At 46.9% G+C, this 142,980-nt stretch overlaps 1 protein-coding gene across 13 annotated transcripts; it reads left to right on the forward strand.

The window, feature by feature from the left end:
* The first annotated feature begins 7,709 nt into the window (after nt 1-7,709).
* ZNF532 (zinc finger protein 532) lies at nt 7,710-116,353 on the forward strand. 13 transcript variants are annotated; one of them, XM_053205767.1, is made up of 11 exons: nt 7,710-8,001; nt 9,046-9,692; nt 9,778-9,887; nt 55,937-58,299; nt 71,462-71,643; nt 76,148-76,324; nt 82,116-82,278; nt 86,185-86,466; nt 110,232-110,344; nt 112,681-112,828; nt 114,268-116,353. In XM_053205767.1, exons 4-11 carry the CDS (start codon nt 55,954-55,956, stop codon nt 114,760-114,762), a joined length of 3,906 nt encoding a protein of 1,301 aa, XP_053061742.1. In that variant the 5' UTR covers nt 7,710-8,001; nt 9,046-9,692; nt 9,778-9,887; nt 55,937-55,953; the 3' UTR covers nt 114,763-116,353. The 13 variants fall into 13 exon arrangements, with proteins under 13 accessions (XP_053061742.1, XP_053061743.1, XP_026924872.1 ...); XM_053205768.1 differs by having other exon boundaries at nt 9,074-9,692; XM_027069071.2 differs by having other exon boundaries at nt 9,611-9,692.
* Nucleotides 116,354-142,980: the final 26,627 nt, after the last annotated feature.

The following is a 142,980-nucleotide window of genomic DNA, read 5'->3' on the forward strand; positions in this document are numbered from 1 at the left end:
CCCCATAGCATGAGTTTCTTCCTGAAAGCAGTCACTTTCGTTTTCATGGTTAAAATGTTCTCTTTACCTCAAAGTGACAGATTAAACACTTTTTGTTCTAAGAAATAGTTGCCGGATAGCATATTACAGACAGCAGTTACCAAAGAAAAGTTCAGCAAATTTGAAACTACAGTGAATAACTCACCTTTGAATTCTTTGCTAGAACATAGTCAGCAAACCGCTGTGTGATATAAAAGATTTCAGTAGTCAATGCCTTCTCTTTCAAAGTGCAGTAACATCCCCAGTTTAGGGACAGGAATAAATTCCTTCTCCCTGCCCCTTTAAAAATGAAATTAACTCCACTGATAATATCCTGCAGTATAGAGGCCAAGGGCAGGCCGCCCCCAAGATGCCCACTTTGGCAAGAACATTATTTTGAGTTAAAAGCCATCCAAACCCAGAAGATTCCTCAACTGCCTGCAGGTACCAGGAAGAGAGCTGTTAACAGAGATTCCCCTGAACCGAAGAAATTTATCTGCATAACAGAGCAACCTTTGTTTTGCAAACATCTCCTCTCACCTCCCCCCTAATGGTCTTTCTCACCTTTGTATCCTCAGACTCTACCCCTCTCAGCTCATATAAGATCATTTTGCCTTACTGTTTGGAATTTCCACGTCTGTGTGGATTCCTCTTACTTTAAGTTTGATTTTTCTCCTGTTAATCTGTCTCATGTCGTGTTTATTCTTAGTCTAGCTAGAAGGACCTTGAGGAGCAGAGGGAATTCTTCCTCCCCGACAGTAGCGATGTATAAACTTCTGGCTTCAATTTCTTGGCTTCAAAAGCTTATCTGTGCATGATCCAGTGGTTAATTTTGCGTGTTGGAATTTTTGTAACTTAATCCCAGAATTTTACATTTCTGTAGAGAAGCTGCTTTTTTAGTTGTTATTGTTACACATGAAAGAACAGATTATATGCAGTGGGGCTCAGTTGGAAAAGCACGTGGCTCTTGGTCTTGGGGTTGTGAGTTTGAGCCCCATGTTGGGTTTACAGAGGACTAAAAAAAAAAAAAAAAACTTTAATAATTATATACACATGTTATTTTCGTTAAAGAAATCATTTATTGTTTAGAATATACCTTCTGTGCAAAACTTTTTATTTGGTGGTTCATAAAAAATATGTTCTTTTTCAGAAATGTCATCATTGGAACAGGATCAAACATATACCCTAAGCGGAGGCATGTTAGAAATAGCTGTACTTTTCTTTCAATAGTAGAGCAGTCCTCCCACACTGTGTAATTTATTCTAATACGTGTTTCTTCAAATCTACAGCAATATTTTCTAAGCGTCTTCCAACTGTTTGCTGACAAATGAAAGTATTTTATTTTGCAGTCCTAGTTTCTGGTTATTATTTTCACATTTCAACATTTGTTTATATTTTCTACCTTTCCAGGAATAGCCCGTGTTTCCCCAATGAGATGTGGCTTTGGGTTTTTTGGCATCAAATAAATTTATCATTAAGGTTAGCAAACATTGTAGAGTATTTGATCATCTCTTATCTCTAAATGTCATTTAAAACATCCCATTGGTGTTCAACCGACCTTGATGATCCGAACTCCTAAGTTGTATTTACTTTAAAAAGTTTTTTTTAATGTTTTACGTATTTGTTCATTGTTGAAATTTTTTTTTTGAGCTTTAATTTTGAGAGAGAGAGAATGAGAGAGCGTGAGTGGGGGAGGGGCAGAGAGAGAGGGAGACACAATCCGAAGCAGGCTCCAGGCTCTGAGCTGTCAGCACAGAACCTGATGCGGGGCTCGAACTCACAGACTGTGAGATCATGACCTGAGCCGAAATCGAGAGTCTGATGCTTAACTGCCTGATCCAGCCAGGTGCCCCCGGCCTCCTAATTTTTAAATGGCTTTTTGTGTGTGGTGGCACTTTGTGTGTGTGGTGGGAAAACTCAGGCGAGCCAAACTAGCATTGTGTCTGAGCTCACAAGTTTCTTGTCTCCTGGAGCGAGCTGAATAAACCTCAAATATGGTATGAAAAGGACAATGTAGGAACACACATCAGGGGCACCCAGCCTCAGCTTGTCGTCGTCGGGGGGAGAGGTCAGGGGAGACTTCCCCAGTGAGTGACATAAATTAGGCCTAAAGATAGCACTAGGGAGTGAGTGAGACAAAGGGGGTTGCAGAAGGGTGGAAAAGTCCTCTAGAAAGAGGAAATAGCAGGGTGAAGGCCTGACAGTGAGAGCAATCAGGTCTCATTCAAATAACAAGTTCAATGAGGTTGCATCTTGGAATAGAGAAGGGAGGGGCAAGGGATGTTGTATTATTTACTGAGTCTGGACCTCACTCTAAGGACAATGGAGAGAAATGGAAAGGTTTGAGCAGAGGGCCAACACAGAGGTATCTTCAGAACCTCCCAGGGTTTTCAATGTGGAGCATGTATGGCCAGGTTGGGGGCCTGAAGATCGGTCAGGGAAAGAGAAATGAAGTGGTGGGCTAGGTGTGGCATCCAGTGGTGGATGTGGAGAGAAGGTTCTGGAATGAACAAACATGTGGGAGGTCAAATCCACAGCACACAGTGATGGAGCAGAGGAGGGGGATTGGTGCCACCAGAGAGTGGAGTCAATGGGGAGATGGGTCTGGTCTGGGGGGTGTCTGGGGCTGAGTCTCCTGGAACCAGTCTCTGGAAAATCTCTGGAGTTACATATGTGAGGGCATGAGGAAGGCAGGATTAGGTGGAATGAGAGGTAGCCACAGTGCTATGGGGACCAAGGCCTCAGCTAATGCACAGGATGCTCTGGAACTAGGTGGCTCCTTAGAATTAGACCAAATTAAGGCAAGAGGGCTAAGGCTTTGTATCTCTACATCAGCCAGACATTGGTTGCTTGCTACCTGGAAGGGGGGCAATAAACTTAGGTGAGACAGTTCCAAAGCAGTCTGCCGGGAGGGACTGAGCTCTGAGTGGTCAGCAGCTGGCGGGGGGCGGGGGTGGGGGGCGTACACCCTGAAGAGAGATTCTGGAGGAAGCAGACTATAGTATCCACTATTCTGGCAAAAGCTCTTACATTTGCTTTGGGACACGTTTACTTTTAGGCGCCTGTGAACTTATTATCCATTCCTTAGTTCACACATAACTAGTTAATTCCTTCCCTCCTTCTTTCCTTCCCTCTATGCCCGACATGGGGCTCAAACTCACGACCCCGAGATCGAGAGCTGCGTGCCTGGACAGTCAGGCATCCCAGGAACTGGTTAACTTCAACTGTGGGATGCACAAGGCATTGTGCTAACTGGCGGGGATGGTGGGGGTGGTGTGGGCAGAGGCGAAGATGAAGGTTCACGGCGCTCAGGGAGCCCTTGTACTGCAGGGGAGCAATTCTTCTCCGGTAGAACGAAGTCCCTATTTCCTGTCTGCTCCCTTCTCCTCCTTAACAGATGAACCCTGGTTGCTTTTCCTTTTCTCAGCCACCTTTCAGCTTTCCCTCCCTCATCTTGGGCTTAGAGAGGGAAAAGAAGCCCAAATACCAGTCCCTTTCAAAGAACCTCAGAGGACCTAATGTAAAAGTTATAAAGGGTTAGGAAATCTTACAAAATTCTCCGCAGGCCTTGCCCTTTGGCCCATCGTTCCTGAAGACGATTCTTTGCTGGTGTGCCAAACTCCACACTTCTGCCTCTTCTTTGATTCTCCAGAGTTCATAACACAACACTTTGCCCTTCTCTTTCCTTGGGCAAGGCTGGCTTTCCAGCACTTAGGCCTACAGCGACAGTAGGAGATAAACATCAGCGGTTCTGTCTAGTAGCCAGGACTCAGGAAGTCGTTCAAATATCTAGGGGCCTCCTACATAATGCCCAACTTTGGACGGTTAAATTAATTAAACAAGGAGTCCATTGGACTGAGGTGGCTGGAATGACATGGTGGCCAACCCAAACGTAGGCAAACCCAAATCTCCGCCTGTAAATACGCAAGGTTACATAATGGAAAAGCTAAGGGCAACCAGTCACAAACAGCCAATTGGGCTTTAAGCTGTAGCCAATCGAATAATTTCCTTTCTTTGTCCCTGCACCTTCTGGGTCTTTCCCTGGGCTCTTGTGGGCGGAGCGCTTCCAACCACTTCCGGTCTGGCACGGCCCAATTTGAATTGATTTTTGCTCAAGTAAACTTAAACAATTTTTAATATGCTTCGGTTATCTTTGAACAGACAGACATCTCCCTTCCCCCCACATTCAGGTCTCTGAGTGGAAGGCATTTCCAAACCAAGGGTCAGGAAAGGGTATGCGGCTTTGCTACAGACAATCTATTTATAAAATCACTAACAAAGGATAAGGGGAATCCTTTCCCAGACTTCCCCTCAGTCTCTTTCTGGTAGGCTAATAATAATTTAAATCTGATTATGGTTTCTTTCAAGGGTATGTTTTTGGAAAATACAAAAAAACATCCTGATTCTATCAATATTCAGATGTTAAAAAGATGACTTTTCCTTGCTGGCCACTCAGCTACGGATCTTGAAACTAGAATGCTAGTGTGGAATAGTGTGATCATTTCTCTAAAAGCAAATGTAACACATTTAAGCTCTATAATCGCCCCGGCCTGCCTTAGTTTTGAGCTAAAAAAATGCGTAGCTCAGGTCAGGAGGTTGTCGGGTTAGGAGCGGTTTGCGAGGCCTTTTGACGGTGAGATAAAGAAGAGGTTTTGCTTCTCGTTTTTTTTGTCTCCTTATCCTCAAGGAACACACCTTTTGTGTGCTCTGTCTAACAAAGGAATTTCCGAATTCATGGTGGAATTTGGAGGTAGAGTATTATGTGTAGACTGGTGTCTATATGCACTTGCAAAGCCGGTTTCAAACCACAAAAGGATTAAAAGAAAAAAAAAAGCTGGGATTCTGCAATACACTGATTGGAGGAACCGCTAAGACACTGAGAGTTAGCAATAAAAGCAGCAACAAACAAAATCCCAAAGGATTTGGAATTCCTTTAGTTTCCATTTGGCATAAGACTGATATGATTTCTTTGTTCTTTCTTATCTACAGTACTCAAATAATAGTTTATTTCATTCGTGTGGTCCAGTTGCTTCTTCTAAACTGTTGCGCAAAGCAGAATGGTGCCCAAGATAGCCTTACGTACGTAGGATAACAGAATGAACCTTTGTGTTGATGTTTTGGAAGAGGGTAGTGTCATTTTTAAAAAACTCACACTAAAATGTGTGGGGTTTTTTTTTTTTTTCTGCTGTGAATTTCAATAATTTTATGGAATGGGCTAGGATGGGCGCTTGGCTTTTAACTATTGGTCTACCTGGCAAGAGGGTTTCTCTGAAATCCTCTTTGTAACAATAGAACTGAGATCATTTGCAGGAAATTCTTATTTCTTATTTTTGGTTGCTTATGGTTTTTGAAAGCAGATGCAATGTTATCTGTTGCCGTTTGTGCAAGTGATGAATTGTGCTTTCAACCTAATTTCCTCCAGCGAGCTTGACCAAAACGCTGGGCTTTGTAAAAAGCTCTGCTCAAAGAGTATTTGGCATTATGAAGCCACGAGGCAGTCGTACCACTGACGACTCTTTATGATAAAAATAAGACGTGGAGACTTTCGTTTTGGTAATACAATTCTTGTAAACCATTCGAACACTGCTGTGATGTGCTTTCTACTCTTTTAAGAGAAGGAGTGGGGGAGGGGCAAGAGTGTTTTAAGTAAACAAAGATTCCAAATCTAGGAAACCCAACTCACTTGGATATGTGTATTATGCAATTTCATATACCGTAATGGGTGTATTGTGTCAAGATCCCAGATAAGTAGGTCCTTGTATACTTTTCAATGCATGGAATGTTTTTTACGTGCCTACTAATAGAGGCCCACCTTTGGGCGAAGAAAAAAAGGCCTCCTTTCAGATGAAATCGAGCCCAGGTAAAGTTGAAACTCAACCCACAGAGCACTGGCATCGTTTTCAGGCTCAAAGAAGATGGGTGTTTCAATTTCATCATCCTGTAACACTGAGAAATGTGACAAAACGTGCAGATTGCCTGGGTCTTCCGAGCCATGTGTAAATACGTGTGCCAATTTAGGTGCAACTCCCAACAATTTGCTGTTTGAAAGACCAACGACTCTTCCGTGAGATAATCATTCGGTTCATTTACATGAAAAGTCTTAAATAGCAAAAATGCTACTTGCAATTTACATCATAGTGTCTCCATAATAGAGAACAATGGCTTCCTCAATGGAAGTTAATGCAAAGGAGAGGCATACGGAGATTTAAAGAAAAAGAAAAAAAAAAGACAACAAAAAAACCAAAACCCAACAACTTTTCAGCCCACTTTGCAAATATTAACCAATTAATCTAATTTAAAATAAAATACACCGAAACGTCTTCCCATGCTGGGAGTCTGCACGGTCACTGGAATAATATTGGTTATCTTTAGAGTCCGGCCCGGCCGTTCACACGCAAGTGAGCCTTTTTAAAGGGCTTATGGTGACATGTTTTTCAGATCCTTCCATTTTTGTCCTGGTTCCTGGGTTAGCACAATTAGGTTGACGTGGGGTTTCTTTCCCCTTTTAAAAAAAACCTTTCAACTGAGCGCACGTCTGTGAAAGAGGTAGGACCCAGGACCCAGGGCTGGATAAAATAGCCTACCTCGTGTGTTGGTAATGTATTGTCTCCTTCTCGTTTGTATTCACGATTATACACACCTCTGTGGGCTGCACGGGGTTTATACATGTATCTTTTTGCGTTCTCTAGGCTATGGCCACCTGCTGTATGTACAGTATGTGCTGGCTATATTTGAACACCATCTCCCTTTTTGAATTTAAAGACCTACCTATTACATCTTGTTTACTCAGTATCATTCCCCCAGTTTAAAAAAAAAAAAAAAATCCTGCAAGAACCGAACATGCCATGTTTCAATCTGGCCCCAGTGGCTTTTTCTCTGAAAGCAAAACGTGTGTCTTTTACACCAGGGCTTTCTCCCCACCCCAGGGGGTGTCTTCCATTCTTTTGTGGCTCAGTTTAAGGCGAAAAGGGCTCCAAACCACTAACTAGACAGAGGAGAGCCCCTTCTTCCACCTCCAGGGAGAATTTCAGATTTCCTTTATCTGAAGATAGCGTGCCCTCTTCTTACTTATTTGCCACCATTGCGAGGAGAACAAAACACCACCTTGGCGTCAAGATCCTGGGTAGAGGCTCACGGTCTTTTTCAACCATCTTTGGCGAGGCCTTGCTTCCTTCCACTCGAGTAAGTTGCGGCTTGGGGCCACGGCAAGGACTGGGTGAGAGCCCGAAATGTCGTTGGAAAAAAAAAAAAAAACCCCAACAACCCCCAGCAGCCCTCCCTCCAGCCCCTCGGCACCACCACCCCGCTCTCCGGGGCGAAGCTGCAGCCCGGCGGCCCCGTATGGGCGAGACTTGGCAGGTCGGCGGGGCTCCTCTCGCAGCCGCGGAGTCGGCGCCGGCCGGGCGTCCGCGCCCGCCCGGCTGCGGGGCTTCGCGCTCTCGCCTCCCTTCTCCCCGAATCCTCCCTTCCCCCACCGGCCGCCCCCTCCCCCTCTGCCGCGCTCCCTTTTGTTCGCTCGCCGCTCGGGCCGCCGCCGGGCCCGCACCCCCAGCCGTAGGCCCCGGCGTGGCGGGCCGCCCCGCCGCCGCCGCCGCCGCCGCCGCGCGGCCTAGAGCGCGCCGCCCGGGGAGGCGCGGGGCCCGGGCCGGGCGCACGGCGAGGCCGCGGCGGCGGCGGCGGCGGCGGCGGCGGCAGCGGCGGGGCGGCCCGGGGGGCGCGGGAGCCGGCAGCCCGGGAGGCGGCGGCGGCAGCGGCGGCGGCGGCGGCGGCGAGGCCGCTCCACCGCACACGCACACACAGACCCCGGCAGCGGGAATGCGGATGACACGCCCGTAACATGGAAGCCGCCGCCGCCGCCGCTACGACGACAGCAGCAGCAGCCACAGCAGCAGCAGCCGGCGGCGCCGCGCTGAACAAAGGTCATCCGAGCTGCGGCCCAGACGCCCGGGCTTGACCGCTGCGAAGGCCAACCCCGGGAAGGGGGTGGGTGTGCGCCCGCGGGGCGGGGGGCGGCGGGGGGCGAGCGAGGGGGCGAGGGCAGCGCAGGACGGGGCGCGCGGGTGGGCTGCGGGGAGAGGCGGGCGCGCCGGCCCCTCGTGCCCACCCCTGCGGGCCGGGGCGAGCGCGTGAGGCTCAGGCCCCTTGGCCTGACTGCAGTGGCCTGTCCCACCCTGGCCTTGGGGACGGGGCGGCCTTCGCGCCCCGCCAGCCTCCTTGGGGGGGGCCGAGGACGAGCCGGTTTCGCTAGGCCCCACAGGTTCAGAGAGGGGGGCCACGTGAGCGCAGGAGCCTGCTCCTTCCCCCCCACCCCCTCCTCCAGCGCTGGCGGCTCACGGAGGATTCCTGAAAGGCCGCTGTGCCCCTCTTTCTCACTGCCCCTTGACTCGCCCCCCCCCCCCCCCCCCCAGGCATCCCTAGTTTCCTACCCCGAGGTGAAGGGATTTGGACTTCTCCCCCCAGGTGCTTGAAAGAAGAGAAGGTTGGAGGAGGAGGAGACTGGGGGGGCGGCTGGTGGTGGTGGTGGTGGTGACAGGGCTGGGAGAGAGAGGAGAGGGACGGGAGGAGGGGGCTGGGTGGGGTGGGGGTGACAGGCAGAGAGGAGCCTGGTCAACAAGCCAGCACCACTCTGCTAGGAGGCCGAGGCCGCTCCTGCAGCCGACGCATCCAGTGTGAGGAGGCACACATAGATTGCTTTCTTGGGGGCTCTTTGTCAGCCACCAACACAGAGAACACACACTGACACACAGGTACACAAAGATGTGAGCCAGGTTGTGGGAGGTAAGTGGGGGAAGGAGAAGGAGGGGGAAAACTGTCTGCGGTGGGCTTTGGGGTGGAGGGGCCGGGGGGATGGGCCCCGAGGGGCTCTGGGGTGCTTGTGAGGCGAGCATTTCCAAGGCTGTGTGCTTGTGCGGCGGTGGGGGGACACACGATGACCTTCCCCTCCTCACGAAGACCTAAAAGGGAAGAGCAACCCCCAGCGAGATCCCCTCCGTGCTGATGATTTTCAGGGACTTGTTGGCAACTCAGGGAGGGTTGCCATAGCTTTTTTATGTAGGGTGACCAGAACCGGCTGAAACTGGTTTGAGGCAGATCAGCTCCTGAACACAATGCAGTCACTGAGCTACTACAGTGGGATAGCAGCTTCCTCCCTTCATGGCAGCCAAAAGCAGAGGACCTTGCAGGAAGGTACCATCCCAACACAGTATGTGAATGCACACTTAGACACCACACAGCACTGGTATGTGACTAATGGAGCCCTAAAAGATTCTGTGCAGAGAAGATGGGAGAAAAGGTGCAGGTTTGCAAGGTCTGAGATTAACTTGGGCTTTTCCTGCCTTTTGCTTTTGCTTAGGGGATGGACAAGGAGCTGAGATTTATGACCCTTATTAAAGAAAAAATGTGCCTTGCTAGGGTGGGGACTCTTGGTGTATGCAGTCTCTCTCTCTCTCTCTCTCTCTTTCTCTGTTTTTTAACAAAACAAAACCAAAATGAACTGATGGGTTTGTAATGGTAGTTTTGTTTGTTGCTGGAGAATGCTACTTTGCATGCCTTTTTTTTTGTTTTTTTTTTTTTTGTTGTTTCTGTCTTGCAGGGAATGTTCTGTTTTGTGCTTTTCCTTTTAGAAGCTACTGAAGGGTGTTGGGGGTACTTCTGACTGTTATGAAGGCCAAAAGGTAACAATATTGTTCTAGGAAATGAGCATAAATGCGTTCCAGTGATGCTGTAAGGCATACATGCTGTCTTTTTTTTTCCTTGTAGGCCTGTTGACTGGGGCTGCTTTTAACCCTTTCATATTTGCAGAGAATGCAACCGTGTGACAGTAACTGAACACTGGGCCAAAGTCTTTCCAAAAGGTCAAGGTTCACAAGGTGAGATACGATATTTTGAGCATGGATTTAAGTGTTTATCTGAGGATCCATTCCGAGACAGACTGACAGTGGATTGGTACCCTGGAGAGAACTTGGGGTTCAGAGTGGAGAAGAGATGGTCTTAACGTTATCCAAGTGTAACGGGATTAGAGTGACTTTATGATGGTATTGCTCTCCAGACCAAATCAGAATGACTGCATTAACTCACATGCGGGTAGTCCTTTAGAAGAGGCAGGCCTGGAAAAGAAGCAAGTTTAGAGAGTGGCAGGCATCGGGGCCTTGTGGAGAATGCACTGTTTTGCATAAAGACTAAAGCAGCACACGTTTAGCGGGAGCCCGTCGAGGACAACAAAAAAGGAAGGACTTGGCCAAATCGAGGCAGCCTCGCCTCGTTTTTAGGATTTGAAGAGTCTGATTTGCCTTTTGTTCATGCATCACCTTCCTTTTACCTTGAGCTCTGTGTTAACCTGAAAGGTTTTTCCCTCCGAGTCAGGTGGCGTTTATTGATTTTGGGGGCTGTGGACGGTGAGTTTGCCATTGGATTATTTGTGGCATACATTTTAATGTGGAATGCTAATGCAGTACCAGGAGGAAACCGGCTGGTCTGGCTTCATCTGTGAAAAGATGCCTGTTAACTCCAAGCTTTATAAGCAGTGGCTGGTAGAAAATGTCTGATGCCTGAAGAGCGTGCAGTGAGAATCGAGCTGGCATTTGAATGCACCCCCAAAACCAGAGGTTTGAGAGTAGCAGAGGGGAGAAGGCAGGGGCGAGGGTAGCAAAATGAAGAACAAAGACAGTGAGCGCTTCCGGGGGAACCCTGAACGCTTTTGCCTTGGGGTTCCTTGTGAAAAGACTGCAACTGCCCCACACAGAAAAACCAGCAGCTCCAGGATCCTCTCCAGTACGATGTCAGCAACAGATAGAAGGAGTTCTGTCTTCTGGTTTGGGAGAAGCACAGTCAAGAGGCGCTCGCGGAAGGCAGGATTGGAAATAAATTTCTCCCCTACTTTGAAGAGGGGATCTTGTGCCTCTCCCATTTCAGCAGAAGAGCGCCTTTTCTGAAATGCTGAGGATCTCCGAAGATGGGGAAGTGGTGTGCTGGCAGTGGGTGGGCAGAATATCTGCAGTGAAGGGTGTCAAGCACGCAAGGGTTTTTTATTGTTAGGAATTTTTTCATGTGATCGCAGAGCCTCCAGGGTGTGAGAAAACCGGCGAAAGGGAAAACGAGGGGCATGGTTAGCTCAGATGCGCGGTGTGGTGCTTAATAAAGATACGTGTAATCTCGGACTGGTATCCCGGTAAATAGCTCACACGATGGAACAGAATTCTTCACAAATCACTGTGCTAAAATTGGTTTTCAACCCGACATCATTTTCGACTGCCAGAGGTCCTGTGTCTGAGCGTGGTGGAAATCTGCTTGCGAAGCAGATCGCAATCCACGTTGCATGATATGCTGTTCCTGCCTTTCTGGTGCCAGCTAAAACTCAGATGGCTAACATGATAAACCTTAATTAGCTTAATACAATCAGCTGTTTTATAATTTAGGCCCTCACGCCTGTCTTTAGAAAGTCCGTGATTTTTTTTATTTCACTTGGACAGCCGTCTCCTCCTCTCCTCGCAGTGGCCGTTTCCGGATAGTATGTGGGAGAGCCCTTTTTTTGTAGGGCATTGCATGTCACAGAATGTTCTGGTTTACTCTCTCCGCGGTTTTGAGCTTTGTGACTCCTCCTTTCCCTGCCCCCCCCCCCCCCCCCACCCCAGCCTCCTGGAAAATCTCATTTGTTTTGCATTTAGGCCAGTCTTTCCAGCTGCAAGTGCTGTTTAAGCCTGGAGAGCTGGTTCTCCAAGCCAGCAATCAGGGGCTCATCTATGGACTGAGGTTTGTCTCAGGTGGCGATCTCTGGCTGAGGTATAACAATGTAGCAGGCCCAGGTCTCCGAAGAGGAACAGAGTTTTCTGGGCTCGGGAACGTGAATGTGAGTGCGGAGAATGAGCAGACAGCACTCTTCTTTCCTGGAAGAGGCAGGAGGGAACAGGGTGGCACCCACACTGGGGGCCCCCACGCTGGGGGCCGGGCCTGTGCTCTCGCTGCCGCGGTCACCAAGCGGGCAGCCAGCCACACCTGGAGCCTGGTCGGGATGGCCTGCGGCAGTCTCCGGGGTGGACCAGACGGCCACCCCTCTGGAGGAGGAATGTGTGGGCTGATGAGGGTACTCTGGAAAGAAAGTGTCACGGGGTGGTTGAAGCTTCATTTTGGTCATTTGCTTCCTTCGAATTAGTTTTTCTATGTTAAGAAACATCAGAGTGGGGGCTTTTAGGGCCCCCCAGCCTCATGGTCCAGGAGAAGAGGCTCGCTTCTCTCTCTTTCGCCCCTCTTTTCTCCCAAAGAGATTCCCTGCCCCCACGCACTTTGACTCCTTTTTAAAAAAGGGGTTATGGGACGAAGGGAGCCAACCTGTACGTGGAATTTTCTGTGTATCCCCTTGACTGGGAGGAGTTAGAATTTTCAGAGTTGTGTCTCCTGTCCTCCTTTATTTCTTCCCTTGAAATACGTCCTGGGGTCCGTCTTCTGTTGGTTTCGAATAACCTTCCTCACAGCCTTGCTAGAACTCCCATCTAGCTGGTTCCCAGCTGGGGCAGAGGTTGCCCTGATGTGGGGACCACGGGACGGTTGCCAATACAAGGGAAACCGAAAGTATCTGGGGGCGATTTGGGGTGGCCCTCTCCTCATTCCCCCGATATCTCTTCCTAATCACTACAATACGGTGACCACATCCAGGGTAAACATTAAGGACATCCACACCTTTGTGTTGATTATATATAATCTTTAACCAAGTCGTGGTTAAATAATTAACTTTTTGGAACTTTTAAATTTACCTCCGGCGAAATTTACCCCGTGGCGAACAGTTGTACGGGTTTTGGCACAAGCATATAGCGCTGTGTGTCTGCCACCAGTAGGCTCAGGGACTGGTTCCATCACCCCCAAAACTTTCCTCCTGCTGGACGTTGGTAGACCGACCCTTCCCACCCCCACCCCTGGCAGCCGCGGCTGTGTTCCGTCCCTCGAATGCCACACGGACGGCTTCGTTCGCTTAGCAAAGTGCATTTGAGAGCCATCCGTGCTGTGGTGTATCTCCATACTTGGCTTCTTTTCTGTTGCACTTGGGCACGGCTACGTGGGCCTATCACAGTTGATCCGTTCTCTGGCTGCGGGACGTCAGGGTGATTTCCAGTTGTGGGTGCTTGTGGATAAGGCTGCTGTAAACATTTGCATGCAGGCTTTTGTCTGAATGTCTCTTCCCTAAAGACTTTGGGGTAGTGGGGTGGCTGGGTCGAATGGTGAGTACGTAAGGATTAGAAGGTTGAATGAAAATACATTCAGCACTTCTTCCTAGCTCGTGGGAGAGAGAGATCTGGCCTCGTTAGCGGCAGTTAAGACTTCCCAAGCAAGAGATTGCGGCGAGCGTTATCTGAAGACACACGAGAGATGATGGCGGCAATAGACCACTCACGAACGTGGAGGACATACTTTATAACCCAGAACTAATCGGAGTTAGCCAAAAGTGGAAACAAAAAAGCTGTGAGTGGTAAAATATCCTCTATTTCCTACAGCAATTATTTTTAATCTCCTCAGAAACATTTGGCAGTTTAATCTGCACATGGGTCTTCAGGTTCAGTAAGACACGGAACAACAACACTCGGAATCCTGGAAAGTGGTACCAGAGATCTTTGTTGAACTCTGAGTTACGTAACCAACGTATTACGAATGATAATTTGTCCTGGTTTTTTTTTTTTTTTTTTTTGACTGCCAAAATACGGGTGTTGTTTTAACATCTGTGGTTATTATCCAGCTTTTATGCCTTTTAAGGAAGTGAAAAGACTTAAGCAAGATCTGGGCAATGAAGTAGGGAGATTGGGGGAGCAGACTCCCTTTTCTAAAATTTTTATTTATTTATTTTGAGAGAGAGAGGGAGGGAGAGAGAGAGAGAGAGAGAGAGAATCCCAAGCAGGTTCCGCACCGTCAGCGAGGAGCCTGATGTGGGGCTCGAACTCACGACCTGCGAGATCATGACCTGAGCGGAAGTCGGAAGCTCAACTTAACTGAGCCCCCCAGGCGCCCCCAGCTTTTTTATACTTTAAAAAATTTCTTGGAGGATGAAATAGGGTTCAGGATTGTACAGAATGAACAGACGAAGGCTGTGGTGCTGAGACGGAGGAGAGCCCGAGAAGTGGGAAGTGATGTTACTTTGGGGATTATTTCCGCCATTTTACAGATCCCGAATGTTTAGTAAGCACCAGATGTTGTGCCAGGCCCTGGGAGTACCAAGGGAAAAGGAATCCAGAGAGAAACCTCTAGTGGGAAGTAGCCTGCAGATACTGTGATAGGAATGTGAATGAGCCACCTAGTGCCCGGCGTGGAGAGGGAGGAGCCCTTGAAGAGGTGGCCTCTGTGCTGAGAGAGGACCGAGTAGGTATGGCAAGCGGGCAGAGACTGGGGGAACAGCACGGGAGTCTGATGGAGCAGCCTGTGGAAAGGCGCTGAGCGAGCCTGGTGGTGTGAGCGGCAATGGGAGAGTAGGAGGTGAAGTGAGGAGGCAGGCAGGGGCCCGACTTCTGAAGGTCATTCCACACAGACCATTTGACCGGGGACTTTAGGCAGTAGACGCAGAAAGCCTTCACTTTTAATGACAGAGGTCCCGAGGCAGTATCTCAGGACGGAACGGAGGTTCTGGAAGCTCTGGAGGCTGGAGGCAGGGAGGTCAAAGGAGGGGACCACGGCAGCACATCTAGGAGAGAAGAGGGCTTGATCTAAGGCACCGCGTTGGGATGGAGCCGTGGTGGATGGGGTAGCAGTCGGGTTGGTGGAGAGGAAGCGGCGGAGAGCGCCGAGGTTGCTCCTTGAGGTTACTTGCTGCTGGTGGTGTTTGTGAGATACTGCATTCAGAAGGCAGAATGGATTTGGAAGGTGGATGTGATACAGGGAGTTCAAGTTTGGGTTGAGTTGGCCGTGGGAGGTGCCCTTTGCTGCCTGGATCTGTTTGGGTTGGAGGTCTAGACCGAGAGGGATTGGCGTGGAACAGAGACCATAGAAGAAGAAAGACGTAAAGAAAAGGTTGCGTTTGGGGTTCCGTAAGGTGATGGTTTGACATAGTCAAGGCCTTAAAGGAGGTGGTGGGGCTGAAGAACGTAAGATGCGTGCTTTGGAAACTTGGAGGGCAAGACCTTTCCAGAGAGGCAGGAAGCGGTATTAGCGGCCGACCCCTGCGGACACCGTAGCTTGTCTGGTGATCCTTTCCATTGGTTGCCCATGCGGTACCGGAGCAGCGAGATGAGCCGCGTTCTTCTTTTCCCCATGGTGCAGGCGGGACAGTGACGCAGAGACCCTGGCCAAGGCCTGCCAGTTCATGAATGATCGTAGCGACACAATTTGAAGCCTGCTCCTCACCACTAGGCTGTTCTGCTTTGGGGCGGCAGGATTGGTAGGCATGAGGAAACCATGGAAAGGGTTTAGGGGTGTGGAAGCTGGGAGGAAGGGCCTGAGAGAGGGCACAGGTAGGCGCTGGACAGTAAAGGCACTGATAAGGTTCACACTAGAGGCGGCAGTTGATGACGGCCGAGGCGAGACAAGGTGATGGGAATACAAGTCTCCCTTGTAATTAGCCCTGTTTTCCTGACTTCGTTCATCACAGAGAGGGGAGAATCTGTACAGCAGAGGCAGTGTGAGAAATAGCGGCTTGAAAAGGTTATGTTTTTACTGGGCACTGTAGGGTGAGGATACAAATTGGAAGGGAAGAGGAACAGAGATGGTTTTGTTTTTGTTTTTATTTATTCTTTGAAAAGGATGGACTTAAGTTGAAAGTCGTGCTGAGAAAAATCTTTTGTTTCAGTAAGAGGTAAACACAGTTAGTTAAAAGAATTCTTTGAATCATCTTGTGCAGACAGGAAGTTCTGAATTTTTCCTCTTTCAGAAGGAGACAGGGAGAGCAAATTCTACGTGATCTAAATCTGGAGACTGAAATAAGTAATTTTCAGACAAACTCAAGAGTGGCCTTTGTAGCTGTCCCATGTATTCCTCACTAAGTAACCTGTAGTTAGTTGATGGTTGCTAAAAATGCAGGTTTTGTATTGTGTCCAGTTAGATATTCTTACAACTTTACACAATTGGAGATTGCGGACATCTTGCAGGGTTTATAGAGGCCTAAAGATAAAATCAAGGTGTTGTCATTCTTGAAGGTTTTCTCAGCCCAGCCTTTTCTTTGTGGGACACAAACTCTTGCTTTCCAGAGGCTTGACGCATGGGTCTCGTAATGGGTATTGATTTTGATCATTTGTTTGTGAGGAACAAATTCTTTCTAGGGACTGAATCGTAATTGGATTGTTGAAAAACTTACTAAGTTAGAAAATTCAGAGTCCTGTGTTTTGTTTTGTTTTGGTTTGGTTTTGAAGATTCCCTGGCTGGAAGTACTTCAGATGTTTATACTTGTCTTCTCATTTTCTACAGGGAGCCCAAATGGGGAGGGAGGGTGGTCAGGTAGAACTAGAACCCAGCACTCTGGCCTCCTGGTCCAAGGCAGGATGCGTCATCACCGTCTCTCTGCCGTCCAGTGTTTATTATGTGTTTGGTGGTGTAAGAACCAGCTCGTATTTACAGTTCGTATGTCACGTGAACCACACAGGGACTCATCGGGAAGCTGGTTTTCAACTGTTCTGCTGATTTAACGTGGCCAGAGTGGGAGAGGTAGTTTGAGGTCTCTAGTTTGAGAAGCGATCGTGCCTAGTGTGGTGGTGAAACGTGGGGCCTCAGTGCATGGAGATTTTCAGTTGCCTTTGCCTGGCTCGCGGTGACATACACCTGTTTGTCCAGCCTTCGGTGACATAAGCTTGCGTTCTGCCACCAACTGGCCGTGGGACCTTGAGCAGGTTCCTTAGATCCTAGGCCATACTTTTCTTGAAGGTCGTTATGAAGAGTAAATGTGTATAAAGTGCTTAGCAGAGTGCCGGGAATGTGGTAAGTCCTCCCTAAAACGTTAGCCGTTCTGTGTTCCTCAGCGTCCCTGGTTTAGGGGCAGGGCCTTTGCCCTGACATTCTTTTCTCATCTTAGAGGGTATTGTGTCTCCTGTCCTACCTTTTACTTCGTTTTTAAGTAGATTTTTTTTTTTTTTTTTTTTTTTTTTTTTGCCCGGGAAAATACACAGTGAGCATCTCCTGCCTTGTCTGTAAGGTCTTCAGTTACATCTGCCCAAATTGGCATAAAGTGGGCGACATGTAGGCAGGAGGGTGGCATCCTTGGTCCCACTGGGCCGTACGTTCATTTGTAGTTGGAAAACGTTGGATGAATTTTGCGGTTATCGTCTCGTACTTTGTCTCTGCTTCCAGACGAATCCACTCTAGTCCGTGCTGGCCATAGTCTAGGTGATGTCATTCACGTTAACCAGAGTTAAAAAAACCAAAAACCATGACTGTGAAAGTACGGCAGGTTAGCCACAGCCCCTGTTCCGTCTTTTCCCATGTCCCTCTGCTTCCCGGGTTTGCTCGGCAGTGGCCGGATACTCATGAACCCGCACGTGGGGATTTGGTAGTGACGGAAGACTGAGTGGAGAAGGGATCTGAGGAATCCGTGAATGACATTCTGTTGGCTAAAACTTCTCTGTCAGTAGGGTGGGCACTAGCCACATCCGGCCACTGAGTTTGCAAGGTGGCTGGTCCTTACGAGGTGAGCTGTAGGCGTGGGATACACAGCAGGGTTTGAAGACTTCTACAAAAGGGACGTAAAATGTTTCATTAATGCTTTTTTATGTTGATTACATGTTGAAATGATGCTGTTTTTGGTGGAATACAAACTGTTACTAAAGTTATCAAAAGGATGAACTTAAGATTTGTTTACCCTCCCTTCGCCCCCCACCCCTTTTTTTTTCCCCCAATGTGACTACTAGAAGATTTAAAACTACGAATGTGGGGACAGGGCTGGTCTGGAATGTTGGATGGACACCTAAATCAATTTAGCAGTGAACTTTCTCTGGTGCCCTGAGGTGTTCATATTCACTGACGTTGAGTTCCCCTCTTGGTTGAAAAAGAGAGCGTGAGAGTGATGTGATGTCTCCTTGTTAGAGAAACCCGTGCTCCCCTGGGTTGGACCTCTTTTCTCTCCCGGGAGTTCCTCATTTATCCCTCTGCATCACAGGATCCAGACAGCCGTGCCAGGTAGGTGTGTGCTTCAGGATGGAAAGGCAGCGTTGATCGAAAATCTGCTAGATGCTAGATACTTGTCGTCCTCTGTGAAGTGTAATTAACACCCCCCCACGAGCTCCAACAGAGGTGAAGTGAATGGTCCCAGGTGGTACCACTAGCGGGCGGCTGACCCTGGATTCGGACCCGGGACGAGCTGGTTTTGAAATCATGCTGCCTTTTCCAAATACCGGCTCCTGCTTGGTGCTGGTGTCTTGTGCCTCCCGCCCAGAGTCCCATGCCTGGTCCGGGGCGCCCTTACTGTCCAGATAGCATTTCGCACACTTTGATTTTCGTGCAAGCCACGTGGGGATTCGTTGGATAATGCAGGTAGTGATTCGTAGGGCTGGTGGGGGACGAGAGTCTGCATGGCTGACACGCTCACAGGTCATGGTAGTCCGCTGGTCCCCGGACCACACTTTGAGTAGCACGGGTCTGCCCTGCTTCCCTTGGTTTCGGACCTGCTTCCTCAGCTTCCAGAGCGATCTGATTCTGCCTGACTCTGCAGGGGCTCCCCCTGCGGCTTTGCATGTGATGCCGGTGAGTGCAGATGGGCGTCAGAACTGGGTTTTGCCCGTAGGTGCCGAGACTGGCCCAAATGCTGGTTTCTGTGTGCACGCGATCTGACCAGAGCAGTTTATGCCTGTTCCTGCATCACTGTGTCCCTCCTCCTTTATCGTCTTGACCACTTTGGCACCTGTAGTCTGATAACACAGAAGATAATTTTAATACTGAGATATGTGGTCGGGGTATCTGTTTTAAGTCCTTGTGAGGGAGACCGTCTGGCCTTAAATCCACACTTGAGAGAGACTCTGCCGTGTTTGGTTCAGGGAGTCAGGATCTGAAGACAGGGGAGGACTCAGAGCTGTTGGCTGGCCACAGTGTCAGCCTCCATGCCCGACGAGGGATCGAGGTGACTTGTGAATGGGAGTCCCCATGAGCCCACCTCACAGAGAGGTGCTGGAAGACCGGCTAATGAACCCCACCCGCCTCTCCAGCACATCATGAAGACAGCCACTGGGGAGTCCTTGGATCCGGGAGGTGTTGGGGAAGGGCTTGGTCTTTGGCCAAACAAGAAATTGAGTTTCAGGAAGGAGTTCGGTGTATTACGTGTTTTGAACTCTGAGAGACTGTGCGAAACTTTAGTGTATCTTTTAAATTTGGGAACGCGTGTTGATGAAATCAGCAAATGATAGAGTGATGTCTGTTACATGAGAGAGTTTACCTTCCCCGCATCTCTGTAAGAAAGCTCCATTTCACAGACATCCTAGTTGAATTTTAGATCTTACTGCACATGTGGACTCTGAGTTCTAGGGCATATAAATCTGGCACACTGGGTAGGATTTGTAATGGTTGGCTAAATCTGTCAATTCCCTGTTTGGTGCAGAATCCTGTGCCTGGTGTGGGAGTGTCTTGCCTGGCCTGTGAGTGGCTGTTGAGGAGTCACAGATTGCGGGAAGGGAAGTGGGGTGGGGCCAGGGGGAGAGCAACAAGGCTGGGTGTTCGGGACGGGCAAGGCCGTGGGGCCAGCCCTGGAGAAAGGGGTTGGCACTGAGGAAGTTCGTCTGAGTTGGGGGTGAGTTCAGAGCCTTACTGGAGCACACCAGGTATCGGGGGAAGTTAGGAGCCCGAGGCTAGGTGGATGGACACCCGGAGGATGTCAGAAGGCATAGCAAAGGCGGATGGTCACGAGTCTGGTGGGTGGGCACGAACGAGCAGACTATGACGACGTGGAACAAGTGGGTACTTCAGGTCCAGGACCGCAGCGACAGGCGATGGTGGGAATGATGCACGTGGGCCCAGGAGAGGCCCACGGGAAGGTTGTGGGGTGAGCGAGCAGGTGAATGAGCGAGGGCGGTGTGAGCCACCAGCGCTAGCGATCGCCGGATAACGGAGTCAGAGCCAGCTTCGCCTGGCGGCCTTCATGTGCTGTGGCGAGTGAGGACCCTCGTTGCTCAGGTGGCTGAGTTTGGGAGTAGGGACTGGGAGAAGCAGTAGCTCCTGACAGCGTAAGAGTCACACGGGCAGGCGTTACGACGCAAGATCGTTTGGAGTTTGCGTGACTTCACGGGACACGTGATCAAGACCTAGCTTTTCAAACTAACACCGGCAGAAGAGGAGCTGATCATACGGCCGAGGCTGCTGCCAGGAGTAACTCCATTGCCCTGCACACAGTTCGCTGTGTCCTTTTCGGGGCCGCGTGTCTTCGGCTGTCTCCTTGCGCCTCTCCCTTGGTAGAACCGTGGACGCTTTCTGGCGCACTTGGCCAGCATGGCTGTCCCACAGCCCCTGTTTCCGTGTCCTTCCTCTAGACTGCTAGTAACGTCAGCTGTATTCCTCAGTCCAGCTTCTGGTTCTCAAGACCACAGTCTGGCTGGTCCTGGTCTAATCAGCTGTGACTAGGGGGGCGGGGTTACTGCTGACCCTAGAAGAGTGATAGTTTTCACTGGGCTCGTGAAGCACCCCCGAGGGGTCTGCTGCCTGACAAGAGGGTGGTCTCATCCTGTTTTATGCCTGAGAAACTTGAGGCTCCGAGAGATGAACACACGTGTCAAGGCTAAGTTGTTGGGAGTTGGCATTGCTGCCTGGATCTTTCTGACCCCAATTCTACACCCTTTACTCTTGGGATGAGCTCTTTTGAGTGTAGAGATGGAATCTTTTCTCCATTTTCTATTTACTCAAAATCACAAAAAACACCACGTTTAGCTTTTAGCGTTTGCTCCCTTAAATGCGTAGTGAGTGGATGCCGATTGTCCAGTAATGCAGTGGACTGAGATCCTGGAGGGGGGAAATTTGGCCAAATGGCTGGAGGATTTGTTCAAGCCTCATGTTTAGGGTCTCATGGGTACATAGATGTATACTTGAGGCCCCGCCTAGGTAGTTGTGTGTGTGTGTGTGTGTGTATGGATATGCATGTTTGGGGCCCCTCATAGGTACATATCTGTTTGGCAAAAGGCAAGTCTGGCTTATTGGGCCAATGTTAATTTTGGGAGAGATTAAACACATAGTTTAGCACTTGAGTAAGAATAATTAGGCCTTAATGGTTTTGATTTCGATGACTCATAGAATTGTAAAACATTTCTTTCTGTTCCTCTAATTTTGAGCCTCAGGATAGTGTTGACCTCCATTGGAGTTTCGCATTTAGCTCTAACCTCTTTGGTTACACAGAGCTGTTAGTTCAGGCCACTGAGGATAGGAAAAACTCGTCCTGCATGTGTTGTGCTTCTTAGAAGACCTTGCTGGGCCGTCCCATCTGCAAAAGGCAGAAGGATGTTCATTCTGTCCCAGGGAGTTACTAGGAGTTCTGATGGCATTGATCTTGTTGTCATCACCTCTCTGAGACCATGAGAGCTGTGGCTTCATTTCTTCTAGGGCTCTCTCTCTGCTACAGTCCTCTCGCTGACCTGGTGTTGATGTTACGATAACTCCAAGTAATGAGTACTTACTATATTCCAGATAGCCCACGTAGGAGTGAGCACCTACTTGGATTGTTTAATCCGACTTTCACAAAAACCCTAGGAAGTGGATCTTGTTATTTCATTTTTCATTTGAGAAACAGAAGCCTAAAGAGGTTAGAAACTCGCTCAGAGTCTTGCAACTTGTAAAGGGAAGAGCCAGGCCTCCCTCTGATTTGTCTCACCCCAAAGCCCATGCTCGTAACCGCTACAACATACTGTGGTTTATAGGTGTCATTTCAATCTCTAGTCGGTGGCAGGCTCAAATATCTTTGAGGCTCAGAGCCACTGCTTCTGGGTCAACCAGTATTTCTCCTGTTGTCTGGATCTGTGAGGTATTTCTGGCTTTCTCCATGACACTGATGTATCGTGGCTCTGGGTACTGAACGTAGGTAAACGTTGAGAGGTCCCTTGCTCCCTTTCCTGATTTTTCTTCCTTTAGCATACATATGTGTACCTACTTTGTGCTTGTGCATTTAAACATTTTTTTTTTTAACGTGTATTTATTTTTGAGAGGCAGAGCATGAGCAGGGGATGGGGGGAGGGAGAGAGAGATACAGAATCTGAAGCAGGCTCCAGGCTCTGAGCTGTCAGCACAGAGCCTGACGCGGGGCTCGAACTCACAAACGTGAGATCATGACCCGAGCTGAAGTCAGACACTCGACTGACTGAGCCACCCACGTGCCCCTGTGCCTGTGCGTTTTAAAACACAAATCGCCTCCTTTGGGCATGGTTGTAGAACCGGCCAAGCGTTTTTGTCATCATTTCTGTGGCATTAAAGTTAAGGCAGAGCCCCTTTGGAATTGCCTTTTTAATTGTTCTTCCTCCGTATTTGGAGATTTGTTACATACTCTTTCCTGAGTCATCTTGGGTCCATGGGGAGGTGCCCCTGGAGGGAGAGGAGCTACCTGGAAACACGACTTACAGGTTGTTCAGGAAAATGGGCCGGAAGCATCTCCCTCACACTCCACTCCAGAATGCATTCCTGTTTCCTAATACTACCCCCCAAGGAGAACAGTTACTCTTAACTTGTGTCAAGCCTGTCCCAACGATGTCTCACCCCAGAGCTTCCGGCTCCTGATACTTTTGGGTTAGTGCTCCCCGGCGTGAAGCCTGGGTCCCCAGAGTGGAGATTCGCACTGGGAGCTCACAGCAGCACTTGAAGGGTCAGGGAAGCCTTGAGAGAAGAAAGCTGTGTGTGCGTGTGTCTGAGCACACGCATGCACGCGATTGACCCGGCACATCCCGCGTTCCGGGGCTGTGGAGTCCCTTCTCTCTGGCGGAACGTTCCTGGGTGAACATCCTTCAAGCTGTTGGGTTGTCACTGATGAAGTTGGTGAAAAATGGGAGGGCCTTGAGAGGAATGGGGAGAGCTTCCAAGGATCCCTTCCTTTTAATGTAACATGGTGACCGGTGAAATGATGTGACTCGTTGTTGTCCTTTGTGTTTTTCTGTTTGCCGTCTGCTCCGGGAAGAGAACTGGAGAGTGAGTTTATTTGTAAAGTCAGCAGCCAGTAGGCCTGCCGTGAGTGACAACTAAGGGGGATGCTCTGAGTTGTATTAGGTAGAATGGAGTAAGTACCTCTCATAATTCCGAACACGTTTTATACAAAATTGGCGTCTGGTGAGAATTGTTTGATGCTCAGGCGACGGCATCACTTTGGAATGTGAGGACAGTTGTGATAATGACCCAGGGAGCTGTTTGCGCACACCTCTCCTGAGTCGGCCGAGAGGAACAGGGTCCGGGTGAGCCTGAGCTGTGCCCACCAGCACCTCCACCTAGAAGTCTCCTGTGGATGATGTTGGGGGGAGGGGGCAGGTTTATGGTGATTTATTTAAGAGGATTAGGTCTTGGTGAGAGGGGGGCAGGGTCACAGGGGAAAATCTGTTTACTGAGAGCAAGGCTTTTCAACTTAAAAAAAATTTTTTTTAATGTTTACTTTTGAGAGAGAGAAAGACACAGAATGTAAGTGAGGGGAGGGGCAGAGAGAGAGGGAGACACAGAATCTGAATCTGAAGCAGGCTCCGGGCTCAGCTGTCAGCCCAGAGCCCGACACGGGGCTTGAACTCACAACCCGCGAGATCGTGACCTGAGCCAAAGTCAGACACTCAACCGACTGAGCCACCCAGGCGCCTCCCACCCCTTTAAAAACATTTTTATTTTATTTATTTTCGGGTTTTCAGCTTTAGTGCTCAGTGCGGTGTTGCGGGGCTCCCCTGTATTGTGGGATGTTTGGCAGCCTCCTGATGCCCATAGCACACTCCTCAGCCCCCGCCAGGTTGAGACGACCAGGAATGTCTCGGGACCTCGCTAGACATTAGTGGTGGCGGTGGTGATGGAGGAGAAGGGGCAGAATCACCCCCACTTGAGAACCGTGGGCTTAAAACCTTTTAGCAAGAACAATACTTCCAGACTTTGGGTAGTAAGAATATAAACAAAAGTGTTTGCAAATACACAGTTTCTAACGTTTATTTTTGAGACAGAGAGAGAGGGAGCGTGCGAGCGGGGGAGGGGCAAAGAGAGAGGGAGACACAGAATCCGAAGCAGGCTCCCGGCTCTGAGCTGTCAGCACAGGGCCTGACGTGGGGCTCGAACCCATGAACCGTGAGATTATGCTGAGCTGAAGTCGGACACTAAAGCGACTGAGCCACCCAGGTGCCCCTGTTTGCAAATATTTTAAATTTAGTACTTAAAACTAAAAGAAAAGTTGCTGGTAAAATGAATAAGAAACCGCAGAAACTAGTTCTGCTAGTTGTTGCATTTCAGGGACAAAGTCTTCGGTTGCGGGATTTAGGATTTATGTATGAAAATTTAGAAGGCTTATTCAGGTGATAAAGGAAACTGCTTTGAAGTTCTCCTTTGTATACTTGAAATATCCCTTCCAATTTAGAAAATCTGTACTTTGAGCTAGAGTTGCAGAGATGCTACTAAAAAGTGTGGTATTTATAAAATGCCAAAAGAAGCCTTCTAAAGCTTTTACGAGTTTTACTGCTGAACGAGGAATCCTTTGTTTTAGCACGTAAAGGGGCAAGTGATTTCTCAAGTTTGAAATATTGGAACTCATCAGACATGTTTCAGAAAGCACCTTACATCTACAAGTGAAGAGATTTAGATATTTTTTCTTGCTTTCTTGTGAAACTAGTTGAATAACCCACTTCAAGCAGAGGCCATAATGAATTTTCCTGAAGTTTATTGATGGTGACAGATTTAGCCCAGACTCTTTCATTATTTCTATGAACTCATTGATGAATTAGTAAATTGCCAGCACAAAGGTCCTTTAGTTGAAAGAATGTAAATCCAATGGGAAATAGGGCTCATACAAAAGTACCTTTGACAGAATTGCTGAGATTGATGATTTTGACTATCCCTAAGTTCATAGAAAACTTGAACTTTCATCTGCTGCCTTGTAGGTACAAGATTTTGAAAATGCACACCTACACTGGGTGGATGAACTTCAAAAAAATATTCTTGCCCTGTCTGCCAATCCCCTGCTCTTCTCTAGATTAAAGTGTCAGAATGTTCGGTGTGTGTCCTGAGCCTTTCTGTTCCTTTTATGTATCTATATGGAGAAACGTAAAATGCAATGGTTTTTAAAAATTTTGTTACAAATTGTGTTTTTTAAAAATTTTAATGTAATTTAGATACTGTTTTATGGCCTGATTTTTTTTTTTCTCACTAAATAGTATACCTTGATTGTTCCATATCTACCTTACTTCTAATGACTGCATAATATTCCATAATAATAATTTAAAAAAAAGGGTGTACCATGAATGATGTGAATACACTTCATACTATTGAATTGTAGGGGCGCCTGGGTGGCTCAGTCGGTTAAGCTTCCGACTTCGGCTTAGGTCGCGATCTCAAAGTTTGTGAGTTTGAGCCCCGCGTCAGGCTCTGTGCTGACAATTCAGAGCCTGGAGCCTGCTTGGGATTCTGTGTCTCCCTCTCTCTCTCTCTGCCCCACCCCCACTCACACTTGTCTCTCAAAAATAAATAAAAAGAAATGAAAATAAATAAACTTAAATATTAAAAAACACTATTGAACTGTACACTTGAAAATGGTTAAGATGGTAAATTTCATGTTATCTATTTTAGCACAATTTCTTGAAAATTTATTTTCATTTATTTTTTTTAGAGAGATTGCATGCGTGTGATTAGGGGAGGGGCAGAGGGGGAGAAAGAGAGAATCTTAAGCAGGCTTCACGCTCAGCATGGAGCCGGAAGCAGGGCTCGATCCCGTGACCCTGGGATCACGACCTGAGCCGCAATCAGGAGTTGGATGCTTGGCCGAGACTCTCAGGTGCGCCACCACAATTTTTTTAAAAAGGACATACCATAATCGATTCAATCATTTCCCTGGTAATCTACATGTTTTCCAGGGTTCTGTTGCACCAGACATTTTTATATGCTTGCCTCTCACTTGAGAAGATTTAATATGTTTTCAACGTTGCCCCTGTGCCCTAAGATCAATGACAAGTTGTCCAGATACAGAAAATAAGATGCTTGCCCTTTTTCCTTTGGGACAAAAAACTAAGGAAAAGAGCCGTTTTTTTGTTCTTTCTGGACTTTTAAGAATTTATTGGTTGTGGGTGTGCCTCTGGAGAGTGAGATTCCCATGGTGATCTCCTTAGCTGAAGGTTCCCTTTCATCACGCCCAAGCTCAGTGGGTGTCTGTCTAGGCAAGCCCTTGCCCTGGGCACCTTTTTATTGTCCTACACCAGATTTCTGCAGAGCCGCAGCCCAGGCAGCTGTTCCTGGAGGGGAAATGGAGGAGGACACCCCTAGGGAGAAGGTGCACGTCCAGATGTCTAGATAACGGAGTTCTGGTAGCCAGGTGTGGCCAGCCTGGTGACGCAGCTTACCCCATCGCGCCCTTGCTCGGGCTCAGGAGGCCCTGGGCCGAGCTGAGCAAGCTGTTCCGGTCCTGCCTGCAGTGCTTTGGTTTTTAGTGAACTCTTACCTCGAGCTTTTCTAGCAGAGCCATCATTGTGAAATGCTGACCTGAAGGACAGCCCTGCCCTTTACATTTGACAGTCTGCTTTCTAAAGAACAACATGGGACAGGTATTTTGGGAAGCTCTGTATATTCAGTAAGTAGATCTTGCACTGCTCCAGACCTTAGCACTCACGGCAAGTGAGCACAATTCTATTTTTGACTCTTGAGCAAAGAAAAAGCAGTGGTCATGTGGATTGAGTGGAGGAGCTTAATTTGGGTATGTCTGGTAGAGGTTTAGTCCCAGGGTGACCCGGCAGCCCGTGTCCTGTGCCTTTTGGGTCATTGAGGTGGTCTGGGGGGAGAAGAAGGAGGTCTACAAATGGTCTGGTCCACCGCAGCAGTGAGGGACCTGTCCCCTTCCCCCTGGGCCCCCACAAGAACCACAAAGCAAAGCAGAGCCCCCAAGCTGGAGTGCGCAGGAGCGTCTGGGTCACGGGGGACTCGCCAGTGTTGTGACCTCTGCCAAACCCTAGACCCTCTCTGAATGCCAGAGACCACGCTGAGCCGGGGGCGAGCTGTGGTTAAGTCCCACTTCCTGAGGAAGTGACTGAGGCAGCCGGGCTTTTGAAAGCTGCTTCACCCTCCAGCCCCAGGGGCCTAGAGGAGTAGAAATCACACGCGCACTGATTTTCCTTTGAGCAGGGGCTTTGAAATGAAAGGAGCCCTCCGCAGACGTTTTTGTTAGGTTAGTGCTCTGCTTTCAAAAATCATTTTACTGCTCTACTAGCGTAGTTAGTTCTGTGGATGTCCTATACTCTGGGAAATCAGAACCCTGAAGGAGCAGAACTAAGTGTCTTCCGTGAAGGTTTTCTGGGATTACGCTCCCATCTTGTGTAAGAAACACAATGATTTTTTTTTTTTTAAAGGAATGTAATCGCTTGAATAACAAAACACCATCTTTATGGGATATTTAATTTCATACAGGAAGACTCGGGATGGAATTCTTAGGTAGTTTTCTAACAGGAAAATGTGGAAAGCTGGGCATTTTGGAACTTGTATGTGATGTTAGTAAACTACATAGGAAAATTAATATTAAATCCCTTAACTGCACTCGAAAGTGAAGAGCTGCTTCGAATGTACCCTTTCGTGGCTCGATATCATTTGTCTTCTAATTCTGTAAATATGAAATCGGGTATGTTTATTTTGAGTTTGTTTTTTTTTAAATGAGAATGTTTCTGATTGAATCTTTTCCTCTCCTGCTCCCCTCCCCCACATGCCCCCCCCCCCCCAGCTTCAGCATATTATGCTGTATTTTCTCCTTTCTTTTCTTTTCCTTTTTCCCAAGCATTTAGATAGCACACGAGTTAAAAGCTCTGAAGTTAGCTACGTAGAGGTAAACAAACTTGAGCCTGACTCTTTCTAGGTAGGTTGCCACAAATAAAGAAGGGGTTCTTGTTCAGGCCTTACCTGAAATCCACCAGGTTGTCGTTCTTGAGCCGTATAACGTATTTCCTTGTTTGTCTTTCATTTTTTCTTCATATTTTCCTTGCCTCTTCATATATACCTTTTCCATTTTCTATAAAATAAAGTTATTAAGAGAACAGCATTCACATTACCTTGTACGTTCTATTTAGAAGGACATTTTTCCAGAAGTGGAGCAGGTGCTTCAGAAATATAAACTCCTAAATAAAACTAAGTACCCTTGTCAGTACTTAACTGTTATCACCTGGGCTTATCCAAACATTTGCTTCTCTTCCACCCAGAGGGCAGTTACTGTGCCCAGGGCCCCATTTCTTCATTGCTCCCTTTCACTAGAAGGGTAGTTATTACCTCTTTAACAACTTCTAGGTATTTTTTTTTTTTTTTTAGACTTTTAATGGTCCTTGCTATCTGCTTGCCAAAATCCCATCCGTCTCAATTGCCTTGGTAAAGGAATTTTTTTTGTTTCCCCTCCTCTCTTTTTTGAGAAATGTAAAATGTAGTAAAAAGTATAGTATCAACTGTACATCAAGCACTACCTGTTTGATCACCAGCCGCTGTTTTAACTGTGAAGGTATGCATGCTGGGTTCCCTCACTCTCCCCTCTCCTCTCCCCTCCCCCCCCCCCCCCCCCCCGCACATTTTCCTCTCTTCCTCCCTCCCTCCCTTCCTTTCTTGCTTCTTTCCTTCTATTTTTTCCTCTTCCTCTTTCCTTGGACCTCTCCATGTTCATCGGCGAATGTCTCCTTCCTTCCTTCCTTTTAGAGGGACCTGGGACCCTTGTACTTACAAACATTTAAAAATCACCAGATAGGAGTACCTTGGTGGCTCAATCGGTTAAGTGTCCGACTTTGGCTCAGGTCATGATCTCATGGTTCGGAGTTCGAGCCCCGTATTGGGCTCCGTGCTGACAGCTCAGAGAGCCTGGAGGCTGCTTCCGATTCTGTGTCTCCCTCTCTGCCCCTCCCCTGCTCATGTTCTGTCTCTCTTTCTCTCAAAAATGAATAAACATTAAAAAAATTTTTAAAAAATCACCAGATATATGAATTATGCTTTATCAATGGGGTTAAATAGTTCTCTTATACTTGAGTTTTGGTTTGTGCTTTTGCACGTTTGAAACCTATATATTTATTTTTAATAAAAAAAAATGTTTATTTTTGAGAGAGAGAGGGAGACAGACACAGAATCCGAAGCAGGCTCCAGGCTCTGAGCTGTCAGCACAGCCAGACGCGGGGCTCGAACTCAAGAACCGTGAGATCATGACCTGAGCCGAAGTCCGGATGCTTAACCGACTGAGCCACCCAGGTGTCCCAAAGCCTCTTTATTTAAAATAGGAATTGACTTAGAGGAAGTAAGCTTGACTCAAGGTACCTTAGAAAGGTGACTACGTACCTCAACATGTCTTTTCTGACCAGCCCTGTTTTTATGGTCGACCCGTATGATTTCCTTTCTAATCCTGGCATGATATGATGTTAAGTGCCAGCCTCAACCAGTTTGCTCTTTCTCCTGAAGCTTGCAGAACTTCTGGGCTCATACTTTCTGTGAGCTGGGAGAAGTAGCTTATTGTTTAGGTAAGACTTCCGTCAGGCTAAGATCCCTTAGGAAAGTAGAAGTGAAAGAGTACTGAGACATCAGACGTGGCTAAATAGAGATAAATACATTACACGTTTGTGGGTAAATGCTTATCCACAGACAAGCCTAGTTTACCGCAACATCTAGAATATGTCGTCTCGATGGATGGAATGACGGAAGTTGAACAGAAGGGTTATGATTTATGAGCATGAGTAAATGATTTTAATGTCTGTTGCCCTCATCTTTCATTTTACAACATCAGCTAAAAATACATCTTTAGAATTTTAAAGCACATGGGTGAAACTCCACACTGTATATCTTAAAGGTTATTTTTTGAAGTGTGCTTATTTTTGCAAGAATTCTCCAGGAAAGGTCTCTCTCGCGGTTCCTTGCCTCGGCCAAATCTCCTTGGAAAATATCAAAATCTAAATTTAAAAGGGTATTCTTGAACAAATGTATGCACTGAATTAACATGAACATATGTCCAGCATGATGGAAACATGCATAGACATGGAAAGATATTGGTGAACGTGACAAAGCTTCTTACGTTGAAAATGTATATGTGTATTTATATTTATGTTTATGTGTGCATTTACAAGTCTATATCCCAAATGTTATCAGAGCTTACCTCTGACGAGTGGACCTTCTGGAGACTTTTGCTTCTATTTTTGGGTTTTAGAGGAGTGGCAAAGAGCATACATGTACTTGCCTTATAACAGATGCTTTAAAAATCCAGGAATGGGGTGCCTGGGTGGCTCAGCTGGTTGAATGGTCCGACTCTTGATGTCAGCTCAGGTCACGATCCCAAGGTCATGGGATCTACGCTCAGCACAGAGCCTGCTTAAGATTCTCACTCTGCCTCTCTGCCCCTCTCCCCTGCTTATGTTCTCTCTCCCTCTCAAATTAAAAAAAAAGAAAAGACACCTCGGTGGCTCAGTTAGTTGAGCATCTGACTTTGGCTCAGGTCGTGATCTCACGGCTTATGGGTTCGAGTTCTATGTTGGGCTCCGTGCTGACAGCTCAGAGCCTGGAGCCCGCTTCTAATTCTGTGTCTCCTTCTCTCTCTGCCCCTCCCCTGTTCACACTCTGTCTCTCCTTTCTCAAAAATAAATGAAAAAAAAAAAAAAGACATTTAAAAAATCTAAAAAAGAAAAAACAAAACAGGAACAAAAGAAAGGTATTTTGGGTAAATGGTAGCCTGTTGGCTTAAATAAAGCTTATTTCTTTTTTTTTTTTCCAATATATGAAGTTTATTGTCAAATTGGTTTCCATACAACACCCAGTGCTCATCCCAAAAGGTGCCCTCCTCAATACGCATCACCCACCCTCCCTTCCTTCCCACCCCTCATCAACCCTCAGTTTGTTCTCAGTTTTTAAGATTCTCTTATGAAATAAAGCTTATTTCAAGGATGCTACCTGAGCATTCCAGGTAAGAGAGATTCTAGTGGTGTGGCAGTGTGCACACAGCTTTTGAATCTAAGAAGTTCTAATGGCTGGAAGGTCCCTGGGGTGGGAAGTGGAGGAGATGGAGGGGTGGGGGTGGCCTGCCATTACTGTGACAGCTCACACAGAAGGACTCAAGGTTCCGCGGCTTGGGGATGAATCGGTGGGGTCCTTGACCTGTTCCTGTAGTGATTGGCAGACAGAAAGTCTTAAGGAATGCGTGTCAGTAAAGAGAACCAGTTGGTTATTCCAGGTTATTGGATCTGCACTTTCTGATTTGTATTTCAGATGGGAAAAAAAAAAACAAAACTGGAAGTTTCTGTGCGTTACTGCAGACCTCAGTGAATCTTTGCCGATCATGGAGTACGTTAACCGTGAAGTCTTAGAAATGAGATAATTGGGAAGCTCTGTTTTTTTTGGTCCTAAGTGCCTGTAGCTCGATCTTTTAGAATTGTCTGAAGACCTGGCTTACCTGGGAAATGGTTGGCCTTAATATTTGCTTTCTCTTTAAAGGGTTTGGCTTATGCTTCTCTTGTGCGTAAGCCAGAGAGAGAAGCGATGGCGTGGAGTCGGGGTCGAGTTGTTTTTACTTCTCCGTCGATCAGCTCAGTGGTTCCAGAATATCCCGATCGTTCGGAAACTCCCCAAGATGTTCACCGGGTGTATTGTGGTTTTTTTTTTCCTCGTCCTGTGTTGACCGTCTTTGGTAGTCAGGTGGGAGAACCATTTCCTGTCAGACGCCAGAGAGAAGGCAGAGCAGCTACGTAGCCAGCCTGTATCTTGCCGGCCCCTTTGTGGCAGATTGCTGTCGTCTGCTTCTTACAGCCCGTCGTTTCCCTGGTCGTTCTCAGCACTTGATAATTAATTAATTTATTAAAAAATTTTGTTTAATATTTATTATTTTAGATAGAGAGAGAGAGCACAAGAAGGAGAGGGGCAGAGAGAGGGGAAGACACAGAATCCGAAACAGGCTCCAGGCTCTGAGCTGTCAGCACAGAGCCTGACGCGGGGCTCGAACCCACGAACCTCGAGATCCTGACCTGAGCCGAAGTCGGACGCTTAACCGGTTGAGCTGCCCAGGCGCCCCTCTCAGCATTTTTTTTAATGTTTTATTTATTTTTGAGAGAGTGAGTGTGAGTAGCAGGGGGACCAGAAAGGGAGGGAGACCGAGGATCTGACGCAGGCACTGTGCTGTCAGCAGCGAGCCTGATGCGGGGCTTGAACGCATGAACCAGAAATCATGACCTGAGCTGAAGTTGGGTGCTCAACCGACTTAGCCACCCAGACACCCCTGAGCACCTTTGCAAAGAAGCATAAATACGCGATCTTCATCACCGAGGGCCTTTCCTCTGGGAGGGGTTGAAATAATAAAATAAGTGAAAATAATATTCTCACTAATCAAATCCAATAAACCGTGGCTCATTCTGGGTGTTAATTGGTGAGGCTTTAAGATTATTGACCTCCTTATCCTTCTGTAAGGAATTAATTAATCATTTGCCTTTTCTGCAGTTCTGATCTCTGCCAGGCCCCTTTCATTTCCATTAGGCTTGAGGTCTTCCTCTGTGTTCATGCCCTTCTTGGTATTCTGTGAAATGAGCTAGTTTATCAGTGTTCTCTAGATATTTTGGCAGTTTTATCTAGATGAATACTTGGCCCTTCCTGGAATATTTTAGAAATTAACACACATGAAGGCTTTGGGGGTTATTGGGATCCTGAGATGCATTGTGGGACCTGGAGAGAAGTTTATATTCCGTAGGAAAGACCAAAAGAAACTGTGCCCAACCTTCCCTTTGTTCCCCCAAATCCTGTGGCATTGGGCCAATGAGCAGTGGCTCCATTTGGGCTCTTCTGTGTAAGTTGTCCTTAACATTTGACCCACACTAGCTTGCCCTGCTTGGATTGTCTACCGGATTGCACCAGTCATATCTGGTAATGGTGGCACTCTACAGAAGGGTAGGCATTTTCTGGATGCCCGGCCATCTCTGCTTTGTGTGGGTCTGCTCGTAGGCTGCAAATGAATACTCCTTTCTTTACAGGGAAATTTCCCAAAAGGCATGGGAGCACCTCGGAGATGCTCTTAGAAGAACAAGAGGGTCTGGAGGGCAAACAGATGTAAACATTTCATACTCCAACCCTTCTTTGTGATTCAAAATGTATACCAGTATATTAAAGGTCTCAAAAGATGGTGGGGATAAAGATTTAGGGAGTCTTGCGAGGGGACACCGGTTTAAATGTTGTTCAGCCATTGGACTCTAGAATCTTCCTGTCTGTAAATAGACCACACTTTGGGAAACGATGAGGCGGGAGGCGTCTTGGTCTGTTGCCGGGGCCCCCCCCCCCCCGCCCCCCACCACTCACTTGCCCACTGCCTGCACCTCTTCGCCGCCGCCCAGTGATGTCCTCTGCGTAGCCTGAAACGTGTGGCCGTGGGAGCATCTGAACACAAATGGATACGTGCTAACAATCAGGGCTGGGACGGACTGCCGCTTGCTAAAGGTTACCAGCACTCCGCTGATATCCATCAGCCTGTTTCCTTAACGAGGGTCGCAAGAGGGATACGGCTCTAAAATCCTCATTTTAAAATCTGTCCTAACTGACTTGTCCTCCCTGTTCCTCTCCGTTCGGTGTAGATTTTTTCTTTAATTGTGGTAAAATTTGCGTAACGTGGTGGTTTTTGTTTTCACCGTTCGTGAGTATACAGCCCAGTGGCATCGAATACATCACCGTCCGCCAAACTTGTTCATCACCCACCCCCAGCAAAAACTCTGGACCAGTTGGACGATAGCCTTCCCTTCCCACCGTCCCCCGCGCCGGTAACGTCTACTCTGCTTTGCGTCTCTGTGAATTGGCCCGTCGAGGGCACCTCCCCGGAGTGGCAATGCAGCAGTTTTTATCCGGCGTGTCTGCTGGGATCCAGTGGGAGCCGTCCCCGGTGCCTGGGAAGGAAGCTGAGGAAGGAGGGTGGCGGCACATGCCTGGAACACCTTCGGCGTACGCGTCAAAGTGGCTGCCTTTGTATTCCTCTGCCTCTGCAGAGTTTCCTGTATCTCTTCCTATAAACCACTTCACGTCTTTCTTTAGAGGTACTTTGTAAATGAAACAGCACCGCGTGACATACGCGAATGTTAGACCAATAAATGGGGCAGATCGAAGCAGGTTGGGGGTGCTCGGTTAGAGGGGTCTTCAGGAGGCTTTGAACCGGAGGAAGGCAGGTGAGGCTCGGGAATGGGGCGTATGGAAATAAAGGAGCAAGGGGGCAAGCCGGGAGACCAGCCCCGAGCCCTGTGTGACCTCACGTTTTAAAGTGGGCAGCCTGGTTAGCTGGACAGGAGAAGGGTACGGCAGTTCTTGAAAGGGCCGTGGTTTTGTTGCAGGGTCAAGTCTTAGGTTGTAAGCCTTTTTCTGTGTTCTTTCTGTTTCTCCCTCCGCCAGGGCTTGTACAGAAACACGCAAAACGATTCTCCAGGTTGGAATTTCTCTTTGATACTGGCCCCCGTCTGAGGGGCAGTTGACATTTCATTACGTGTGCTCTTGGATTTGGTGGGCTTGTCGGAACAGCCGTTTCCGAATTAAACCAGTAACTTTATAAGCTGTGTCGTTTTCTGGAATATAGATGATCTAAAAGGAGTTGGATGCTGAACCGTCCTCCATACCTTTTTTTTTTCTTCCTTTATTTTTAACTCTGCCTGAGTAAGGGTCTTCTAAATGCATTGAGGTTGGGGGAAGAGAGACCTAAAAAGGAAAAACGCATTTACAAATTCTTTCTGAATATTCATGAAACCTAATTTTGCAATAAAAAATGACTGTTTCTGGGTTTTCAGTTATAAAACATTTTTTCCAGCAAATAATGGAATATGCCGTATTTCACTGTAAACAGTTTTGAGACCACGCTAAATGCAGTGACGCCCTAAGGGTTACCATCAGTGAACTGTTTTCTAATTGTGACAGATTTGCATTTACATTAGGAAGAGCCACGAGTAGGTTTTATACCTTTTTGGAGACAAGCTTGAGGAGCAGAGTGATTTTTTTTTTTTTTAAGTTGTTTCTATGGAGAGAAAAGACTTGAAGTTAAGGTGGTTACTTAACTATTTCTAACAATTTTAATTTTTTTGTCAAAGTAATACATGCACATAGATTTGGAAGAATCCAACACTATTTTTTAGTCCTCATCCCTGTGAGCAGTTAATTTCTTTCTTTTTTTTTCTTTAAATGTTTTTACTTATTTTTGAGACAGAGATAGACCATGAGCAGGGGAGGGGCAGAGAGAGAGGGAGACACAGAATCCAAAGCAGGCTCCAGGCTCTGAGCTGTCAGCACAGAGCCCGACGCGGGGCTCGAACTCACGGACTGTGAGATCATGACCTGAGCTGAAGTCGGACGCTTAACCGACTGAGCCACCCAGGCGCCCCGAATTTCTACTCTTTGATCTGGTCTTCTGTTATTGCCTCTCTCGTTTCTAAGTAATACTCTTATACTGCTGACTTGGGATTTCTTCCATTGTAGATATTACCTCCTGACTACTCTGATGGACGTTACGAGCCTCGACTGTGTCTTCTCGTCCGTCCTCTAACATTTACTGGACATAGGTTCCTGAGCAAGATACTTAAACTTTATCTGCCTGGTATATGAGACAGGAATAATGATGACGATGATGATGATGATGATAATAATGGCCCCCAGGCCTGCCTTTAATGTTGCAGAGCAGAGCCTGGGGCAAGACTACAAATGGAGACCAGATGGCTAAATATTTAAAAGGTGTAATGAAATATTTAAAAGGTATATTTAAATATTTAAAAGGTATATACCATATACCTAAATATTTAAAAGGTTTAAATCAAGCTGCATCTTTGGCCTAGTCCCTGTCCCCACCCAGGGCCTCGAAGCCTGCCTCCTCAAGACCCAAAGTCTGAAGGCAACCTGGTCCTCGGAGCAGCCGGTAGAAGCTGGGCCTGATCTCCTGGACCCAGCCTCTGGCTCAGGCTTCCCAGGGAGCCCAGGGGGCTGGAGTCTCCTTCCAGCATAATTTTCTCGAACTTCTCTCAAGCCTAACTTTTGTGACTGAGGATTTCCAGGCATTTGTAAACCTATCCCTTCTGTGCACCTGGGAGTCAGGGAGGTCTGGCACCCCAGGGCAGAGGCTGTGGTCTTCGTACACACACCATTTCCCCTCCTCCCCCCTTCCCCAACTCTTTCCCGTAATTCCTGTTCACTCAGCCAGTTTCCAAAATTAAAGAAAAAAAAATAACAAAACTCCTAAGAGACTGAAGAGAAAAAACAAATCTCTGTGTTTTGGTACTTTAGATAAATGGCTGTCTAAAGCACAAGCCCAGGGCAGAGGCTCCTTTTGTCTGGAGACAAAGGTGCTGAGTGCCCCAGGGGCTGTTGGGATTCAGGAGTAAACCCCGCCTGGGGTGCCTGGGGTACCTGGGGTATGGGAGATCCCAGACAGTTGTTTCTGGTACCTCTTACCTTTTTAGTGTTTTTGTTTTTGTTTTTAGTTAGAGTTTATTTATTTTGAGAAAGATTCAGAGAGCAAGCAGGGGAGGGGCAGAGAGAGAGGGAGAGAGAATCCCAAGCAGGCTCCTGCGCTGCCACGTGGCAGGGCCAGGGGCAGGATCTGGATCCTATGACCCCGGGTCATGACCGGAGCCAAAATCAAGAGTCAAGACGCTCGACTGAGTCACCTGGCGCCCCTTAAATTTTTGATGTTCTTTAACTTTGCTGTGGCGTGGACTGTTTTCATTTGATGTGCTCGGCCATCAGAGGTAGAGGGTTTTACAGGTTTCGCAAATAAAACATCCAAGATGCCCAGATAAACAATGGGACGTACTTCTGCGGAAAAATGAATCATTGTTTATCTGAAATTCACATTTAACTGGGCATCTTATATTTTATCTGGCAGCCCTGTGCAGGCCCTTGTAGGACGAGACTTCGCTTCCTTAGTCTTGGGAGATATTCCTGTAGCTTTTCTCTGATAACATCCTCTCTTTGTTTTCTTTCTGTCTCTCTCTCCCTTCCTTCCTTCCTTCCTTCCTTCCTTCCTTCCTTCCTTCCTTCCTTCCTTCCTTCCTTCCTTCCTTTCTTATGTTTTATTCATTTTTGAGAGACTGGGAGAGAGAGACAGAGTGTGAACGAGGGAGGAGCAGAGAGAGAGAGAGGGAGACATAGAATCTGAAGCAGGCTCCAGGCTCTGAGCTATCAGCACAGAACCCAACTCGGGGCTGGAACTCAGGAGCTATGAGATCATGACCTGAGCTTAAATAAAGTTGGACGCTTAACCAACTGAGCCACCCAGGCACCCCCGGATTGAACTTTTAATGTTTGTGCCTTGTGCCTTCCATTGTCTGGATCTCTTTCTGCTTTCTGGGAGACACCCTCATTTCTTTGACCTGACTTGTGTATTGTTTTTTCCCATTTCAGCTTTTGTTGAAGTTATTTATTATTTCTAAAAGTTCCTTCTTCTCCTTTGGGGGCTTGTGTTCCGTAACTTCCTGCTCTTTTTTTCTTCGAGGCTACTCTCTGTGTATATAGTCTTCCATTTTCCCAGCATTTCTGTCCTCTTTTTGTTTTTTTATCTTTATTTATTCTGGTCTCTTTCCTGTTGGAGGCTTTCTCTCTGGTCCGGCAGTCTGAGTTAAGGATGAGGCTGTGAAAAGCAGCTTGGAAGCTCCGACCTGCTTTTTGGGGGTGGGGGGTAGTTCTCTGATCGCTCGTGGAGCAGGATGTTTCATTGCAGGATCCCACTAGTCAGCATCTGGAATCTTCTCACTGGAGCTTTTGTTCCTTAGGAGACTCGTCTGTTCTCCTGCCTGGGGAATAAATGTGGCTGTTGGCATTAGGGATGGAGGAAACGAAAGGCCACAGGCCGGGCTTTCTGTCCCCTACTTCACGACAGGGTGCTTTGAACCCCGAGCCTGCTCCGTGACTTGGATGACCCGGCCACCCGGGGAGGGGGTTCCCCGTTGCCCTCCCCCTGGCTGCCCCAGCTTGCAGGGCGGCGGGGGATTGCACAAGGGCTCTTTAGCCACTCCTTGGACCCACTCCTCCTTCCACATGTGGTATCTCCTTCTCTGAGCCTAAGGCCTGAGCTTCTTTGAAGTTCCCTAGGACTAAAGTCCCGTCTCCACGGCAGCCTCCTGCATGGCCTTGGGAAGTGACCCCGCTGAGCCAGCTGCCACTCTCCTGTCCTCTTCCTTTTCCTAAATCTTTGTTGGTATCTTATGCTGGGCGTGACTCCATTCTCGCTGTCCTTTCCTCCTGGGCATATGATGTAGGTGTTTTTTGGTCAGGATGTTATTTAGAGATGGAGTTCACCCGTGTGCGGTGCGGTGGTTTTCAGTGTCCTCACAGAGTTGTGTGACCATCTCCACGGTCACTTGGAGGACTTTCCATCCCCCAGAGAGAAGCTCTGTGCCCTTTAGCTGCCCCTCCCCAGGTCTCCCAGCGCCCCCAGCCCTAAGCAGCTGCCAGATACTTTTGGTCTCTATGTGTTTGCCTGTTTTTATCTTCTTAAAAATACTTTCAGGGTCATCCCTGTAGGATTTCAGGAGGGAAGGGAAAGCAACTCATGAATCCAGTCAGCATTCTTTCATGGGAAGCTCTTTGCCTTGTACAAAATACCAATATACAAAACCACTCTGCCTGTTTCTCTACTTCTGTATTCCAAGGGTTGGCTAAAGCACCTTCTGACAGACATAGGAATTTTACTCCATATTCTCTCTCTTTCTCTCTTTCCCTCTTTTTTATTCCTTCGTTTAATGTCTTTTCTTGACCTGAGCTTGGATCTTTTGGAACCAGGAATTGCTTAGCCTGGATCAGTTGCCTTCATGTCCTTTTTGGCTTCTGGTGATTTTCAAGTGGCTGAGGAGTGGTTCTAGAGGGGAGTTGACCCGGAGCTGGAAGGTGAGCCTTTGAATCCAGGCCCCCAAGTACCTTCTGGGTCAAGGAAATGGAGGCTGTGTGCTTGTGAAAGTAACGGCTTCCAGTCACTTAGCAAGTTTTTTTTCCCTCAAGATCCTTTTTAGGTAATCTCTACACCCAACGTGGGGCTCACATTCACGACCCTGAGATCAAGGTGCACACTCCACTGACTGAGCCGGCCTGGTGCCCCTCAGTCACCGAGTAGTTCTCATTCACATCCATCACTGTTCAGTGAACACCTCCTCCTGGGAGAGCATTGCTAACAGGTGGCTGGAGACCATGGCCCGAACCAGTTAGGGAGAGAAGACAGACACAGTAACAGCAGCACCTGCAAACGTGTGACCAGCACACCTGCAAGATTAGGGTCACAAGTTCGCGTGACCTTAGGGACCGTCCTGAGTGGGCGCTGACCTCTTCTGGGGGTGCCTTCAGGGAGCCCTTGCCCCTGGTCGCCTTGCCTTCACAGCTGCCAGACCCTGGTCCTCTTTCCCGCCTCCAAGGCGGCCTCCCTTCCTGTTTCCCCGAAGAAAGGGCACCCGCTGAACTCCCCAGAGAACGGGAGGACTGTGGGTAGAGAACTCTGCAATGTGATGAGGTCTTCTTAGCCCCCTTTTGCTTTGACTTTTCTCTGAGTCCAGTCTGTCCCTTCCTGTTCTTCTCCAGCTTCTCCTGGAGTGTTGGCTCCTGGGTATAAGACTTGGGTACTGCTCCTCTGGCCGGGGCTTCTGGCCAGGGGGATTGTGCTGAGGGCTCCTGGCACGGCTTTCCTCCGTCGCATCCTGTTGTGGGTGCTCGTGCTGGCGCTCAGCCGTCCACGGGGCCCGGTGCGTGAGTCAAGGCCTAGTGTGGTGTCAGTCAGTGTGTGAACATGGTGTAGAGGCGTGGGTTGGGCCAAGGTTGGGCAAGGAGCGGTTGAGACTGCAGCCAGTCCTTGGTCATGCTTGGCTGGGAAAAAGGGTTTCGAAATTAGGAGAAAGGGTTACGGGACAGTCAGACAGATCTCTTGAGGTGTTTTGGCCTGTGAGTTGAAATTTTGCTGCCTTTTGAGAGGAAACTGTGTCTTCTTTTTCCATGTGTGAACTCCAGGTGACCCTAGCAATGGCTGATGGTAAGACTGGAGGCACCTCCGCGTTAGGAGAAAGGCCATACATTTTGAAGTGAGATAAGATGCAATAAGGAACCAGGGCCATCACCCTGTAAAGTACCTCCTTTTCCTCCAACCAAACCATCGTCGCCTCCAGCCTTCTTCACTTTCTGGCCTCGAAAACATTTATTTGGTTTTCCTTTTTTTTTTCTGTTTTGTTTTACCATTCTAACAAATCAACAAAGAGGAAGGAAATAGCATATTTTACTATTGGAAAAAAGATTTATCTTGAGAGAGCGAGCGACCGGGGGAGGGGCAGAGAGAGAAGGAGAGAGAGAGAGAATCCCAAGCAGGCTCCGCACTGTCAGCACAGAGCCTGACACAGGGCTTGGTCTCACGAGCCTTGAGATCATTACCTGAGCCCAAATCAAGAGTCGGATGCTCAGTCGACTGAGCCACCCGGGTGCCCTGGAGACCGCGTTTTCAATTTTTTTTGGTAAGTTTATGTATTTATTTTGAGAAAGAGTCAGTGTGAGCTTTAGTGGGGGAGACGTAAAGAGAGGGGGAGAGGGGCGCCTGGGTGGCGCGGTCGGTTAAGCGTCCGACTTCAGCCAGGTCATGATCTCGCGGTCCGTGAGTTCGAGCCCCGCGTCAGGCTCTGGGCTGATGGCTTAGAGCCTGGAGCCTGTTTCCGATTCTGTGTCTCCCTCTCTCTCTGCCCCTCCCCCATTCATGCTCTGTCTCTCTCTGTCCCACAAATAAATAAAACGTTGGAAAAAAAAAAAAAGAGGGGGAGAGAAAGAATCCCAAGCAGGCTCCATGTTGTCAGTGTGGAGCCCCATGTGGGGTGTGGACCCCCGAGCCGCGAGATCTTGACCTGAGCTGAAATCAAGAGTCGGACACCTAACCGACTGAGCCACCCAGGTGCTCCCCCGAAAATAGCATTTTAATGCCGACGTGTTTGTGCTTTCCACGTATTATTTATTTTCATTTATACAACAACGCAGTGCAATGGCTGTTACTCTTAGTTCCCATTTTGAACTCCCCTTTGGAGAGGGGAGAGTGATGTGAAGGAATAGACGGGAAACTCTGTGGAAGATACTTGAAATGATCGCGGGATGTCCGGTCAGAAATATCGCCCAGGTCCTTTGACTGGCTATCTCAGCTAGAAATAAAAATTAGGTTTGAACCTCCCTGAAGTGAGAGGCGTGCCCTCCTCTCCAGGTTTTCAGTTAGTAACAGCAGGTAGCATTTTTTGCTCCTGTTATTTTTGTATACTCTTCATGTAATAATTACTTAGTTAAGATGGTAAGTTTTGTGTGGCACCTGGGTGGCTCAGTCGGTTAAGCGTCACAGTCTCACGTTTCGAGGGTTGGAGCCCCGCGTTGGGCTCTGTGCTGACAGTTCAGAACCTGGAACCTGCTTCACATTCTGTGTCTCCCTCCCTCCCTCCCTCCCTCCCTCCCTCCCTCCCTCTCTCCCTCTCTCTCTGCTCCTCCCCACCCCCCAAAAAATAAACATTATAAAAAAAAAGGTCAATTTGTGGAATGTGTATTTTACCACAGTTAAAAGAAAATTAAATGTCTACCTTGTATACCCTGTGTGTGGGCTGTTCCTTACATTGGTCTGGTGATACATGTGGATTTTGGTGCACGTCTGGGAGATTATTCTAAGGAAAGGGCAGAGGACTTGCCGTTTATCGTCGTCAAAGTTTGGAACAGCAAACCCCATTTACATTGCTATCGTGGAAGGAAAGACCGGCCTTGTTAGTGTCTAAAAGCACGGTGAGAGGTGTAAATAGTTCATTGATTTCCATGTGACTTGTACAACCAAACCTTTATTTAGGGGAGACCTATTGTTTTTATAGGCTGTTGTCTTACACATGAAATTATCAGTGACCCACTTGTCACATTACTTGCCATTGGGCAGAAAGAGACTCCCAAATAAATCATTTAACATCTTTGGCCACAAACTGGGGCCAGCTGTAGTAGCAGAAGATCATCTCTGTCATTTTGTGTGCAGAAAGCATGGAATATGTAAGCTTTGGGAAATTCTCTTCCCTCCCCTCCTCCCTCCCTCCCTTCCTCTCTCCCTCCCTTCCTTCCTTCCTTCCTTTTTTTTTGTTTTAAAGATTTTATTTTTTAAGCAATCTCTATACCCAAAGTGGGGCTCAAACTCACAACTGGAGATCGGGAATCACAGGCTCCACCAACCGAACTAGCCAGGCGCCCCTGGAAGTTCTATTTCTGATAAACTTTGGCTTAAAAGTTGCTAAGTCATTTTGATTAGTCAGTGGCTGACCTTGAGGCAGATTCTTGGTAAGAGGATAAAAGGGAAAATTAATCTCGACATGTAGAGAGCGATTACGTAAACGCTTTGGGAATACCGTGTTTGTAATGCTTTGGCCGGCATTGTTTGCAAGGTCAGGTGTGGAGGTTACCCATCTTCTGCTTGTCCCACCCCCTCTTTACATTGTAAACCCCCCCCCCCCCCCCCCAGCTGGCTCTTCATTATCTCTCTCTTCCTCGCTTTTAAAAACACTAACTGAAGTCCCTGGTTTCTTTAGATTTACTCTGTTTTTACTCGCTGCCCTGTTCTGTCCCAGCAGCCCAGCCAGGACATCACATTATATTCAGTCATCACATCTCCTTAGTCTTTTTTTGGCTGTGATGCTTTCTCGGGCTCCCCTGGTTTTTCATGACCTTATAGCGTTTTGAGTAGTGGTCAGGCATTTTGTGGACTGGCCAGCAATTGGCATTTGTCCAGTGTGTTTCTCGTGGTGAGGCTGGGGGAATATGTTTCTAGGATAACATGTGTTCTCGTCACATCAAGGGGATGTGCTATCCATGTGAGTCCTCACTGTTGATGTTGACCTTGGTCACCTGGCCCAGAGAGTGTTTGTCAGGCCCTAAATTTACTCTTTTCTTTCCCCTTTCCATTCCGTCCTCTTTAGAAGAAAGTCACATAAGGAGTGGGGAGTTACTTTTCACCTTCATAAGGACGGGGCATCTATATAAGTTATTAAGTTATTTGGAGTTCCTCTGTACAGGAGATTTGTCTGCTTTCTCCCATTTATATTTTCAATCTTTAAAAAAATTGTTTTTTTAACGTTTATTCATTTTTGAGAGACAGAATGAGACAGAGCACAAGTGAGGGTGGGGCAAAGAGAGAGGGAGACACGGAATCCGAAGCAGGGTCCAGGCTCTGAGCTGTCAGCACAGAACCCAATGCGGGGCTTGAACTCAAGAACAGTGAGATCACGACCTGAGCTCAAGTCGGACACTCACCCAACTGATCTACCCAGGCCTCCCCCCCCCGGTTTTTTTTTGTTTTTTTTTTTTAAAGATTGAGAGTGAGAGCGTGAGCAGGGAAGAGGGGCAGAGGGAGAAGGAGAGATCATTGCCTGAGCTGACATCAAGAGTCAGATGCTCAACCGACTGAACCACCCAGGCTCCCCTATTTTAATCATTTCTATCATTACGGACTCATGGGTATTTATTTTATACTTTGAGATATAATCCAGTATTGCTTTACTTGTTGCTCAAATTGTACAAGCTTTGGCCATTGGGAGCTTTTTCAGTTGATCTGTGTGTTCCTTTGACAAGCCCCTGTCAATGTAGCTGTTTCGTTTTGGGGCACTTTCTTACTTCCTGGCACTCCCAAGGTGCCCCAGGTTCTTCTCGTGCATTTCCTGCCAGATCCCAGAATCAGCCATTTCTCCAAGGAACCCTGGTTCCTTTTAGTGGAAAATGGTGTCAGAAACCAAGATCCGTGTACTGGGTATCCCCACTTTTGGTCTTTGCAAAGCATCTGCCCTAGCCCTGGGCTCACCGTTTCAAATGACTCACTTTCCTCTTCCTCTTGTCGAACCTTTCAATAAGACTGTGCAGAGTTGGTTTGTGTAGCTTCAGGTTTTAGAAAACTACGTCAATACAAAATCATTATTTCTTGCGTGGGGAGTTAAGCTGCTTTTTTATGTGGTCTGAGCTCCGGTATTGACACTAGATAGAAATCTGGCTAACGGGATTGAATTTAGGTTGATGATGTTTTTGGTCTGTAGTTTGTATCTTTTAGTATAGGCCCCAAGAATTTTTACAGATTTGTGAATCTTAGGGAGATAGTTAAAAACTCATTAAAATTAAATTTTGAGCGTTTGGTTTTATGAAGGCAACATAAATCGATGAAATCAAATGGACTTGGGAACTAGAGATTTGCATTTGTCTTTCCCAGTTTACAGTCTAGCCTCGATGACAGAGAATGCCAAGAGTAGTGACAGAGTTAAATGAAGGAGATTAAAGTGTAGGTGGCTGGAATAATATAACATTTACATCTTCAGGATGTAATTTCTTCTGTATTTGATCTTTATGGGAAACGCTATACCAGACCCACTTTCTTATTGAGTGTGGGTCTCAAAACACATGGAGGTATATGTTATTATTATTTTTTGTTCTTCACATCACGTTAATTATTGGTGGTTCTTTTTTTTTTTTTTTTTAAATAGACTCCACACCCAGTGTCGAGCTCAATGGGGACTTGAACTCACAACCTGAGATCAAGGCCTGAGCTTAAACCAAGAGTCGGATGCTTTACCGACTGAGCCACCCAGGGGCCTGACTGCTTTTTCTTTATTAACTAAGACTCAAAACTTAAGAGTTTTGTATAATTCTTGGGGCTCCGGTGGGGAGGGTGCTGAGGATTCGGAGGAGGCACAGCTCTCAGCTCTTGACTTTCTCCAATGTCCCACCATTTCAGAGGACAGAGCCGCTGTTTGTGGGAAATGGTGCAAACTCTGAAGTGCTGTGTGTGTGTGTGTAAACTGTAGTTGTGCACTGGTTTGGGGGCTGTAGAGATCAGGTGGGCTCAGGCAAGGGCAGTGCCCCTGCGCCTCTGCTCTGGGCATCTCGTCCATCTGCCTCTCTGGTTCTGACCTGGCGGGTCATTTAAGCCCCAGCCTCCAGCTCTGATCCCGACTGAGGCTCATTCCTTGGCCCGTGGGTTCTGTGCGGGACCTCCCCCCGGGCCCCTCAGTGCCAGCCTCCCCACCTGATGAGGGTGCTGCCCACTTACTGTCTTCCCTTCCCTCGCTCAAGTCCAGATACCCGGCGATGAGGAAGGTTAGCGATCACAAACCGTTCTCCACAGTGGGTCCTGAATGCGTGGCCGGGTAGGTGTCCTGGCCATAGCGGTGGGTCTCCCGTCTGGTTGTGGGATGAGAAGAGTAGGAAACATCCCTTGAAATTCTCTGACCAGCGGCCACTCCTGCTCTCTGTGCTTTATGCGCTGTGTGTTTGATGATGACGACCTTCTCTCTAAATATCTAACTACCAATCGTCCCCTGTCCCCGGGGTCGCGTGCAGGTACCGTTTGCTCACCTCTGTGTTTAGGTGGAGAATTTTCTGACACAAAGAGGTCAGAGCAAAGGGATGGTAGGTGTGGAAGGGGTATTCTGCCCTCCCACCTGTTGTCTGTGTGTTGTGTAGCTGGGACAGTAAATGCTCAGTCTTTCCACCAGGGTTTGTTAATAGAAACCAACGTGTTCCGGGGACTGTGGTATGGGTGGGTTTTGTACGCTCTTGCTTGTTACTATCAGCTCAGTGACAAAGCGTGTAGGTTGGTCCGTTATTTCCTAGAGCGGCAGAAAGAAGTAGATAGGACGTTCATCATGTCCCTCCGTGCCTCCGTCCATTATTCATCGAACACCTACTCCTTACAGCTGGTAAGCAAACCATGTGGGAAAAAGTTTAAACTTCGTAATAATCAATAACGTAGAAATTGGTATATAGTAAGTTACCTTTTTGCCACCTTAGGCATTTGCTAATATTATTAATATGAAGTCGAGGGACAAGAAGCACCTAAAGAAACTCTGATGCATAGTGGCAGCAGCAGAAATCGGTAGAGCCTTTTGGGAAATCATTACGGGACCTTTGGTCAGATCAGAATTTGGGGACTCCTGCGTTCCTCCTTTAGAGACTTAGAATATTCGTAACTAGCTGGCTGCCAAAAGGAAGTCTGTTCAGTGTAGAAAAATGCAGCTTTTCCTGTGCGTGCTTACTTCAGCCTTGTGTTTGTGAAAAGCCTAATAAGATCCTATGGAAGCTGCGTGTATGTCACAGTGTGTAAAATGCTGCTCGAAGGTTTTCAAGGTTTTCCCAGAGAAAGTGAGTGTCACCGACATAACACAGTCGGGACTCAGGAGGAACAGGCTGGGAGGGAACACTTGGTCATATGGTTGGGGGAACCAAGTGGAAAACTGGCGGTTCAGAAAGAGGACTCTTCAGGTAGAATTAGGGCTGAATGTGGAGATGGCAGAGTTCTGTGTATGTGCGCTGTGGCCAGGACCCTGGGAGCTGCTGCCCTTGCCCTTTGAACAGAGGTAGATGCAGAGTCTGACGGGACCCACGGGGGAGGAGGGGAGAGCCAGGGAGTCGGGGGAAGCCTGGTGGCCTCCTGGCGGTGCTGCGGGGTCCACGGGAGGGAAAGATGGCCGGTTGGGGGATGAAATTCTGCTGCAAGGCCATGGGCAGTGGGAAAGGACACAGGCGATGGAACGGGCACGAGGCAACGGGGACTGGGAATGGGCCGTGGAACGGAGTGTTTTCTAGCTGCGAGGCACCTGCTTGATGTCATTTAGTAGCTACACGCTATTAAATGATTGTATGCGTCTTCATGAAACTGTTTTGAAATTATTGTAACTTACAGAAAAGTTGCAAAAATAATGCAAAGAGTGTCTATGTACCCTTTCCCCAGCTTTCCCTGACCACCTTGCATAATTGTAACACTGATCCAAACTGAACAATTGCCATTGATCTAACACTACTGACGATTACAGGCTGTACTCCAGTCAGCAGTTTTGGGACTGACTGTGGAGGACAAGATGTGCACGGTTTTCTTCCTCTCCAGCCTCTCGTGTACAGTCAGAATTGCGTTTTCCCATTAACTTCGGCTAGTTCTTTTCTTCTCTCTGTCTTCTGCATGCCGATATTACTCACCGTGATGTAGTTAGGTTCTTTCTTACAGTTGCTCTTTCGTTTGGGGCCTCCCATCATTCCTGGTTGTCTTCCCCGCCTCCATTTTCATACAGTAAAGTTCTCTGGGTTTTAATAAATGCATAGAAGTGTGTGTCCACCCCCAAAATTGTGATGCAGAGTAGTGTCTCCCCCCCCCCCCGCCCCCCAATTCCTTCCTGCAGCCCCTGGATTGTAGCAGTGGTATCAGCAGAGTGGATCGCAGAGGGGCCAGCAGGGATCCGGAGGTACAGAATTTGTCCCAGCGATCCGAGTCCTTGACTAAAAGCAGCATGCCAGGAATCCGAAGAGGTCTCCCCTGGTGCCTGCCATCTCTGAGGCCAATTGCAGGGAGAAAAAGGGACAGAGCAGGAAGGAGGGAAGGGGGAAGGTGAGGAACCACCTCTGTCCTCTGGCAGCGTGGGAGTCAGCAGTGTGGAAGAGAGCATCGTGAAGCTGAGTGAGACGGGGGAGGCGGGGCTCCCTGGGGGATAAGTGCAGGGGTCTGCTCTCTGCCCTGGAGATCGTCTTGGCCGCTGGAGAGGCCTCCGTGGGCCAAGCAAAGGAAACCTTCATGGCTGAGCTTTGAGCGCTTGGATCTAAGGGTGACCTTCTTTAGGGGGGTGACGTGGGACGTCGGCCAAGGATTGCAGGTTGAGCTTTGGGAAGGGCTGAGGTTTGTAGAGGCCCTTTGCTTATGTGGAAGGACGTTCCCCTGGCTGCTCCTGCAGGGCTGGGGAGAGGGGACGGGCCAGGAGGGCAGGGAGGAACCTGCTGGCATAGCCTTGAGGACAGTGCGGATGTGCAGGAAAGCTGCTGTGTTTTATTCTTGTATCTCCCAAGGTTGTGCCCTGATTAAGTGGTGCTGTGTTTATATTTCCAGAAGGGTTTTGAACTTTCACATCGGTTCTATTTCACATCGGGAACATCCAGTATTAAGAAGGAAACACACTTGCTTGGCCAAAGTATCTGTGTATCGAGAAATGATGCAAGGATCATACTGAGATTAATATGAGGATTTAGTGAAACAAGTGAACATCTATTCTGGATAAATAGCAACCATATCTACTAATTTCTTGTTAATTCATCCAGAATCAACAACACATGCATTGTGTTCTTTTCACCCTGTGTGTAAAGTGTCTTTTCATACACCACATGGTACCCTGGTGTAGGCTGTGTAGAAAATGTGCTTCTGCCCTTGGAGGGGGGAGTGGTGGGTGCATAACCAGACCCCCAACCAGTGCAGAAAGGTGGGAGGTGGTGATGCCACAGGTCACACTTCCACCCTGTGGCTGCAGAAAAACCTGTAGACCTACCAGGTGCTCTGGCTTATTGTTAAGATTCATCAGGGTCTGATGAGTGTGGAGGGAAAAGGTAGAATGAACATTTTCCTTTAGCATCTTGTCACTTGCAGGGAGCCTTCAAATGGCATGTAATTCTTAAGAGATTCTCCTTAGATCCATTTGTTACTGCTTGGTTTTCTTCTGAGCTGTGCACACTTTGGTGCGTATGTGTGTGTATATGTGTGCGTGGGTGTTTTTATTACGATCATTTTTTTTCACGTTCTTATTTTTTGAGAGAGAGGGGGAGAGCGTGAGTTGGGGAGGGGCAGAGAGAGACGGAGACAGAGGATCTGAAGCGGGCTCTGTGCCGACAGGCTGACAGACTGACAGCAGTGAGCCCGACGTGAGCCCGATGCGGGGCTTGAGCCCAGGAACCTTGAGATCGTGACCCGAGCCGAGATCAGGAGTGGGGCGCTGACCTACTGAGCCCCCCAGGGGCCCCAAGGCAGAGGTTCTTAACAGCTGCTCCAGGGACTGAGCTGATCAGATTTTTTCCCGTTCTTGGAAACACCACAAAACAGACATCTCTTCCCAGCTGGTTTAGGCCAAGTGCAGAAGTGCGGGGCCGACCTGTGTAACTGAACCTGCTTGGTATTTGGAATGGAATTGCAGTGAGAAAATATTTTTCTTTTATAAGCAATTCAGATTCAAGTGGGACGGATAGAAGTGGAAGGCAGAAGGTCAGTTGAGGATAAAGGGATGCGATTTCTTTCTTTCTCCCCTTCCCTTTTTCTTCCCCTGTTTTTTTTTTTTTTTCCTTCCTTTTGTGGATGGGAGATATAATGGTGGGGAGCCCAGAGAACACTAAAGGTGAGAGAGGTGCTGTTGATAGAGGAAGAACCAAAGGTCTGCAGGCTAGGATAATGGGGAAAATGTGGGCAGCCAGGAGAAAGCAAGTCCCATTTATGTCTTTGAAGACTTGGTAAAAACCAGGAGTGCTAGAGTCATTTTCTAGGAGGAGCAAATTGAATGCGAAACACTGCTTAATGTTAACGTGTTGTAAGAATGTTATATATATGTATATATAATATATATTAACATGTATGTTATATATATTTATGTTCAGTTGGGGGGGGTAGAGAGAGAGAGAATGAGTGGGAGTGGGGCAGAGAGAGAGGGGGACAGAGGATCCAAAGCAGGCTGTGTGCTATCAGCACGGAACCCGATGTAGACGGGGCTCAAACTCAGGAACCATGAGATCAAGACCTGAGACCCAAGTCTGTCGCTCAACCAACTGAGCCCCCCCCAGGCACCCAAGAACATTTTGTATTAGAAGGAAAGGTAAGGGGGTTAGAAATATATGTTAGACTCATTACTCTGTTGAATTATTTCTTTTCTTTTTTTTTTTTTTTTTAATTTTTTTTGTAACGTTTATTTATTTTTGAGACAGAGAGAGACAGAGCATGAACGGGGGAGGGGCAGAGAGAGAGGGAGACACAGAATCGGAAGCAGGCTCCAGGCTCTGAGCCATCAGCCCAGAGCCCGACGCGGGGCTCGAACTCACGGACCTCGAGATCGTGACCTGAGCTGAAGTCGGACGCTCAACCGACTGAGCCACCCAGGCGCCCCTTGAATTATTTCTTTAAAAAGGGCTTCAGTGTCCACACAGTGCTAGAAAATAGTGACAAATGTGGTCTCCCCAAAAGAATAACAGACGTTGTATCATTTTAGTTGTTCTATGGAAAGTTTGTATAATACCTACAAGGTGGTCAGTATATACTGGGATTATGATGATTCAGAGTTTACTGGTTTTCATGGAAGAAAAGGTTAGTTTCCGCATTTAAACGGGAAATCCGACGTTTTCACTGCTCAGATTGACTTTGCATATCCGTTTTGGAGGCAGAGCCCGGACCGGGTCAGGCCTGGATTTAGGCCGGGTCAGGCTCATGTAGGCACATCCCTGGGGATTATCTGAAGTTAGTGTTCACTGGGAAGGTGACACCTGGGCCTTGTACGCTGCCATTCTCTAGTTTAAAACTGGGAAACTGCTCCACGAAGAAGTTTCTTTTATCGGAAAGTGTAAGAAGTATGATGAAGGGGTGAAAAAGGTTTTCTTAAATCTTTCTTTTGACTTGGTAACTTTGGACTTTTGCCAACAAAGACGAACTAGCTTTCTATAATTTTAGGGCTTTGGTAACAAAGGAAATGTTTGGTCTGTGTCATAGGAGAGAATCAAGTGATCATGTGACAGACCCGAGTTCTTTCAATTTCCTTTTTTGTAAACAGGCCTCGCATTCTCCCTGCAGATACTTTCACTGTCTTTGGGTGAAAGGGCATTCTACATTAAGCGCAAATGCTGTTAGTGAATTATAGGTTATTCATATGGGGTTTAGGTTTAAATTAAAAGACTATTAGTGCCTTTGAAGGAAGGTATGTTTTATAGAGTACAAATGAAATGAAAGGCATTGTTACAGTAAAGCTAATTCCGTCTGATAATCAAGCTGTGCAGGGAAGGAGAAGCTAAAGTCAGTCCTTTCTCTATTACCTTTCTTTTATAAAAGATCACCTATTTAGAGAGAGAGAGAAAGAGCGAGCTGGGGAGGGGCAAAGGGGAGAGAGAGAATCCCAAGACCCCGTGCTGCCTGTGCAGAACCCAGCCTGGGGCTCGATCTGACAACTGTGAGATCATAACCTGAGCCCAAATTAAGAGTCAGATGCTAACCCAGTGAGCCACCCAGGTGCCCCTATTACCTTTTAAAAGAGAAGTCTGAAATTTACTTTTGTAACATTTTCAAAACAGTGGTACCTAGGAATTGGGGTGAAAAATGGTGAACACTTTCAAATGTAAACCTCACTCTTTGTCCCTGATGTAACGGGGAAGTGAAGAGGGAGTGAAACATCTTCTTCCCCTCCAAGTGGAAAATTTGCTCTGGCCTTCCTGAATGCGGGAAGGGAACGGCTAAGAGGCCCGCGTGATTGTGGGGATGGAAAACATTTCTGTAAACCATAGAAGAAGTGTGAAGTTACAGAGAGCGGGATTCATTACATGATTCTACAAGCCCGCAGAGGTGAGGCCTTAACACGACTCTACAAGCCCGCAGAGGTGAGGCCACCGCCGGGTGAGCTTAGGTTTCTGACAGCACGGCTGCTCCTGTGGGGCCCTGCCCTCACGCCGTCCTGCCTGTCCTGGGTCCTCAACCTTCACACCCTTCAGGTGAACTAGGAGGGCTGACTCCTGGTTTTCAGAACCACTGCTAATTCCCTCTTACCTCTTCGAAATGTCCCATTGTTTCACCCTCAAGTTCACCCTCTTCCCGCAAGAGAAAGTGTCCAACTGAAGCGACACAGGTGGACAGGAGAGCAGGGTGTGTGGGCACCTTACCGCAGAGAACGAGTGGCTCCTGTGTCAGGAATGTCTTCTCCCCCACCCCGGGGTTCCTCTCTGGGGTTTTCCTAACCTTAACTCTGCTTTAGTTGGGCAGATAGGAAGAGATACGGGCAGTGTGGTGGGCACCATCCTCCAGCCCGAATGGCAGGTCCCTGTCATGTAAACTGGAGAGGAAGAGGGTGAGATCCATTTACTAACCTTCCAAGGATTCCTGGGTACCTGCCAGCTACATTGCGGATCCGGGCTCTCATTTGTTCAACAAGCTTTGTTTCACGCAGGACCTTTCATCCTTTCTTGGGATTGCGTGTCCCGGGCCCATCACCCGTGGGCATTTGAATGGCCTCTTGCGTTCTTTTTGTTCCTGAGCTGACTGCCCTCTGGGACGAAAGATGCGGAACTGGATGATGTGTTTTGTTTACCCAAATTACAGGAGGAGGGCACGTGTCATAAATCCCGCGTCACCGTAAAAAAGGGATGGGGAGACTGAGGCAGAGCCTAGTCACCACCAGGGACGTCTAGAGCCTGGGTCCAAGCTTTGGATAAGTGGTGACTTAAAAAAAGTTTTCAGGGGCTCCTAGGTGGCTCAGTCGGTGAAGCGTCTGACTTCGGCTCAGCTCATGATCTCGTGGTCCGTGGGTTCGAGCCCCGCGTCGGGCTCTGTGCTGACAGCTCGGAGCCTGGAGCCTGCTTCAGACCCTATGTCTCCCTCTCTCTCTGCTTCTCCCCTGCTTGTGCTCTCCCTCTCTCTCTCAAAAATAAACAAACATTAAAAAAACTAAAAAACAAAACAGTTTTCAGACCATTTCACCTCCGGTGGGAGTTGGGTGGTAGTTCATGATTCTGTGTCTTGAGTTCTTTAAGAACCTCGATCTATAAACGTTGATCAACATGGTTGGTAAAGTTCGACCACAGGGACGGATGCTTTGCTAATGGTGATTTGATGGTGAGTTTTCATTTGTGACGGTAGTTTGCTGCTTAAAAATAACAGTAGTGACATTCAGGGATTATTCCTAAGTGGGTGGACTCTTTCGTGGGTATTATCTGGCAGATGGAGTTTGCATTTCCTGTATTTTGCAGTTTAAATGTTCAATTTCATTCTGAAAGGAAGACCGTAATCACAGACGTGCCTCGTCATGGGTATTTTCACAACGATATTAGCCTAGAACTGTTGATGTTTTTTTCCCTCCGTACCTTTTATCTGGGCTCTAGTTTGATGCTGGGGATACACTGTTTCCTGTCCGGTCCCACAGGCACCTGTCTGAGACAGTGCTGGCCCCGGGGTGTTTCCTCTGGGCTAAGCCGACCATCTAGGGAAAGTGCGGTGACTTTCTTAGTTCTCTTCTGAGACATGTGAACGCAAGGTGAGTTGTTCTTTAGCTCATCCCTGTCGAACCTGCGTGTTGATTTCATCTGTATGATTTTTTTTCTTCTTTTTTTTCAAATTTTTATTTAAATTCTAGTGAGTTAACATACAGTGCAATGTCGGTCTCAGGAGGAGAATTCAGTGATTCATCACTTCCATTCAACATCCAGAGCTCATCACAACAAGTACCCTCCTTAATACCCACCACCCGACTTCATCTTTTTTTTCTTTTTTTAAGTATTTTTATTTTTATTTTTGAGAGAGAGAGAGAGAGAGACTGAGCGTGAGTGGGGGAGGGGCAGAGAGTGAGGGACACACAGAATCCGAAGCAGGCTCCAGGCTGCCGAAGTTGAACGCTTAAACGACTGAGCCACCCAGGTGCCCCAGATTTCATCTTTAATAGTAGTTTTTCCCATCCAGATTATTAGAAGGGTTTGGATGTGTCCCACAGTGAGTGACCAAGCTGAGGGGGATGTCTTAGTACTGCTGATGGATTTGTGGTTTATGTGAATTTTCACGGGGATGCATATTGTCACCTCAGTAGAAATTCTACCTTGACCCCGGTATAGTTATTTTTGCTAGGAATGCACGATCTTTTACAGATTATACACCCCACCCAAAAAAAGTCATTAAATACTTTAATAAAATGTGCAAGACAATCTCTCAGTGATTTAAAGCAGATTTTAATGAGGAACAGCCGTTAAGTATTGAAAAGGAAAGAGTCTAACTCTGGAAAACAGTATGGAGGTTCCTCAAAAAACTAAAAATAGAACTACCTTATGACTCAGCAATCGCACTACTAGGCATTTATCCAAGGGATACAAGTGTGCTGTTTCGAAGGGACACGTGCACCCCCATGTTTATAGCAGCACTATCGACAATGGCCAAAGTATGGAAAGAGCCCAAATGTCCATCGATGGATGAATGGATAAAGAAGATGTGGTATATATATATATACAATGGAGTATTACTCGGCAATCAAAAAGAATGAAATCTTGCCATTTGCAACTATGTGGATGGAACTGGAGGTATTATGCTAAGCGAAATTAGTCAGAGAAAGACAGATTTCCTATGACTTCATTCATATGAGGACTTTAAGACACAAAACAGATGAACATAAGGGAAGGGAAGCAAAAATAATACAAAAACAGGGAGGGGGACAAAAACATAAGAGACTCTTAAATATGGAGAACAAACAGAGGGTTACTGGAGGGGTGTGGGAGGTGGGATGGGCTAACTGGGGAAAGAGCACTAAGGAATCTACTCCTGAGATCATTGGTGCACTATATGCTAACTTGGATGTAAATTTTAAAAAATAAAAAAGAAAGTTAAAAAAAAAAAAAAGGAAAGAGTCTCGGAATATGTATCTATAAATCAGGCTGATTCTTCCATGGAATGTTGCCTAAAATTAGCTATGGCCCCCTTCCCTTCTACATTGGTTTTTTTGTTTCCTATTTTTCCTCTCTTCCTGGTTGCTTGCCTCCATCCACTGCAGGGAGAGGGAATAGGCCCTTAGAGATTCCCTTCCTTCCTGAGGATCCCAGAGCTAGTCAGTGACGGGGGCTGGGTCTAGGCCCGGTTTCCGGTTAGAAATCCAGTGTGCTCGTGCCTGACTTTGTGGCGTGGTAGTCATGTAGCATTTATGGTGTCACAGTGAGTGAGACATTGCCATCTTCAGTCAGCTGACAGGCTAGTAGGAACGAAGAGACAAATGTATGCCGTGCTGCATACCAGAAAATACTGGAAACAGGTGGAGTGCTCTGGGGTTCAGGCAGGAGGGAGATCTCTCTCACAGTGGAGTTACATCTGATTACGTGTCCTCTGCAGGTGGGCAAAGGGTGCCCTTTAAAGACCCCAAGCATTTCACGTGTTTGTAATCGATCCTTCATCTGTAGTAATGGCCGTGACTGTCCATTTCCCTAAAACTGTGTCCTCCTACTGCCCAGGGCGTTGCTGACATTCACAGAATGTTCTCCGCCCCCATCTAGCCCCAGTGCAGAGGAGAAGACCTCCCTTCTCCCAGGCTCTGCCACACCCTGGGGTCCATGTTGCTCCACGCTGAGAACAATGTCATGGCAGGGTCATCCTCAGCCGCCACAGCCACGTGGACCACTGTGCTGGATGAGTGGCAATCAGGAAATGGCTGTGTGTTACCTTAACCACTAAAAGCAGTGAACCAGAGAGGGAAAAAGAAGGGACGTTATACTTTTCTGCCAGGAGAGTATTTTTTTCCCTAACATAATAGAGGAAAGTAGGATTCTAAAAACGGATGGAATAAGCTCCTTAGGATTTTTTTTTTTTTTTTTTTTTTTTTAACTCTCAGGTGGAACTTTATTAGCAGTAGACATTATGTGATGGGTTGGGATGCTCCTTTGTTCCGTGGGCGGGTCGAGATCTGTAATTGGTTTTTTGATTTCTTTTTTGATTGTCATATATTCCTTTTAATGCAAGAGGCCAAACGTGGTGGTGACTATAATCGTGCTGATTTTGCCAGGAGAATCGAATGGTGTTGAGATCGAAATAGGTTCGGGAATAGCTTTTTGTGAAGACAGTGTGATGAGTCCAGTGATGCATGGCAAGTTTTCTGGGTGTTACGTCGAAACCTACTCTTCGTGCCGTCCCGGTTCCAGTCAGCTTCCTTCTTGTTAGAGAGGTGCCATGCTGGGAATGCTGTGTGGCATTCTGGAGAAATCAGTTTGAAGCTGTGATTACCCAGGCTTTACCCACGTTCTCTGGACGTTTGTTCACTCAGAGTCCCCTCGCTGTAAGAAGGGTAGTTACCAACTTGCTCTCTCCCGGTCATCGTCACTGTGTTTGTGTAAATCCCATAGGGATATTTATCCCATCGTTACCAAGTTTTCCTTGCTGATGGAATTGTTTCTGTTCGCTTAACAGAACATCTGATCAAATTCATGACCATGGGGGATATGAAGACCCCAGACTTTGATGACCTCCTGGCAGCATTTGACATCCCAGACATGGTCGATCCGAAAGCAGCTATCGAGTCTGTACACGAGGACCAGGAAAGCCACATCAAGCAGAACGCCCATGGCGACGAGGACTCCCACACACCGTCCTCTTCCGACGTGGGCGTCAGCGTCATCGTGAAGAACGTTCGGAACATCGATTCCTCCGAGGGCGCCGAGAAGGACGGCCACAATCCCACTGGCAACGGCTTGCACAACGGGTTTCTCACCGCGTCCTCTCTCGACAGTTACGGCAAAGATGGATCGAAGTCCTTGAAAGGAGATGCGCCTGCCTCGGAGGGGACTTTAAAAGACTCCACGTTCAGCCAGTTTAGCCCCATCTCAAGCGCTGAAGAGTTTGACGACGACGAGAAGATCGAAGTGGACGACCCACCGGACAAAGAGGACGTGCGTTCCGGTTTTCGGGCGAACGTGTTGCCGGGGTCGGCCGCCCAGCAGGACTATGACAAGCCAAAGGCGCTCGGAGGGGACGGTTTGAGCAAAACTGGAATCTCTCCTTCAGGCAATGTAGATAAAAACAGAGTCGTTAAGAGAGAGACAGAAACAAATTCCATAAATCTGAGTGTTTACGAACCTTTCAAAGCCAGAAAAGCAGAGGATAAGCTGAAGGAAAACTCTGAAAAGGTGCTTGAAAACCGGGCCCACGACGGGAAGCTGAGCTCGGAGAAGAGTGAACCCAGCCTCGGCAGCGTCGCGCTGTCGAGGTCAAAGCCATCGTCCAAGCTGTCCTCGTGTATAGCTGCAATAGCAGCACTTAGTGCTAAAAAGGCTGCTTCCGACTCCTGCAAGGAACCGGTGACCGAATCACAGGGGGCCTCTCCGTTACCTAAAGAAGCAAACGATAGTCCCAGAGCCATGGAGAAGTCTCCTGAATCCCAGAGCCTCATCGATGGGACAAAGAAAGTGTCCCTGAAGCAGCCCGATAGCCCCAGGAGCATCTCCAGTGAGAACAGCAGCAAGGGGTCTCCGTCCTCTCCCGCAGGGTCGACACCAGCAATCCCCAAAGTCCGCATAAAAACCATTAAGACGTCTTCTGGGGAAATAAAGAGAACAGTGACGAGGGTGTTGCCAGAGGTCGATCTCGACTCTGGAAAAAAGCCTTCCGAGCAGGCGGGGCCTGTGATGGCGTCTGTGACGTCTCTCCTGTCCTCTCCGGCTTCGGCTGCCGTCCTCTCCTCCCCGCCCAGGGCGCCTCTGCAGTCGGCGGTGGTCACCAACGCAGTCGCCCCTGCGGAGCTGACCCCCAAACAGGTCACCATCAAGCCCGTGGCAACCGCCTTCCTCCCAGTGTCCGCCGTGAAGACGGCGGGATCCCAAGTCATTAATTTGAAGCTCGCTAACAACACGACGGTCAAAGCCACGGTCATATCTGCTGCCTCTGTTCAGAGCGCCAGCAGCGCCATCATCAAAGCCGCCAATGCCATCCAGCAGCAAACCGTTGTGGTGCCGGCATCCAGCCTGGCCAACGCCAAACTCGTGCCAAAGACTGTGCACCTCGCCAACCTTAACCTTCTGCCTCAGGGCGCCCAGGCCACCTCCGAGCTCCGCCAAGTGCTAACCAAACCTCAGCAGCAAATAAAGCAGGCAATAATCAATGCAGCCGCCTCGCAACCACCCAAAAAGGTGTCTCGGGTCCAGGTGGTGTCCTCCTTGCAGAGTTCCGTGGTGGAAGCTTTCAACAAGGTGCTGAGCAGCGTCAACCCGGTCCCAGTTTACATCCCCAACCTCAGTCCTCCTGCCAACGCAGGCATCACGTTACCGACCCGCGGGTACAAGTGCTTGGAGTGTGGCGACTCCTTTGCCCTGGAGAAGAGTCTGACCCAGCACTACGACCGACGCAGCGTGCGCATCGAAGTGACGTGTAACCACTGTACAAAGAACCTCGTTTTTTACAACAAGTGCAGTCTCCTTTCCCACGCCCGCGGGCACAAGGAGAAGGGGGTTGTGATGCAGTGCTCCCACTTGATTTTAAAGCCAGTCCCAGCCGATCAGATGATTGTCTCTCCGTCGAGCAATACTTCCGCTTCGTCCTCTGCTCTTCCAGGCTCCGCGGGAGCCGGCACACACACTGTAACGAAGATTCAGGCTGGCATCACCGGGACAGTCATATCCGCTCCCTCCAGCACACCCATCATTCCAGCTATGCCTCTAGACGAAGACCCATCCAAGCTCTGCAGGCATAGTCTGAAATGTTTGGAGTGTAACGAAGTTTTCCAGGACGAGACGTCGCTGGCCACACACTTCCAGCAGGCTGCAGATACGAGTGGACAAGTAGAGTATCCCTTACGTTTTGGTGTTTCGGTGACAGATCTGTAGACATGAGTGCTCTAGACGATGCCCTTGATTTTAGGGGTGGGAACTCAATTATAAATGGGAGTGCACGTGTGTGTGTGTGTGCGTGCGTGCGTGTGTGTGCGCGAGCGCACGAGGGAAAGGATTGTCTTCGGAGGCTTGAACAACGTTGAAATAACGAGTCTCATTTTACAAACAACGTCTTTGGAAGACGAGGTCTTTTTTGACAGAAACTCTCTGTACTAGTTGAGTTATGGCGCCTTAGATGTGGGATAAACGCGTTCTTAATTGTTGGGTCACCGGTATATGTGTGGGAGGTCTGAGATGGGGCCAGTTATAGTATCCTGCCATTGTATCAGGTGTTCAAATCAGGTTACATCACCAGCGTTCCTGGTTATTAATGACAGTTTGGGGATTAAAAAAAATTCCTGTTACTACAATTACTGCCCTTTACAGTTAAACAGACTTATCGTTATCGGTACCCACTTAACATGGTGTGCCTGCTTACGAGAGACGTTGGTCCAGAAGTACGTTCAGTAATAGTCCCCAGTATGATGAATTTAACCTGCAAGTGGAAAACCATCTCCGCTTGAACAGAATGCCTTCGCGTTTCTTCATAGCTTTTCATTTTTATTTTTATTTATTTATTATCTTTTTGGGCGCTGAGGTGTAGGTTGATGTTGGTGACATGCAGGTCACAGTGGACGTCAGTGAGCCCTTTTATCTCCTATCCTCGTCTTCTCTCCATGAGCCACCATTTGGCCAATGGATCGATCAGTGCGTTTTACAGATACGTGATACTTACCATTTGGAACTAACTGAACGTGTTGAATGAACCAAATTCAGGCTAGGGAGACTGTATGGTTTATTGTCCAAACGAGGAAACTCATGAAATTGGAAGGGGGTGCTAGTTTGCGCCACTACTGGCTCGGACTTCTGTTTGTGAAGACCCACGGGTGATCCGCTTTCCTTTATTTGCCGCTGTCTTGTCGCCTGAGGTTGATGCTGTGCTCCAGAGGTCTCTTAGAGCTGCCGCGATCGGTTTCCTCAAGGGCCGCTGCTGAGTTCTTTGTAGGATTTGAGTCTGGGGAACAAAAGATCAAGAATACCTCAATTTTTTGTTCTCTGGATTTGCAGTTTAGTGGAGGTGGAAATGGTAGAGAGTTTTGAGAGCATCCTTGCAGCATTGGACGTTACGTGTCCTCGGCCCAGACAGTGGAGCACTCCACAGAGCGGCCGACTAGTTCGGGCAGGCGGCGGCTGACATAGCTCTTCTACTGTGTCCTTGTGACAGCACCTGGGGTCTTTCTGGGTGCCCTGTGACCTCGTCACTGCTTCATCAGAAGGGTCCTGTTTCTTCGCGTCTTAAAAGGATAGAGTTAAAAAAAACAAACAAACCCATTTCTTTCATTCTGTTTGTTCTCTTGCCTTGTTTCTACGTCTGCTGGTACTCTCCGTGGGGTGGCAGGGTGAGTCCTGGCTTCACAGGGTTCTCCTCACGTCTCGCCTCACCCGTGCGCGCTGGTCAGGATCTGGCATTTGGAGCTGCCCTCCCGTAGTCTGTTCTCTTGGGGAACCTTTGTTTTCTTGGAAGGGGAAAGGACGTGGGCTGAGAGAAAGGACTTTCCCTTCTTCCGTGTATTCCCCTAGTTTTTGTTCTCCGTTGACCGTTGAGGCTCACCAGCCAAACTAGCGTCAAACTGGGGTGGAGATTTCCCTCGGAGAAGGAGATTTACATCTTGTGTGTGTGTGTGTGTGTGTGTGTGTGTGTGTGTGTGTGTGTGTGTGTGTGGTCGCTTTGCCTCGACTTCTGCGTTTTGCTGGGACAAGTGTATAGAGTAGCTCACGTGTTTCACCTGGAATACTTCGGAATGAGTCATGGCAGAATAGCTAACTCCAGGGCCAAATATGCACTGAGCTGAACGTTCCCCTTATTCCGCTCCCCCCCACCGCCCTCTGTTGTCTTTTCTTTCCCCACCTCTGCCTGGCTAAGTGTCCACTCAGCTCATATTTATACTCGGAAGCCTAGGCTGCCTGCACATCCAGGCGTGACTGGTTGGCAACATAAACGTGTCCCATGGTCTCCTCCTCCTGTTCCCCATCTCCCCTTCTCTTACTGGAGTCCTTGCCCAGAAGGCCCCCCTTCTTCATCGCCGTTCTTCTCCGACTAGGCCAGAGGAGGGTTCTCCCACAGACCCAGGCGGCCAGCCTTGTCTCTGGCTCAGCGGCCCAGCCTGCGCGGTGGTCTGTGGGAACGTTGCCGCTTCGTCAGCGCTCGGTTTAATTAAGCCCACCCCGAGTCTGTTCCATAGTCCGGGACGTTGGTAAGATCCATATGGCTGTTGCTGTGCTGGCCTCAAATGCAGCGGGAGCCAGGAGGGGTCCTCACCCATTGCTGTCACCCGGTGCGGGATCAGGTGACCCTGGTGGGAGAGCTGGGGCCGCAGACGGGAAGAACAGAAGAGAGAAGAGGGAAGGTTCTTCGTTGTGTCTTCTCCGCTTTGCCATTCACGAGACTCTTGGCCAGTTCACAGTTTGTGGACTTCCGTTGGGAAAAACCAGTCTGGCTGTGTGCCCCTGAGAAGTGCCTCCCTGAGAAGGGCACTTAACACTCGTCTTCTAACAAAATGTGGAAGCTGAGCTAATGGCACCTCAAGTACCAGTCTCTCTCGCGAACCCCGTCTTTCCCCTCTTGCCTGCCACGGCCAGGTATTTAAAACGTGTACTTTTCTCTTCTGACCTCCACGTTCTTGGTGATCCACCCGTGAACTGAGAGAGTGGACTGCCTCCCCCGAGTAGGGACCCCCCTGTGGCTCCACCCCGGCTCTTCCTTCTGGAATGGGAATCCAGTGGGAGGTTAGTCCTGTGCCTGCAAGCTGCCGGCTTTCTCTTCTGGCTTTCCCGAGCCCTTCCCCGGGCAGGGTTCCCCCCGCCTGCACAGCAGTCTTAGTTAGGGAACCATCCACAGCCGACTCCTGCACTGACCCTACTGCCGCTGTTGATTTTGAAGGTTCAAGGGCGCGACGGTGGGCTCTCGCAGGACTAACAGGTCCACGACTCCTCATTCATCGCCTGCCAGCTTTTGACTTGACCAGGCCTAGAGACAGGTGTACTACTTCACGAGCAGCGGGAATGTCCTTCCTGCCCTCCTCCCTGCCTTCCCTACCCCCCTCCCTGCCCCCCCCCCCCACCTCTACTTATAATTACCATAATCATGTCAAAGTTTTACCTGATTACTGCTCCAGTGTTCTGTGCTGACGTTCTGGTCTTCTTTCTCAAATCACTGAATTTTCTTAATTAAACTTTTTTTTTTTTAAACTTTTTTTAACGTCAGAGAGAGGGGGAGACACAGAATCTGAAGCAGGCTCCAGGCTCCGGGCTGTCAGCACAGAGCCCAACGCGGGGCCTGAACTTGCAAGCTGTGAGATTATGACCTGAGCTGAAGTCGGATGCTTAACTGACTGAGCCACCCAGGCGCCCCAGACTTTTTCTTTTTAAGTTGATTTGTTTATTTTGACAGAGGGAGAGAGGGAGAGGGAGAGGGAGAGAGAGAACGAACCAGCAGGAGAGGGGTGGAGAGAGAGGGGGACAGAGGATCCAAAGCAGGCTCTGGGCTGACAGCAGAGAGCCTGATGTGGGGCTCAGACTCATGCTCCGTGAGATCGTGACCTGAGAGGAAGTTGAATGCTTAACCAACTGAGCCACCCAAGCACCATAAAGTTAAACTTTTTATTTTGGGATGATTTTAGATTCATGTAAAACAATACGGAGATCCTGTGTATCCCTTATTCACTCTCCCCCAGTAGTACTCTGCAAAACTGTAGAACAGGATATAGACATCACTGCAGTGAACCTATAGAATATTTCCATAACCACTGGGAACTTTCATACTGCCTTTTTAGAGCCATCCTACCTGCTGCTTAACCCCCAGCAACCACTAATCTCTTCTCCATCTTTACAGGTGGTGTTATTTCAGGAATGCTTTATAAATGAAGCCACACCATATGTAACCTTTGGGGACCGGCTCCTTCCCTGGAGATGCACCCAGGTTCTAGCGTGGATGAGTAGTTTGTTCTTTCAAACCACTGAGTAGTAGTCCATCCAAGGTTGGACCGCAGGGTGTACACCTTTCAGTCTTCTCAGGATGTCTGCATTGTTTCCAGCGTGGGGTGAATTTTGAATACAGCTGCTATAAACACTTGTGCACAGGTTTTTGTGTGGACCTAAGTTTGAGTTTGCTGGGATAAAAGCCCAGGTAGACAACTGGTGGGTCGTATGCTGGTTGCACATGTATGTTTTTAAGAAACTCTTCCAGAATGGCTGAACCGTTTCTTACTCCTCGGACAGTGCATGAGTGGTCCAGTTTCTCTGTATCCTCACCAGCTTTAAAAAAAAATTTTTTTTAATGTTTATTTATTTATTTACGAATGAGAGAGAGACAGAGCACGAGCCAGGGAGGGGCAGAGAGAGAGGGAGACACAGAACCCGAAGCAGGCTCCAGGCTCCGAGCCATCAGCACAGAGCCCGATGCGGGGCTCAAACTCCCGGACCGTGAGATCATGACCTGAGCCAAAGTCGGACGCTTAACCGACTGAGCCACCCAGGTGCTCCTAGAACATAGTTTTCATGTGTTTATGTGCCCTCTGTATATCCTTTTTGGTGAAATGTCACTTTTGCCTATTTTCTAATTAGGTTGAGTGCGTGTGTTTTAACTGTTGAGTTTTAAGACTTCTTGTTGTATTTTATTTTATTTTTTATTTTTATTTTTATTAAAAAAAAATTTTTTTTTTAACGTTTATTTATTTTTGAGACAGAGAGAGACAGAGCATGAACAGGGGAGGGGCAGAGAGAGAGAGGGAGACACAGAATCAGAAGCAGGCTCCAGGCTCTGAGCCATCAGCCCAGAGCCCGACGCGGGGCTCGAACTCACGGACCGCGAGATCGTGACCTGAGCTGAAGTCGGATGCTTAACCTACTGCGCCACCCAGGCGCCCCTTCTTGTTGTATTTTAGATACTAGTCCTTTGTCGGGTATGTGGTTGCAAGTCTTTCCTCCCGGTTGTGGCTTGTCTGTCCATCTTTTAAGAAGGTTTTACGGAAGTACAGTTGAGCCTTTGCATCTTTAAGCAGATCTTCGGCAGAGCAGAAGGTTTCAGCTTTGGGGGCGTCCAGCGCAATTTTCCCTCTTAGAGCTTGTGCTTTTGGCGTTGAGTCTGTTGTTTGCTCTAGATTCTGAAAAATTTTTTCCTGTGTTTTTTCCCTGAATGTTGTATGGTTTTAGGTTTCACGTTTAAGACCACAATCCACTTGGGTTAGTTTTTGTATAAGGTATGAGACTTAACACTGAGTTTTCTGCTGCTGTCTGTTTTCCCGATGCACGTCTTCTTTCCCTAATACTATTTGTCCAGAAGGCTGTCTTTCCTCTGTTCAGTTGCCTTGGCACCTTCGTCAGATATCAGTTGGGCATTTTTTTTTTTTTAAAGTAAGCTCTATACTTAACAGCGTGGGGCTCGAACTCCCACCCCCAAGATCAAGAGTTGTACACTCTACCGACTGAGCCAGCCAGGCGTGCCTCAGTTGGGCATATTTGTGTGTGGTTATTTCTGGGTTCTGTGTTCTGTTCCGTTGATTAACATGTCTGTCCCTCCACCAACACCGCAGTCTTGATTGTAGTGACTGTAAAGTGCCTTGAAATCCAGTCTTGGTCTTGAAACACAGATACCTCCAGTTTTTATTCTTTTTTTTCCCTCAAAATAGTTTTTTTTTTTTTTTTTTAAATAAAAGGATAGTTGACACTCACACTTTTTTAGCTATTCTAGTTCTGTCTTGCCATGCAAATTTTAGAATAGCCGTGTCCATCTCCATAAAAAATCTTGTTGGGATTTTGATAGGAATTACATTAAACCTGTATATCAGTTTGGGGACAATTGATATCTTTATTGTGTTGAGTCTTACAGTTCATGAATACAGAATGTCTCTCCATTTATTTAGATCTTTGATTTCTGTTATCATTTTGTGGTTTTCGTCATACATGTCCTCTGAGTGTCGTTTTGCTCTCTCTTTTCCTTCCTGACAATTGTAAATGGTATTGTACTTTTCAGCATTCACATGTTCATTGCCGATATATTGAAATGCAGTTAAGTTTTCTGTATTCGTCATGTACCTCATGACTTCGTTGAACTCATTTATTGGAGTCCATGTTTTGGGTGACTTTTCAGGTATTGAACCAGCCTTGCATCCCTGGAATGAATTCCCCTTGGTCAGGCTATGTAATTCTTTTTATATGTCGTGAATTTTATCAGCTGATATTTTGTGTTAGAGTTTTACGTGTGAATTCATGTAGTTTTTTTTTAACTTTCTTTGGTTGGTTTTGGACAGGTTAATGTTAGCTTTAAATAATGCACTGACAGGAATTCTTTTCTCTTTCCTAGAAGAGACTGTACAGTTAGTATTCATTAAAAATATATATATATATATGTGTATGTATATTTGGTAGAATTCTTCAGTGAAACCGTCTGGGCCTGGAGTTTTTTGGTTTTTTGTTTTTTTTAAACCATCTGGGCTGGTAGGGGTGGAAGCCCCACTTCCCTACTGGCTCTCTCTGCCACCATCTGGGTGTGGGGACAACACCCAGCTGTGAAAGGGTGGAGGTCTGGGCTGTACCTGCACTTGGCATGGTGGGTGTGGGGCCACAGTGTTTCCTGCGGTACGTGGCTGGAGTGGAGCAGTAACTGTCTAAAAGGTTTCTGTCTTGTTAGTCTGCCCCTTTCCTGCTGCTTTGACCAGAAATAGCGGGCTTTTGTTGGGGACTTTCTCTCTTTTTTGTCTCTACCTGTTGGTGTTTCCGAGTTGCCGCTTTCTTCAGCTCCAAACTGGGGATACACCAAAGAAACCCAGAGAACTCCCCACCGTGTCATTGCTAGGGTCCTGAGATTCCTAGCCAGCCTGCCGGAGGCCTCTTAGAGTCTTTTCGTGTTTGTTTCGTAGATGATGTCCAGGAGTTGTGCTTGGTGGAAGGAAGAGGGAAAGGTACTTCTGTTCACTCTGAAAACACCCCGTGCGGCTGCTCTGTCTTCAAGGACAGATTCCGTCGTTAGGCTCAGCCTGAGGCTTCCAGCCTGTGATTCTCGTTCGAGTTTTGGAACTAGGTGTCCTGGGAGGACAGCCACCCATTTGACCCCCCGGGCTTTCTCTCCGAAGTCTTTGCATCTCAGGCATTTCCCCTGCCCAGAGCGCATAGCCTCGTCCTTAGCCGACCTGCGAGAGCCGTTAGGAATGAGGTGGTGACTCTCGTCTTTTCCGTCTGTCGTCTGGGGAGCCCCGCCTCTGAAGACCCCAGCCTTGCTCCTGGGAACAGCCTTTTTCTTGGCTGCGTGCAGCCACCATCACCCGTTCATCTCTCCGTTTCTCCTCACTTAGATGTTTCTCCCCACTTAGATGTCCCCCTGTTGCTGTTTGAACGGGTCGTCCCGGAAGCAAAAGGTCTTTCTGTTAACCCAGCCGTGGCTGCACGCGCCGGATGTCCTCCCAGCGCCTTCCCGCACGTGCGTGTTTAGCCTTGGAAACCTTTAAGAGAGTGCATCGAGGTGAAGTAAGGTTTCGGTGGCCTTTGCTGAATTCTGCCCTCCCAACTATTGCCCCCGAGAGTCAACAGTGCCACTTTATTATGAACCGGCCCCATGCCCAGCACACCCGCTGGTGCAGGTCTCTGCTAAGAGCTGGGTTGGAAGGTATGGTTGAGCCCAAGGCCCACGGCCCCACATTCCCCAAGGCAGAACCCAAGTCACAGAATCCCGTCACACTCTGACGCGTGACGGCAGGGGGACCCCAGGCACGCTTGGCCCGGCTTGCCCTGCCCGTGTCTGCCCGTCGCCCAGAGGAGCAAGCAGCTTAAGGAGAGGGTAGGTTGGCAGAGAACCTTGGGTGGATCCTTTTCCTCGCCCCGCCACGCGCAACCCAGCAGTGCAATGAAAATGGAGCCCCGTGTGCCCTTGACTTGTAACGGCGGTAAGTCTGGCCTGGTTGGAGGTTTTTATTCCCACCTGTGTGATGATAAGAATCCCTGCTTTGGGGGAGTAGGCAGATGGGTGGAGCAGCTTCCCTGTTCTCCGTGAAGTATTTAAGAACTGACAGCTGTAGGTTTAATAATTGATACTCAAATGCATTGGACTGTCACTGCTTCACCTCCCCGTGAAGCCGCGACCGAATTGAGCCAAGTGCAGACTGGAAGGGCTTACCGTCGTAACCTCTTAATCGGTAGAATCGACACCAGCATTAGAATCTGAGAATATTACAGGTCCCGTGGTCAACCCTTCTGTTTTACAGTTGGGGAAACAAATGCCCAGTGAGTGGCAGGAGGGGCACTCAAGGCGAGATTGCGTTCTCGCTGGCTCGTCGTTCTTTCCGCTGTGTCGCACGGATAACCGAAGGTACAGAAGCGTTTTACGGTGGCAGAGACCATAAGAATTATGTGAGAATGGACTCCTGGCTTCTAGCCAGGCCAGCAGATAGAGGTGACTTTTGTGCAGTGACCTGCACTTGCAGGGGCTTGCCGATCCAGTTTAGTTTCTGGGCATCATTAGCACAACATGCCGAGTATATTAAATTTTCTTGGGCAGCCCCGGCCAGCCCTCGTTCCTAGACATGCTGTGCTTCAGGCAGCCACTCTGGAAACCGTGGAGCCCACCTCAGTGCCCTCGCCCGCCCAACACCTTACTCGCTGTAGACTCCTGACTCTTGCTTGGTCCTGTTCTCCTAAGCGCTTAATTTCATTTCTGGCCGGCTTAGTCCTGTCCCAGTTCGCATTTTAGCGTGATCAACCCTTTCTCCCGTGATTATTGTCTCAGTAGGTTGCATGTGCTGACCCTCTGCCTTTCTGTAAACTTTCTCATTTAACTGTCAGCTCTTACCAGGAGATTGTAGTGTAGCAGAATGATGCGAGGACAAAACCACCACAACCCACTGGCTTTGGAAACAAAAGTATATGTATAGTCATTCCTGCTAGAGATCTTCCATCATGTCCTTGCCAGGTTAAGGGAGATGGCGAATGAAACGCCTTGTCCGTATTCTCATCGTGAAACTGGATGAAAGTGAAAGCCAGAAAACCAACTGGAGTACTTTGTTATTACTGGTATTATTTTGGGGCGGGGTGGGGGGGTAATTCTGCTGTAGGCCGAAGGCTACAAAACTGTCCGCGAGGCAGGAACCGTTTGTGCAGCACGGGGGCTGTTAAATCGGCGGTGTTTTGAACTTCAGGCCCACTGTTGCAGGCAGCTGCCGGCTTTGGTCTGTTTGAAACGTAAGCACAAGACACGGTGTATTTACTCCTGTTTCTCCAGCTTTTCTCATCTTTCCCAGGGTGTTTTTCCTCCTTAGAACGTGAATCGAAACACACAGAATTGTTTTCCTCGTTACTCAGCTGACTCCTTGTGGGTGCGAGGAGGACGCTAAGCCCGGGCACACCTGAGCCCTCAGTAGGGCCGGGACGCGCCCCGGCCCCCTCCTCCCAGGTGCCAGCCGCCGGTGGCAGTGCTCAGATGGGGCAGAGAGGGCACAGGACAAGTAATCGTCATGTATGGAGTGTGATTCCTGTTCAGCTTTATCTTCCTATAGCTGCTCGTGTTACTTGACCATTGAAAGGTCGTATCTTTAAAACGTAGCAGTTCTCCGAGCAAATGAGCCTGCCCCAGAGACTGTGGACAGTTAGCTGTTTAGTAACTCAGTACTGAAAATACTTCTCCTTTTTCAGATGATGGAAGTAAAACGTCAGAAGACACATGAAACCATTTAAGTGCATTTCATTACGGCTGACCCTTGAACAACGTGGGGGGTTAGGGACATGGACCCTCCACATGGTCAAAAATCCACGTATAACTTTTGGTGCCCCCTAAGCTTAACGACTGATAGATAGCCCGTGGTTGACCGGGAAGCCTGGCCGGTAACGTAAAGACTTGATTTTGAGTAACACGTGTTCTGAATGTCATATGTGTCCTTAGGACAAAGCTAGAGAAAAGAAAATGTTAAAATCACAAGGAAGAGGAAATACACTGCAACACCGTACTGTAAAAAAAAATCCCCACGTAAGTGGACCCGCGCAGTTTAAACCACGTTGTTCAAGGGTCAGCTGTGTACTTTTTTCTAATCAAGACGTAGGTATTAAACGGCTTCATCTTCTTGTAAATACCCTCAACTTGTGTAGCAGAGAAGTAGAGTTTTAAGACCTATTTTAGTTCCTTTGGTTAAGAAAAAGGAAGAAAAGTCATTCTTTTAGACCACAGAGAGATCCTGGCTTGCTCCCTTGCTAATATCGCCCTCAATTCAGAGAATGGGTGCCATTGCCATGAATTCAGAGCATCCCAGAAAGGCTGATGGGCTGTCCTCCTTGCTGCTGTGAAAATGCGCCACCGTCTTGGGAAGCAGGGGGTGTAATAGCGTTATCTAAAGCAGGGAGAGTGAAACAAAAAAGAAATTCCAGGGAGCCCCATTAGGTACTAGTCATGTGAGTTTAAAACTATTGACATCAAGGAGGAGAATGTCTGCAACCAGAATACCATGCTTTTTCTCGAAGTGGAACGAAGGCAGAGAGTGGAAGTGAGAACCCAGAGACAAACGCGGGAGTAAACGTAGCGTATGTGCACGAATATACATGCTTCTGTGTGTGTAAACTGAAGACCGGGTCTTAATCCAGCGTGCTTCCGCAGGGACCGAATTCTCCCAGGAGTTGCAAACTACGGAAGTGTTTTGATTTGGGGCAGTAGTACGTACTGGCTCCCACTTTCTCCTTGAACTTCTGTGTCTAAAGTGGGGTGAGCACCCTCAGTGGGGGGAAATGGAGGGCAGGTGCCCGGAGCTAGGCAGCGGCTGGGGTGGGAGGTGGGGGGGCGGGGTACACGGGCCGTGAGCAGCCCTCACAGAGCCCCACGGGCCCCACCGCCCCGTCCCACAGGGTGTCACGAAGGAAACGCTTCCCCGCCCCGGGAAGCGGGTACGAGCAAGGTCGGTATCGAAATGTCAGTTGTTGGTGTCTGTTGCTCTAACGCATTTTTCGTAGTCTTTGCAGTTCAAGATTTCTGTTGTAAAGAACACTCAGTAGTTCGCAAAATCTCTTCCTGAATTTGAATCATTTCGATACTTACCTTAGGTAACCTGCTGGCAACAAAACCTTTTCACTCACCAGTATTTCCGCGACTGTTTATACAGTTATGTATGTATTATAAATATATAAGAGTGAATAATTCATTGTGAATTTTATATGTATCATGAAGGATATGTGTTGATCTATCTTTACACGAGATCATGTGAAAGTTATTTTGAGCATTTCTGGAACGCAGACTTTGTTTCCTTTTTAGATGTTCTTTTATTTGTGTTGCTGTTTTAACCCCTCTTATAAAAATAGCATGACCACGCTGCTTTTAGATCAAAGAGAAGCTGTGGAGAGGGTGTCCCCTCGTATCCCAACGTAATTGTCAGGCGGTTCTAATAGATGAGACAATAAGCTCTCAGGTCCCAAAATGTACACAGCTTCCCAGTGATCTCCTTTACCTATTTCATAGATCATGATGAGAATTAAATGGGATGTTGTATTTAAATGTATGTGAAGTACTTAGTTCACCACTCGGCCTCTAGTGGAATGGGGTCTATATCTAAGGAGCCCGTGGAAAAGCAGATGGTGTAATTCACTGCCTGGGATTAATGACCGCGTGGCGAAAGCAAATAGAAGACTTGAGTTCAAAGAAACCAGTGATTACCTGTGATAATGTAGACGGCACCAGGATCTTCTAATGCATGAAGCTGTGAATTGGTTTCCCTTGTTGTGGCTTGTTTTCACCTTTGCTCTATGTGTTATTAGAAAAGGAACACTATTTTTAAATGACGCTAACCTCCTCAAAGCTGCCTGTAATGTTCTTACTTTGTGATCATAATAAACATTTTGTGGGATAAAGTTTGTATTTTAGTCCTTTCAGGAGGAGACCCAGACAGAATGTTCAAGTGAGTTTTCTGGTTTTCCGTAGTTTCAATCGCTCAGAAGTGTAAACCTTCATTTTGGGGGGCTTGAGTCAAAGGCTTAAAAGAAAAAGTCTTCTTAAAATTTTACAACGCTGTCATCAGTTTAAAAGATCATTTTGAGTCTTAGCTGGAGTCTGTATTATGAGGCTTTCTGTAACGGGCTTTAGTACCAATTGGGCATTTTGGAAGGTCGTAGGTACCTGTTGCAAGAATGGCTAAGTGGAATTTAAACACATTTTACCTCCTGCTATGGTAGGTTTATTTTTGGAGTGGACCCTTTATATTTACCTTAAGTTTTCTGTTTTGGGGTTTTAAAAATATGCCATGTTTACCACTTACGTCGAACAGGATAAAAAACAGCGTGTTTCAGTTTTTCGTGGTTAGTTAAATGTGGGGTCTTTTCCAAAGAGCATTTCTGTCTTGATGTCCTATGTGATTAGATTTTAAGCTCTATAAAGGTTCAGTTTAATGTCTAAATTTATGTCTCTGAATTTGAGTTCGCTGCTTTGAATTATAAATCCTCTAATGTCCAGCTCGTCCACTGAAAGACCAATTCAAGTGGAAAAAAAAACCAACTAATTGCTGTGGCCATGCTTTTGCATTTCTGTATTTTAGATTTCAGATAACAGAAGTGACGGGGGAGAAAGAAAGAAAGGAAGAAAAAAAACGGGATTAGTCTCTAATTAATTTTTTATTATTCTGGAGAAAGTTTTTATGAGTTGTGGGAACTGGCTACTGTGGAGATAGATAGATGCCTGTCAACGTGTAATTACACATTAAAGTTGATTTGCTACGGTAATTTGCAAGAATATCTCCTCTAATACCCCTTCTGTGCACTAAATAAACAAAATGCAAACGTAACAAAATTGGAAGTCTCCCCGAAGCTGCCGTTCTCTTAACCTCATGCTTTGGGATGACCCTGACCGTGCAGCACAGTATCATTTTGATTGCACGGGGTAAGGGCCGTTACGTTGAAGGTTTTAACTTCTCAGTTTGCGGTTTCCTGGGACTTGGAATCCGCGATAGCAGCATTTGAAACGAGCCACGTGCAGTTGTTGTGGGGTGTAACCGAGCTGCTTTGCCTATTAGCAAATACTTCGTAGGACCAACCCTGTCTCCCCCTTTGGTTTATCTAGAAGACTTGCACTGTCTGCCAGATGCTGCTTCCTAACCAGTGCAGTTACGCATCACACCAGAGAATCCATCAGCACAAATCTCCCTACACCTGCCCCGAGTGCGGGGCCATCTGCAGGTCGGTGCATTTCCAGAGCCACGTCACCAAGAACTGTCTGCACTACACGCGGAGAGTTGGTTTTCGGTCAGTATATCGTTTGCTTCCGTGCAAGTAAAGCCTGTTCACCTGTAACCGCACAGCATCGCGAATGGTCTGTGCGCACGGTTTTCGGGGTCACACAGTGATACCTCAATTAACAGATCCCCTGGGAGCCTAGTTTGTTGGTGGTCGAGTTGATCCTTTCGAATCCTTGCGGTATTGGCCCTCCGGTCCCCCCAGAGCTGAGGGTAAACGGAGCCTGTCCTTCCAGCCCAAACCATGCATGGGGCCAGGTTCGGCTTTGATGACCTGTTCGGGCTTTTTCTTCCTGCACCCTTTCCAGCATCCCTCTGTGGTCACGCTCTGTGCATTTTAACCCCTGTAAGGGTACCATGCATCTCTCTGCCTCTTAACACGTCTCCTCTGATCAGAACACAAAGGGTGCATGGTCCCTTACTTGTATTTCATCATGTCCAAGGGTTGGGTGTTTGTCCTTTCCTCACTTTGCTCTTTGTGGAAGAACCTTCCACCCCAGGCCCCAGACAACCTCCCTGTATCCCTTTTTCCCCATTCCCCAAGTCCGGGCCGTTTCCCTCGTCTGTGTACATCTTAGCTATGGCCCTTTTCACCGCCCCCCCTGAGACTCTCAGATTCGTCTTTTACAACGTCTGGCAAATCTCACGTTCATTTAGCTGGTATTGAGTGACGATGAGCTTGAACTTTATCTTCCGCTCTGTGACCTTCCGAAACACATTCCTGTGCCTTTTATATTTCGACCCAACAAAGGTCAGCCCAGAGAACAGGTTACTGATACACAGTGTCTTTGTTAATAGAGGTATTACTGTACTGTGTGTTAAGCGTTTGGTTGCCTGTCACTTTAACGTTAGACTGTTAATACACAGTGATATCTTTTAGTGATGATGCAGTTATGATATTTTATAAAAATGAAGTCTAGTCGGTATAATTTGATGGCTTTATTTCAGTGACACTTAGGGTACAGGATCAGCGGTTCCTCGGTGCTCTGTGCTTTTTTCTGACGCTAACAGAGACTTTGTGCCCATTTTTACCTCCTGCCTCCAAACCTGTGAAGCACACCAGCCTGATGCATTGGGATCTACCCGAGTAGGAGGCGTTTGGTTTGGAAATTACGGAACTAGAGTTTTTTTGTTTTTTGTTTTTTGGGTTTTTTTTTGCGTATGCCAGTTTAGCCACTAATTTTATGGCAATTCATGTATTCTCCCCATGCCATGGTGCCTCTGTCTATAACCTCAGTGTGCTGTCCGAGGTCCGTCTCCGCTGGGGTGTGACCGAGTACAACAGGATAATCCGAATGCGTGCTTTCAGTGCCTGGGAGGAAAGTCACACATCGCAGGTGCCCTTGACTCCACAGAACCCACACGCAGCGATGCTTTGGTTCTCACCCCATGGTTTGAAACGATTATCGCTGGGTTCTTTGTTTAGCAACGGAAAGCAGTTCTGCCACATCGTCTCCGTGCTCCTCTCTCAAAAAGATGCCAGACTTTTCCTCAAATGTTTATTTTTCCAGTAGAATGAAAGTAAACTTGGGCTGGAATGAATAGAGGAAGTAGGACTTCTGCATTTCTCGCTATTCCTGGTGTCTTTCCTAAATTAAAACAAGCTGTGCAGTCAGGCCAAAAGTCATCAGCTCAGTCGGAAAAGCCCATCCCTTGCGTCCCGCCCCATTCACAGAGTTCCTTAAATTTGGCACTTGGAATTTCTAAGACTTTTGTGTTTAAGACAGGTTTTTTTTCTTGGACATGAGGCTGTGAAGATATGACCACGTGTGTGCTCTGCTTAGTTCACGTTTACCTCTTTAGGTGGGAGAAAAAAAATTAACCTTGTTTTTTGTTTTTTGCTTTTTCCTGCTATTTCAAGTAACTGTCCAGCCTAATACTTGATAGGGACTTAGCAGCCCCTTGGCCTTGTTATGGCTCCCCCCTCCTTTTTGACTCTGCACTTCATCATTTTCCATTTGATTTTTCTTTGGCCAGAGAAGTTCAGCATGGCTCCCCGGCCTCCCTTGCCTCTGTGACTCAGTGTGCCTTGTTATTAGGTATATTGTATCTCCCAGGTACTGAGTGGGTCACTCCCAACTCCTGGTTGATTTGGTAAAACTCCAATGTTTCTATGAATTTTCCTACTTCTTGATCCATTGGATCAAGGGGATCTCGAAAGGGGGTTTATAGGACTGTATACTGTAAACATTAAAAAAATTTTTTTTGTGGGGGGCATCTGGGTGGCTCAGTCGGTTAAGCGTCCGACTTCAGCTCAGGTCATGATCTCACAGTTGGTGAGTTCGAGCCCCGCATGGGGCTCTGTGCTGACAGCTCAGAGCCTGGAGCCTGCTTCGGATTCTGTGTCTCCTCCTCTCTCTGCCCCTCCCCCGTTCATGCTCTGTCTGTCTGTCAGAGTCTCTCTCTCTCTCTCTCTCTCTGTCAAAAATAAATAAACCTTAAAAAAGATTTTTAAAAATAAAAAAATGTATATTTTTTTTACATAAAGAGAAACTTGATTGGTACCTAGAACACAGAGGACCTCGGGTATATGAAATATTTATTTATAGGCTGGATTTTTAGTAGCATTAAGATACTGTATGAACTCTACAAATTCTGTCTTCTATTTCTCTGTCTCATTTCCATTCCCAATTGGCCTCTGTAGCCCCTGAAACTTTTCTTGCACCTGTCAGCAGGTATTCTACAACTCTTTCTCTTCTTGCTTTGTTTTTAAATTCTCTGCTTTCTTTCCTCATGGTGATGAGGGTTTTTCCTTGGACTCCCTGATGCTTTTTTTACCATGCCTTAGCTACTTCTCCTTCAACTGTTGTCTAGATCCTTTAGCTTCCTGCTTGTTTTCTTCAAGATCAAATCTTCTGGTCCAGGCGACTTGAGAGAATGTCGAGAATTTGTTTCTTTTTCCCCTTCCTGGGTCTCGACTCTTTGAACACCACCTTCCTACCCTTGATGGGAAAGTTTTTCTGTTTATGATGCTGATGTAGAGGATCCTCCTGTTACCTTAGGAACCCATTTTTGTTTTATGTGATCTTCCTCTTTCGTAGGAATCCTAGGCTTCCAGGGTCGGGAAGAACTAAAAAGTGCTTGAGTTTCAACTCTTCTCATTTTACAAATGAGACATTCGCCCAGAGATCAGTAGCCTGTTCAAGACAACACAAGTTCAGTCTAACCCAAAATAATTTCAGTGTTGTTGGATGGCTTTAATGCTGAAAGTAGTAGTTCAAGTAGATAAGATAACAGAGCTTTCTTAATTATTCTATTATTATTTAGTATCTTTAATATATGGGTTGCCAAACATTACGCCTTAAGTCATTTAAAACGCGAATGCGTTAATTACGATTTGTATGAAATGCTTGCGAAGCTTAACATGGCACCCTTTAAATAGAACCCACATGCTTCAAATAAGGCCAGTCCTGTGTGACTTTGGCACCCCCATGAATTCAGGAGGGAGGTTCCAAGGATGGAAGTACCTGAGACTAACGCAGAAATGATCAAGCCCTGCCCGCTGGAAGGCAGGCCCTGTCCACAGTCCTCGTTCCTGAAGCCAGCTCCCACCTTCACTTCCAGGAGCGTGTCCGCTCGGGTGCACTACAGGTTTGTCGCCACAGACCCTCCCCTCAAGTAGTTTTCAGGCGTGAACAAAGGATGGTGAGGTCATCAAGTGGATGTGTCCGTAAGTGTTGTTGAGGGTCCCTGCACGAGAAAGATGAGGTTGGGGGGAAACGTATCTTAAGTGTCAGAGCTGGTTTCTGTGGGACTAGATGTGATCAGTTCTTGAGCTAATCCAATTATTACACACTCAAGAAGTCAGGGAGTTAACTGGAGAGGAATTCATTTAGTGATGTTGACTTGTCGGAAGTTTATAATTCATGTTATTTCTTAGGCAAATGTAAGTAAGTGTGCTTGAACTTATTTTCCAGGAGATAAACAACCTAGGTGGTTAACTTTCTCTGCCCCACAGGCTCCCTTAGCCTCCAGACACATTGACCACATCACTGTGCACCAGGAGACAGTGGCTATGGCTTCGATGCCAGTACTGATTTATTCTCTCCGCCCCTCCGTTGATGGCACGTAGGTTGAGGCAGTGAAGATTTCTTCCGTTGGAAATGCCGTTGGTTAGGAACCTCAGGGCCTGGTGTGAGAATCTAGCACGTGGGAGTATTCTCCAGGGTCACAGGTCGTAAGGTCTTGCCATGTCCATTGGCCCCGATACAGCCCCCATGATCCATCGGTCTTCACAGTCCAGAGCTTGGGTATTTATCCCTGAAAAATTTAAAGATGCCCAAGAATCAGACCATTTGAGTTTTATTTTTTCTTCTTCACTATCTTCTTTCTTAAATCTATAAAAGTAAGTCGATCTGTTATTAATAGAAAGAAACCCCGAAGCTTACTTCCGAAAAGCCGTTAGAAACCGTAAAGAGGCCATTAAACCATGCTCATTTTACCTGACTTTTACAGCGAAGGTGCACATGTGTGAGGGTCCCGTGCTGACGACCGCGTGTTTGTTTTCCTGGCAGGTGTGTCCATTGCAATGTCGTGTACTCTGACGTGGCCGCTCTGAAGTCTCACATCCAGGGCTCTCACTGTGAAGTCTTCTACAAGTGTCCTATTTGTCCCATGGCGTTTAAGTCTGCCCCAAGCACACATTCCCATGCCTACACACAGCATCCTGGCGTCAAGATAGGAGAGCCAAAGTAAGTCCTGTTGCCTTCTGACTTTTATGCCACTGCTTTACCTAGCGACTTAGAGGAAGGAGTAGTTCTGTGGAAGAAAACTCAAAGAGATGAAGACTTAGGCCACCACGCAGATTCCGATGCTCCGCGAGGCGCCGCTCGTAGCTCATCGCTACCTAACCCGTTCAGCTCTTCCCAGGTGAAGCCTCTGTCCGGAGGAAAATGTTACCTATTATTTATGCTCTCGTCTTCAGTTTTTTTTTTTTTGTTTTGTTTTTTTGTTTTTTACGAAGCAGGTAAATATTTATCAATTTTTGCTCTTTGGCTTACGACGAGTTTAACAACTAACTTCTTGGGGAACTGTAAAACGCGGTCTTTCCATTTTTACACGGTTTCTCATAGGGACACGCTTTTCATCCTAACATTCATAATACGAAGTCCGTTTAAAACACTGGTTACTGAATTTAACTTCACAGCCAGTATAAGTCCTTGATTCATAAAAATAAACTTCATGTTTGCCTTTTAATCTTGCTTCTTATTTTGTAGTTTCTGCTTTATTGAGTCTTTAAGGACGAAGCGTCTGCTTCAGCAGACGAGGGCTGCCTGCCTGCGTTACAGGCAGCTTAACAGAGAGGAGGGAACGTGGGCCTTGGACGCAGAGTCCTGCCACCCCCCCACCAGCTGTGAGATCTGGGACCATCACGGGCTCTGTTTCAACTTCCACTTTCTCCCCTGTAAAGTGAGGGTAGCGTTCCATCCCAGAGCTTGTGTGAGGCAGAGAGGAGGTGACATTTAAGATGCGTGGCACACAGTCCCTCTGTCTGGAGCACAGAGGGGGCTCAGTAGCACTGGTCCTTTCCACATTTCCTCTTTGTCATGTACACAGCACTGGATTAGCTGCTCTTGGCCAGGCTCCTTTATTCCAGTATTATTTATGGCAGTGTGGCATCTGATCGTGACGTGAGGCTAAATTTGCTGCCCCAGGCTATTGGTGGGTTTCACCCCACCCACAGTCCAGGAAAGCTTGGAGGGAAGATGTGGATATTCCATGTCATATATGTCTGGCTTGCATTGTAACCTTTGGTTTGGGGGAGATATTAATGACTGGACGCTGCAGGAATGAGTCTGTTTGCTAAAAGAACTACGATAAAATGGGATTCTGTTCTAGTGGGACCTTCGCTCTGATCTCTGTGGATCCTCAAAGTGCAGATTGGGTGATCCATGTAGCACTTGGTGTCTTGACCCTGAAGACGCACTTCAGTGAGTTCTAGTAAAACAGTCTTTGGTGTTCGTGGTAGTAAGGCTTCTGGACACTAAAGCAGTATCTTGCCCCCAGTTAATAGGTTTTTTTTTTATTTGGTTCTTTCTTCAAATAAATCAAACTTCACCGAAATCTGGAATAGTAGTTGTTACCTGGGAATACAGGGCAGCAAATTTTTAACATAAACCAAAACAGCATTTTTCAAATTTGAGGAATGCGTAGGAAAAAATTATTCTGGTATTGTCCTAAAATTATTTTCACTATAGTGGTTCCTTAATAAGTGCCAAGCCTAAAGATAGGCATGGACTACTATGTTTTAAACTATAAAGCTAAAAAATGAATAAGTAAATAAATTATAAGTGAAATACGACAAAACTGCCAAAGCAGTGAACTTTAACTTAACTTCATTGATTCAAGGTGACCATGGTGCTTGGCTGGAGCGCGTCCTTCCCTGCGGCTTGGCTGTGGTACCAGGTGCCGCTTCTCGGGCTCTTTTTATCTTTGTTGGTCACGACTGGACCACAGCGTGCCTTGAGATCCCTCTTGCCTGCCGCCTCTCCTGGTTCAGGCTCTTGGAAAACCTTCCTTCCTGCGGCCTGCTGGAATGCTGTCCGGCCTACACTTGACTCGGAAGCTTCCTTTTGGCATTAAACCCATCTCTGCCCTGCATCTCAGCGCAGCCCCCCCAAATCAGTAGCCCTGACTGCGTTGGGAACTCAGGCATCGAAGTCCCTTAGCAGTATTTGGTTAACAGGCAGTTATGCAAGTGACTCATCATTATGCAAGTGATGTGCATTAACTTAAAAGATCAGTATAAAAATACTCCACTCCCCCATTTCCTTTAGAGACTATGTGGAGGTCTGAAAACGCGCTCATAAAGCCCTGCAGTCCCAGCAGCTCAAATTGAAAAGGACAATGCAAGAGTTTGTTTATTTAAAAAAATTGTTTTATGTAACGTTCATGTAGTATTTCTCAGATGCCAGGTGCTTACTGTTCCTGTGTTTGTTTCTTGCTTTTCAGTCACTTTAATTACACTTAATTACACAAGAGACAGAGTTTCTGAACAGGGCCCTACGAAATAAAGCACGTGCAAAGTTGTGGTCGCCACTGGGCGGAGGGCTTTGGGGTCCGACGGTGCTGAGTTTGAACCGGGGCCCTAGGCTTTGTGCAGCATCGAGCAGATCCTCCCATCTCTCTGTGCCCATCTGTGGTTCGCCTGTGGAAGGGGTGGACACTGTCAGGTGTTGCTCAGGACAGTGCTTGGCGCTTAGTCAGTGGCAGCAAAGGAGGAGGTTTGTGGTGGTGATTTCAGAGCTGGGGATGTTTCATTCCGTTTGTTGTTGCATGTGTTTCAAGGGGAGCAGGCTGTGGGTTGGACCTGAGCGTGGGTATTTGCTTTTAGCCTTCTAGTTCTTTTTAACCCCTTCCGCTGCCCTCCCCACTGCTCTTCGGTTCCATGCCACCCCACCCCCTGGCCTGGTTGTCATATCCGACCGTTTCCCTCAGCCCTGCCACCAGGGTAGGATTCAGTCACGCTTAGAAGTTTGGCTCTCAGAGCCCATTACGACCCTATAGGACCTCCGCCGCCGGCCCCACAGCCTGGGAATCCAGCCACGCTATGATTCTGTCTGTTCCCTCACCATGCTCTACCCACACATTTGCCCGACTACCTTCCCTCCCCGGCCTGGCTGTCCCCTGTGGTTTTCTTCCATTGTCCGTCGGGATCGTCATGGTCTAACTCTGTGTCAGTGAGGCTCGTTTATTTGGGCTTTGTTTTTTTTTTTTAACACGAGCACCATTTGAACATTTTTTAGTTTCTGTCCTACGCAAAAGTTGGAAGGACTCTATAGAGACTCTGACGTCCCTCCCCCCCCCCCCCCCCCCGTTCCCTAATTGTCAGCATTCACGACGTTTAATATTACTCCACTGTCTCGTTCTCCCCGAGTCTCTTTTTCTCGTGTTCAGGAATAATGGGCAGCATGACATAAATATCGGTGTTCTGCTTCTCCTCCCAAAAAGGACAGCCAGGGATGTCCCCACCGTTTAGCCGTCCCAATCAGAAATCGGTGTTGGGCTCATTCCTGCCCAGTGCTTAGACCCCATTACAATTTCTCTAATAAATGAGAAAATATCTTTTTTTTTTTTCCGTTTGGCTCAGGTTCAAAATCCTATCCAGAAGCTTGTTCTGCATTTAACGGTCCTGTCTCGTTCTTCCCTCTGGAACAGTTGCTTGCTCTTTCCCTGCCTCTCCTGTCTTTGGTCATCCAAAAGAGGACACTGGCCTTTCGTTCTTGGGATGACCTCCGTCCGTCACGGCCCTCTCGTAGCTGGACTCGGGACACGTCCCCCTGGCAGGAAGCTCCTCATTGTGTTATATCAGAGACACATGCTGCCTGTCTGCGCTTCCCGTGGAAGTTCTGACTTCATCATCTGGCCAAGTGGGTGTCCGCCAGATCTCTCCTCTAGAAAGCCATCACCTCCCCCTTCATACGAGTTAGCAGTTTGTGGGGCGGTGTCCCGGTATTCTACCGGCAAACTGTTCCCCAGAAGAATGCCTAGGTAAATAGTTGATCTCCTCTCTCATACTTTTCTTTGCTCTGCGGTAGAGAGCATAAAAATCAAAGCAAACAAAAACCCCTCCCCAAAGGAATGTGGCACGAATAGAAGGAACCATGCCATTTTTCATGAAATAGTTATTTCTGAAAATGTAAGAATAGAATCCTGAGGAAACCTCTCTTAGCCTAGCTAGTAAATTTTCATTCTCTTCCTGAGGCTATTCTTTTCTTCGTACTGCTCTATGCTAATAACAGAAAAACCGAGAAGTACAGACCAGGAAAACAGTAAGAAAACCTGTAATACCATCCCGCAGAGATGACAGTTCTATAACCTTCTGCTTCTTTTCTGTGCCCTTAGAAAGATGTGGTCATATCGTACATATTGCCTTGTTACGTATTGTGTTCATTTTCACGAAAGTCTTTCTGGTCATTGGTATACGTCCATAGCATACTTCTTAAAAAATCACATAGCTGCTTTGACTTCAGTACTTAATATTACTGGATGTTGGGGCTACTTTCAATTCTAAGCGATTTTAAATAGCGAGGAAATGAACATCCTTGTCACACTTGGTCAAGTTAATGATGACAACATCACTTGTGTGCCTCCTTCGAGTGTGTGGCGAGGTCACGAAGTCCTGAAAACAAACAGACAAACAAGAACATCCCTCCCCTCCCCAGTCACATGTGCTCGTGATCTGCGTTAAATTACTAATATGTCGAGACCTGGGAAAAGCCGTGCCGCTCAATCCAATTAAACTTACAAATTTTATGTGGAAAAAGGGGAAAAAAAGTTAAATCTGTATGTTTTGATAGAACCACGAAGTGAGAAGTGCTTTCTTGAGAAGACCCTGAGAGGAAAGACATGGGGTTTCCAGAGGCATGCCTTTCTTTGCTGTGCTGTAGAAATAGCAAACAGAAGCACAACGTGGCTTTTTTCCTCTCTGACTTGTCCCTTCCGTCAGTGTTTCTCTGCCATTTTCCCAAGCTCCGAGGATTCTTTGTTCTTCTCGCCATTCTCCTTCCAAGGCAGAACAGGGGTCCCTGGGGCCTCCCCTGAGGACCAGGGAGACCTGGAACAGTCACTGAAGAAAGGTGACCCATCCTGGACATATATGTTCATGAACCACCAGGAGAGCCCCTGGAGGCAGAGGTTTGGTAGCGGGGGAGTCTAGTACTTTCCCTCCTGCCTGAGCTTCAGTGGAAGGTGTTGATGGATAGAGGGGATTATGTTCAGAAGGTTCGGGTATAACGAATTAGTTTTTAAGGAGGTTGCTTGGCAGTAAGGTACAGAAATGGTTCGTAGTAGACCGTGTTCTAAACCATTTTAAACACAGCAGACATTCAAGTGTTGAAGCAACTGTGGTATGGATTTTCTTTTCTGTTTCTTTCCTTTCTTTTTTTTTTTTTTTTTTTTGGTGTATAATTGTTTACTGGCATAGGGCTTTCCTTATGAAGAACACGTAGAGAAATACTGCGATTTCAGTGTAAAATTGTTACTAACTCGAAAAGAAAACTCGGGGCAAGTGACAGCTTATGCAAGCATCAGAGCTGAACAGCCCGACTTAAGTTCATTAACAAAATTCTTTATCAAGTTAGGGGACCGCCAGCTGTGTTCCTGGTCCTATCTTAAAGAATACTTGAAAAAAAAAAAAAATCAAGAGTTCTTTTGCTCTGTGTTAAAATAACGAACAAGCGAAGATCTTGTAAAAAACAAAACAAGTGTCAGATGTAGATGTGTAAGTAACAAAATGGTCATTAATTGAGACTTCACTGCAAAGGCGGTTGAATGCACCTTTACTCAAGCTGTGAAGATTGGTCTGCGCCTGAGTGATGCCAGTTGCCTTCAGAAGTTTGTTTCAAAGCTAAACTGTTTTTGTTCTTTTTACCGTGTTTACGTGTTCTCACTGCCTCTGCCCCCTTGAGATGTAAAGTAACAGTTCCCTCGGCTTCGGAGTTGAGGGCTGACTGACCTGTCCACACACTTCTTCTGTTTTAGAATAATTTATAAGTGTTCCATGTGCGACACTGTGTTTACCCTGCAAACCCTGCTGTATCGCCACTTTGACCAACACATCGAAAACCAGAAGGTGTCTGTTTTCAAGTGTCCCGACTGTTCCCTTTTATATGCACAGAAGCAACTCATGATGGACCATATCAAGGTGTGTGCGCATCTCTCGTGTCCGTTAAGTGCATTGCAGACCCACATTCATTGATCACGAGTCAAGGCTGAGCTGTAGATGCCGAGGAAGCTGCATGCTGTTGAGGGAAGGGAAGGGTACTGATGTTGGTACTGAGCAGTTTACAGAATGCGGCTGTCAGACGTTCGCTTGACTGACGCTGCTTATTCCTGAGTCCTGATCTGGGTCACCATGAAAGATCAACGCAGAGTAACAGATGAATGCCCTGGGATTCTAAAAGAAAAACAAAGTATTAGGGTTCTTTTTTTTTGTCCTACATGTGAAAACGATGACGATGCAGTTTACTTTTCTTTGAGAAGTCCGTCTTGTACAGGCTTTAGAAATAGACAAGGACTCTGGCGAATTGTGTTAATTCGTTACAGATACCGGTGTATTTAGGAAAACGAGGGTCTTCCCTTGAGATTATTTAAGCAGTTAAATTTGCATGATAATGGATGCCCCTGGATCTTTTAGTCTTTTTTTTTTTTTTTTCTATCAAGGTTGCATGTAAATTGACAGTGAAATGTGCTGGGTACAGCACAGCGTCTGGTCCCTGGTGAGTGTTCAGTTAACAAAATAAATGTCCAGTTTGGATAACCCACTCCCAACACCCAAAAGGGGCGCCTAAATCTCTTCACAGCCTTTTAAGCTCATGATGGACAGAGCTTGAGTCCTAGTCTCTTAACTGCCCACTGTGATGGGATAAGCAGTTTTATTCCCATGTGATTAGGAGATAATATCCAGCAGCCCTCAGAGCTTAAAGGGACTTGACTCTTTAAAAAGAGAAAATAACAGGCCCAGCATCATTAACTCCATCTCTCTTTCTCTTAGTTCTTCTCTTTTTTAATATATTATACGAGAAAGGTCAGTTTCAAGAGCAGATGAAGGTCTCTGAATTAGTCTAGTCTCATCGTAGTTAAATGAATGGACTGTTAATCCTTGAAATTTCCCGTGTTGAGCCTATGTGCACTCACATAGTGTAACTGCCTACTGCAAAGAACCTAACGTCTCAGAGGGTCTGCTGGTTGGCAGCCGGGAGAAGGGGGTGGCACTGGGGCATTACTAGGGTGAATCAATGCATGGGAGTTGGGTTTCCTGATCATCGCTTGAAGTGCAGTAAAATCCTCTTCAGTTACTTCAAAGGTTTTCACTAAAATTACAAAACCGTCTTGACAACAAATATTTATTTAGTGAATGACCAGGAAAAAAAAAAACCCACAACATCTGGAAAGTGGGGTCATCGACTTTGCGGTTACGGTCTTCCTTGTGTTAATAGTGAATTTGGAGGCATACAAGGTTCCAAGAAATAGAGACTGAAGAGGAGTGGCAAATCCCATGGCCACAAGGACGAAAGAATTGTTTTTATTCACCTGAACCTTTATAAGACTACATGATACGAAAACAGTGGGAATACTCACTTATGTTCTCATTTCAAGTATGTTCCATACATTTAAAATACCCTGCCTTTCTTTATGTGTTTGGGGATGGGTGAGAATAAAGATAAAGGTTTAGGGGCCCCCTATTTTTGTGTTTTATTTTTAAGATCTACACCAGTTCTTGTGACTTTATTTATATCACTAGCTGTGCTGTTCAGTTTTTCACAAGGAAAGAATTCAGAGAAAGGAGAGGAACAGTGTTTCCCCACATACATGTTCATGTAAAGGTAGATCTTTATTTGCCTAATTTAATCCAACTCGTATCATTTCTTTTTTTTTTTTTTTTAATATTTTTGTTAATCTTTATTTTTGAGAGAGAGAGAGACAGAGAGACAGAGTGCCAGCAAGGGAGAAACAGAGGTGGCAGGGGAGGGAAGGAGACACAGAACTTGAAGCAGGCTCCAGGCTCCAAGCTGTCAGCACAGAGCCCCATGTGGGGCTTGAACTCATGAACCGCAAGATCATGACCTGAGCCAGAGTTGGACGCCCAATCGACTGAGCCACCCAGGCACCCCCAATTTGTATCATTTCTTCTGCCAAAGCATAGATTTATTCACTGCATAGGATCCCATGCGTAGACTTGTTGGCATTTACGTTTAAAGCAAATTCTAAGTTACAATCATTCAAGTTATTTGTGGTTACAGGACCTAAGGAAAGGTCAGTTCTAAGAATTAAGTTGTATTTCTTTTATTAAAAAAAGATACTTGTTTTTACCAAACAATGTTATTTTTACTTGTGATGTGAAAATGAAATGAGTGAATTAGAAATTTCCATTTTAGCACACATTTCATTGCACAGCCGAACTTTTGGCTGCTTTTCTGTAATTTCTGTAGCCCTGCAAGGTCAGCTTACAGAAGAATGTTTTGTTTTACTTTATTTTATTTTATTTTATTTTATTTTTTGTTTATTTTTTTTCAGAAGAATATTTTAATACATCACCCTCTCCTCAACTTTCATTTGTCAAAAATGTATTTGCCTAGAAACGTATGAAAAATTTGCTAGAAAATTTTGAGGTTTGCTTTCTTTGGGGTTTAAATGGTTAAAAATGAAAAACCTGGCTTCTGTTTTGAAAAAGGCCAGTGCACAGCCTTTTGGCCACCAAGAGATCACGTCTCGCCCCAGATTTTCTCTTGCCAAAGGACATCAGACATTCCTCCCAGGCCCTTTTGAGAGACCAGTTTAAGTGTCCTCTGGGTAGACCGGTGTGGCCCCTGCTCATGACATGATGACAGACCCTCTTTTTCCTTCTGGGGTAAGACAGTACTGACGAAGGTTGGTGAATTCTTGGCACTGCTTAGAGGCAGGCTTTCCTGAGAAATTATGATGGAGAGCATGCTGAGGCAACACCTTCTTACTTGAACACTCAAGAAAGACTGTGGAGCCGAGATCTACTCAGTGTGAGTCCGTGGGACGTAGGAGACCCCGGGCTCGTTCGGAAACGTGTGTCACGTCGTGTCCTTCTGTAGGTTCTACAGGTTCAGGACTCTGAGGCTAGTAGCTACAAGCCTGAATGCTGGCTACGTGAGAAGGCCCTGTTCAAAAGATAAATCCTACCTACATCATTGAGGCACAGACTGATTTCCCTCCTTTTTTGGAGGGGGGCAGGGAGGGTTTGGTGAGGGGGAACTCTGCTTCTAGAACACAAAACAAAAACCAAAGCAAGCTGATCTTTAGACCCAGATGGCACTAATTTTATCCCATTAGAAATTGGAATCCTGCGAATGTAAGTTCAGATAGCTGTCGTGGCTGTTACGTGAACGATAATAAACACTCTAAGCAATTGTAAGAGGCTTTTTGAGTATCGGCATCTGCTGTAGACAGTTCACAAGCCTGGGTGGTATCGGTAAGAAGAGAGAGACCGGAGTAGGCTGTAGGGAGATTGAAATGACCCCTGAAACTCCCCAACAAAAACCCAAACTCTTCCAAGTGTTCCAAGAATGCAGAAGGTACGAAAGGGAGGGAGAAGGCTTTGTTCTGGTCTCAGGGTCTTGTTAAAGGTGATCGGCTGGGGTTCTTGAATACCTGCCCCGGTGTCAGCCTTTTCACGCGTTTCTGGATAGATGTGAAAGTAAGATGTTCTTCCCCAGATAGAGTGTGTTGCACAGGACTCACGGGTTCCCTGAAGGAGGATAGGCAGCCAGGAATAATTTGGACTCAATACAGAAGGCTTTTTTTTTTTTTTTTTTTTTAAAGAATTTAAAAATGGCACAGGCTTTCAGAAGTTATTTGAAACTAAAAATGCATCGCTTAGAGCAGCCATAAAAGTTAATTCCCCTTTGTCTCTTTTCAAGTGTGAATTTCACTTCGGTTTTCTTCTTCCTGTATTAAGAAATGTTTCTGAATGAATATAACATCATATTGGAATATCTATAATGTGTTAAGATAGTCCACACGTGCTTTCTCTCAGTGGTAACGATTTGTGATAGATATTTCTTTTCTTTTTGTAACATAGTCTATGCATGGAACATTGAAAAGTATTGAAGGGCCTCCAAACTTGGGTATAAACTTGCCTTTGAGCATTAAGCCTGCAACTCAAAATTCAGCAAATCAAAACAAAGAGGATACCAGAGCCACGAACGGGAAAGAGAAATTGGAAAAGAAGTCTCCATCACCTGTGAAAAAATCCATGGAACCCAAGAAGGTGGCCAGTCCCGGGTGGACGTGTTGGGAGTGTGGCCGCTTGTTCACGCAGAGAGATGTTTACATTTCCCACGTGAGAAAGGAGCACGGGAAGGTAAGAGCGGAGGTCACCCCGTTAGTGCGAGGAAGGGCACGGGCCTGGCAGACCCCCATCACCTGGGAGCTCAGCTCTGCCAGGAATTAACAAACCAGGAAGAAAGGAGGAGAGAAAGAAAGCGATGTTTTGAAAACTGTTAGGAGTTCTTTGTTTTGTTTTCTTTTTTAATGTTTATTTTTTGAGAGAGAGAGACCAAGCCAAGGAGGGGCAGGGGGCGGGGTGGGGAGAGAAATCCCAAGCAGGCTCCGCGCTTTTAACGCAGAGCCCGATGTGGGGCTGGAACTCACGAACCATGAGATCAGGAACGGGAGCCGAAACCAAGAGTCGGTTAATCAACGGGAGTGACCCAGATGCCCCCGTTAGGAGTGTTTGTATGACGTAATGTGATTCTTTGCAGAGTTTGGTAGTGAGAAAGAGGTACCTCATCCTTCCTTAAATTCTACAGGAGAGGCTTTATACCTCAAAATCAATGAAAAATCTGAGTTGCAATATTTATTTATTTTTTTAAACGTTTATTTATTTTTGAGACAGAGAGAGACAGAGCATGAACGGGGGAGGGTCAGAGAGAGGGAGACACAGGGTCTGAAGCAGGCTCCAGGCTCTGAGCTGTCAGCACAGAGCCCGACGCAGGGCTCGAACTCACGGACCACGAGATCATGACCTGAGCCGAGGTCGGTCGCTTAACCGACTGAGCCACCCAGGCGCCCCTGAGTTGCAATATTTATATTCTGTTTAAAATAGTAAGTACACGTCTCCAACTACTAAGCATTTTTTAAATGCCCGTTGTTAGACCTAATAAATCTAGCAAGATTATTTTGTAATGTTTTTCTGGTGGTTTCTAAGTTGGATTGTTCTAGAAGGAGTGTGCATTGCACTTGGTTTTTGTGTAACTTAAATCTCTTACTCTGTAGTAGTTCTCCCTCAATTTTATTTTTTTAATGTGCTATTGATTTGTTTAAAAAATTGGACTATACATCCTTTATATGTCACCCCCGTTTCTGGATTTGGGTAATTGCTTCCTTTTGACGTTGCTTAATTTGCTTCTCTTTATCCCATAATTCTTAGAAATTTGATTAGACCCCGGTTGAATTTTTAGATAAGAATAGGTGCTGTATTCTTTTTGTATCAAATCCCAAGGCACCTAATGGGGGCTGGTTTCTCTTCGTGACACTATGATCCACCATTGGGTTCAGATACGGTATACTTTTAAAAAAAACATCTCCACTGCTTTAACTTAAGGCAATAAAACCAAATAGTTCTCCTTGGGGAGCCTGTGTAAAAAGTACACAGGAGTTGGTTGGTAATTAGTATATACTAGATCCTTGAAAAGTTTGTTAAATTAAGTGTTTTGACAATGACTTTGTCGTCTCATTTATACTGTTTTATTTGAGCAGCGCATGTGGTTGACATGTTTTATCTCACTGCTGTCTCCAAATGGTACGAACTTGTCTCTGAGCATTGATCACACTGCAAAAAGATGTTATTTGGTCTGACTACACTTAATTCGGTGTCTCTTCATGGAAAAACTACTTACAGAATATATATGGCTTTAGTAACACGTTGCTTATATAATCATCTCAACTTGAGGGTCATAACAATATTCATTGCAAATACTGAGTAGTTCTTAAGGGGCAGTACTTGGTTAATCTACTGTATAAATACACTACCTGTAGTTACCTTTCCACGCCCGTTGTGGTGATTCTAGGAAACGTCTTTTTTTCTTGGCATCCAAACCAGACTTTACAAATGCCAAAACAGGAGCAGACCTCGATCTAAGGAGCCCAGAGCTTTCATTTGTTACACATCTGAGATTTCTGTAACCATCTTGGAACATTTCCAAATTCCTTCTTTTTTCTTTTTTTGTTTTAAACTACCTTTATTTTGCACATCCGACAGTCATTGGGTCTAGAATAAAAGATGAGGAGACAGCTCCGAGAAAGATGTGGTGGGATGATGAAATTTAACACTAACTCGAACTGTTTGCCCTAGGACAGTAGCATAAGACACCGCCCTGAGCTGGCTGTGCGTGCCGATGTGCCGGGCACGGCGTGGGTACCTTCCGTTAGAGGCAGCCGTTCGTCCCGAGGAAGCGTTGGGCTTAGTAGGTTTTAGGATTAGCTTTGAGGAAGTTGAGAGCCTGCCTCTTGGAATGCGGCACTTGAGATCAGATCCCATTTTCAGTGCCGCTCACACGCCTGGAGAGACCTGCGAGGAGGTGGGGAAGGGAAAGGAACGGCATGTCTTCACAAACCGGTGAAATGTACAGAGTGCGGACCGTGTGTCAGCAATCTGTGCATGCCTTCTGCCATTCTGAACCAGACCAGATCCCTGCACCTCCCGACAGCCCGCCTACAGGCTTCTCGTCTCTGTTCCCGTTCTTCTTGCCTCCTGTCCGAACCCTTGCGTCACCTCTCTCCATTTAAACTGCAAGCCTCCGATCCCCTGCCCTCTGTCTTTTGTGTCTCTTCCCTTCTGATGGTCAAGCAGGCTCCTTTCTGGCTGCCCTTTGCCACTCCTGGTTCCTCCTCCTCGGCCACCTTGGATTGTTCAGCTCCACCTTGTCACAAAACCCACCTCCTTAACTGTCGAGGCAGTTCGACATTTGTCAGTCTTTTCCTCAATTGGCAGGCCCCCTCCCCCCGTAATTCACACAATTGGCAGGGCTTTTTAAAAGCATTTTCTACCCTAAGTGTTGAACACTGCTCTCCCTCCTGGGTTTTCTCCCGGTTGCTAGAACACCCATCGGGTTTCTGTCCTGGAAACATTCCACTGTCTCTGGGAGATTTCAGTTAGTCTCGTGGCTTCACTTCTCATATATGTGTATGTGTACATAGCTTCCAAATCTCCATCTCCAGCCGTGGTTCCTTGCTGCATTCCAGTCCCCAAATCCAGCCGCTTATCGAATGTTTCAGCCTCTTGGATAATTCCCAGCAACTCTTAGCCTGTCCAGCTTGGAACCCAAGCTGCTTCCAACACCCCCCCCCCCCCCCCCCCCGCAGCCTTTACCACCAGAAGCTTGTTGTCTGACCTGACTTGGTGGTTCCTTCCTTCTCCCCGGCCGCCTCCCTCATCCATCCATGCGTTTCATCCCTTCCGATCTACCCGTTTATCTTTGTTCAGGCCACCCTCATTGTTGCCTGATGATTATTCTCACTGTAGCCAGAGAGGGCTTTCCGATCGTGCAGTGTCGCGTCCCCACTGCCCTCAGTCGTCCGGTGGCTCCCTCGGGTCCTCTGATGCCCCTTCCTCCGGCCGCGTCTCACATGGGGCACGTTAGACAAGCGTGGCTGCCCCCCTGCCTTTAAACACTGTTCGCCCATTCGTCTCTGGGGCTTTTTGGTGGTGGTCTTAATTGAAGGAGTGCACCCTTCTAGTGGCAAACTTCTCTTAGTCCTTCGGGTCTCAGCTTCAGACCTCACCCCGTCTGGAAAGCCTTCCTTGCTCCTTTCTTCCTGCAGGTTTCCGTGGCAGCCTGAGTTTCCCTTACCGTATCTCTTACCACTCTGCGAAGGCTGCCTCTTACGTCTGCTCACAGTAGATGCTTTATGCTTCTTCCTCTCTTCAGTTCCCGTCCAAAAAGCCTTTGGGGCTTCTGTTCCTAGCTCATAGGCAGCCAATAAATATTTCTCAAATAAATGGATCAAGTACGAGTAACTGACTTGAAGGACACCTAACCTCTTAAGACTTAACTTCCCCTTCTTTAAAATGGGAGTGTTGCATACTTTAGTGACCTCAGAGGGTCCTGTTTTATAGCTATCTAGTGGGAACTGCACGTGAGGCGAAAAGCAGCCTCCAATCCTTCTGGACTTAAGGTGAGATATAAACATGAAGTTATAAGGGATTTGACAATTGTGTCTGGCCAACTGTCCCAGGAGAGCATACTATTTTACTTCAATCAGGCGAGAAGTTATTGGAAAGATCTGATTTTACTGGATTCCCCAGTGAAATATCACGTTATGACACCAGGTACATGTTCTGAACCAGTGAACCGTGAAGGAATACTTGACGTTAATACTGTAATCATGCCTTTAAAAATAAATATATGCGTGGATAGAGTCCTTTTGAGAATAACATAAACACATTCTGCCAACCACAATACAGCAATTTGCTGGAATTTTATTGCTATTAGTATGATGATTGTTTTGGAGAGAAGATTTTGAGTTAGGAGTAAGCCCGTGTGGCAGAGATTAAAAATTTATGTCAAGATAATTCACGGCTTCCTCTTTTAAGATGGCCTTTTTTGGTTTCAATAATTGTTTCCTTTTTTTTTTTCTCCTCTTCTCAATTCCCATCCAAAAAATTTTTACTAAAAAATATTTTGTACGGAGTTCCAAGCCAAAACAAAGAAATTCAGTAGCTTTGTCTTCAAGATTCAAAAACATGTTTCCAGCTGTACTGCTTAGTTAGTAGTTAGTTTATTTCTTTAATGCATATACATATATATATATTTTTTTCTTTTTTTACTAATATTAACCCAGTATCCACGTTTTGTGCTTTTTTTAATGTATTTTTTAGTAAGTTGTTATAATCTGATATGAAGTCAAATAATTAAAAAAAAAAAACTTGGGGCAGAGAGTCCATTAAAAACTTAGATGTAAGAATTTAAAAACAATTTGCCAGATCTTTATTTTAGTTATTTAAAAACGAATAGTTAAAGCAGCCACATTTAGAAACGACTGTTAACAGAAATTCCATACAGAGGGACCGGTATAAAATTAATCACTTTCTAAAGTTGATGTTAGTGTCTTGCTATGGGCAGGTTTTAGCTGTCCTTTTAAATCATAAGCTCTTTGAGGACAAGTTCTAAATCGGTTTATTATTGTAGATTCTGTGGTTTGTGATGCTGTGCCTTGCGTGTTGTCTTTGGAGTTACCGATTAGAGAAGTTCTCAGATCATCGCCTGCCCATTTGGAAAGGGCTTTTGTGTTAGTCAAGTCTAGGCTTGAGCTTTAAATAGTTTCTGACCACAGAAATCCCTTCATCTTTCCTATGTCCGTACTCTCAAATACAAAAACAGGAAAATGAGACGTATTATTAACCTGATGATCTCATCTCAGCGTTGAGCCCTTTCCCAGATAAATGTACAAATACACAGAATTTTATGTACAACTTTAGAGGCTCAGCTACTTACATACTTTCTTGGTCACTTTTAGGGGGCTTCTAGGAACCTCAAATTAGGATCCCCTCAATGAGGTAACAGCCAGCAACATTCTCACAGACCATGCATTTTGCACTTACGTAACCTGACAGTAAATAAAAAAGTAAAAGGTGTCTGTACGTGTTCAAATCTTGAAAACTACAAAGTGATCTGTGATAATCCTAGCCATTTTCTCATTTGCTGCCAGGTACCCCCGTATGTTGAGGAATCATTATGGAACTTTTTAAATAGAGCATAAACAGAGGAGCATTTACTGAATGATGGAACTCAGATGCCATTGAAATTTACCTTCCAAGACTCTTTGAGATTCTTTGAAGGTGTAGATGTGGTCCAGTTTCAGTTCTGTATCTAGAATTGGGAGGAGGAGCTAAGTTACTGTCATAGATGAGCAGTCATTCTGGCTTTGACTGTCTTAGTACAGTCCACCCCTCTTTGCAGCTGCAGAGATCAAGCATTCATCTCAAGGCAGCGAAGGCCCTTTGATTTGGCACCAGATTCTAGTTCAAGAGTTGGCTCCTGTGTCGTTTCTACACACCCCCCATTTTTGAGGCTTCCTTACTTTCTTCCGTCCATGTATTTGTGAACCATCTTGTGATTTCCCCACTCCAGCCCTGCAGCCAACCATTTATTTCTCCAAGGAGACTGGTTTCTTTTGTTGAGAATGAGAAGCATAGATTTTCAAGAGACTGCCTATATGTATCTGATCACTTAGCGTGGGAAACTATAATTGGGAAAACGGTATAGGTGGAAAAAAGCAGGAACCTTCAGAGTGACTTCTCACTTACTGAGTGTGAGCTAATAATGTATTTGGCAGTTCATGGATTCTTATCAGATGCTCTTGGAATTACAGCAAGCCACAGCTTGTAAAATATATCCAGTTGTTGGAGGGAATATTTAAGACATTTTCTAGAACGTGAAGGAAAAGGGCAGTACAGACCAGCCCATTGTTTTCTGGAAGATTCTGTTTACAGTTGACCAAGAGAAGGCAAAAATACTTTGTTCCTGTTTTGCTTCTTTAGGGAAAATGGAACTAGTGTCATTGAGGGAGAAGTGGATGCCGGGGAGAGAGAGCAAGGCCCTCGCTAGTGTAAATAAATGCACTTTTCCCCCTTTACGTGGAGCTGAAGGAACTTGCAGGCGGTAATATAGGTATATACATTTTAATCATGGAAAATGGGGTGTGCTTGTGTAAAAGGAGAAAGTTGGGCTGATTCTGAAAAATTGCAGGCAGGTAAGTTCATTCTGCCTGACCGAACCCCAGCATTTCAGAGACCACATTGTCGAGTAGCTGGGTTCGGAGCACGAGGAAAAAGAATTTGACAAAGACTAAGGACAGGTGATTCCAGGTAAATCTTATTTCCTTTTGTTCCCGGGGTACCTGGTGGTAGGTAAACGAATGCCAGAGAGAGGCTAACTGGGTCTCAGTGCAGCTTTTGAGAGTCTCTCGCTTACTACTGTTTTGTGTAAAATAGCACAAAAGGGCCTGGATGAACTATTGAATTTACAGCTGACTCTAGGCTCACTGCTGTGTTGGGAGAAAGCTCCATTTTCAGATCAGATTTTACCCGGCATTCCGATCAGTGACTTTGACTGTAGGGCAAGAATCTGGGAGGGATTTTGCCAGGTAAATCTTTTTTTTTTTGAAGTTTTATTTATTTATAGATAAATAAGTAAAAAGAGAGGCAACGCACGTGGGGAAGGGCAGAGAGACAGAGACTCCCAAGCAGGCTCTGCACAGCTAGCACAGAGCCCGACATGGGGCTTGAACCCACGAAGCCACGGGAATATGACCTGAGCCGAAGAGGTCAGACCAAGAGTCAGACGCTTAACCGACTGAGTCACCCAGGAGCCCCACAAGGTGCATCTTAATAAGTAAATGTTTATTTAGGTTTAAACAATCCAAATACTATGTGGCACAGGAGGGAGGGTTTAAGTGCCATAGATGAGCAGTCATTCTGGCTTTGACTGTTTTAGTACAGTCCACCCCTCTTTGCAGCTGCAGAGATCAAGCATTCATCTGAAGGCAGCGAATGCCCTTTGATTTGGCACCAGATTCTAGTTAGCTGTTCTCAACACTTGAGTGTGCCTCACAATCACCTGGAGGGCTTGGTCAAAGGCTGATTGCTGGGCTGCACCCCCAGCAAGTTTCTGACTCAGTAGGTTTGGGATGGAACCCGATAATTTGTATTTCTTACAAGTCTGCCCTTTGAGAACCCCTGGTTTACCCTGTGTGGCAGTAAAATCCCGTAAAGCCCATTGATTTATACAATAGAAATGTATTTTTTGCACACACAGAGCTTGCTGTGGGTTCAGGCACTTCTGTGGGGCAGCTGTCCTTCCACCGATGACTCCGTGATCGAGGAAGTTTCTTTCAGCATAGGTGTCACTGCAAGGGGTTGAGGGGGAAGGCTGGAGTATCTCATCTGGTCTTTACACACCCTTATTCTGGGTGTGACGCACATCACATCGTTGGCCACGATGAGTCGCGTGACCAGACCCAGTTGTAGCAGGCTGAGGAGTGTGTTCTCCTGTGTGCCCTGGAGGGGAGGGAATGACCCAGTGATGTTCATCACACCTGTACAGTGTCTGATGAACGAGGTGGTGTCCTGGGATGTGTTCATCGCACCCACTTAACGTGGGTATTGACCTTGGTTCACCGAATAGAAGTCAAATCAAAAATGCAGAGAAGGAACTAGGAGATTTGGCACTCTGATTTCGAAGATGAATGACAAGTGGGCAACTAATTTCGACGTGTGAAACTTACTAGCTGTTCCATAAGGGACAGGAAATGAAGAAAAATAAAACGTGTTTAAGAAAGATTAATGTTATTTGCAAAATGTGACTCAAATAAAAATATAGTATTCCAAATTTTGTTTTTGGCCAGAAGAGATTTTTATTTTATTTTTTTTCAGATTCTTGGGAAGATTTGCTTTTAGGTGTGAAATGTTTCTATATGGTCGATGTCTGTTGCAGCCATTTTGGAAGGCATTTTCTGTAAACTCACTGGAGGTGTTTCTTCAGACAGGGTTGAAGGCTGCAAATATTTTATTGGTATATGCCTAGTTATATAGTCTAAAGAAAAACCTGGCCTTCTCTATTAACTTCTTTTTTCTATTTTTTATTTTTATTTATTTTGGGAGCGAGCGAGTGCGCGCAAGTGGATGACGGGCAGAGAGAGGGGGCGACAGAATCCCAAGCAGGCTCTGCACCGTGGGCACAGAGCCGATGTGAGGCTTGAACTCACGAACCTGTGAGATCCTGACCTGAGCCAAAATCAAGAGCCCGAGGCTTAACTGACTGAGCCTCCCAGGCGCCCCTGTGTTAATTTCTTGTATTGTCACGGTGTGCATGTTTTCTGATTACACTGTGTGACGGGGCATGTTGTTATACATTCCATTGGATATTAAGTGTAAGACCCCAAATCGAGGGGTGTACAATAAAATTAGTAGCACACAGTAGGAGGCAGATGTGTAAATGTCTTAAGTCCCAGTAACTAGACCACTGGGCTTGCCTCTGAAAGTCTGTTAGGATTTAGAGCTCCCCCAGAGCCGGAGCTGCTGGGGGTCCTGGCGGGGCATCCCTGACAGGACCAGTTGCCCTGTGATCAGAGCCCAGGAGACGAGACCCACCGGCAGATGACGGAGCTTTAGGGCAGATGCCCACGCAGCCGCCGCGGTGATCTCGGGGGAGTACGAGTCCGTCTGTCCTGGGTGGGCCTCCCTGTGTGTGGAAGGTGGAGTCCGCGAAGCCCTTGGCCACCTCGCCTCGGCCTGCTCCATACCCACCCCCTCGTGTGGTTCCGGCCACACACCGTTTCCTTCCTCGCCTCTGCCTCCTGGTTCTCTCTGCCGGGAAACCTCTCCTTGCCTCATTGCCTGGTTAGCTCCTGTTCGGATGCAGCAGAAGTGGCCTGCGCCCGCCATCCCTCCTTCCCCTGTGTTCCAGGCACCTGGGACCGCCCCGGGCATAATACCTTCGGGGATTCCTCTATTTTTTCCGCCTTCAACACACGGCAGTGTCCTCAAGGGCAGGGAGAATCCCGGCGAGTGAAAGTAGGAGCCCGGTCGGTATCGCGGAGAGACTGAAAGTGCGCCGCAGCCTCCCGTGGCGTGCCGGTCGTTTCGGCCTTCAGCGTGGCCGGTTACCCTCACTCCGTTTGACGACCAGAGATTGCACCTTTCGTTTTGCGGTGCCGCCTGGCGGATGGAAGCCTCTGGCCGGAATGACCGGCCCCAAGGGAATGGGTGGGCGTGGGCTCACTAAATAGGTGTTGGAAAATCACTTAAAGCACGGGCGCTGCAGGTACCAAACTGCGTCTTTGCACCTCAAGTGCGGCCCGTGCGGTGCTCTTCTAAAAGTCGCAGCAAGGCGTGCGAACGGCGACCGGTCAAAGCTGGGTGCTGGCCGGCACCACGGTGACTCAGATGTTTACGGACACTCGGCCGTTTGTGGTGCATTGCCCACCAGGGCTGCTGTTATTTTGGAGTCTGAAGAAGACACTTCCTCCTCGGGCTTTTCCTGTTTATCTCTCGAGGCGCGGGAGGTACAGGCTCCCTTGGTGTTGGGCTGGTGCTGTTACCAGACGGGAGACGTAATGAGGCTTGGGCCCGTCTCCTCTGGGTGAATGTTACCAGGCCTTGCCGGCTCAAGAACGTTTCTTCTGAGGAACATCGCCTGCAGCCAGGGACTTAACTTCCCTTGTCTGCCACCGAGGAGCAGTTTTCATTCTGTGTGCTTCTACTGCCCCAAACTGATGTGCCCCCCAAGCCCCTCTTCCTGTTATCTGTCAGAGCTCAGTCCCTTCTTGGGGAAGGAGAGTCGCTTCTTTCATGACTTGAGGTGCCCAGATCTGCCCTGGGGTTAGGTCTCTTTATCGGATCAGTGCTGACCATGGCCGTTAGGCTCTAGAATATTGGTACAGTATTGTGGTTCCGCTAAATTATGTGGGGAGACTTTTATGTACCTGTCCAGAAAGGCAACATCTTTTTGTAACTTTCTTCAGGAAAATACATCCCTAAATCCAACTGGCAGACCAGGTTTTTGGATTTTTTTTTTTTTAAAGGATTAAGCATATGATTCTGTCTATAAGCCGATACCACCTCGGATCCTGGAGCCACCAGGAAATAATTTCACGTGCCATCAGTGGGGGTGGCAGGGGAAACAAAAAGCCGTTCCAGCCATAATTGACTTGATGAGGAACCGTACAATAGCCCTGGGAGGTAACTGAGAGCTCACGAATTCCCACTCATTTCAGTTTGTAGGCAAAACTTCAGACCCGAAAGGATCGCGGGACATTTTTCGGACCTTAACCCTTATGCCAAGGGGCTGGGATCTAGGAGTCCGGCCCCGCACCTCGAGGTCAGGGTGTGGGGTTTCCAGGTTACAAGTGAGAACCGGCTTTTGTGTGGCAGGAGCACCGGAGCTCAGGGCAGGACTGGAGCGAAGGGGAAGAGACTGTCTAATTCTTCCATTCACGAATTCAGCAAATCCACGTTACTGCCCAGTGCGCGTGGCCCACACTACTGCAAATAAGTACTGGGGAGGGCCATCAGGGAAGAGAGAGGGAGCCCAGGGTCCTTTTACCTTCATAACCACTCAGAGCCTAGCAGTTGCAAAGCTGGGACCCGCAGCACTGGGACACACAGAAGAGATTTCCAGCAGCTGCCTGATGGTCTGTCCTCCCCCCCCGTGGCTCAGGGCGGCCTCCTGGGGCTCTGTGGTGTCTCACGTTCTCAGACCTTGAGGCTTCGCAGCGGATTGTCCCTACCGGTGGGGCCTCATCAATACAGTTTAATCAGACATCTGGGAAGATCAATATATGATGTAGGACTGGAACCAGGGAGAAAATAACCTGTCATCAGGCAGTTTTAAGGGTAGCTTTGTTGATCTCTGTGCTCACTTGCTTACTGTTTCAACTTGTTTCCAGATTTCTGACGGATCATCTGATAAAAAACAGTGATTATCTTGAAAAGGAATGCCTGGTTCCTTTTGTCTTTTGATTTGTGGAAATAAATAATCCTAGAAGGATTTTACAGAAGTCTTCAGACAGTATAATTTACATTCTTTATGCTGTAATAATATCCGTAGTGTCATAAAATAGTGATTGTGGGGGGAAAAGATTTTTCACAGTGACCTTTCATCTATTTAGATTGCTCTAAGAAAAATGTTTATGTATTTTGAGTGCGAAGGAGAGGCAGAGAGAGAAAGAGAAAGAATCCTGAACAGGCTCCACGCTGTCAGTGAGAGCGTGACGCGGGGCTCAATCTCATAAACTGTGAGTCATGACCTGAACCGAAATCGAGTCGGATGCTTAACTGTCTGGGCCACCCAGGCGCCCCTAGATGGCTCTTTAATTAAAAAGGACAAAAAGGCTGTACTAAAAATTACATTCTACATAGTCTTTCCCGTGATCCCCCCTTGAGGACTGGATTCTCTGAGAAGAGAAATAACAGAGAGATAATGTGTCACCCATCCATAAGCATGCATTTTAGGACCTGAAGAGGCTTAGAAGATGGGACAAAAGACCCTTTTAAGTAGAAGAAGGGGAGCGAAGCCGGACCAGACCCCAGAGAAACTGGCCGCAAAGATTTTTTTTTTTTTCATACTCGGGTCTTTGTTCCCCGAACGTCTTCGGGGGTCGGTGAAATGTGGCAGTGAACAGCTGACAGCACCTGTCAGTGCTGTTTTTCTCAGTGTGACAGAGAGTAAGGATTTCTTGCGTGAGGACCTTTAAGGACGTGGGTGTAGGAGGATGGGAGCCCGAGTCTAGTGAAAGGGAAGAGGCACAGGGTCCATTTCGGGTCTGTAAGCAGAGCTCTGCGGGGTGTCGCCACCAGCCAGCGGAGGCAGATACGGACGTCCGAGGCTGACGCGTGCCCGTGGTCACCCCGCGACACCCCAGCAGTTGCCACGAGGGTGGCGGCCTTGTCGCAGGATCGGCCTTTTGTTCAGCGCTCCCTTTCCCGCTGCCTGAACACCTGACATGGCTCCGGGCACAGAAACCGCGGTGGGGACATGTTCTTCGTCTGCTCCGGGTTTGGCCTTTCCTTCATCGGCCTTGATTACAGTTCTGTGTCTTACTTTTTCAGTCGTACAACTGTCCTCAGTGAACCGGTTCGTCTCAGGACGAGAAAGTTAGAAGACCGGCTTTGTTTGTTGTCGTTTTAAGCAAACATGGCAACTAGCACGTACTTGTCCTTGGGAAACACCACTCATTTCAAAGCTGTAACCTCAATCATCGAGACGCGGTTCCGTGATACTGGTGGCTCTCGGGACGTGTTCCCAGCATGTCCTGTGAAAAACAAACGCTTCTCCTTACTTTGTAGTTACGACTTGTTTTTTTTCCAGATTGATTACCTGCTGTGTTAAATAGGTTTGGTTCTCAGTTATTGACTTGCCTCTGTTTTCTTTAAGCGTGTGAGACAGGGGGCTAAATCAGGGTTGGCAAACTGGGGTTCACAGGCTGGCCACCTGTTTTTGTAAATAATTTATTGAAACACAGCCACACCCACTTGTTAATGTACCCTCGTGGCTGCTTTTGAACTCCAAAGCACAGTTCAGTAGCTGCGACAGACTTTACGGCCTGCGAAGCTTAAAATATTTACTGTCTGGCCCTTTACAGAAAGTCTGCCAACCTCTGGTCTAAATTTGTACTCTGTGTTTAAATATTTCCCCAAAGCCACTCCATTCCAATTTGTAGAAACTTGGATGGTTTAGTAGTCAGAAATTGTTTTTCTTGATATTTTCAGACATACGTAGTCTGAGTTTCCTACGCTGTGCTCATCTAACTACCCATTTATTTGTATTTTCTTCCATGTAGTGAGACCAGAGGATCTCCCTTGTGTCCTAGATATGAAATTCTCAGTAAGAAATTCTCAGTAAGAATTTATGACCCACAGTATTCCACACTTCGGGGGAAGGCTACTTGCCTGTGTAAAAGACCATTTTCTAGGAGAGTGTGGGGGTGGCTTGGGTAAGCGGGTTTGCTTCTTATGACTTACCCTCTATAACTGTGGGTGATATTCATGGAAACAGAATGGGAGCGCCCAGTTTGGTGGGTACATACGATAATCCGGAGCTAACATGAACAGATGAAGAAGATAAAATACATACGAAACACGATTATTTACTTTTTTTAATACATCCTCGTGAAAAGTTTTAAGACTTCTCTGAGTGAAGATTATACCTTTATTTATTTAATACATATGCTGATGATGTTACATATTTCTTTAGTGAATTTCTTTTTTTTAAAAGCAACTGTAGGGGCACCTGGGTGGCTCAGTCAGTTAAGCGTCTGACTCTTGATCTCAGCTCAGGTCTCGACCTCATGGTCGTGAATTTGAGCCCCGCTTTGGGCTCTGCGCTGAGTGTGGAGCCTACTTTACAAAAAAAGGGCAACTTTATTGGGTTATAACTTATATGTAATCTTAGTACCTTTCTATTCTGTAGAACAGCTAACTTATTTTATAGGAGACCTATTCGACTATAGATTTTTTTTTTAACCTGTTCAGGTTACCAGTCCTTCCTGTTTATTTCTCATTTTCAAGTCTTTGGTTTGTCTGGGCACTTGGCACATTACAGGAGTAATGTCAATTCTGAAACTGTTTAGAACAGGTCATTCATTCATACTTTGAGGATGTTTAACTTTTAATCATATTTGTTCTTCTGTGTATACCACTTTTTAATTCTATAAACATTTACCAAGTTGCACAACAGTTGCTATGGTCGAGAACAAATGATATAATTCTTGCCCTGGAGATGCTTCCAGTTGGGTAGAAAAAGAAAGCAAAAATATTTTAATTTTTTAATGTTTATTTTTGAGAGCATGAGCAGGGGAAGGGCAGAGAGGGAGACACAGAATCCGAAGCAGGCTCCAGGCTCTGAGCTGTCCGCACAGAGCCCAACACGGGGCTCGAACCCACAGCCCATGGGATCATGACCTGAGCTCAAGTTGGACGCTTAGCCAACGGAGCCACCCAGGCGCCCCAAATGCATAAATATTTTAAACGCTTCAGCTAGTATGGGTCTTAGAGGAGTCACAAGGTGGTATGTAATTAAAACTAAGTGAAGGGTGCTTCCAGTTCCGATTTCGGCGCAGTGCTTGGGTCCAGGCTCTGTGAATAGGGGAAGAGAGAGAAGGTACGGCCCAGCCTTGAAAGAGGTCGGAGGAGGACAGAGTGAAGTTAAAAATTAAAGTTGCAAGTGATACGTGGAAGAGAAGAAGGAGGAGCACCCTAAGGCCCAAGGAAGCAGCGATGTGAGCATCACTGTGGCTTGGGGGGTATGGCAGGATTTGCGAATGCCAGGGAAGGCTTCACAGAAGAAATACTACCTTAGTAGGTTTTTGGAGGATGCACAGGGGAATTCACCCAGTGTACGAGCAGCAAAGCAGAGTGCGGGTGTGCACAAAGCAGCGTGACCTTCTAAGTGACCGCCAGCGAGTAGTGGAGGGAGGGGGTTGGTGAGGTAGGCAAGTCCAAAGACCTTAGCCCTTGAAGGTGTCGAGAACCCCAGATGGGTTTTAGGCAGGGAAGCGACATGTGGAAGCATGTGTCTCCAGTGGTTTGCTCTGGTAGCTGTGTGGGATGTGGGCGAGGGAAGGAGAGGCTTGTGGCTGGAGAGGTCAGGAAGTCCACCAAGGGGCCGAGAGGTGAGCTGGCCGAGGGGGCCAAAGGGCTTGAATGGGCCTCCGGGAGAGGGAAGGCTATTTCTGAAGGGCAAGGGGCGTGGCGGGGAACGTGCCACTGTCTTCAGAAGATGTGAATTTGGGTGGCTTTGCAACATTTATGATGTCCTAGGAGACGTGGTCAGAATGGTGGGTTGAGGGTTGGATTGTGGATGGACCGTCTTAAAGGCCAAGAAGTTTGGGTTTTGTGTTACACGTAAGGAGAGACAGGCAGCGAAAACCCCTTTGCCTCTGAACGTGCATACTGTGCCCTCTCCTGTTACAGAAGGTGACTTGTGTCCCCGGAAGGCCCATCCCTCTGTCTGTGCGCTCCATCCAGCCCCCTTTCTGGCCCCTGGAGGATGTCACAAGCACACGTGTCTGCTCCTACCTGGGTCTTCAGCTTTTCCCGGATCGTTCTCAGAATCCTAAAGCTTGCCATGGGGCCTCTTGTCCTGACAGAACAGCCTTCCTGACCCACTTGCCTACTGCCTTTTTTCCTCTGTTTCCCTTTATGGCAGACGTCCCTGAGGTCACTTTCCATCGCTGTGTTCTCCATGCCACTCCACGTTCCCACTCCACAGAAACCGCGTGGCGAGGGACCCGCACCCGGGCTCTTGGCTTTATCAGTGATGTCACTTGACCTGTCTGAAGCAGTTGTCTGCTAGGTTCTCCTGGAAATGCTTTCTTTACTAGGCCTCTTGGTTCTCCTCCTTCCTGCTTCATTGATAGCTCTTCTCGGTCTCTTCTTCTCCTTCCAGACTAGAAATGTTGATGTGCCCTTTATTCTCAGAAACTTCTCATCCAGGCCTGGGTCTTTCTTTCTTTAAAAAAATTTTTTAAACGTTTATTTATTTTTGAGACAGAGAGAGACAGAGCATGAACGGGGGAGGGTCAGAGAGAGAGAGGGAGACACAGAATCTGAAGCAGGCTCCAGGCTCCGAGCCATCAGTACAGAGCCCGATGTGGAGCTCAGACTCACGAACCGTGAGATCATGACCTGGGCCGAAGTCGGACACTTAACCAACTGAGCCACCCAGGTGCCCCCTAGGCCTGGGACTTTAAATGCCATCTGAACCTACCGACTCGCAGAATTGTATCTTTGGCCTGGACCTCTCCTCCGAGTTGCACACTTGAATCCAACCACTTAGTATCTCTACTTAGATCTCCAATGGGCTTCTCGAATGTAATGTATTCAAAATGTAATTCTTGATTCCTCTCCTCAAACCTGCTTCTCTCCTACTTTCCCATTCAGAAACTGGTAAAACTGTTCTACCAAGTGCCCTGCCAATGAATTTCGAGTGATACGAACCCCTTCTTTTCTCTCCTTTGCCACCCACATTCAGCCCATCCACAGATCCACCTTTGAGATACATGCCAAATCCAGTCATTTGTCATCACCTTTACTTTCCAAACCCATGACACTTAAGTCTGTCGCCTCCACACTGGTTCTTTGCTTCTACACTTGGCAGCCAGAGTGACCTTGATCATATTATTCCTCTGCTCAAACCCATTAGTGTCTTCCCATCAGGCATCATGGATGACCCATTGGTGTCTTCTAGTCACGTGTCATGCATGACACAAAGTCCCCGTGGTGGTCCACAAGGGCTGTGGTCTTGATCTGACCTCCTCACCTGCCATTCTTCTCCTGACTTCACTCCATAGAAAACCGTAGAAAGGATATGATGGGGCAGTTCACTGTAAATGGCTCAGGAACATATGGATAGATGTCCAGCATCCCTAGGCATTGAGGAAAAATAAAGTGAGGTTATAATATTCTACCTACCACTTTGGCAAAGTTGAATGGTGATCTGTAAGGCTTTTGCTGAGTGAGCCCTGACTGACATCGATGGGGTCCTTTTTGAGGACAGTTTGGCAAGAAGTGTCAAAGGGCCTTGACATTTTTCACAACTTCTAAACTAGAAAGACTTTCAGAAGTTCATACCACCGAAATAATTGGTTGACTACAGACACTTAAAAAACATTTTTTTCAAATGTTTATTTTGAGACAGAGTGCGAGTGGGGAAGGGGCAGAGAGGGGGAGACACAGAATCCGAAGCAGATTCCAGGTTCGGAGCTGTGAGCACAGAGCCCGACGCAGGGCTTGAACTCATGGGCTGTGAGATCATAACCCGAGCTGAAGTTGGACGCTTAACTGACTGAGCCACCCAGGCACCCCTGACTACAGAAATTTTTTTCTGCAGTTATTGGAGATTTGAAACAACCTAAATCATTAATGAGAGATAGTTAAATACATTATGGCCCATTTATACAATAGAATACTATGTTGTGTTAAGAAGACTGTAGAGAGATCAAAACATGTGTAGCTGTATATGAAAATAAATCAAGTTGCAAATCAAGATGTATAATATAGACTCATTCTTACAAGTTCACGTGAACGTGCATCCAGAAGAGAAATGGGAAGGCTATGTATAGCTTAGAAATCGACACTGGTTACTGCAGTTGGTGAGATTAGAGGCAGTCTTTTCTTTTATTTTGTAGCAAGTGTTTGTTATTTTTTAGAATCGGAAACAGTAAGAGAAGGAAAATGAAGGCTGTGGTACCGAGATGCACTGTATATACTTCACTTTGAAATGGCAGCTGCTGGGCAGGGACTCAGTCAATTTCCCCTGTGTCTTCGTCACCCGCCCCCCTGACCGTAATAAGCACGGCACCTGCCCGAAGGTGGCGCCTTATCTGCAGTCACACAGGAAGACGTGCTCTTCCTCCTGTCTGCAAACCCCCTCCTGTCTGAATTCTCCCCGCTCATTGACTCCTGTCTTGCTTCTGTCCTCAATAGGTGCATTTTTTCCGATCCTCTTATCAGTATTTAAACATGCTCCTGTCTGGCCCATCTTCCAAAAGCAAGCAGTGCTTGCCCTGTGTCCAGCACGTTATCCTACATTTGCTACGCTGTGATTACTCTGTAGTACCTGCTCATATTTTTCCAGTAGGTAATTGTGTATTTGGTTATTTCCTTTATTCCTCCACACAGTAAATATTTACTGAATATTTTCTGTAGGCCGAATGGCAGGGATATAGAGATGAGTGATTTATAGCTTCTAATTTCAGGGCGCTTACGGGGCACCGAAATTCCTCCTGAAATAGAAATTAAAAACTAGAAACTTACAGAGGTGCGGGTTTTTCTTTAGAGGCAGAGGTCTACTGTGTATGTAGGTGTTTTGTCCACTGAAAATCTTTTACCTTAACACCATGAGTCATTAGGGAACTGCAAATTAAAACCACAATGAAATACTACGAACCACCCTGTAGAATGGCTACAATAAAATCACAGTCCCAACTGCTGGAAGGTGACAGGACAGAGCTGGAGCTCTGCTCCGTTGCTGTTGGAAACGCAGAGCACAGCCATTCTGGGAAGCGGGTTGATAGGACTCCGTAATCTCATTCCTAAGCCTTCACCCAAGAGAAATAAGATTGTACGTTCAACCAGAATCTGTACGTGCGTGTTTGTAGGGGCGTTAATTCCTAATTCCCAAAAGCTGGAAACAGCCTAGAGGTCCTTCACCTGGGACGCAGATTCACGAAGCGGAGCCGATCCATAGAATCCGTGGAATGCTGTCCCGCAGTGAAAAGGAACGGGTTGCCGATGCGCTCAACAGCGTGGATGAATGGCACATGTGCTGTGCCAGTGAAAGAAGCCAGACTCCAGAAACTACATGCTGTACTATGTGGTTCCGTTTATGTGACAAATGGAAAACACAAAACCAGAGGCTAGAAAGCAGATCAGTGGTTGCCAAGAGCTGGATGTAGGAAGAAAACTTGGCTGTAAAGGGGCACAGGGGAATTTTAGAGGTGATGGAACCACTCTGTGTCTATTTGTCAAAACTCCTAGAACTATACATGCAAACGAGTGAATTTTCCATTTTGTAAATTACACCTCCGCAAACCTGCTGTGGAATTTTTTTGAGGCAACAGAAGAAAATTTTTTTGTTGGTGGTGGTGTGGGCTATATTCACATTGTTCAACAGTCTAGATAGTATGAAAGAAGACAGCAAAAAGCCTCATTCCTACCCTGGCCCACCCAGCACCACTAAGTTTGTTATTATGGATCTTGAAGTCTCTCTTATGCCAGGATCATCATACATGCATATATGTTCTCTTTTTACTTCTTTCGAATGCAGAACACAGCTTGTGGATATCATAATTTTCTGCACTGGTCCCTTCCCGTAGTAGGTAGTAAATAGTTCCTTTAGTATCAGTGTTTCAAGGTCTTCCGTTATGAGCACATATAATTTATTTAGCCAATTCTCCCTTCACGGGGCCGGATTCTTCCCATCTTTTTCATTATATGCAGTGCTGCACGGAATAACCTTATACATAACAGTCAGTTCTGCTAGAACGCTCGTGTTGGAAACAGATTTGTTCTAACGCAGTTGATGTGTCAGGGAACGGTCGGAACTTGATGTGGGTTCTGAGCTCGCTCACGTGTGACCCCATCCCTGAGAGAGACACTCGGTGAGCACAGAAAATCGTGGAATGGACCTGTGTCGGAATCCACAACACACACGCACACACTCACGTCAGACCGTCGTCAGCGACTTCACCTCCCCATTGAGTCACGCTGCCTACCCCTGGTGTTACACCTTCCCTCCGACCCTCAGATTTCAGGTAACCCTCCTTCTTCCACCTCACAGAATCTCAACAAGCCACAGCCCTCCCCCACCCAGTTGCACAGGATCCTGCTGTTAAGTGCGTCACCAATAGTTTTCGGGTGTTAGGCCCTTAACTGCGTTTTTGCTGGAAGCCCTGTGGTTCTTTGTTGCATGATTTTGCTTATTGTAGTGATTTGTGACCCATGATACATGTTTATCACATTGTACAGGACTGACCATACCGTGTGCGGGTGTATCTGTAGAATAGATTGCCAAGTGGAAAGGTCCAGAGTTTTAGGAGTTATATCCTGTGGGATCACTGTTGGCACAGGTTGAAGTCTATACAGGTGGTTGGTTTTTCCTTTTTCACAGAAAGTGTTTACGATCGAGCTGAAGGGTATGTGTCAGCACGACTTGGGAATAATACCACTCCTGTTCATCCTAAATGTGTGGGTGATTCTGGATGTGTGATGGTAATTAAGGAAGCTCTTCACATGTTGGTGGGAGGCAGAGAACCTCATGGAGGCAGGAATGTCTGAGGTGGGGACTTTTCTCCCTCTGACTTCTTCAGGGTCACCTGAAACAGAAAGAGGGCTTCAAGCCAAGAGACAAGAAGGGACTAGTTACCAGAATGGGCAGTGTCTGGTTGTGAGAGCCCATGGCGATCCAAAACACATTCACCAAGTGCCATCCAGAAAGAATGGCCTTCAGGGGCCTTGGAAATCCCAGAGCTCAGACCTTGAGCCCAAGGCTAGGGCGCGCAGAGCAAAGGAATTTGCTAAGAGAAACCACTGCTTTCCTAAAGAATGTGAAGGTAAGAGAGGCAAAAATGGGAAATTAGGGAGAAAGTGTAGGAAATGCACCCAGGTATTTGTTTCATGGACATTTAAAGTTTTCAAAAATACTCAGACCCTGCCAGCTTATTCGTCCACCATTTTTTTAAAGAGCTCTATTTAAAAACAAAATAACTCCTCATTGAGCGGGAAAACCCAACTACAAAAAGTCCACGCAAGGCCCAAGTTCCTTCAAGTTCCTTCAATATCAGCTTGCGCTACACTGGGGCCAAGAGGAAGTAAATGACCTTGACAAACAGAAGGACGATGGCAGTTGAGGCTTTTTCGATACCGTTTTTTCCATTTTTGTTTGGTTGGTAAAAATTGCTTTCTGTGTCAGAAAGTGGCCGTGGGAGCTATTACAACACTGAAGATAAAAGTTACGAAAATAAATTAGGTAAAGCCCCTTTAAATAAGTTAGTATTTAAAACTGAACAAAGAAGGGAGTCACTTGTTTTCTTAGGTAATGGGAACACGGCAGGTTTGATCAGGAAGCTGGTGTTTAAACCTGTAATTTTCCTGTCACCAGTGATTTTCAAACCCTGCTCCATTGTTTGGGGATTTCACCGCTCGTTTCTGCATTTTTTCATAAAGACGCTGGAAAAGAATATCTCACCCGTTGTCAGTTCTTTTTGAAAACAGTAATTATTGATTCAGCTGAGCTGCTCATTTAATTTATTACCTACTGAGGATTTCTTTGTTGATATTTCTCTATTAAAATTTTGATTTGGGGGCATCTGGCTGGCCCAGTCAGTGGAGCATGGGGACTCTTGATCTCGGGGTTGTGAGTTTGAGCCCCACAATGGGTATAGAGATTACTTAAACAAATAAAATCTGAAAAAGATTTTTTTAATGTAACATTAACATGATGATACCATAACAAGAAATGGAATTTTAAATTCTTCATCTTAATGGGAAACCCAGTTTGCATTCCTCTGAAGCCTCTTGCCTTTGTTATATAGTTAGAAAGATATACGTCCGTTCTCTACATGTTTTATGATGATTTGCTACAACCTTCTCGCTTTTAGAAAAATGCCTTGTGTTTTGACTCTTCTGGGTGATCTTAACATTGTCCATCTTCTACGTATAAAACTCAGTAGGAATTGGACATTAGACTTATGTACGTAGGACTTCCGTGACTGTTCTTAAAGCTTTTTATTCTAAAGAAACCTCTTGGGGTACCTGGGTGGCTCAGTCGGTTAAGCGTCCGACTTCGGCTCAGGTCTTGATCTCGTGGTTTGTAAGTTCGAGCCCCAGGCTGGGCTCTGTGCTGACATCTCGGATCCTGGAGCCTGCTTCAGATTCTGTGTCTCCCTCTCTCTCTGCCCCTCCTCCTATCATGCTCTCTCTCTCTCTCTCAAAAACAAACAAAAAAGAAAGCTCTTATTCTCTGGTTTCATAAATGCTAATCCAAGACTCTAGGGAATTGTCTATGTTATGTGATCAAGATGTTTATGAAGGAATACCTTTGGGAGAAGAGTGTGGCTCAGAGGCATTAGTTGGTTATTTGCTCTGTTCTCTCTCTCTCTCTCTCTCTCTCTCCTTCCCTCCCTCCCTCCCTCCCTCCCTCCCTCACAGACATTATTCTCATAATATCCCAGATTATATGCTCAGGAAAATGATAAAAGCAATGCTTTGGCACGGAGAAGAAATGTCCTCCTTTGCTTCTGCCTAGGTTTTTAAACACTTAACAGACTGATGTGTTTTATTTAAAAGATAGTATTTTCGGCTCTCTTAAAATGAATTTGGATATTTTATTGCTATTCAGAAAAGAATATTTATTGAGGATTTCTCTGTGTCCCAAGCACTGTGCTGACTAATCCACCACCGGCCCTTTCTTACCCCAGCACTCTCTGAGGAAGGCACTGTTGTGATCCCCACCCTACAGTTTGGGGACTGGATGTTTATGGAGACACTTTCCCAGGGTCATACGGTTCGATGCATGAGCGGTAGAGACAAGGTGCCAACCCATTTCTGGTTCTCCAGAGCCAAACCCAATCACCTAAATAGATTTGCTTACCAGTTTGAACAAGGGGCATATTTGTCAAGTGATTAATATAAAAACAATTATTTAAAATATTTATTCTTTCCGGGCTCCTGGGTGGCTCAGTTAGTTAAGCGTCCGACTCTTGGTTTCAGCTCAGGTCATGATCTCACGGTTTCGTGGGTTCGCATCCTGCATCGGGCTCTGTGCTGGCAGCACGGAGCCTGCCTGGGATTCTCTCTCTCTGCCCCTCTCCCGCTCATGCTGTCTCTGTCTCTCTCTCAGAAATAAGTAAATAAAACTTCCCCCCAAAAAAAAAATTGTATCCTTTCTTTAACCACTTAGCCCACAATTGCTTTGCTTATCTCTTCTTCTTGCCGTAAATAGTAATGTTATTTCACATGAGAACTTGTTTTTACTTCAACCCTGTTTTTAATTTTGCCAAATTTTGTTCTGTTCATGAGGCTGGCAGTTATTTCTTGATCGGATTTCCTTGTGATACGACACCGTTTCATTCGAGACTTCAGTGCATCTTGTACCCAAAGAACGTGCTTTTAGGTTAAGCCACTCATCTTACTTCCAAGGGTCCACGTGAGAATGTGTTGAATTCACATAATCATGTCGTGGCCAAGTTAGGAAACTTTTAACTTTGGTTTTCATCTCTTGATAGCTTTCTCCTGCTCTGTCACTGTCCCCCAACCCTCATACACACGGGCCGTGTATTCTAATGGCAGACTACATAAAGTGCTTTCCAACTTGTGCGTTCTTGAAATAACCAAATGGTAGTATTCAAGGGGCCTTTTGGAAAACTCTTCCCTTATGTAAGGAACAGTTACTTAATCATTGGGGGGACAGTCAAAATGCTTAAAATTAGCTCAAGATTTCATTTAAAAGGGCATATTGGACAAGTTAACATTGTCTCTGGATGTACCAAAGTAAGTAATGGTTTTATTTGGTGTTCACTGAAGAATTATGTTTTTGTATAGTATCTGCTAGCTATCTGTTTATTTGTTTATATCACAGCCAGGGGAGGGGCAGAGGGAGAGAGAGTCTCTGGCAGTCTCCATGCCTAGCGTGCGGGGCCCAAGCTCACAACTGACATGATCCGAGCCAGAATTAAGAGTCTGACGCTCAACCGGCTAAGACACCCAGGCGCCCCTTGTATCTGCTATTTAAAAATAACAGCTGTATCTCTTTTGCAAAGAAATTTTATGTTTTCAGATATCTGGGGGTTTGTGTTGAGTCAAAACCATAAGTGTTTTGAGAAAAATATTTAATATTTTACTCTCATCACGTTTCTCCGATTCTCCAGAAATTAGTCCCTTCACGGTTACCCCACCCCTGCCCTTCCTTTTTACTATGTATTAAGAAGAATCTGTTAGTTTTGTCTTTGTATTGCGAAGCAGTGAGGATTATGTAACGCCAACTGTTACGAAAGAGTTCTTAATTTTTAAAGCAGTTCTGGTTTTGTTCTCTTAAGTGACTTTCTATCTCTTTTCTCCTAACAAAGCAAATGAAAAAACACCCTTGCCGCCAGTGTGACAAATCTTTCAGCTCCTCACACAGCCTGTGCCGTCACAATCGGATCAAGCACAAAGGCATCAGGAAAGTTTACACCTGCTCGTAAGTCCTCATTTCTAACGTGCGAAGCACGGTAAAAGGATAATGCTGGAACTTTTCTACGGCTTTTCATATTTTGCCATTAACGCTCCATTTCTGTGCTGCAGGTTATAGATTTCACTTTTTAGTGCTGTTCCATTGTTGCGACATAACAGTTTCTTGACTGGGCCATAACACTTAAAAATAGTAAAATAAACAGGAGTTTCTGGCATACCCTGTGTACGTTCCTGGGTCCTTACCTGTTGTCCAGAGGGATAGATTTTATATACCTGAGCGTTTTGGAGAAGTGGTTGCTTTGCAGGTGCACAGGTGAATGAGATGCTTTTTGGTCTCTATAAGCGCAGGGATTTGCCAGCTTTGATAGGCAGGTTGATTGTCCAGTTGACTGGTTCAGAGCAGACCCTGATGGGGCCCGGTCGGGGACTGTGTCCTAGGCCGGACTGTTTTCCCTAATGCAGGGGCAGCCTTTTCCCAGCGCACACATTTGGCTCAGAGGTCAAACTCAAGGAATGGAGTAGGCCAACACATCAAGTGGGTGGTGGTGCCACTCTGGACAGTCCTGAGCTACCTCTTTGGATATGAAAATCGGAACTTGTTATATCGTTAGTGAAAAAGCTTTATCACCCACTCGACCAGAACATGCCTCAAGTGAGCTGGTAACAGGCTTACTTACTTTAAGGCACTTCTCATAACAGGGAGAGAACTAACAGACACAGAAGCCATGTAGCCAGCACGTAGCGTGTGACATGATCAAAGCAGGGCACAGAGGACCGTGTGTCTCAGGACACGCGTGATGGTTGGCTGTCTGTTCCTCAAGGCTTCACTATTCTTGATTAGTTAGGGAAAGTTGCTCGGGTAGGAAAACCGGGACGTAGACAACTCCTGCAGTGAAATTAAAGCCGGGAGTGATTTCGGTGAGGTGAGAACATTCTGTGAATCAGGCCTGCGTGTTTGAGACTGCGCCGGAAGGATGGGAGGACTTAGAAGGAGGCCCTGGCTGAGAAGAAGGTAGGAAGGGAGTCTGGCGTGGCTTAGTCCTTCCTCCTCGGACGGGTTTTGTGTATTTCTCCCCGGAGACACCGTAAGGCAGTAAGATGCTCGGATCGTCTGGCCGATTTCCTTTGTGGTGTGGGGTTAGCACGGGCTCCCAGGGCTGCCCCTGCCGGGGAGGGGGGAGTCTCTAACACGAAATTATCAGGGTGTGGGGCCAATCATTACAACATCTCCAGAAGGCTTTTTGAAGGCAGTAAATTTGATTCTGCGTAAGACCATGAGGTATTTTCACCCTCCTTCACTGCAGCGGATTCTTGATGTCTGCCTTATGGCACCTATAGTCACCACCGTCATTCACTTCTCTTTCTTTTTTTTCCCTAAACCTGTTTTTGGTCCATTGCATTAAGAAAATGGCGAATTCATATCTTCTAAAGAAAAACTATTCATAATCGACAGGTTTGGGTCCCCCTCCCCCCCCCCCCCCCAGAGATGAAATGAAAACTTAAAAGATTGACCTATATTGGCTATCTGTTGAGTTTTCTACATTTCAGTCAACTGAACGAACACATGAATTTCAGTGCTGTGATACCGAGTTTGTGCCCTGGTGAGGAATTTAACAGGGCCACACACCCTGTCTTCTCTTTGTTATGGCGGAGTGGACAGGAATAATTAACATCCACATGAAGGAATCCGGGAGGGACTTTTTCCATATTAAAGTATCTCTTATGCCGTAAATTTTGAGGGAACACGGAGTCATTGTAAAGAAAACTTCTGAAATTCGATACCCTCAATTTAAAAATGAAAGTCACCTAGAATTCTAAATGAAGTAATACTTTAACCAGATCTAGAGAATAAGTAAACACCCCAGCCAAACTGAATTAGGCTGATCCTACCGAGACGCCAAAACCGACAGAAAGCTTTCTACAGAAACCGCAAAAATTTTTCTCACACGCTGGAAACTGCAGTTCATGGCAGAACTACTGTTTCATTTTGGGCCATCGGTATTCGCAAAGATCTTTGTTTGTTCGTTTAAGTTCATTTCTTTCCTTTTGAGAGAAAGAGTGGGGGAGGGGCGGGGGGGTGGAGAGAGGGTCCCAAGCAGGCTCTGCGCTGGCCGTCAACACCGAGCCCCACGTGGGGCTCAAACTCACGAACCGTGAGATCGTGACCTGACCCGAAGTGGGACGCTTAACCGACCGAGGTACCCAGGCGCCCCTCACACAGATCATCTTGACCCCGCTGAGCACTGTAGTGTTGGCTGGCGAAGGCCCCTTCGGTAGAGAGGGTGTTCTTCAGCGTGGGGTACTTTTCAGCAGGCAGGTTACCTCCTTGTCTTTGCCCCACAGGCACTGCCCAGACTCTAGGCGCACCTTTACGAAACGGTTGATGCTGGAGAAACATATCCAACTCATGCACGGAATCAAGGATCCTGACTTGAAAGAAATGACAGAAGCCACCAACGAGGAGGAAACAGAAATAAAAGAAGATGCCAAGGTCAAACATGGCAAATGTTCTCTTTACAGTGAAATTGTGTTGACTTGCTTTTTCCATTCACTCTCTTCGTTTAAGTTTCGCCGCAGTTACCCAGGACTGTGCGCAAAGCTTATAAAACAATAGGTCCGCTCCCCGTACACCCATTCTTATCTTTCATCCTGCCCCTAAAAGGTATTAAGTTTCTTCTACATCTTTCCAGAAGCAGCTTGAGGGATCTACTTGCGTACAGAAATGATAAAATTTTCTGTGGATGCTCATCAGTTGGCTCTTAGCCATAATGTAGAAAGCTAGATGCTTTTCTGGTTGGCAGTGTGTTGGTTGTGAAAGGTACCAAGTAAAAATGAAGGGGTTCTCCTTAGTTTCGCTTCACGATGGTAAAAGATAAAACCATACATCTCTGCCTTATTTCTTAGGTCAGTGGCTAGTGAACTTGAACCAGCAGTATGACCGTTAACGTGTGTGTTAGGCGTGTGTGTGGCGAGCGCGATCGGAGAGGCAGCAAGCAGTTCGGCAGACATTCAGGAGATCTCTCTGCTGGCTTTGGCACTGGGCTGTGTCTGGAATGTGCCTGGGTTACAGCCCGAGTGTGCGCGATGGGGGAGCCGATCACTGAGTAAAGCCTAATCAGAATACGAGTCAGACTAGTGTCTCGTTAGTTTGTAATCTTTTCCCCTCCAGTGGTGGGGGTGGGGGTGGGGATGGAATTAAAGGATGTACGTGCAGGGGCAGCTCCAGGTCAAGGCCATGTATGAGTGGTGCCCTGTCAACAGGACAGAGAAGAGGTGGGCCGCAGAGCGGGCAGGAGGGGGTGTCCCTCTGGCTTGGGCTTTTGGCCAGCTGGAAACGAGGGGATTTAATGTGGCTCAGATTTAGGCAGATGGGAGCGGGAGGGGAAGAGCGTGGCCTGCGGGTCAGCCGTGTGACGAAGGTGAGTGTTCGGGAAAGCTCGGCTCCCAGGCCAGCTGGGCTTCTAGGGGCTCTCGATCCCAGCCTCAGGAAAGGCAAAGTCCTGACCTTTTCTCTGCCCCGCCCCCTGCCTCCTGTCCACACCACCTGGTCACAGCTGCAGCCCCCTGGCCTCCCTGGTCACGGCTGCAGCCCCCTGGCCTCCCTTCTGTCCCCCAGGCTGCCTCCCGCCTCGGCTCCCCCGCCCCCCTGGACGCCTGTCCTCACCGCAGCGGGCCGCTGTGCAAACGTCACCCACACCGGGGCCATCTCTGAAATGTGCCTTGCAACCTAACAACCCCGCCCCCTCTGCTTCCCACCCCCCATTCCATGCCCCGCTTTGCTTTCCGGGGGCCGCTGTGGGAGCCCCCGAATCCCGAAGCTCACACCACTTGTCCCAGCAGCTCTCGGGGCCTGGGAGAACTGGTGGTTTGTCACCCGCGGGGCAGAGCGATTTTCACGCGTGTCGTCCACGTTGTTCTCTTCCCTCCAAGGTTCCCAGTCCCAAGCGCAAGTTGGAAGAACCCGTGCTGGAGTTCAGACCGCCCAGAGGGGCGATCACCCAGCCGCTGAAGAAGCTGAAGATCAACGTGTTCAAGGTTCACAAGTGTGCCGTGTGCGGCTTCACCACCGAAAACCTGCTGCAGTTCCACGAACACATCCCTCAGCACAAGTCAGACGGCTCCTCCTACCAGTGCCGCGAGTGCGGCCTCTGCTACACGTCGCACGTGTCGCTGTCCAGGCACCTGTTCATCGTGCACAAGCTGAAGGAGCCGCAGCCGGTGTCCAAGCAGAACGGGGCCGGGGAGGAGAACCAGCAGGAGAACAAGCCCAGCCGTGAGGACGAAGCGCCCGACGGCGCGGTGTCAGACCGGAAGTGCAAGGTGTGCGCAAAGACGTTCGAGACTGAAGCTGCCTTAAACGCCCACATGCGGACACACGGCATGGCCTTCATTAAGTCCAAAAGAGTGAGTTCGGCCGAGAAATAGCCACAGACCTTCCTGTAAGGAGAATCCCTGTCCACATTGGAATAAAAGAGACATTTTTGTTACAAAAAGTTTGCAGCATAATAGAGTTAACAGTACTGTCTAGGCTGTTGCAATATATTCTCTTCCAGTGTACCTTCTCCACCTGGTCGTGTATATCCTCCTCGATAAGTATGAAAACAGTATTTGAGTTTCAAAGAGTTTGTATATATTTAAACGAATAACTTTTTATACTCTTTGTTACATGTTTGTATCAGTATTTAGTGAAAAAATGTTTTGAGGTTTTCTTTTCTCGGTCTTTGGTTTTTTTGTTTGTTTGTTTGTTCCTTGGGTTTTGTTTTTTGTGTTTTGGTTTTTTTGGGGGTTAGACTTTTTCTTTTTGTACTGTTTCTTTCAACACAGAGTTCTTAGCAACAGGGGCAGTTCCTGAATTCAAATAAACCATTTTGTATGTTACAGATTTGAATGGGTTAACTAATTGCAGGCTAAGATAATGCCTTTTTTAGTGTTTTTAATTTTTAGAATTCACTATATAAATTGTAGGTATTGTGGGTCTCAAAAACACTAGGGACTTTTAAGTGTCTTAGCACTACCCTCAACGTGCCTGCTCTAAGCCGGCGAGTGCACCCGTCCCGGGCGACCGCACTCCGGCGTCTGGCATCTTCTTCCAGGCCACGCCCGACCGTGTTTAAAGCAGCCTGCAGGTAGCTTCCTTCCCAGTGATGGATCAAAACGTAGGCCAGGCCTCTACAGTAAAGCGCATGGATTATCCTCCGCTCCATTCCGGAATGGGGAAGAAGGGCGTTGCCAGGGGAAAACCAGGGGCTGGGGGTTTTTCTGGGCCGATCTGCAAGGCTGGCTGAAAGAACACAAGGAGATCAAGTCACCCAAGGGCTGGACTACTGTAACAGTGACACATATGTAGCTAGACCAGTAGATTTAGATAGTCGAGTTTTTGTCATGGAATTTATTAACTCCTACGAAGACACAACTAAAAATATCAAGTATTTCTCTGGCTCTTGACAGGAACAAAGAAAAAAAACTCCCAGTTGACTTAACCCTTCTGAACCCTTTGCCGTCAAAAGAGCTGGCGTTTCCTGTTCTGGGGTGCTACTGCCAAACGTTCTGGTACTTGGAGTTGAGATGCACAACTCCACCTCCGACCTATCAATGCAGCAACCCGCGTGTCGCGATCGGCCGCTCGGTCACGCGCTGAGCCGCCCGGCCTCAGTTCGGTCATTTCAATAAGTCTCTTTAATATTAGTAGTTCCGCTTTATCAAAGCACAGCAGGGGTGGGCACTCCTCTGTCCCTTCCGTTTATAGTTCTCTGGGAGCGTTCCTATTTTTCAGTTTTCGTTTCTGTGTTTTCTTTGGCATTTTATACCTTGTATTTATCCCGGAACACGTTTTGTACTTTTTATTTTTACGAAAAAGGAATTCTGTTTTGTGTATATATAGGCACTTGCATGATATGCTGTAGTCAACGTTCGGTTCCTCGGAAGGTCTCGGCGCTGTCCGCTGTTACGCACTACATCCGTCATAACTGTATTAAACACATTTCGTATGTAAATAAACGTGGGACATTGGCCCTTGCGCTTCTGTGAGAGAGTCATTGATGGTGGGTCTCTGACATCTTCGTGAAGTTTAGGAAGCGAGTAGTCGCAGGGACAGGACTACAGGATGTTGCAGAACTCTTTCCCCCTCCGGAGAATGGCACGTGCGTTCTCGTTAGCGCTCAGCTCTTTTGTTGCTTTCTCGTTGACTGCCATCGATTTCGTGGGTATAACGCAAGGGCGTGATTAAGTATTCCCGCGCTTGAAATTCAATTGCTGTTACTTGTTCTATTTATACTTGTATTGCTCTAAGGTGTATTCATAGCACTTTCATGTGTTTCTGCATTTGAACCTTGCAATAAACCTGTGCGGTGGGCCGCACGGGTCTTAATGGTCTAGTTTTACAGTTGAGGAAGCTGAGCTCCGATTCCGTTCTTTGCCTGAGCCCTCACAGCTGGTAAGTGGCTTTGCGTATTAGAACCCAGACGCTCTTGCTCGAAATCTTAGCGCTCGCTCTCTGTGTTTATGTACATATTGACAAATATTCATTTACTGAACAATAAAAAGTATGTGCGAAACACGACACTAGAATTTTTGTTTGTGGCACTATCTGGCTTTTATAAGAGAAACCGGAAGTCTCTCTACTCTTAAATCCCCCAGAAATGCTTGCTAATGTAAAGTTAGCATCTCTAAATGCCTAGCTGAGCATCCAAGAAAGTTTCGAAAAATGCCCTGAGATCCGAAAGGAAAAAGCAGTAGAGATCCAGAGTAGCCCAGCACACAGGGCTGTAGCCACGGGAGGGAGCCTGGTTGATGCACCTGGAGAGCGGCCTGGTGAGCTGGAAGACAGGTCGTGAAGAAATGACCTGGAATACAGCACACAGGTAAGGAGGTGGAACGTACGGACGAGCTTCGAAGTCCAGAAGGACAAAATAACAAGACTCATAGGAGTTCCAGGAAGAGGGAGCGGAATTGGGAAGGGCCTCTGTGGACAATTCTTAGCCATTAACGGAAGACGTGAGTACTTGGGGGTAACATGGTGTACGTGCTGAACAGAAGCCCACGGTGGGACTCGTGAGTTGCACCCATTCTTCCTTGGCGGTAGACCTGGATAGGGCGGTGGATGCGAGCATTTGGGAAACGGGGCATATTCAGACCAAAGGCAGAAACTGGGGCATGCTCCGTGAATTCTTAGGAAGCCCGTCTCCTCTCTTGGGTGGGGAGGTGGAGCTGAGGCTTACAGGATAGGCTCAGGCCAGCTTGTAAAGAGCCTTGAATGATAGATTGAGGGGTTTGTACTCAGATAACGGATATTTGGACAGGGGAGTGGTATAACCAGACTGGTCGGTGGCCGTGTTTAGGATGGATGGTGGAGGGGTGTTTCAACCACGATAGGTTAGATTATGCTGTGGTTACAACCCTAACTCTCAATGTCGTAAAACAGCAAGGCTTGGGGCGCCTGGGTGGCTCAGTCAGTTAAGCGTCCGACTTCGGCTCAGGTCACGATCTCACAGTTTCTGAGTTCGAGCCCCGTATCGGGCTCTGTGCTGACAGCTCCGAGCCTGGAGGCTGCTTCGAACTCTGTGTCTCCCTCTCTGTCTGCTCCTCCCCCGCTCATGCTCTGGCTCTCTCCTTCAAAAATAAATAAAAACATTAAAGAAAATTTAAAACAGCAAGGCTGGTTTCTTGGTCACCTTGGATGTTTGTTGTGGGTTGACTGGAGACATTGCTCCAAATCTTGTCCCCTTATCCCTCTGTCACAAAAGTTGCTGGTTCCCGTGGCAAAGGAAACGTGCGATGAAATGCTGTGGCCCAGAAGTGATAGATGTTATTCTTCACAGCTCATTGGCCAAAACCAGTCACGTGTTCCCACCTCCTCACAAGGAGGCTGGGAGTACCATCCTACCAAGCGCCCAGAAGAGGAGGCTGCGCATATTTGGGCAGCATAAATGGCCATCAAGGACCAACGTTTAAATCGGTGTAGGCATGGTGTCGACCCAGCCGTCGTCATGAGGACTCAGCCCAGGGTGGGAAGGTCGGCCTGGAAAGGAGCTGTGCTTATAGGTGGCATTTTGGAAGTGGTACCAAGAGAGGATTCCGTGCCGTGGAACACAAAAGAGGGAACCAGACTTCTTTCTTTTGAGGTTTAGATTACTTAAATAGAAATACGGAAGTCAAAATGACAGCTGGTTATGGGAAAGTTTGCACTCTAGATATACACACAAGGTATGTTTTTGTTGGACGATTTTATTTTATCAGTAATTGAGTAACAGTAATGCATAAAGAAGAATGCCAACAAGGTGATGAAGACTAATAAAATGAAGACATCTGCTTAGACTTCCTGGCGTAGACCACTTCTTCCTCCCAAACACATTCTCTGCCAATTCTTGGCTCCTGCTCCAGGAAGTATTCCAAAGAACAACTGTTCCGCCCCGAAGCTCCGGTGGGTGCTTCTCCAGGTCAGAGGGCTAGTGAGTGCTGTCCCAGGGTCTTTGACCAACAGGGAAATTTACTGTTGGAAACTTTGGCCAAGGTAAATATATTATTTCATGTTACTATATTCATCATGCTGTGAGCACTGGTCTTTTGTTTTAGAGAGAGAGAGAGAGAGAGAGAGCAGGGGTCTAGAGGGACAGAGGGAGAGAGAGAATCCCAAGCAGGCTCCACATGCTGCGAGGAGCCCGAGGTGGAGGTCCATCCCACGACCCTGGGATCATGACCTGAACCCAAACCAAGAGTTGAATACTCAACCGACTGAGCCACCCAGGCACCTTTTTTTTTTTAAGAAGCCCAAGCAGAAGGGGGGGGGGGGGGGGCGTGTGTGGAAGAAAATACAGTTGGAGAACTTCGTAAAATAAAATATGACTTACTGGAACCATTGAACTATCCAAAGAATGGTCTGAAAATAAAGAGGGATGTGCTAACTGTGGAATGCTGACTTGTACCATTTATAAATGTTACACCAAAACACGCTCCCCTTGGTAATCAGAAGCCATCAGGGTCCCATATTGGAGCTCTTCATTCTAAGTGTACGTTTTCTAAATAAGGAACCTAGAGTTTGTTACCTTAAAAACTTGGCTCCTATCTGCCCGATTCATTCTTTGCTTAAATGGACCCTTGAATCTCCTTGTGTACTTCGAGTTTCTTTTTGCAGTTCTGAACCTCCTATCCCTACAGAGTTCATTGTCAACTTTTGGGATAGGACAGTGTGCACTTAGATCTTTGCAAAGAGCCTCTCTTTCTTCGCCAGAAGCTTCTGGACTAGCCAGTTGTATTTCCATTGTCACCGTCGCCCCCAAACCTCCTATTTTGAATAGTCCAGCCTTGGTCCACACGATTTGGCTAAGAGGCTGAATCTGAAACTTGGCTACTGCTAGTTTTCCCTATAAAACAGAACATTCTCTTTTCACATCTGTTTCTCCCTCCTACTGTCCTGGTAGATTTTGATGAACATTTTAGTAGACTCCATACAGTGGATGATAAAGCTGTCCTCAGCCTATGTTTTTCTGGGGGTTTGCTCATTTCTATTCACTATCTTTATTGGAAAGGTAGATCTGGGAGTGCCCAGCATTGGATCCTTTATGAATTAGGCTCTTAGCAGGACACAAATAGCACACTAAGAAAGGTTTAACTTCAAAGAAATTAAGGAAGGGATTATCGCAGAAGGTGGGGCCTGGAGGCACCCCGGGATTTAGCAATGGTGGGGAGCCCTTACCAGCCCCAGGCCTGCCGAGCAGGGCCGGGCCTAGAGCCACGGTGAAGCAAGGAGGGTGTGGGATGGAAATTATAGGGAAGCTCGTTGCCACCCACTCAGAGATTTCCTGCCATCACCTCCCACTGGCCAAAGCCAGTCTGGAAGACAAGCCCCAGTAACCCGGAATATCAGTGTGCTGGGCACAGAGCAGGACAGAGAAGTATGCACGATGGATCTGGGGTACGGGAACATTATAACGATCAGACGCCTAGCACAAGCTTTCAGAAAAGCGCGCTTTGTACTTGTTTCATTGCCTACACGCATTTTGTCCCCTTATAGGCTGGCTGTTCGCTGCAGCAGGGCACTTTGGATTCCACATTTACTTTTTCTTTCTAATTACTTCTCCAGGTTTGCCCTGGAATTATACCCTTTCCTTAGTGGTTATTTTTACCTAAGGAAACAGAATAGCGTTTCCCAGAAAATATTCTTTGCTACTTTCCAAATTCAATTTACGAGGTTAGTTGTGACTCCTAAAACAGCACCGTTTATAATGTGTCACGGTATTTAAAGCAACTGATTATTCAATTTTGCTTTGCTATTTTATCACAAGCTGCTTATTCTGGAGCTCTTCTTATAGTTATGATTGTAAATTATACTACCATAGCAGTTCTGTTTCTAAACACAGTCCGTCGCAAGACGACGTACTCATCTAGGGGAACTCTATAATTCCAGTCCACTGTATCACACCTCCAACTCAGTTCCAGAAAGTGTGGGGTTAGTCCAAGAGTAACTTTCTGACCTTCAGGTCAGGTTAAGCCAAGTTTAACTCGATTGGGCGTTTCTGGATAATGAACATCAATTTTTTCTCTCTCTCTTTTTTTTTTTTTTTCCCCTTAAGAACAGGGCAAACACAGATCTGCTGACTGGAGAGGGTGGCCTGATACTGACAAGTCAGGAGGAAGCGGAACCACATATGACAAAGGGAATGACTCTACCTTGGAAAGGGTAGAAGATGTGTGTCTAAGTCGGGATAATGGGCATTTATCTTGGCTTTGTCGGTTCGCCATCTGACCTCTTTCCAGGGTGGGGGAGGCTGCCGTGGCTCGAGTCTCAGCCAGAGATGGGTCTTCGCTCCTTACTCTGGAAGCCTGAAGGTCCCCCTCCCTGACCCCCAGCAGCCGAACGGCAGGCACAGAATGACCGCTACTTGGCCAAAACGATGCTTCTGCTTTGACTGTTGGGTTAAAGTCGCCAAGAAGCAGGGACACGTGCCACGTAGTCATTCTGGTGGCATGGTGACAGTGACATTCCTCGGCATCTCTTCTTAGCGGGGAGCTGGTCTGCCTTCAAGGAGCCGCTGACTTGTTTGGGATCCGGGCAGTGCTGTCATCACGGTGGGACATTTTCAAAGCCCGGACTCTCGCTTCCTTCTGAATAAGACACCGTCGAAGCAACATGACAATATCAGTTGTATGAGAAGAGACTTGGCCAAGGCGAACAGAAGAGTGTGCGTGTCGATAGCTGTGAGACCCCAGCAGACCTTCCCTCCCCACATCCCTGTCACCTCACCAGCCTCGTGTCCTGCCTCATTTCCCTTGCCCCCCAGTTCCTGTGGCGCCCTGTTCGCATGCCTTTCTCAGGGCCTGCCACTGGCTGTTCCCTCTGCTTGGCATGCCCTTCCCTCGGTTATTATTTCCACGAGGGCCTTTTCCTTTCTCTCTGGTTTGTTCAAAAGTCACTTCCTCAGAGAGCCTTTCCAGGTCACCTTGCTATGACCCAATAGCGCACACCCACTGGCCTCTCTCTGCTTCTTTTTTCTTTTTTCTTTATTTACTTTTTAATTTTTTAACGTTTATTTTTTAAGGAGGGAGAGACGGCACAAGCAGGGGAGGGCAGAGAGAGAGAGGGAGACACAGAATCCAAAACGGGCTCCAGGCTCCGAGCTGTCAGCCCAGAGCCCGACGTGGGACTCGAACCCACAGACCGCGAGATCGTGACCTGAGCCAACATCGGATACTTAACCGACTGAGCCACCCCGGGGCCCCTCTCTCTGCTTCTTTACCCAGCGGTATCTCTCCTCCCGGCACTTAGCACCCCTGACATCACATCTTACTTGTAAACTGTCCGTCGTCCTCTGGAGCTTTTGCGCGAACCCTGCCTGCTTTGTAATCTGTGGCTACGTATCCTTTCCTCAGAAGAGGCGTTTTCCATTTTGCAGCCTTAGAGCAGCAGGTGCCGGTTCTGTTTTCTCCATCAGGTTGATCCTTATTCTTGTTGGCAAAGACAAATCCTCGTTTTCTCAAAGCCAGTGCCAGATGAAGGCGGCCGAATGCCCTTTCCCGGAGAGCTAGTTACTTGAATGAGATGACGGTGGCATTAATGGTGGCATCAGCTGATGGCCACGGCCGCAGGAAAGGATAGAGACCTGCTTTCAGGAAGGGAAGGCGTTCTTTCTCTTCAGGTTCCGTGTTTACGCCCAACACATCGCCTTGCGTGAAACAGGTGCCTACAAGGTCATCCTAAAACAACCACATTCCCTTGAGCCTCGATCAGTCATAATTTTATTTCTCAGAGATTGGGACAGACATTAGAAGAGTCCTGAGCTATTACCCACAAGTAAGAGCCTCTTTTTCCTTTTTACATACGTGGGATTTTAAGATCTTTTTTTTTTAATGTTTACATTTTGAGAGAGAGAGTGTGCAAGCGGGGCAGGAGGGGGGGGCCGAGACAGAGGGGGACAGAGGATCTGAAGCAGGTTTTGCACCAACAGCAGACAATCTGATGTGGGACTCGAACTCATGAACTGCAAGATCGTGACCTGAGCTGAAGTCAGAGGCTCAAATGACTGAGCCATCCAGGTGCCCCTTAAAGTCATTTCAGATGGTTTTTATTGTTAATGATTAAAATGTGGATGTGTGGGGGTGTCTAGGTGGCTTAATCGGTTAAGCTTCTGGCTTCGACTCAGGTCATGATCTCACAGTTTGTGGATTCAAGCCCTGCATTGGGCTCTCTGCTGTCAGCGCAGAACCCGCTTCAGATCCTCTGTCTCCCTCTCTCTCTGCCCCTCCTCTGCTTTCTCACTCTCTCTTCCAAAAATAAACATTTAAAAAAATGTGGACGTGGGTTCTGCTCATTATATTTCCCCCGGTTGATGAAAGCTGGAGTATTTAACACAATAACAAGAGCAGAACCGCTCCTAGTTTGAGTGACTAGACCATGGACAACAAGGTGGAAATCAATTCTGGTGTCAGAGATTTTTCTGTTTAGCCATTCTTTTTATTATTATCATTACTATTACATTTATTTATTTTTGAGAGACAGAGTGAGACAGAGCGTGAGCAGGGGGAGGGGCAGAGAGAGAGGGAGACACAGACTCCGAAGCAGGCTCCAGGCTCCGAGCTGTCCGCACAGAGCCCGATGCGGGGCTCGAACCCACGAACCATAAGATCATGACCCGAGCTGAAGTCGGACGCTTAACCGACTGAGCCACCCAGGCGCCCCTCTGTTTATTCATTCTTAAATTTCCAAATGACCTAAACCTCTAGTGTCATCCAGCCTCCTCCACCACCCTTATTTTGAAATGTAGGAAGATAGTTAAGTGCGGGAGATACGTTTGGAACGGAGAGCTCTAATAACTACTAACTCACATTGTTCGTGACTCAGGACCTCCCATTTAATCCTAGAAAACAACTGCTTGAGCCATGATTTTACAACTTCACAGATGGGGAAACTGAAGCAGTTAATCCCTGACCCCTTGTTTCTGGTGCCAGATTAGGTCCCCTTTTTAAGTAGAAGTTGCTGTTCTCTCTGTGTCGCTCCGGGTTGGCTGTTATCTGTCATTTATTTTGCATTGAACTTTCTACTTCAATTTAAGAACAACTTCAGACGTGCGTAGTAACAAACCAACGCCTTGATGGCAGACAATAATTTTGAAGGAAGACTCGGAAGGTTTCAAGGTCAGAGAAGACCTTCAAGGTCAGAGATGACCTTCAAGGTCATTGGTATAAGCCCCATGGGATGCTGGACCTCTTCTCTAACACCCTCATCCAGGGTTCATCCAGTACTTGACCGTTTCCCAGGTTGGAGACATCTATACTGTATAAAAGAGCCCCGTTCATCTTTGGAGAGGTTGGGTTACTAGAAAGTTCTTTTTTATTGTGTTAAGACTGTCCCTTGGTAATGTGATCTAATCTATTTTTTCAAGAAACGAATTTTTAAAAAGATTTTATTTTAAAGTGTATTTATTTTTAAGAGAGAAAAAGCACGCTCATGAGTCAGGGAGGGGCAGAGATAGAGAGAGAGAGGGAGAGAGAGAATCCCAAACAGGCTTCTCGGTATCAGCACAGAGCCTGACACAGGTTCACGGGGCTTGAACCCACAAACCGTGAGATTGTGACCTGGACTGAAATCAAGAGCCAGCCGCTTAACCGACTGAGCCACCCAGGAGCCCCTCTCCTAGTACTTTAAATGTATTATTTAAATCTCAAAATACCTCCAAGAGGTCAGGACCATTATCCCAAGTTTCCAGATGAGGTAACTGGGCAGAGAGACTGCTGGGGTCACCCAGTAGGTAAGGGTCAACTTTGCTCTTGGCTAGCGTGTAAATTGCCTCTCGGAAAAGCATGAAAAGGGCAGAGTGGCTGCCCTCATGGAGCTTCCAGGCTGGAGGAGAGAGAGACACAGAGGTCAGCAGTCCTCAGCGTGGGGAGGTGAGGAGAGTCTGGAGAGACCATGATGGAGCACAGAGAACAGGCACCTCGCCTCACCTGAGGGAAAGCCCAGGAGGATGGACTAGAAGAACCTACTCGGTAGGAAGGTAATGCCTAAGAGGAGCTGGGCTTGGAGTCGGGCACCGGGGACAGGGCACAGCATTGAGCGCAGGAACGTACGTAAGGACGGGCGCTCCGGTCCGAATGTTTGCGTCCACCCCCAAATCCGTATGTTGAAATCCTAAGCCCCAGAGATGATGGTGCTTGGGAGCTGGGCTTTCTGGAGGTGATTGAGGATGGCGCCTTCATGAATGGAATTTGCATCTTTATAGAAGAGATGCGAGGGCGCAGGGAGAAGGCTGTGGGGGCGACCGCCCCGGAAGGGGCCTTCGCTGGAATGCGACCACGTTGGGGTCTCGATCTTGGACTTCCCAGCCTGCGGAAGTGTGAGAAGTGGATTTCTGTTGTTCACCCAGTCTGTGGTGTTTTGTGACAGCAGCTCCAGTGGACTCAGACGAAGGGTAGAGCTCTGAGATGCTAGAGGCTTCCGTGGGGCCACTGAGCAGGAAGTACAAGCAAGTCACAGCCACCCACAGGTGTGAAACGAGGTTTGCTTCACGTTTGAAATGCAGTTCGGGAGATTACTATCCAAAGAAAAGCTCTCTGGAAAGAGGATATTTACACCACGAGAAATCCAGGGCCACGCATTTGACGTGTTCTTCAAGTAGGTGAGTAGCGCTACCCTGGTCTCCTGTCGGCATAATGTCCTTCCCAGGATGTGTGCTCTAAGCCCCCACATGAGGGTGCAGGAACTTATTCGTCCCCCTGTAACGCCGTCTCTTTCCGCGGGGGAGTTCATCACTCCCCCTCCCACATCGCTTTCAAGTCCGGCAGACCCATCCCCGGACACATAGGGTGTCCAGACCATCACGAGGAAGCCCTTGCTGGCTTCTGATTTATCCGAATGTTTTATAGGTTGGGTTCACAATTGTTCTTGGAAAAAAACCACATATTGCCACTTAACATCCTCGGTAAATTTTTTAAACCCAGAGAAACACACAAGACCATCTAGCCAGGGAAAATCTAGCATATCCGTGCTAGCTGGCAATGTTAATCTGCGTAGCTAAAGGAAGCCAGGTGCTCAGCGGCCCCCATATCCACAGTGCGAGTTTAGTGAACAATAACAAGTTGTGTATAAATCGGTTTCCATGGTTTGCTCATCTCCGCTGCTTTGCAGGTGGCTGAGGACACACAACTTGTCTGTGCGTGTTAAGGACGGAGCAATGTCACATTTCCCCCCCAACATATTATAGACGAGTGTTTCATAAATATAAGCCTCCTTCTCTAGGAGGGGAGTTTTATCCTGACAGGTTAAGGGACAATGATGGTCCTGACTTTGTTCTTTTGTTTTCTGTCTTTTCAATTGCAATTACCTTTTGCGCTCCCCACAGGAAACGTTTCTCTCAAATGCATGCAGGACACTGACGAATTCCTTTCCGACTTGAATTCAGTGGAGCCGAAAGAATACGCTCTGAGAAGTAAGTAGGTTTTTCTGTCCTGTTGGGTAGGTGAACACACAGGGCAATCTGAGGTTTGTGCGGGGAGGAATCTAGAAAACCTCTTGATAATTAAAAACAGAACCAAATAGGGAAGACAGGACGAGCCTCAATTTACAGATCGCTCCAGGAATCAAGGAGGGAGGAGGAATTTTTATTGCACAAGGCCATAGAGGAAGTGGTATTTAATTCTAGCCAGAAGGGATCTCATGAGGACCAGCTTCTTAGTAAGATGAGAATTGTTTAGAAGTTGTAAGATGCTGTGCTGTCACCATTACTGAAGTTGGTAGCGTTTTACTGTCACAGGAGATAACTTTACTTCTTTTTCTAGATGTTGAGTCTGGTTTTGTTAATGAATTACTTCATTACAGTATTTAGGGAACAAGTTGGACCCATTATGTACTTGACAATAAATTTTGCGGAGTGTGTTGGTGAAGGCACTGGCCCAAGCTGGAAAAAGCTTGACTATAGCCAAGCTTCTTTGCCTGTGATAGGGACAGACTTCAGGCCGCCATGATTTATGGTCTGTTAGTTTCCCAAAATTACTCTCACAGTTAAGGGACCCATTACCCTCCCGCCAGAAAGGGGCAGGAAATCAGATTCTTTCTCAATGGGGTAACCTCTCCTGGAGAATGATTCATTTGTGATGCTGATGGAAACCACTAACAAGAAGAAAAGTAAAAACTCACTCTTTCCAAAGCCAGAAAAACTACCATGGCAATTTCCATTTCCATTTGAACACATGACTAATTTATTTTGTATTGGAAAACAGTGGCAAATACACATCATAAAGATAAACAAATGTTTTGATCTAATATTGGGCAATTCAAAATAGCACCCGATTGGAAGCGATTGGCATTTTACACTGGATTGTGTGTCCCGATATCTAAGGAGACATTGGAAAAAATATCAATCGAGCTAATTCAGTGGCCATCTTCAAATCCCCTTTTGGAATTGATTATGTTTTGCTCCCACACTTGCTGAAATCGACAGGGAACATTTTGACCAACCCGGGCCAAGTCCGCCGGCCAAGAAAATCCAGAAGGCACAAGGACTGGCTGAGATTACTGGTGATGAGGTGATGGCATATGGCGTCATCATTAATCACAGCCTCGTTAATACTTTATTTGCCTTGGAAGTCACTCTGGTCATGTACCAACAATGTTCTGTCCGTAGGGGCCTGCAAATTGAAAATCTTTTTTTTTTTTTAGGTAAAATAAGTTTCCCTGAGGGATGCCCGATGGCTCAGTTAAAAGAGCATGAGACTCTTGATCTCAGGGTCGTGAGTTTGAGCCCCAAGTTGTGTGTAGAGATTACTAATAAATAAATAAATAAATAAATAAATAAACTAAAAAAAAAAAAAAGTCTCCCAAAGGTGAATGGCCCAAGAAAGAATCAAATGATTTATATAAATGGGATAGATAATAGATAACCACGCCTTAAAATAATAGACGGATGCTACCTGTGGTTGTTTTAACTGATTTTCGTTGTAACGCACACAGAAAACACTGGATGTCGTGGCTTTGACCTTTTGCCCAACAGTTCTGGGCACCGGTTGTGGTTCGGACCTTCCTTCTCAGCATGGTTTTCCTGACCGTCATGTGGATGGAAAAATGATGAGTCAATAATTAGAGAGCACTTTTCCATGGAGGACAGCTCCCAGCCTGGGCGAGGGATGTCTTACTGAGTCCGGGCGGCCCCGGCCGTGAGCAGGGCGTTGCCTCTGTCTCATAAATGAGAAAACTGAGCCACAGAGACGTAACGTATCTTGCCCAAAGTAAGTGGTAGAGATAGAATGTGAGCCCGCGTTATCCGATGCCCAAGCCTGCGCTTTCAATCACTGCCTAAGATGAGCCATGAGAGAGACAAGAAAAAAAAAATAGTGAAAAAGGATGAAAGTTGTAGAATGTATGCGGTATGAAAAGGTGTCGAACGTGCCGGTTAAGGTGCTGTGTTGCTCGGGGAGACAGGTGTATGTAGGGCGGTGGAAAGGGATAGGGAAGAACCATAGTCTCCAAATTGAGTTGGACGTTGCCTTGGAGTGGGAGCCGGTCAGGCTGGGGATGCGACTGGGGTCCCGTCAGATTTCAAATGGGTCACGGTTCACTCTGCAAGCTGGGCAGTGGGAACACTGGTGTTTTTTATTCTCTTTATGCCCTTTGAACGTACTAAATGTCACATAGTAATGTTTTAAGTCCCCCTCCCCAACCCAAAGCATGGAGATGACAGTGGCAGGATCTTGGAAAATGGGCGGGGGTCTGAGGAGTCAAGTGGGGGAGAGAGGGTTCACGAAACTCGGGCAGGGATGTTGATCTTGCAGAGGGGAGCCGGAGTCGTTCCTGGTCCGAGCAGGGGAGAGGCTGACGTTAGAGCCGGATGCAGAGGGAAGGATGCATTGAAGGGTGTGGATGAACCGTCACGTCATGACCTGAGCCGAAATCAAGAGTTGGATGCTTCACAGACCCTTAGTTTCGGCTCAGGTCATGATCTCGTGGTTCGTGGGGTCGAGCTTCGCATCGGGCTTGCACTGACAGCACGGAGCCTGCTTGGGATTCTCTCCCACCTCTCTCTCTGTCCCGCCCCCGCGCGCGCTCTCTCCGTGTCTCTCAAAATAAATAAATAAACTTAAAAAAGAAAAAAGAGTTGCGTGCTTAACCGCCGGAGCACCCAGGCCCCGCTCTCGTCCTGTTTTTAAACTCCGTAACCCACTGCCTGCGTTCATTCCCATACAGACATCGCACCCGAAGAGATTGCTGGCCTTCTCCTCCGGGTTAATCAGTTTTTTCCTCTCAGTTGTCTTTCTCCTCGAGCACTAGGGCATTATCTGCCTTCCTCCTTAAATGCATCTGTTTCTAATTCCGAGACGGTCCCCTGTCTGGGATGCCCTACCTCCACGGTGATCACTCCCCTCTCTCTTCCCCTTTCTCTCTCTACCTGACCACGTGCATCTTTCCATTTGTGCCTTCCCTCATCGTACTTTGGGGGTACACGAGGCACATTTTAGAGACAGGGCGTTGGCCCGCAGACATTGTGCTAAGCTGGCGGTCCTGACATCCGAGCTCTCATTCGTGGAGGCCAGTAACCAGCCGTGTGCTTAGTCTCGCCCAAGCGACGTTACTTTGCTATTTTTTTTCACGGTTTATTTATTTTTGAGAGAGAGGAGGGGAAGGGGGAGAGGGAGAGGGGCAGAGAGAGAGGGGGACAGAGGATCTAAAGCAGGCTCTGCGCTGACAGCAGAAAGCCTGATGCGGACTGGGACCCATGAACCAAGCGCTCATGACCTGAGTCGAAGTCGGACGCTCAACCCACCGAACCACCCAGGCGCCCCCCACTGTGCCAGACTAGACTCTCCTCACCTGTGACATGGAGAGGCTGGGTGTCCCAAACTCTGGCAATCGGCAGCAGCTTTAAAAATGTTTTGATTCCCGCCCTGAGTCTGCACTGGCTTCCAAGAGCCATTTGTGAAATTTTTGAGCTGGTTGTCAGACACGGTTACTGTTAAGGGTTGAATCACTTCAGGCGCCAAGTAAATGAATTACGTTAAGAACAAAAGTAACGCCTACTCAAAGTTCACCACTTCCTGATTGCCTTACTACACTTCACAATTATCCGTGCTCTTGAAGATGCTTGCACCTGCTGTGCTCGTATGGCGGGAACATGCTGCTACGCCAAGGCCCATCGTCTGCCAAGCTCACGTTCAGGAGCTTCAGGCCGGGGGCTAGTCAACTGTGGCTGAAGTATATTCACTCCAGAAGTTGGTAGTTACTACAGGTCAGGGCTTGCTCTGGCGTTTTTGTTGACCGTCTGGGCTTAAGAAATTGGTGGAGATAATGTCACAAGTGCACGTTCAACTTAAAAACGTGTCATGTCTGTGCCGTTACGTTGTAAATAGCACTTGAAAACTGTCACCCGATGCAGCAAAAACGTTGCTCACGTCATTGACAATGGAGTGAAGTTCTGACATGCATCGTTCTGGTTTCACATCCGTATTACTCATTCGTGTGGACAAAAATATCATCCAATATTCATGTCCGGACTACACTCGTTGGTCAACGGAAACCACAGGTTGGCTACAGGTACTAGAGTTTGGCAAACATCAGTGAGAGTCAATGGGCTGTATGTGGAATTAATAATAAGGCGTAATGTTGATTTCATTATTATTTGGACTTTATTTGGAATTATTAGAATTCCAATAATTTGGAATTATTTGGTGTGTTATGGGCTGAACCCCCCAAATTCATGTGGTGAAGTCCTAACCCCAGTACTTTGTTTTTAAATGTGACTCTAGGGGAACCTGGGTGGCTCAGTCGGTTAAGCATCCCCCTCTCGATTTCAGCTCAGGTCATGATCTCAAGGTCGGGAGATCAAGCCCTGCGTGCGGCTCTGTGCTGATAGCATGGAGCCTGCTTGGGATTCTCTCTCTCCCTCTCTGTCTGCCCCTCTCCGCCCACCTCTCAATAAGTAACTAAACTTTAGAATGTGACTCTATTTGGAGGTAGGTCTTTAAGGAGGCCATAGATGAGGTGAAATGAGGTGATGAGAGTGGGCTCTAATCCCGTCTGACTGTTTCCCTTCTGTAAAGAGGAGCTGAAAACACAGACACCCCCCCAGAAGGACCGAGTGAAGATTTTAGGGAGAAGACAGCCATCTACAAGTCAAGGTGAGAGACCTTAGAAGAAACCAACCCTGTGGAGACCTTGATCTTGAACTTCTGACTCCAGGACTGTGAGGAAATCCATGTCCATTGTTTAAGCCGCCTCATCTGTCGTACTTTGTCATGGCAGCTGGAGCAAATTAATACAGCGCGCCACACATCTTTTGTATCGGCATAACTTATAATAATCTCTCTATATGATATACAGACACGTTCTCATTTGGGGTAGACAGCCCTTTATGAGACATCTACCACCGCTGCTGGAGCCCCTACCCAACTGCTAGCTGAGCCTCCAGGAGCTGGACCTAAGAATCTAAATTTCAAAGAAGCTTCTTGTGTGATTCTGATAATTGTGATGACTGGCTGAAAATCGGGATGTCAATTTTACCGGTAATTACTGGTAAAAACTTAAGTCAGACAAGTTCCCAAAAGTAGACACAAAAACCAACCCCCCCCCCCACCCCCCAGATTAGTTGGTGAGGGCTGCTGTAACAAAGTACCACAAACTGGGGGGCCTAAGCAAGAGAAATTAATTTTCTCACAGTTCTGGAGGCTGAAGTTCAGGATCAAGGTACCAGTAGGGTTGGTTTCCTCGGAGACTTCTGTTCTTGCCTTGCAGATGGCTGATGACACCTTCTCTCTGGTGTCACTCCGTGGGTCCAAATATCCTTTTATATGGACACTGACCATGCAGAGCCTGACGTGGGGGCTTGAACTCACGAACCTTGAGTTCGTGACTTGAGCTGGGACCAAGAGTCAGATGCTTAACCAGCTGAGCCACCCAGGCAGCCCTTAATCACCTTTTTAAAAGGCCCTATCTCCAAGGATAGTCACAGGCTGAGATACTGAGGCTTAGGGCAGTAACAAATGAATACTGGGGGAAACACAGTTCAACCCATAAAGCTCCGTAAAGCCCATATTGGACTTCCAAACTCCAGAACTGTCGGATAATACACTTATGTTGCTTGAAGCCACAAAGTTCTGGTAATGTGTTACAGCGGCTGTAGGAAACTCATACAAATGTGCAGGAAGCTCACTGTCACTGGTTTGGCCACACAGCTCGGTCACCACTTTCTGTTCTATGCCCCCCATACCTCCTTGTTTTTCTTGCTGTGTTTTAAATATTGGACCATAGTATGGAATGGTGAATTTATAGAATTTAGTGAATATGTGATCCCTACTAATTTAGCATTCACTTATTTAGAGCTATATCTACATATCCATATATCCCTTTGGGTTGTTCTACTCGGGGACTTCTTTTGGCTTTATATATGTTCTAGAATAGTGATTTCATGTCTCTTGTCTGAATATCTTGTCCTGTCCTGTCTTTTCTCTGGAGGAAGGGCGCCTGGAAGCGAAGGCCTGTGGTTTACGCCCTTTTATATAGGCGTTTGTTATATACGTGTATAATTTAATGAAAAGATGAGCAGAATACATAATGGAAACTCTATTAAAAGGAGATTTTGAAGTCATATTCTGGTTCTTTGGTCCTAGTAGACACCTGGTTGGCTATTTCCACAGGTCTTTTGCCATGGCCCAGCAGGGTGTCTGATTCTCCATATAAGGAGATGGGATCCCATCTCTTTGTAAACTTTTCACACCTTCCCCGAACGCACGGCTGCTCCCCAGGCCCACGGCGTCCCCTGCCAGGTCACACAAGCATCTTTGGCTTGGATTAGAATACCCACTTGGGGAGTGTTGTGGGTCGAACTGTGTCCTCCAAAAAGACCTGTTGGTATCCTAACCCCTGGTACCTGTGAATGTGATCCTATTTGGAAATAGGGTCTTTGTAGATGGGATCAACTTAGAACGAGATTCATGCTGGGTCAGGGAGTGCCCTAAGATAACGGCTGGTGTCCTTGTGAGAGAGAAATTCACACACAGAGAGCCACAGGGACAATTGCCGAATGACAGAGGCAGAGATCGGAGTGATGGATGCATCTACAAGCCAAGGAACACTAAAGATCGCCAGCAACCGCCAGAAGTTAGGAGAGAGGCAGAAACAGATTCTCCCTCAGAGTCTCCAAAAGGAACCAACCCTGCTGACCCCTTGACTCCAGACTTCTGGTCTCCGGAACGGTGCACAATACATTTCTCTGGGTATAAGTCACCCAGTTGGTGGAAATTAGGACAGCTCCAGGATACGAACACAGAAAGCGATGGGCCCCCAAACACACCCTCCAGAATAAAAAAAAAAAAAGCATGCATCTATTTCTGAGATGAAAAACAAAACAAACAAAACAAGCTGTCTCAGGTAGGTCCTGGAACTCATTTTCTTTGACATGTACCGGGCCGACCCACGGCCGTTTCATTCAATCCACCCGGACCATTTGTAACACCGTCTGCAGCAGAGGCCCTTCGGGGGGAGCTATTTGTATGGAATCCAAACTGTGCTCGGCATAGGGAGACCCTCCTGGGTTCACGTGATGTCTGCGTGTTCCTGCACTTTATCCCTCAGGGACAGAGTCACGGAGGGGGGCCTCTGGCTCCCAAGCAGTCTGCAGGGCTTTTCATTTCCTGTTTTCTCTAATCTCATAACATCCTTGAAATCGTCCACAAGCAGCTGCTTGTGCTTTAGCCATGTTTAACCCTTCAAGTCCCTTCTCCCTGGTCCCTATGTCACGCTTCTCAGGCCACCCTGCTGGCGGGGTCGCTGGGCTTCTTCCCCTGACCGCTGACTCCCTTTGGCTTCATCTTTTCCCTCTTGGAGCGGTTATTTCGCGTCTCCTCCGTGTGTCTCGTCTTCTCTCCTGGAAGGCAAGGCTCGGGGTTCACACCCAGTTCCAGGAGGCAGTCTGTAGGGAGGCACTCACTGGGCTAGCCGGTCACTGGCTCGAGCTGAGCCTCTGTTCTCTTGTCATCATCGGGGGACTGACCGTCCACTTGATTTGGATCCTCAGACGTGGCCTGTCGTCTCATCCGCCTGTTGGTGCGGAGGGCATTTTACTCACGGTCAGCCCCTCCACCGGTGCTAGACCCAGGGACAGGCAAGATGCTGAAACAAAGAAAATCTTAGAAAAAGGGTGACACGGCGGGTTTCACTGAGATCTCTAGAGTAGCTGGGTTTCAGACACATCCATGCTGGGGCAGGCTGAAACGCGGGCCCCCCAAGGACATCGACGTTCTAGTTCCTGGGACCCGTGAATGTTAGAAACTGGTCCTTGCCCACTTGAGATGGGGAGATTATCCTGGATTATCCAGATGGGCCCTAAATGCACTCACGTGTGCTCTTAGAAGTGGGGGACAGAGCGCAGAGGAGGAGGTGATGTGACCATAGAGGCAGACATCGGGGTGATGTGGCCTCAAGCCAAGGGCTGCCAGCAGCCATTAGAAGCTGGAAGGGGAAAGAAGAGATTCTCTCCTGGAGCCTCCGGAAGGAGTGCGGCCCTGCTGACATCTTGAATTCTGCCCAGGGATACTGATTTTGGACTTCTGGCCTCCCAAGCTGTGAGAGAACAAATACCTGTGGTTTTAAGCCACCAAGTTTGTGGGCATTTGTAATAGCAGTCACAGGAAACTAATACACCTGCTATTCTTGTTCTCCAAGATGAATAGCTGACCAGACGCAAGGGGGACTTCCAGAAGGTGTTTGTAAACAGCTGCTTTAGGAACTTTGGAATCAGATTGGTAGCACATTCAGATCTCTTTCTCACTAACAAGGAGATCCTGGCAACAGAGAGCTAGCATTTTATGTGTATGCCCTGTATCATTAGCCACAGTGCAAGGGCTATTCAATTCTGGTTTTTAAAATTCTCCAACGTAACGCAGCAATCTGGCAGGTGCTTCATAAATATTTGCTGTTAAAGCGGTAGATGATGATTGCTTTCAAGATTTATTTGTGGCTTAGCGTTCTAGAATCTTCTGCCGCTTTCGGCTTCATCGTATAAGTGCAGCCATATTTTAAAATATAAGACCACTGACCAGGGTCTGTCTTTCCTCTGTTCAAACCCAGAAATGAATCAGCTCTGCGTTTCGACGTCCACATAGCATCACCACCATGTGAGAAGGCAAATATGTCTGCCGATCAGTCCAGCAGAATTGAAACGAGTTGTTTTTCATCTTTGGGAAATGAAAACGTGGCACGGCTGCCATGCGATTTGAAGTAGCAGGTGGGATTAATCATTAGTTTATTCTATCCCTCCCTCCCGAGACAATCACGATGTATTTTTATTTGGATGGGACCAAAGGCCCAGCATCTCTGGTTCCTGACAAAAACCGATTAAACAGTTAGAGGGCAAATTGTCCATTTGAGTTCATAATCAGAAAGGAAGCAAATGCAATTGAAACTTTGCATAGCATACAAAATAACCTTGGCCAGAAAGCCATAAATCCAATCAGTTTACAAGGCAGAACACCAACTGGAAAAAAACAAAAAAAAGTGGAATTTAATCTTCTCAAGCGGATTAATTGGGTATACCTCTACATTTGTCCTTTAGAGTCTCATCTGGGTAAAGTCAGGCTCAGTATCGACACCTCTCTTGTTTTTATCTCCTCTGACCCTTTTAGTTCCAGATCCTTAAACTTCAGGCTGCAGCATTTGGGATGCTCAGTGATAGAGAAAGGGATTGGGGAATCAGCTAGCTTATCTATAATAAATACATCTGGTTTTTTAAACGGTCGTTGGTTTTCTTGACACACGGAGGGCTTCAAAATACATTCATTCATGGAGCTGGATTTTGGGCATTCGAATTTAATTTTTTCAGCGTTTAATTCAATCCAGCAAATGTTTATCGAACTGCTCCTCTGAGATATCCATTAATGGAAACATGACCCCTCCCACACAGCGGGGACAGACAGGTGAACCATTACACGCCGTTTAGTGTGATACACTAAGCAGGAGTCTGGACTGCTTCCTGGGGGGAGACCATCCTCCCGCTGAGACGCAAAGGATGATTCAGCATTTGCCAGGCAGACAGGAAGGAAGGACATTCCAGGCAGAAAAACAGACAAGTGCAGGCCTGGTGCATTCTGTATAAAGGAGCAGCGGAAATGGGTGTGGGCGTGGGAGGGTGAGCCCGGAGAGGCAGGTCCAGTCACGAAGGGCCTTTTAAGCCACCCTCAGGAGTCGGGAATTAATCCTAAAGATCAGAGCCGTGGAGCCTGCCTGCACAGAGCATCACCTGGGAAAGTTTTAAAAACAACTAATGCCCAAGATCCACCCTGACCAGTTAAGCCACTCTTTGCGAGGGTAGAACCTGGGTCTTATTATTTTTTAAAGATGCCCCAGGGGATGCTCATGTGGGCCCAGGGTTGGGAATCACAGCTGTAGATAAGAGGTCTGAAGTTTTCCCTCTAAAGGACCAGATAGCAAATATTTCAGGTTTGCGGGCCACATAGCCTCTGTTGCAACTGCTGAACTCTGTATCTAGAAAGCAGCGTTAACAACACGTAAGCGAACGAGGTGGCTGTATTCCTATAAAATTTTACGTACAAAAACAGGGCCACAGAGTGCCAACTCCTACTCCAGACGATGAAATAAATACCACTGAAGAATTTTTTAAACAAATATATTGATTTTAAAACTTTGTTTACATATACTGTATTTCCTAAATAATATATGAATCTATTCTTCCTGTAAAGGAATCGAAATAATAGAGAGCTTCATTATTTTTTTGTTCCCTCCTTTAATTCTTAGTCCCCTTCCTGGATGATAGCTCTTAACAATGAATGTATATCCTTCTAGAACTCTCCAGAACTTTCTCCTTGCAGTTTTGTGTACGTAAGCCTGCAGAGATGTTGTTTCGTTTTATAAAATTGAAAAATATATTTATTGTTCTTGAACTTTTTATTATTATTTTTTTAAATTTTGAACCTTTTTTGAACCTTTTTTTTAAATCGAGTTTATTCATTTATTTTGAGAGAAAGAGAGAGCCTGCGCAGGGGCGGGGCAGACAGAGAGGAAGAGAGAGAATCCCAAACAGGCTCTGCACTATCAGCACAGAGTCTGACTTGGGGCTCGAACTCATGAACCACGAGACCATGACGTGAGCTGAAATCAAGAGGCGGACGCTAAACCGACTGAGCCACCTTCAACTCCCCCCCCCCCCCCCCCCCCCGCCATGGAATAGTATGTCTTGGTGCGTTTCCCACAGCAACAAATACAGATCTACCTCATCTTAGTCGTTGCAGAGCATTATAGAATATGAAAGTACCATAGCTCATACAACCTTCTCCCGATAGAGGTTGAACTACTTGACATTGCTGACATTGAACTGTTTTTGTCCCATGCGATGGAATTTTCACGTGGCTCCCCCTAATAGTTTGTGTCTACTTTTTTGCCTCGAGAGGCCTTACTGCTACGACCATCTTGCAATCGCGTGTTCACACATGTTTCCCCGGGGCAGATTCTGAGACGTTGAATTGCTGGGTCCCTGGGGAGATCAGTTAGGAAGGAGTCTTTGGTTAAACCACAAACACCAACTCTGGCAAGCTTCCGCAGAAAGGGGAGTTTACTGGCCGACTACGGGGCAGCTCACAGGGTGGAGAAGGGGGCCGGCGACCTGCTGGGCCCAGAACTGGTCTCTAGGAGCAGTCAGGTGCAGACAGACTCCATGGCGGTCGGTGCCCATTCTACAGCCCACTACCAGTAGGTGGACGAGGCCCAAGCTTTGATCTGGGCCTTGACTCACTCACTCTGCACGAGTCCTGGGAGAGGGTTGACCTCCTGTCACAGAGAGTGGGAGGGCAGAGTGATAGCAGCTTCCAAGGACCCCGTCAGCCTCTGTAGTGACGGGAAAAAGCACCTTGGTTTTCTGTCAGGACTGCATTAGGTTGGGGAGTGCTAATTCTCCCACGTCCAGGTGCTGTTAGGAGGGAAAATAGCTTTTAAGAGGCCAAATCGAGAGACCTATTTCTTCACATTCTCACCAACAGTAATTATATCAACCTCATCATTTTGTAGCCATTCGATGGGTAGAAAAGAATGAGGTCCAATTGTGGCTTACTGGTGAGACCAAACAACTTTCGCGTATTTATCGGTTACTTGGATTTCCTCCTCTAAGACTTGCCTGTTTATATCCTTTGCAAATTCGAAATTAGTTTCTTTGACTTGTAAAAAATTACTGATTTATAAGGGTTCTCTATATAATCTGAAAACATCCTTTGTCCAAGTTATTGATCCAGTAAATATGTCCTTCTCTGAGAGTTACCTTTTAACTTTGTTCATAGTGCCTGGGAACAATTTTCTTTTTAGTGTTTATTATTTGAGAGAGAGAGAGAGAGAGAGAGACAGAGACAGAGAGCAAGCAGGGAAGGGGCAGAGAGAGAGGGAGACACAGAATCGGAAGCAGGCTCCAGGCTCCGAGCTGTCAGCCCAGAACCTGATGTGGGGCTCGAACTCACGAACCGTGACATCATGATCTGAGCCGAAGTCGGCCGCCTAACCGACCTAGCTACCCAGGTGCCCCTGTAGTGCCTGGGAACAATTACAGGGAGGGGAGGGACATGGTCAGTCTTGTCATTCAGGCAGTTTAGCTTAAAAGATGGTTACTGGCTACAAATGGCCGAGTGGATGCCATCTGTAAGGTTCTGAGTGTGGTCAGAGATAGAGTCGCCCCCAGAACAGGCAACAGCCTGGAATCCTTAGCACCATTTAAAAGAGGCCAGTAAGGGGCGCCTGGGTGGCTCAGTTGGTTAAGTGTCCGATTTCAGCTCAGGTCATGATTTTACGGTTCATGGGTCCGAGCCCCACGTCGGGCTCTGTGCTGAGAGCCTGGCGCCTGCTTCGGATTCTGTGTCTCCCCCTCTCTCTGCCCCTCCCCCACTTGCACTCTGTCTCTCTGTCTCTCTCTGAAAAATAAATAAACATTAAAAAAGAAAGATTAAAAAAGAAAAAAAGAGGCCAGTGAAACACCTGCCGGCTGAGCCCAAGTGGCCTGAACAACAGACCTGCCCAGAAGAGTCAGGAGTTCGCGGCGGAAGTCAGGTTCCCCCGGATTGCTCATCAAGGACCGTTTGCCCAGTTATGGCCAGGAGGTTTGCAAAATGACATATTATTTTTAAAAAAAGCATACATGTAAGCACAATGCAGTTTCTTCCCCCCGATTTTTAGGTTAACTCGCAGGAATCCCATTATGAGTGAAGACAAAGACCAAAATGCCCGAAGAGATGGGTCATTTGCCAACCCGTTTGTGGAGTTTTCTCCCTGCTCGTTCCAAACAATGTCGCTGCCTTCAGTTGTATATGAGAACGTATAGACCAAACTGACCAAAAAACCCAGGGTATTTCTTTTAATTTTTTTTTTTAACGTTTATTTATTTTTGAGACAGAGAGAGACAGAGCATGAACGGGGGAGGGTCAGAGAGAGGGAGACACAGAATCCGAAACGGGCTCCAGGCTCTGAGCTGTCAGCGCAGAGCCCGACGCGGGGCTCGAACTCACGGGCCGTGAGATCATGACCTGAGCTGAAGTCGGCCGCTCAACCGACTGAGCCACCCAGGCGCCCCAAAACCCAGGGTGTTTCTGCGTGCGATGGGTTCCGATCAGGGTGGATTTGAATACGTAGCCCTGCTCCTTACTAGCCGGTTGAAGCGCCCGGCTCTGCTTCTCGTGAGCGATTCAAAAGGGGTAGATGTATGTTGCTGTTTCCGTTATTTACCACGTCTGTGCCTCAGGCGTCGAATCTGTAAAATGGAGACTAAAACAGTTACTCGTAATCCCGTAGGATTGTGCGAGGGGTATGTGAGACAGTGGACAGAAAGCACTCACAACAGTGCCTGGCACGTAACAGACTCCCCCTGTTGGTCTTGCCAGCACACTGCGTGGTTCTGGCCGCATAGGTCATGCCAGGAGGTTTTAAGGGAAAGGGATCAACCGAACCGTATTAATCACACTGAAAAGAAAACCCAGCTGTATCCTGTTTACGATATTCTTGAAGCTGCTGACAGCGAATTGAACAAATTTGTGTACTACGTGAAGCTGAATTATTGGAATGGCTGGGTCATCAAAGGTTGAAACTAAACACAATAAATACAGTCCGAGAGCTAGCGGAAAATATTGGTAATACCAAGTATGAATAAGAAATCGTACGGTCAAGAGAGATTGGTGGAGGAAAAAGAGTTGAACTGGGTGAACAGCACAGTGGATGGGGTAAATAGTAAGGTGGATGGGGGCCAAGGAACACGAGGGGCTGGATAGATCCATTTAAGAGAACTCTCCCTCCAAGCGTAGCCGGAAAGGATAAAGAGCTGGGAAAGAAAACGGTAAGAGATTTTGAGGCCAGAAGTGCCGTCAGAAGGAGAAATACAACAAAACAAGCGGAAGGAAGGGGGTATCGAGCAAATGGTAGTGGTATTTTCTCCAGAATGAAGAAAAGAGAAGAGGTCAGATTGGCGTGGTTTATAGAACACCAAACCAGACTGATGAAGAAAATTCACATCGGACTACAATACAGGTCAGGACAGACCCAAAATTAAGGGCATGAAAAACAACGAGGAAACTGGAAACATTTCCAGAAAGAAAGATAGTCAGACACCGGACAAAAGCAGAACTAACAGAGAACTCCTACGTGAACGGAAACCCAGTAACGTTACTGGAGAATCCTTAGTGACGAAAAGACACAATAATGGAAGGTTAACAGCAAACACTCACAAAGCACTTAAAGCTCTGGATGACAGTGAGAACACCAGCTGTCAGAATCAAAAATTCAAAAGATGTAAAAGCTGCCCAACACTTACTTTTTAAAACACCTTTTTTTAAAAAAAAAAATAACGATGGATTTACGGAAAGTTGCTCAGATGATACAAAGTGTATCAATTGTACGTGCAGGTTTTAATTTATGGAGGTGACTGAGTGCCAACATCGAGAGGTCAATGCCCTTGAAAGATTTTTATTACGTTTCCCACGATGGGGGCCTGCCACGCTGCGGGGGCCACATGGGGAGGCATTTGCTGTCTCTCAGAATCGGCTAGCCGTAGAAATGGCCACGGAGGCCATAAATGTCAGAGCATCACAAATATAGAAAAAAGGAAAATATAGTTAATACAGATATTGGCCCCATGATGAAGGGATGCCAAATGAAAAAACCCAGAATCTACGAACACAGAATAAGAGGGGTCCCCTATCTTTCATTCACTTCTCCCAGATGGTTGCATCGAACATAATCCTAGTACACTATAAAAAAAAAATCACCATTGGTACAATGCGCGTGTATAGCTCTATGCCATTTTAGCGATGTGTAGATTTCGTAACCCACATCACAGTCAAGACCCAGAACTTTCCATCACCACCAAGATCTGCTTCGTGTTGCCACCTTACAGGTGTGCACAACCCCTCCCTCCGCTGTCACCGACCCCTGGCAACCAGTATTATGGTTGTTCCAGAAAATAAAAAGGGTGAAAGTTGTGTACCACGCTTTATAAATTCGATCATAGCTTTGCTTCCAAAACGAGAAAAGGACAAAAAAAAAATGTGGCCTAAGAATTGATGAGGAAGAAATACGACTGAGAAACTAATCAGAACGCTCAGCATATGGGTCAGAGACCAGAACCAGTTATAAAAATCTGTAGCATTTTTCCACACCCGCAACAATCAATTGGAAAATATATTTGAAAATAAAACACCAAGAAAAATAGCCAACTCTACACTATCTGGGAATTGTTTATATAATCTGTTTTCAGATGACCAAGGAAAAAATGTGAAATTTTAAGTAAGGACGCAAAAGAGCTGGGGTAAATTGTCTGACATCCAATGATGGCTTAACACAAAAATGATGTCGGGGCACCTGGGTGGCTCAGTCAGTTAAGCGTCCGATTTCGGCTCAGGTCTTGATGTCACGGTTCATGGGTTCGAGCCCCACATCAGGCTCTCTGCTGTCAGCGCAGAGCCCGCTTCAGATCCTCTGTCCCCCTTTCTCTTTGCCCCTCCCCCACTCATTCTCTCTCTCAAAAATAAACATTTAAAAGAAAAAAAATGATGTTAACTTCCCCCATATATCTATGAATTTGAAGCAATTTCAGTCACTAGTCTAGTTGGATGTTTCAAGGGGCTCAATAAACGTTTCCTGAATTTTTTCTGAATGCAAACTTTCTGAAATTTGTATGAATGCTTAATGGTGTGCAAGTTAACTAGTTCAACTTTGAAAAGAAAACGAAAGGCGGAATACTCAAAATACTACAAATCCATAATAATAAAAACCACATGGTTATTATTTATTTATTTATTATTGGCTTCATAGGCTTGTGACCTCTGCAGTCACATAGGACCCCCACTTAAGTGGGCCCCATGCTTGCTTTCAGTGCGATTTGCTGTCACTGTCTCGAAATTCTTAATAATTTTTGTTTAAATTTTTTTAACGTTTATTTATTTTTGAGACAGAGAGAGACAGAGCATGAACGGGGGAGGGTCAGAGAGAGGGAGACACAGAATCCGAAACAGGCTCCAGGCTCCGAGCTGTCAGCACAGAGCCCGACGCGGGGCTCGAACTCACGGACCGCGAGATCATGACCTGAGCCGAAGTCAACCGCTTAACTGACTGAGCCACCCAGGCGCCCCTCGAAATTCTTAATAATTTTTAAACAAGAACCCTGCACTTCATTTTGCATTAGCCTTGCCAACCATGTGGCCCGTCTCAACGGGAACAAAGATGTTTCAAAGACCAGGACAGAAAGTACGGGCTCCAAAGAATGGATTTCTGTCCGACAAAGGACACCAGGGATAAGGAACTGACAGATAACTGAAACTAAATGCCTTCAATGACTCAGGTAGACGAGGGCCGATATAGAGAATAACCAGGAACTCTTGCAAAGCAAAGAGCTAATCCGTTAAAAACAGGCAAAGGGTTGCAAGCGGAAAACAGAAGAGAAAACTTAAATGGCAGGCTGACCAACAAAAACATCCCAACTGATTTGCAATCAGAGAAATGAAAGGTGCAACAATCGGATGGCATTTTACGCCCATTAATTGCCAAAAATGAGAAAGCTGGAGCAGGCAACGAGGCAGAAATCAGCATCCACCCGGAGGGTGTCCTGGGGCAGTCGCTCTGGAGCACAGGCTGGTGGGAATTACCAGTATGGGTTTACCTTGTGACCCAGCAACCCCACTCACAGGTGCATGTAT

The sequence above is a fragment of the Acinonyx jubatus genome, chromosome D3, assembly GCF_027475565.1.
Source record: "Acinonyx jubatus isolate Ajub_Pintada_27869175 chromosome D3, VMU_Ajub_asm_v1.0, whole genome shotgun sequence".
In the NCBI taxonomy this organism is placed as follows: domain Eukaryota; kingdom Metazoa; phylum Chordata; class Mammalia; order Carnivora; family Felidae; genus Acinonyx; species Acinonyx jubatus.

Bases quoted from the DNA above. Each gene is read 5' to 3' on its own strand.
- ZNF532 (XM_053205767.1), top strand. From the start codon at position 55,954: ATGACCATGGGGGATATGAAGACCCCAGACTTTGATGACCTCCTGGCA. The intron at 86,467-110,231 runs GTAAGAGCGGAG...CTCCTAACAAAG, and splicing joins TGAGAAAGGAGCACGGGAAG to CAAATGAAAAAACACCCTTG. The intron at 110,345-112,680 runs GTAAGTCCTCAT...TTTGCCCCACAG, and splicing joins AGGAAAGTTTACACCTGCTC to GCACTGCCCAGACTCTAGGC.